This window comes from Leucoraja erinacea, chromosome 30 (assembly GCF_028641065.1).
Source record: "Leucoraja erinacea ecotype New England chromosome 30, Leri_hhj_1, whole genome shotgun sequence".
NCBI lineage: Eukaryota > Metazoa > Chordata > Chondrichthyes > Rajiformes > Rajidae > Leucoraja > Leucoraja erinaceus.
The window spans coordinates 7,109,087-7,221,010 of record NC_073406.1 but is presented as its reverse complement, the minus strand read 5'-3'; the positions used below and the strand labels follow the sequence as shown (position 1 = coordinate 7,221,010).

Genomic DNA, 111,924 nt, shown 5'->3' with positions numbered 1-111,924 from the left:
CGTCTAGTTCAAGAACTTGTTTTCCAATGCTCTATCGATTTGTTTTTACCCTCTAATTTCAACAAATGTTTTCAGCTGTATTCGGAGTTATCGGAGATAGTCATAGAAACAGGCCCTTCGCTACTCTCATCCATGCTGACCAAGATGCCCCATCCAAGCTAGTCCTGTTTGCCTGCATTTGGTCTATATCCCTCGCAACCTTTCTTATTCTTGTACATGTCCCAGTGTCTTTTAAATGTAATTGTCCCTTCCTCTGGCAGTTTATTCTATATACACACCATCCTCTGAAAATGCTACCCTTCGGATTCCTAATAATTCTTCCACCTCTTACCTTAAATCTATGCCCACTGGTTCTTGATTCCCCTAGACTCGGGAAAAAGTCTTGGTGTATTCCCCTTGTGATTTTGAACACCTGTAAAAGATTACCCCTCAGCCTTCTGCACAAGGAGGATAGTGTTAGCCTGCTCAACATCTCCCCGAAGCTTCGGCCCTTGAGTCTTGGCAACATCTAGGTGTGTACGGTACAGCTCCATAGATAGTTGCTTTAGCCAGTGAGGAACTGACTGGGGCTCTTCACTGTTATCTGCTGTGTTGGCTACAGGTATTTGGTGGCAGGGAAGGAACAGATTATTAGCCACTATGCTTTGTGATTCAGGAAAGGTAGAAACTGCTAGTGTTCAGGTCTTGCCTGCTGATAAATAAACCTTGTTCAAAAGGCTTAGATACGGCCAAAAGATGGTCTTCTGCAGTCATGCTTGTTGATCCTTGCCTGGCAGCTCCACACCTGGCAGCTACAGTTCGAAAGAATAGCCACTTGGAAGATGAATGTGGGAATAATAACGCTTTGATTTTTTTAGATAAAGAAATTGGTGGAAATTTCAGTCGTGGATAATTAAATAGGTGCCAATTTTATAGTTCATCATATGCCACTTATCTGCGTGTTGTCATTTTTTGGGAAATTCAGGAGTCTGTAGGAATGTTTTTGAATGCAGTCTGTTATTTATGGTTATTTTCTTACTTTGCGATGTTTGCATCTTGTGAGATTTTGCTGACTACGTAATGCATAGTGTGAAAGCGAACCATCTGTAGTGTGTCTGTTAGGCCATCAACTTAGAACTGTTAAAATAAATTTGCCAGTCAACTACACCAATTTCACAAATAACAAGTGATTCTAACAAATCTGTATAAATAGATTAAAAATTTCCAACAGTCTGAGGCAAATCGTAATTCCCTCAGCCACCATCCCTGGTAGCTTGTTCCAAACTCTCACCACCTCTGTGCTTTTTACCCCCCCCCCCCCCCACCGCACCCCCACACACACATCTTTAAACTTTGTCCCTCTCACCATAAAGCTTTGCCCTTTAGTATTTGATTTTTTTTATCCTGGGGAAAAATGCTATAACTTTCTATGCTTTCTAAAGCTTCATAATTTTATATGCTTCTATCGGGTCTCCCTGCAACCCCTGGCATTCCCAGAGAAAAATTCCTCCAGAGACTTGCAGCATCCCTTCTGGTTCATTGTTTCTGTGCTGCAAAATGTTAGAATTATAGTAACACATTTATATTAGAGGAAGTAATTCAGCTGCTTCTGTTCATGTTTGAAATCCATACTAGTTCCAATTTTGTAGTACTTTGTCGAAGATCATTTTGTGTATGTTGGACAACAATTTGTGGGAAAGAACCTGCTCTGATTAGTTCTGCCTCTGCTTGATTACAATCAATAATATTGTCTAGGAAAGATAAACCAAACAAGAAGAAACCCATCTGCCCACACCCATGTGTATCTTCCTAAGTTTCTTCCCAACAATCATCAAACCATTGATCACTATGAACTCCATGTTATGGTATCTACTAAGTACCAAAGATCCTATAGCGGAGCAAGATAGACCACTCCTGCTAAATGCAATGGGCTGACGTGTAGAACGCAACGGAGCCGTATGTGTGCCTTTTTTTTCATCCATTTCAGTAACCCGACCCGACTCGCAGTGTAATCAACGTTGCGGGGGAACAGCTTGTGTTAATAAATTATAATTCTGAAAATGAGAAGATTTTTACCAAATAACTTATTTTTACGAGGATTCCGTAACCGGCTTCCGTCTCCACACTAGTATCTTTGCTCCGCTATGGGATCTTTGTTGCGGAGACGGAAGCCGGTTACGGAAATGGGGCCGAAAATTACCCATGAATCTGCCCATGACCGTACTACGTCACTTTTGTCGAGTGGTATTATCTTGCTTGCTATAGGATCTTTGCTGAGTACTATGTTTACATACCTGTTGTGCTGCTGCAAGTAAGAATTTCTGGGCCATTTTGGGACATATGACAAATAGCACATTGTAGGCTTGACATCAAGATTGAAGCCCATGGAATAAAAGAAGCAGAAGTAAGATAGCTTGAAAAAGTCAAATGTCAGGAAATAGAGTGAACGGTTGTGTTTTACCCTGAAGGGAAGTGTGTAGTGGAGTTCTCATTGGTATTAGAATGGCTGCTTCGCTTAATGTGTTAATGACTTGATCTTGGATGTACAGAAACACCACTTATTAATGTGCAGATGACACAGAGGTTGGAGTGTATTATACCATGAGAGAATAGTACAGATACGGGCAGGCAGCCAGAATGACCAGACACATTGCAGACAAAAATGAAGCCAAGAGATTTTGATGAAAATAACATAATGTAAACAGTGCAGACATCCAAGGGGACACTGAAGGAGGGAGGGGGAGGGCAGTCGCAATAGACTGCAGAAGCTGGAATCTTATGCAAAATGCAGAGTGCTTGAGTAACCCAGACACCATCTGAGGAGGGAATGGACAGTGATGTTTCAGGTAAGCACCCTTTATCAGTCTCTTTTTAAGACAAAGTTAATACGGAGGAGGTGTCCAAGAACTGACGTCCAGCTGCCTATGGCCTTACTCGTTGCAAGGATACGTTCCCGTGACATTGTCCCCATAGTAAATGGATGGTAGTTCTTGAGTTACATGCGAATGCATGAAAACACCTTTGATAGATTGCGCTGATCAAATGCACAGCGAAATAATAAGTGATAACACCTGGTGTGCTCAGACCTTAGGGATACAATCACATCTTACCCACAGAATGTGTAGGAGGAATTGCAGATGCTGGTTTAATCTGAAGATTGACACAAATAAACTGGAGTAACTCAGCGGGACTGGCAGCATCACTGGAGAGAAGGAAAGGGTGACGTTTTTGGGGATCGAGACCCTTCTTCAGACTCTCAGACCGAAACGTCACCCATTCCTTCTGTCCAGAGATGCTGCCTGTCCCGCTGAGTTACTCCAGCTTTTTGTGTGTATCTTCCACACAGAACGTGGCCACAATGTGACCTTGGTACCATTTTTTTTTGGTAACTGCAGGAGGAATACTCAAAACTTGTGGGTATTGGAAGTTGGTTGAGTCTGTGGAAAATGCATCCGCTTTAAGGTTGGGTGAAGACAAACTCTTCACCATTGACTTAACCCACTGACTTCATCCATTTCACCACTAACTTCCATCCGGCACTCAAATACACCTGGATTATTTCCGACATCTCTCTACCGTTTCTAGACCACACTATCTCCATCGCAGGTGACAGACTACTGACCGACATCTACTATAAACCCACTGACTCCCATGGCTATCTGGATTCCCTTCACCAAGTGTGGTCTCTTCTAGTTATTGGCTTGCTGTCAGAAGCTGGCTGACACATAAGTAGCGTGCCAAATAAATAAATTGCCAAAGGAACTGAAGACAGCCCAAGCTCACATGGTGTGAACAAAGGTAGAGCACAGCAGTATATGCACAGAACTGGCATTGCCTGGGGATAAGGTTTATGTCATAAAATCACAGGCCTTCAATAACTGCTTCCAACTGCAATGAACCTCCATACATTCAACAATGCTATCAACAGACACATTGTAACCAAGGAATAAAATTAACTAAACAAAAAAAAAAATCTCAAAATCTAAATCTTTGTCCTTTGCAAAATCCATCAGGAGAAGCGGTGATACTTGAAGGCCATCAAACAAAACACTCACAGATGTATACTCTTTTTGTAGGGTGCTGCAAATAGAAAACAAAATCATTACAAATAAATGTTATGCAGTTCCTGACGGATTTCGGGTGTATGTTTTCTTTTGTTGAAACATTTTGTGAATGACGGAGTTTGTAAAATTGCAATCAGCCTAGCTGTTCTATATCACGCCAATTTAAAACCTGAATTACCTGTGAGACTTGGTGCACGGTTTAATCATTTCTACAGATTTCATACCATCTGAATCATCCTACCACAACTAGTGAGCAGTCCTGAACTACTATCAACCTTATTGGAGACCTTCGGACTATCTTTGATCACACTCTACAGGCTTTATCTTGCACTAAACATTATTCACATTATTCCCTTTATCATGTTCCTGTACACTGTGAATGGCTCGATTGTAATCATGTATTGTCTTTCCGCTGACTGGTTAACACGCAACTGTACCTCTGTACATGTGGCAATAAACTAAACTAATCTCTTGGTGTTCAGTACCAGCCAGAGACACATTATTGAAGAAAGAGACCTTTTAGAAACCTTTCAGGGAAGAAAATAAAACTTTCACTGTGTTTTAACTTTATTTATTGGGAACTTAAGCAGATAAGCAGCTTGCCTCGGTTGATCTGTGAAAAATGCGTTAATTGTAACATTGAAATCAACTATCAAAAGGCAAAAGCTAAAGATGAGCAGGATGAGAGGAAGAAGAAAAGCCAGTCACAACATTTAGTTGCTTTAGGTAAAATGAGTTGTGGAATAGGTTATTGAGAAAACACACTGGCAGGTTCAAAAGGTAGTTTGATGCTTTCATAGAGAGTAAAAGGATGGAAGATTATTGTGATAGGAGGGTTGGGTTGTTAGGTTGAGTGACTTTGCAGTGTAATATTCCCACAAGTATCAATGGCATTTTCCTGCAATACTCTAACTTAATCCCACTATCCATTAATCCGACCTTCTATGTGCCAAATGTGTAGAACATTTTGATCACACAATTTGGTAAGGCAGTACCAAAAGTGACTTTTAATTCTGCAACAAATGAGGTGCCAAAGTTAGTCATAAATGGCACATATTTTTTAGGAATGATAATTAATAAAGGATAAATTGCAGTAAAAAAATAATGTAATTCATTGCTTTTGCTAATGATCTGAGAGAAATATCTATTGCACTTTTGACTCCTTCCACTCTCAATATTTTCTCTGAGAAAATCTCTTGCTGATCTGCCAAAGCAACTTGGCAACCTAGTTTATTTCCAGTAAGATGAATTCAGTTATTTGCACGATACGTTTAAAAAAAATATATATATATATATATATTTACAGTACCCAGCACAGACTGTATATTTAAACCTTCGATATATTTAATCAGAAATGTGTGTGCTCAAAAAAGGCAAGGTGAAAGTAATTGGGTAATATTTCATGAGTGATGTGCAGAGGCACCAAAACTTTTTTTCCCTCCTTCACTCACTCCCTCCCCCCACACACACATTCTAAACAGACTACTAGCACCAAAAACTGGTTAACTATTACCATAACTAGCAGGTTAGGGATAATTATGGGATGCATGGTTACCGGGGCAACCAGACGAGACGTCACAACTGGGCATGTGCGTTCCAATTTTTTCTCTCCCCTCTTTCTGTCTTTTTTTGGATTATTTTCAGGCGGGGGGCTGAGGAGATTTTTTTTGTTGGAGTGTGGCGGCCATTTTTCCACCTCACCCTGACAAATCTGTCAATATAGTCACTCCATCCGTTCCTGTCCTCCCTAAACAAACCCAATAAGGGTTCCCTCCTGCCTTTTATTCATTCAGTTTTTTTTTGTTAAATAGCCTCCTTATTTGCATTTAAAAAAATATATATGTATCCTTCTCAGGATTTTTTCTTCAATGTAAATTTTCTGTGACCCCCCCCCCCCACCCCCCCCTCTTCCCAACACCTTCCTCTCTCTTTAAATACACACGCACATATATATATATATATATAACTTAACATTCAATGATGCCGGCATCTTTTGGCAATGAGGAGGACGGGATGGAAAACGATGAGGGAGCTCCAGGTAGGTGCTGATGAGGTTCTCATTAATAATCATTTTTCTGCTCAAGTTGGCGGCGTTCAAAAAAAGGGGAAGATGAGACTAATAACCAGGCAACAGCCCCCTATTCTACGTTGTAGATGTAAATAAGAGCATTAGCTATCCGGGAGTAACTCCAGCCCCGGAGCAAATGCGGACAAGTTGAGGGTTCGGCCAAGCCCCGGAATGTCTGCGGAAGCCCGGGCCGCGGGAAGCCGAGATTCGGGGGCTTTTCCTCGGTCTCATTTGCAAGTTGTGTTGTGCCGGCCGGCCGGCCTCCGCTCCCTCAAGCCGCTGCCGCCGGCACTTTGTGCTCGATGCCACCGACCGATGACAGACAGGGCACAGGAGCCAGTTACGCGACTGATGCATACGCAAGACTGATCTTTTGTTTTTTTTTCTCGCTAAAATGTCCAGATCCGCATCTTTAAAACGGAAAGTGGCCGTTTAAAGCAGCGCAATTTATATTCACAAAAATAAAAGAGGAATATTTACCAGGGCCTGAATACATTGTCAGAAAATGTTAATTGTTATGTTTTCGTATTTTTTCTGAAACTCTGTTTATTTTGTTAATTGATTTTAATTGCTCCATCTTACGTTGATCAATGGAGCAAACAGTATTCATATCTAAATTGAAATGTATTGTTTTTTATAGTGCTCTAACCTGTGATCTTATTTTTAATCCGCCACCTCCACCAATAATTATAAATTAACATTGCGTTGACATTTGCTGCAATTTTTACCCTCGATACATGCCTGTCTGATCACACATGCATGCATCATTGTTTTTTTTAGTCTCAGGATGCAAATTATTAATCCCAGTACTGCTTTTAATTTTAGTGATGTTTTACTTGTTGCATTTACTGGGTAAATGAAAGGATAAGGAGGAAACAATTTCTGAGGATATTAGTTGTGGTGATAATTTTGGAAGAATGTTTTAATGTTGGAATATCGCACCGTTAGTTACAAATTCTTGCATTGTGTTCTGAGAGAGGAGTTTTACTTTTCAAGAAAAGTTCTGCGGCCAACATTTCTGGGGTGGCTAAGCGTTTGGGGTTACAGTGAGAGAGAGATTTGTGGTGTGTTTTGCCCCATTAGCTGCCCATCTCACCCCCTCTCCCTTGAAGTACAAATATTATTCAAAGCAGGCCTATTATGACGTCACAAAGCAGGCTGCAGCCTACCCTGCTGGTGGTTGGAGCCATGCCTCCCCATTGGCCCGCAGAGTAATGCCCGGCTCTGTGATAGGTCAGTGGCAGAGGTTAGGTTGAGCGGCACTGAATGTAGCAATTACTTGTATCCAAAAGGCAGAAAAAAATCTTTTGTTTTAGCTGTTCTCTCCCGGTCGGGATCACCGATGCCGCTTGACCCTGTCGCTAGGGAGTACCAGATGCTTTTAAAAATGTCATTTTTATATTTTCTTCTGTTCTACCATCCTCCACACAAGGTGATGAGATGACTTGTTAATATTTCGCCCAAGCCTCAGTTTTATTTAGAACCAGTTGCCAGGAGTGATGTGTGTCGATGCGTGACTGCATGCAGGAACCTTTCCACACCCACACATGTGCGCAGAAATGCATGCACATATAATCAGACAAGAACATAGGAGCAGGCGATATGATTCGGAGTATGGCTGATGTTATTGTTGGCCTTGGCTTCACGTTCTGGGCAGTCCAGTGTAAGTCTTGATTCTGCTACAGTCACAAAATCAACTAACATAATCAAAGACTTGTCCCACCCAGGCAGGGCATTGTCAGGCAGAAGATAACAGAAGCTTGAAAACGTGCACCATCACCAGATCAGCTTCTTCCCCTCTGTTATCAGGCTTCTGAACAGCCCTTCCAAAAGCTAGGTACTGTCCGATTCACCTCTACCCCATTGTGGACATTAGACTTTGGCTTTGGAACTGATGCGCTACAATGCTAAGAACTATATTCTACACTTTGTATCTTTCCCTTTGCTCTACCAATTGTACGAGTTTGACTTGATTGTATTTATGTATAGTATTATCTGATTTGATTGGGTAACATGCAAAACAAAGCTTTTTGGTGTACCTCGGTATATGTGACAACAATAAACCTAAATCTAAACTTACCTCAGCCTTGAATACATTTAATGATTCTGGCTCCACAGCACCCTGGCCAAGAATGTCAAGAATGGACAAGTTTCTGTGGGAAAAAATATTGCTTCTTGGATCTGTCCTAAATGAGCTTCACTTTCTGTTGAGACTTTACTCCCTGGATCTGGATTTTCCCAAGAGAGGAAGTGTTCTTGCAGCAACTAAAGTGACAAAACCTCTCAAAGTCTTGCAGACTTTGATGAGATCACCACTCATCCTTAGAGGGCCAATCTATGCATTCTTCCCACGTAGATTTACTTGATTGATTCCAATACAAGCATCTAATTTCTTAACTAGAGAGACTAAAACTCTACCCAATACTAAGGTGTGGTCACACCCAAGCCCAGTACAGATAGAACAAGACCTTCCTTCCATTTGTACTTTAAATCTCTAAACTAAACTTATAAACAACACTGGACTCCATACCAGGTCAACCAATTTTTATTCCATTATAATATTATTTTCAGTATCATATGTCTTTGTGTGACACAGCTGAATATCTTTTGGAAATTTAAAGGAACTACATCCATCTGTTCCTCTATAACTAACCAGCTGGTAGAAAAGTGGTTTCCCTGCTTAATTATATTAAGATTTTCTTTGTGTTCTGTCCGCACTTCATTCTAATGGACACCAACAATGGCCTATTGTTTTCTGCTATCCTTCTGCCTTCTTTTTGGAAAGTAAGATTATATTTGTGGCTTTCCAATCTGCAAGAAACTGCTTAAAATCCAGGGAGCTCAACGTCTATTTCAAAGTAATTGGTTTCCACTTTTATTGGATGTTCTAAAATGTTTTGTAGCCAATTTGAACTCATTTGAACAGACTCAATGCCTTAGGTCAATGACCTCTAATCAATTAGCTCTTCAGATTATAGATTATCTCGCTCTACAGATGCTGTCTGACTTGCTGAAGATTTTCAACATGATGCTTTTATTTCACATTATCTGTAGTATCTTGCTTTCTCTGAATCATTGAGAAATTCAGCATGGAAATAGACTCTTTTGCCCACCGAGTCCACAACGATCATCAATCGCCCATTTACACTAGTTCTCTGTTAGCCCACTTTCTCATCCACTCCCCCCTACACACTAGGAACAATTTTACAGATGCCAATTAACCTATAAATCCGAGGTTTTTTGGATCATTGTAACCTCTCCTTAGATTATTGTAATGGGACTTGTTCTGTTCATAGGTTCTGGACTTTCTTTAATGTCTCGTTCGAAACCGATATGAGCTCAATGGTCAGCATCTGCTGCTCTGAAGAGCTAGTTTGTATTTTTGTGCTGTGAACTTGAAGCCATAATCTTTTCCCTTGAAAAGAACTGTGTTATTAACTGACCCACAGTTGACACTAAGAGCTATGTGTGATCAGGAATGGACATGGTACTAATGATAAGCTAAACAGTTTGACTGTTAACTCTTCTGAATTGGTTTCTTTTGTTTTGGCTTTAGTTTTTTTTTATCCAAATGGTTCTCATTTCTACTCGTGCAGGCTTTGCATGTTAGTTAGGTGTCTTACACCGGTAGATATCTCTCATTTTCATCAGTGGCTATTTTAATGAGCTTTGTGAAGTATGAGCATTGTTCACTTATCCCTACGGCCTGCAAAATGTTGTGCTTGCAAAAATAATTTTAAACAAGTTTACCAGCAGCGTAAAGGTAAATGGCAATGTGAGTAGGATAAGAGTAAGAATTACACTTCAAAGGTATTCACAGCAAAAGGATTTCATTGTAAGTGAGTGAGAGGTCATTCACTTTATTGGATCAAAGGGGATAGATCAGAGACTAATGGTGAAATTGTAGAAATGATGACAATTTATGTTTATTGGAGTTTTGTGTATTCTGTTATAAACTAAGGTTGTTGGTAAAATTGGACAAAAATAAGGGATGTAGGTCAAACATGAGCAGATTGGACTAGTTTAAATTGGGCATCTTGGGCAGCATTGTTGAGTTGCACTGAAGGACATGTACATGCTGTATGTCTGAGTATAGATTTGTGTCACAATTCAGTTATTTCATTCGATGGAGCAAAAAGGTTTGAGGAGTTTAACAATCTGTTCCCATGCCTACATTTTCTATAGATATATATGTGTCGATGTAACTTATGTCCAGCACATAATGGACTTGGTCCACTATTGGAGGGAGGAGATGCTACAGTCATGGAGGACATTGATGAGACTACAACTGGAAAACTGTGCATAGTATTTTGTTTTTTTCCTCCTGGTGGAAACCTAAGATCCTGCGCAGTGTGGATACGACGAGGCTGTTGTTCCATGTGTGCGGGTCTAGGAACTATATAAAGGTCTGGGGTTGACTATACCCGACATTTCATGCAACACTCTTCCTTAAAGGTTAATTGAAGAGGAATTTTTGGATATTTTGAAGGCAAGGGAGATAGATTCTTAATATGGAAGAGGACATGTATTTAAGGTGAAGGGGGGAAAATTTAATAGGAATCTGAAGTGTAATGTTTTCACACGGTGTGGTGGGTGTATGGAACGAGCTGCCAGTGGAGGTAGTTGAGGCAGGTACTGTTGCAACATTTAAGAAACATTTAAACAGATACATAGATAGGACAGGTTTAGAAGGATATGGGCCAAATGCAGGCAGGTGCGACTAGTGTTTAGTTTTAGTTTAGAGATACAGCGTGGCATCTGGCCCTTCTGCCCGCCAAGTCCGAGCTCACCAGCGATCGCCTTGTACACTTAGCACTATCCTACACACTAGGGACAATTTACAATTATACCAAGCCAATTAACCTACAAACCTGCATGTCTTTGTAATGTGGAAGGAAACCGAAGCATCTGGCGAAAACCCACGCGGTCACAGGGAGAAAGTAGGACTGGCCAAATAATCATTTTAATGAACCATCTTAAAATTACTACAAATGTTTAGCAGTGCTGTTCCAATTGTTTGTTCTTGGTTTCAATCACTGCATTCTCAATGGTCATGCTTTGCGGACTCTGTTTCTATCACTCCTGAAGCTGACTGAACTGCTGATTGCCTCTAGTATTTTGAAAATAAAAAGCAACTGCAGATGTTGGAAATCTGAAATAAAATCATAAAATCCTGGAAACAACCAGCAGGCCAGCATCTGTGGAAAGCGAAACATTCTGACAAAGGGTCTCAGATCTGGACTATTAACACTGGTCCCCTTTCCGCAGATGCCGACTGACCTGCCGAGCTTTTCCATGCATTTTATGTTTTGTTTTGTATTTTCATTATCTGCAGAGCAATAGATAGGACACATGGTGCCTGTTTGGTCGTGAGTAGTCGGCCAAAGAGTCATACCTTTTTCTGGTCACCGCTGGATTTTCAACATGTTGAAATATTTCGGCCACCTGCTTGCGACTATGACGGGTGTCGGCAGTTGCCGAAAAAAATCGCGTAAGTGGGACAGGCCCTTTAAGGAGTCTTTCACCCAGAGTAGGGGAATCAAGAAACAGAGGACATAGGTTCAAGGAGAGAGGAGAAAGATTTACTAGGAACCTCAGGGGTAAGTTTTTCCACAGAGAGGGTGTGGGTATATGGAACGGGCTGCTAGAGTAGGTATCTTGAGTACATATATATGTTGCTATAAATGTACTATAACTACATTTAAAAGCAATTTGGACAGCTACATGGACAGGAAAGGTTTAGAGGGGTTTGGGCTAAACACAGGCAGATGAGAGTAGTGTAGATGGGATATCTCGGTCAGCATCGGCAAGTTGGGCCAAAGGGCCTGTTGCTGTGCTGCATGGCTCTGCCACTGTATTGTTATTGTGCTGGATGTGCCAGGTGTATGGAAAATGGTTTGCCTGCCACGATTTCTGGCAATTGAAGAAAATTCAGATTCAGATTCAGAAATTTTAATTGTCATTGTCCAGTGTGTACCGAAATGCATTTACATCTCCCTTGAAGAGCCATAGCAAACGATTTGTCAGTAAGTAAGGTGGATTGGCAGTCACCGAGGTACAAAATAAAAGATTGTGTCCTGACCATAGGCTCCACCCTTTCAGTAATGTCTGTCAGGAGGCAGACACAATAGTGGTGTTTAAGAGGCTTTTAGATAGGCACATGGATAGGCAGGGAATGGAGAGATATGGTTCACGTGCAGGTAGATGAGATTAGTTGAACTTGGCGACATGATAGGCACATACATTGTGGGCTATAGGACCTGTTCCTGTGCTGTAGTACTCTTCGATGTTCACTCTTGCATCCCTTCTGCCCTTGTTATCTGAGTGACGTCACATTTCCAGCATATTCAATTTGCTTTTTTATACCATTGTGAGTTGTGTAGCCTGTTATCCTCAAAGATGTTTTTGACGCCAGTTTTTCCCATCAGTATTATTGCACAAGGAATGCTGAACCAACGGACAAGATGGGTATTGAGGCTGTTTCCTCTGGTTGAAGAGTCTAGAACTGGAGCGCTGGGTTTCAGAATATGACACCAGTTTTTTGGGGGCTGGAAGGAAGAGGGATTCCTGTATTTAGGAGAGTTAATGATGTTTGGAATTCACCCTCACAGAAATCTGTGGTTGATAGTTGTGCATTTACGAAAGGTGATCAATCATTTATATGGGGCATAAAGGATAGGAGAGGCTTAGGTTGCAAAGGACAGAATCAGTGTCTACGTCAGTGGATGGTGGCAAAGGCTTCAAGGGGCCCAGGGCCTGCTCTGTTTTTTTTTGTGCCGTACTATATTCCCAGGTGATGATTCGCTGACTCGTCAGCATTTGTTCCCCACTGGCCCTGAGTGATTTCACCCTGAAGAAGGGACTCGTCCTGTTCCTCCATCACTTTGTGTTTTGCTCAAGATTCCAGCGTCTGCAGTTGCTAGCGTCCCCAAAGAAGACCTACGAGGGTCAAACCATTTTGATCATCTCAGTGAAACCTCTCGAATAATGAAAGGCCTAGATGGAGTGGATGTGGAAAGGATGTTTCCAATAATACGAGAGTCTAGAGCCAGAGGGCACGGCCTTAGAATAAACAGACATAACTTTAGATTGGCGATGAGGAGGAATTTCTTTAGCCAGAGAGTGGTGCGTGTGTGGAATTCATTGCAATATGTGACTGGAGGTCAAGATATTTGACATTTTTAAAGTGGGGTTTGATATGTTCTTGATTGGTATGGATGTCATAGGTTCCGAGGCTAAAATCGATCAGCTATGATCGAATGGCAGAGTAGACTCGATGGGCTGAATGGCCTATTTCTGCTCCTATGTCTTTTGGGTCTTAATACTCTCTCTTCTGTCTCACTATTTTTCTAAGATATGTATAAAATGTTTAGGTCACGTGTGCATCAACAAATTGAGATCAAATGACTGAAGATAGCGTGCTTTACTCTTTTAAATTTACTGATCAATACGTTCAGCTACATCAGAGTCCAGCGCAGCCACATTAGATTAATTATATCGGGCAGCACTGAAGATAATGCGTTGCTGTATTAGCGATGGCCATTTTGTCGGCTCAGTTGCGAAGTGAATCTGTGCAGGATAAATGTGGCTCAACCTCGCGGTGATTCGCCAGAAACTGGCTTCACACGTTGTCGTGGTCTAGAGAGATTTGTCCGGGAATGACGGAGCCAGGATTGTACACGGGAGAAGCGCTTGCAACTGGCAAAAAAACAGGGATACATTATGTTCTGTTTTGTTAATGTTCTTTGATGTCCACAATCCGACAGAACCATCTTGCCTCCTTGCGTGGGGCTAATTGGTGTTTGGAGATTTCAATTTAAAAGATTATTAAACCATGGAGTGCTACAGCTGCAGAAAACAAACGCACTGGTTAGTCTGAAGGAGGATCTGACTGAAATGTCATCTTTCCATATTCTCTAGAGATGCTGCCCAACCTGCTGAGTTACTCCAGCACTTTGTGTCTTTTTTTGTAAACCAGTATCTGCAACACTAGTTAACACTAAGGGGAACTTGCGGGACTAGCATTTAGACTGGTGACAGGGTGTGGGGGGTTAGCGTAATTAAAAATAGATCCGGTGGAGAGGGTCAGGAGTTCCTGGTAATCTGTAAACTTGGTCTAATGTTACAAAGAACAGATGACGTACAACTTTGTTGTCAAAGTGGAAACTCCCCAGCAAGGAGGCGATGGACTGAACGGTCTCCTTCAGTCATAGAGTCATACAGCACGGAAACAGGCCCTTCGGCCCAACTTGTCCATGCCAACCACAATGCCCCATCTAAGCTGGTCCCATTTCCCATTTGGCCTAAATAGACAATGGATGCAGGAGTAGGCCATGTGGCCCTTTGAGCCAGCACCACCATTCAATGTGATCATGGCTGATTCATCCCCAATAAGTACCCCGTTTCTGCCTTCTCCCCATATCCCCTGACTCCGCTATCTTTAAGAGCCCTATCTAGCTCTCTCTTGAAAGTATCCAGAGAATCGGCCCCCACCGCCCTCTGAGGCAGAGAATTCCACAGACTCACCACTCTCTGTGAGAAAAGTGTTTCCTCGACTCCATTCTAAATGGCTTACCCCTTAGTCTAAATCTCTCTAAACCTTTCCTATCCATGTACCTGTCCAAATGTGTTTAAAACTGTTATTGTTTATTGATATTAATTAAATGTGAATAATTTAAGTGATTTAAATTTTTATGTTTCCTTGATGTCAATGATGCTATGCATTGAACCACTGAATTGTGTAAAAGACAATATGTTTTGCTGATGTGGAGGAAGGAAATGCAGCTGCAGTCTGAAGAAAGGTCTCGACCCAAAACGTCACCCATTCCTTGTACCCAGAGATGTTGCCTGTCACGTATTAATGAGTTACTCCATTTGTGTCTAGCTGCTTTGCTGGTGCCCTTTCGTGAAGGAAATTGTCCATCCTTTCTTTGTCAGTCCAATAAAGGAATCCAGACCTGTATCAAAGTAGTTCGCTTCTGACACAGCATACAGACTTAGGGGCAAGTTGAGTTGTGTAATAAATGCTGGCCAAGCCACTGGCATCCACATTGGGTGAGTGAGTAGACTAAAAATACCTTAAATGAGAACTCTTGAGTTTCCAAGATTATTGATGAAGTTTAAGGTTGGAACAAGTAAGTAAGCGAGCAGGAGTCCTTCAAATGGCAACTGAATGGGAGAATTGTGCTCTTCTTTAATTGAGTTGCAGTTGGCCAAATATTTAAAGGAGAATTCAATGCCACAGATGTGGTTCTTGATGTGTTTGATGCTGAGGAGAATTGTTTGTTTCGGTTTATTATTGTCACGTGTACAGTGAAAAGCTTCTGCATGCTGTCCAGTCAGTTGAGCTAATGCTATACATACGATCACATAAATACGAACTCAAGTATTATAGATGGAGCAAAGTGCAAGATACAGAGCGCAGAATATTAATCTCAGCAACGCAGCGGGTCAGTTCCATTATAAAGTTTAATGTCTGCAACAGGTTGGAGGTGAATCAGACAGGATCCTAGCATCTGGAAGAGCTGTTCTTAAGCCTGATAACAGAGGAGAAGAGGCAGTTCCTGACGAGGTGCACACGTTCAAGCTTCTGTACCTTCTGCCTGACGGGATTAGGGAGAAGGAATGACCAGGGTTGACAAGTCTTTGATTATATTGGCTGCTTTTCTGAGGAAGTGTGAGGTGCAGTTGGAATCAATGGTGGGAGGACTGAGCTACATCTACAACTCTTGTGTCATTTCTTGTGGTCTTGAGCAGAGCTATTCACAAACCAAGCTTTGATGCAACCAGACAGTACGCTGTCTATCATTAATCTGTAGTAGTTTGTGAAAGTCATTGGAGACTTGCTAAATACTCCTCAGGAGTAGAGGTGTTGGCTGTCACCTCATTGTGGTTGTTCCACGACAGATCTTTGGTAATATTAACGTCAAGGAAGTTGAAACTTTCAAACATTTCCACTTCAGCACCATTGACTCTGATTATGGCGGGTTCTCCATGCATGCTTCCAGAAGTCGATAAGTAGCTCCTTCATCTTGCTGACATGGAGGGAGAGGAGGCTATTGTCCTGACACCATGTTACTTGGTTCCCCATCTCCTTCCTCTACTCAATCTCATCGTTATTTGGGATCCCACCCACCACAGTGGTCTCGTCTCCAACCTAGTAAATGGAGTTGGAGCCGACTTTGGCTGTACAGTCGTAGAGTTGTACAGCACAGAAACAGGTCCTTCAGCCCAAGTTGTCCATGCCAACCAAGATGCTCCATCAAAACTAGTCCCATTTGCCAGCATTTGGCCCATATCCCTCTAAATCTTTCCTATCCATATACCTGTCCAAGTGCCTTTTAAATGTTATTTTTTTACCTGCCTCAACTACCTCCTCAGACAGCTCATTCTATATATCCACCACCCTCTGAATGAAAACTTTGCCCCTTGTGTTTCCATTCAATCTTTTCCCTCTCACCTTAATCTTGGGTAAAAGACTCTGCGTTCACCTTATCAATTCCCCTCGTGATTTTGTAAAAATAAAGTCATGAGTATATAGGGAGTACAATAATGAACAGAGAACGCATACTTGTGGAACACTGGTGTTGAGAATAATTGTGGAGGAGGTGTTGTTACCTATCTTCACTGATTATGGTCTGTGAATCTAAAAGTCGAGGAGCCATTGGCAGCGGGCAATGCTGATTCCTAGGTCCAGGAGTTTGGAGATGAGTTTGGATGGGCTAATGGTGTTGAAGGTGGAGCTATAGTTGATAAACAGGTCCCTGTCCAATCTTGGCGTAAGGACACATGCAATTTGCGCATGATGATGGCCCGGTGGCACTGAATCGATGAAGTGAGGGTTGGTCGGGCCTAGCCAGATACCATTGGATATCCTTCCACCACCGCTCTGTGCAGCTGGTATAGGCTGCACTCGATCCACTCACCTGGCTGGCGTTGGGCCTCCCGCGGCCGTCTTCATCAACACCAACACCTGTAACCACTGCAAACGCACCGTATTACGCTGTGTAGGATATAAACTGAACATCTGGGAGAACTGGGCTGAGCGGTGGTGGAATTTGAAAGAGAGACAATGTGCTGGAGCGACTCAGCAGGCCAGGCTGCATCTTTGGCGGACATGGACAGGTGATGTTTCGGGGTTGGGACCCTTCTTCAGTTTCTGATCTTTACTGTACCCCTCCTGTGAGGGAATGACGGTGCAATGGAGGAGCCTTGCTTTGTATCCACGTCTCCATCATAGGAGCAGAATTAGGCCATTTGACCCATCGAGTCAACTCTGTCTTACTGCAGCTCCCCTGGCAATGTTTGATGGGACAGTATAAAAATGACTATTCTCTAACTGAAGCTGTCTCTGACAATGATCAATGTTGCCCTACAGGGGAATAAAGTCTATAACTCTTTTTAATGATTTTACTGCAGAATTCAAATACAATTTATTTACAATACCTGGCTGACCCTTCTTCAGTCTGGGTGATTTTCCATCAGTGTAGGGAGGATCTGCAGATGGTGGTTTAAACCGAAGACATACGCAAAAGGCTGGAGTAACTCAGCGGGTCAGGCTGCCTGACCAGGTGATATTATTAGTTTGGATGTTCAGAAGCTGTTGATAAGTTTCAGGGGGACCCTTGTAATCAGGGCAATGAGCCCCAGTAACTAATGCCACCCAAACTAGCTAGACTGATGACTACTTTGTTGGATAGGTTGGGTAAACTCTGTTATTGGGGTTCATTGCTATCTGAGCTGGGTTCTTCACAGTCCCTTGGTGGTCTGGAGGAGAATAGTTTTTTTATTAAATTAGTCAATGATTTTACAATGTTTGATTTGTAACAGTGCTTATTTGATTCCGGAATTGTCTGTTGAAGGGATTAAGTGGAACTGGGAGCCCGGACTCTTTCAGATGGCGTTGCCTGGGGTGAATATCAGGCAGGTCCACACACAGGCTGCTGGCTACAGAGGAGCTTCTGCTAATACTTTGACTCCTTCCCTGGAAAGCTCCCAAACTACAGTGCCTGTACCTCTGCATCTTGTTCAGTCAACACACTTTTGTTCACTGCTACCTGGTCCAGTAAAACATATATGTTTCTCATTCCTGCATAACCTTGTTACTTCATGTCTCCAGCATATTCCAGCTCTGGGAACACCTGGAGGTCTTTGTCTTTCTCCAGGTTTGGTCTGTTGGCCTGTCTGATATCCTTCACTTGACCTCTGGCAGGTATGCCTTTGAGTACTTCGACCCTGAACTCTGGAAGTTCATTGCTAAATGCTAAAAGCTGTCTGCCTCTTTCAAGCTGCTCGTGTAGAACTTTCCAGGCTGTGCTTTTGCTATCGTTCTTGGCGTTGACGTCCCTTTAGTTGGCTCGAGGTCAAATTGTGTCTGATTATTGGGGTATTTTACAATAAGGGCACTACATAAATGGAAGCTGTTTTCATTTCAATGGTTGGTGAAAAACAATCCACTAAGGACATTAAAGCATAAATTTTGATCTGCTTGCAGTTGTCGACTTAATGCGTAACTGCGGTAACAGATCTATAAATAATTGGAAACTCCATGCAGTTGCTACTCACTCTGATACGTAAACCGTTTCATGTTTTTTAACGTGGAGGTTGAGGTCTTCCCATCTGGTGCATTGAGCCCTGGCGGATTTGGCCAAATCCTGAATGTCCCTCTTAAATTTCAGAGGAAGAGGAGGAAGAGGAAGAGGAGGAAGAGGAAAGTCGCGAACCGATGTTTCCCGATGAAGAGCCGGCCAAAGTGAAGAAGAAAAGAAAACCTCGGAAACAGAAAGAGAACAAGACTCCGAAAATGAAGAAGAGAAAGAAAGAGGTAGGGTGTGGAAGGATGGGAGGGACTTTAGCTGTGAGCTTAATTTAAGGGGTGTAATTGTTGCTGCCAACATTAGGGTTTTGTTGTCCACTCCTAATTGCCCCTGAACTGAGGAGGCTTCTAAGTTTCAAGCACGTTGATGAGTGAGGAAAGGCAGTCTTGGCAGAAGGTTCCTTTGTGAAGGAGATCATTTAACCAGAGAGGTATTTACAAAATCCAACTGTTCCATAGTTTCTCTCACTGTGGCCACTTTTCCAATGCCCATGATGCTCAAAGTTGCTTTCCATCTTATTTGTTGTTTTTGAAGTGTGGATGCCTTTCACATGTAGGAAACAAGGCATCTTCTTAAAGGCCAGCAAGCTCCCAAACTATAACATGCCATGGTTCTGGTGATATTGCTGGAAAGATGAGCATTGCCATGAGTTGGGGAGGGACCTGTTCTGTGTGTCTTTTTACAACAATACTTTGCTCTGCTCCATGAAAATTGATGCAATGTAGTGTTTGGTCACAACCACTTTGGCCCAGCTAATCCATGCTGACCAGGATACCCCATCTAAGCTAGTCCCCTTTTCCCATGCCTGGCCTATATATCCCTCCAAACCTTTCCTATTCATGTCCCTGTCCAAGTGTCTTTTACATGTTGTTTATTGTACTTCCCTCAACCACTTTCTCTGGCAGTTCGGTTCATATACCAAACATCCCCTCTGTGTGAAAAAGTTGCCTTTCAGGATCCTCTAAAATCTTTCCCCTTTCACCGTAAACATATGCCCTCTGGTTCTTGATTTGCAAGGGTGTCAAATGTTATGGGGAGAAGGCAGGAGAATGGGGTTGAGAGGGGAAAAATAGATCAGCCACAATGGAATGGCGGATCAGGCTCTATGGGCCGAAAGATAATTCTGCTCCTATGTATTATGGCCTTATTTGATCCTTCAGATTTAATGCAAACTTTTGCTCTTTCATCACTTTTATAACTTAAAATCTGGTAATTTTAGGTATAAATATAATTGATATGAGCAACAACATTTGTGATTTACACTTAGCATTTAGTGGGCCTCGTGGTTTCTCGTGAACTTCGGACACTACCGATACAGGAAGGAAGCATCTTAGCTCTTGGTTTGAAACTATTGTATATTTCCTTCCTGTATCAGCAATACCCCAAAAGGAGCACTTGTTTGCTGATCCTCCAACAACCCAGATCATCCCTTTATTGATCCAAAAAACATTTGTCTGTTTCTGTCCCCAGGTTTTCAGAATAATTCCTCATGCCTGTAATGGGTTAGAGTACCCTCCATAATGTTTGGGACAAAGATCCATCATTTATTTATTTGCCTCTGTATTCCACAATTTGAGATTTGTAATAGAAAAAATCACGTGCGGTTAAACATTGTCAGATTTTATTAAAAGGATTTTGCTCAGTACAGAGTGATTTTTTTTCTATAACAAATCTCAAATTGTGGAGTAAAGAGGCATATGAATAAATGACGGGTCTTTGTGCCCAACATTATGGAGGGCACTATATAGCCAATATCAGACATATTTTGTCTGTTCCTAGACCAATATTACATCAAAAAAAATCTCAACCAACATCACCAAACACAATTGTATTGTAATTAGTTTAGTTATAGAGTGGAAACAGGCCCTTCAGCCCATCGAGTTCACACCAACCTGTACACTAGCACCACCTTACACATTAGGGGTAAACCTGCATGTCTTTGGAGTGTGGGAGGAAACTAGATACACTCCGCGAAAATTCACACGTTCACAGGGAGAACGTACAAACTCCGTACAGACAGCACCCGTAGTCAGGATTGAACCTGGGCCTCTGGCGCTGTGAGGCAGCAACTCTACCGCTGGACGCCCAATTATCACAATGTTGAGAGAAGGAACTGCAGACGCCGTAATCTTGAGCAAAACACAAACGGATGGAATGTCGAGCAGCATCTGTGGAAGCAGAAGGGTGGCAATGTTTCAGACGATGCCTAGCCCTTTGACTTCTTCCAGCAGTTTGTTTTTTGGCTCCACTGTCACAGTCGCCTGTATTTAGTGATGGGGAGAGTGGAAGAAATAATCAGGTAAAGTCAGGAATACAAGCAGAACATTCTGTAAATACTGACTGGGCCAGGGCAAAGTTGTTGAATGTGGCTTGTACCCATATGTCCAGAGGGAGAGACAGGTGTTCTGGTTCTTTGCCAGTGTTTGCTTTTGAATGTCAGGTGGAGCTTGGTGGAGGGATGGGGAGTTGCGGAGATTTCTGGATTTGGGAGTGATTACGTGAGAATTGTCCATCTCCTAATCACCGTCTGTTTTACCCTTTTGCCCATATTCTTCAGGAGCAGAAATCATCTACGTACTTAATGGATGACTGGGGTTTGGAGGATGTGGACTATGAGTTCTCGGAGGAGGATTACCACACACTGACCAACTATAAAACCTTCAGCCAGTTCCTGAGGTACTCGTCACTGGAATAATTAGTTTACAGATACAGCGCGAAAACAGGCCCTTCGACCCACCGAGTCCATGCCGACCAGCGATCCCCGCACATTAACACTATCCTACACACGCTAGGGACAATTTACACTTGTACCAAGCCAATTAACCTACAAACCTGTTCAAGAAGGAACTGCAGATGCTGGAAGATCGAAGGTACACAAAATTGCTGGAGAAACTCGGCGGGTGCAGCAGCATCTATGGAGCGAAGAAAATTTTCTTCGCTCCATAGATGCTGCTGAACCTACAAACCTGTACGTCTTTGGAGTGTGAGAGGAAACCGAAGATCTCGGAGAAAACCCACGCGGTCACGGGGAGAACGTACAAACTCCGTACAGACTGCACCCGTTGTTGGGATTGAACCCAGGTCTCTGGTGCTGAAAGTGCTGTCCTATTACTGAAAGACAGCAACTCTACCGCTGCGCCACCGTGCCGCCCTCTTAAGCCTAATTAAGAATATTTTATTTTTAAATCCATTCTTTGAAAGGGTTAATTTTGTTTTGGATTGCTTCAGCTGTTCTGTCCTATTAAGTGTCGGGTTGCTTCAATGTTCCATGCAGTTCTGTTGCATTCCAAAAAGCAAGAGAATTAATCTTGTTAAAAGGGAACCGAATCCATTTCAATTCAGAAAGTCCAATCCGGTCTGGACTAATAAGCATTAGATGCACTTCTGGGCCCAGTGTGGCGCTGAAGTGCCGTGGTTTTGACACAGTGAGTTGTCTTCTGCATCAGTATGAATGACATTAACTGCCGGGATCAATCATTCACTACATTGTTAGAGTGTTCAGTTAAAGGACTTTGCATCTTCTTCGAGATGTCTTCGTTAGAGAGCAGGTTGGTAATTGGAGTGAAAAGTTGGTTATATTTTGTTGCCAACTAACATTCTAAAAGTAAGTACCCTCTAGAATTAGTGTTGGTTTTCTCTGATTATATGAGGTGTGCTGTGACCTATCTATTTATATAACATTAAACGGTGCAGCACAGATGGAGGCCATTGAGCCCGAGCAGCGGGTATGTTAGGACTATCCCATTAATTGAACTCCTGCTCAGTCTCTGTAACCCTGGATTAACTGATTCTATTTTTGGTTCTTACTGTTTAATCATCTTGCACCAAGAAGTCAATATTCTGTGTGCAAATTAAAAATACTTTTATTCATTTCACTTTATCTCATGCCTTTGTTTTGCCATGGAAAACATAGCTTCTCTATAAAAGCAAAATATGTAAATGTTGAGACTTGGTATAACAATGGATAATACTAGAAATAGTTTGCAGGTCAACAATGTGTGGGGCAAAGTTGACACTTCAGCTTGGTCTCTCGTGTGTTTCTCACCTTGCTCACCACATTGGGAGTTCCCCTCACCACATTTCCCTTCTTACTGCTGCTACTTCGAGGTAACAGGTCAAATTTAAGATTCTTGGTAAAAGAGCTGGAGGCAGCGTGAGAAAACTTGTTTTTTTTTAATTTAACACGCTCCAAGGCTTTGCTCCTGCAACCTTGAAAGAACACGGCTTCCAGTCTCTATTCGGCACTACTCTGAGCTCATGGAAAACTTTAGATAGACACAAAATGCTGGAGTAACTCAGCAGGACCAGCAGCATCTCTAAAGAGAAGGAATGGGTGACATTTTGGGTCGTGACCCTTCAGAATTAATAATTCAGAATAATTGAGCCAATGGTTTGAGATGTACCGTAGGAAAGCTTCCTAGTGGAAGAAATGAGAAGAAAGCATTGATTGGGCAACATGGTGGATGGAAAGCGTCTCCTAGCGAGTCTAAACATTGAATTAACCAGCAGACTGAATGGCCTGTGTAATGCAATGTAAACATCTCACTGTGATTATTTCACACTGTTGTCAATTTTGATCTGGTAACCCTCATTTGAAGTGCTTTGAGCCACTTAAATACTTTAAAGGTACTATGTAGGTATTAGTTACTTTGAAATTGTCTGTCAGTATTAAATTGTTTCCTTCGGGTTATCTGAATCTTTTAATAATCCTTTCAGTCTGATGAAGGGTCTCGACCCAAAGCGTTACGTATTCCTTTTCTCCAGAGACGCTGCCTTGCCCGCTGAGTTACTCCAGCAACTTCCTTTACTAACAGTGTCCATTGTTGTGCCCTCTATTCTCCACCAGGCCACTCATTGCCAAGAAAAATCCCAAAATCCCCATGTCAAAAATGATGACCGTGCTTGGTGCAAAATGGCGGGAGTTCAGCGCCAACAACCCATTCAAAGGGACGTCGGTGGCGGCGGCAGAGGTGGCAGCGGCTGCGGTGGCAGCTGTAGTGGAACAGGTGATCGTGGCTCCATCCGTGCCCATCCAGGTGCCACCCCCAATCCAGCCCCCCATCCCTCTGAGGAAAGCCAAGACCAAAGAAGGCAAAGGTAACAGTCCCACGACAGTACAGAGAGTGGAGGGTGCTGAGGAGCATTACCAGAATGATGCCTGGATCAGTGGGGTGGGGGGTGGGGTTAGCAACATGTAGAGGTTGAACAGACTTGGATTGTTTTCTTTGGAACACCACAGATGGTGGGGCGACCTGAAGAAGTATCAAATGATGGGAGGCATAGATAGGGTGGACAGTCAGAACCTTTTCCCCCAGGGTGGAAATGTCAAAGACTAGAGAACATACCTTTAAGACGCGAGGGGCAAAGTTTAAAGGAGATGTGCAGGATAAGTTTTCTTTTTATCACAGAGGGTTGTTGGTGTTTGGAATGAGGTGCCTGAGGTAGTGGTGGAGGCAGATATGATAATGGTATTGAAGAGGCTTTTGGATAGGCACATGGATATACAGGGAGCAGAGGGATCAGAATCACATGCAGGCAGAGATTAGTTTTACCTGACATCATGTACAGCACAGACATTGTGGGCAGAAGGGCCTGTTCCTGTGCTGTACTGTTCTGCGTAAGAAAGAACTGCAGATACCAGTTAAAGTCAAAGGTAGACACAGAATGCTGGAGTAACTCAGCGGGTGAGGCATTCTCTCCAGAGATGCTGCCTCACCCGCTGAGTTACTCCAGCATTTTGTGTCTGTACTGTTCTGCGTTCCATGTAATGCCACGGCCATTTCAGAATCGCCATTAACTAGAGGCGAGCAATGTATATTGAGGGTCTCCTGGATTCATTTTGAGGAAGAAATTTGTAGTGACTCAGAATAACCGCCTGAGCGGTGAATTTCAGGGAGGGTCAGGATAAATATTTGCAAGATGCATTATTTTGACGAACCCACCGAAGAATTGACACCAACACAACGTCTCTATGTGTTGTATCACTGAAGGGTTCTGATGACTGGGATGGGTGTTAGTGTGCGGAATTTGGTGAGGGCAGGGTTGAGCTCGGATCAATTGTAACATCTCTGTGATAATAGCCTGGCAGTGATCAACTTCTGTGCTTGTTCATGACGGAAGGGTGATTGTGGACAAGTAATATCAACTCCAGTGGCTAGGGATGTAATCCACAGAGAGTCCACATCAGGACAACAGGGCTTGAAACTGAGAGGGGGTGGAGAGACCCAATTGTTGCAGGTGAGCGTACAGCATTCGGGGTATGACTATGGTTGTCGCCTCCTGTCCACAGGCCCGGGGGTGCGGAAGAAAAGCAAAAGTGCTCGGGCTGCAGAACTGAAGAAGAAAGGAAAGGGCAAGAAGATGGTGCCCCTGAAAATCAAACTTGGAGGATTCAGTGGCAAACGGAAAAAAGAATCTTCGGTAAGACTGGACTGTTCTGTTTTAAATTGTGATGTTCCTGATGGAGGAACATCCTTTCCAATCCTGATGGAATCATATGGAAACAGGCCCTGCAGCCCAACCATCCATGCTGACCAAGATGTCCCATCCAAACTAGTCCCGTTTGCCTGCCCCATGTTCCTCCAAACCTTTCCTATCCTTGTATCTGTGCAAGTGACTTTTAAATATTGTTACTACACCTTCTGACAGCTCGTACCATATACCCACCACCCTTTTTGTGATAAAGAGTTACCCTTCACATTCCTATTAAATCTTCCACTCCTCATCTTAAACCTAGATTCCCCTATGTAGGAATAAAGACAGTTTGCATTCACCCTATCTATTCCCCTCGGGATTTTATATACCCCTATGAGATCACTCCTCAACCTCCTGCCTCCATGGAATAACATCCTAACTAGCCCAGATTTTCCCTCTAGTCCTGGAAACAGCCCCTCAAGTCCTGGAAACATCTTTGTAAATCTTCTCTGTAATCTTTCCAGCTTAAAATCTTCTGTCTGTACATGGCTCGGAGGTGGGGATTAATGTCGCCTTGAACCTGAGGGGTAACCTTTTCACAGAGGGTGGTGGGTGTATGGAACAAGCTGCCAGAAGATGCTGTTTGAAGCAGGGGCTAAAGCAATATTGGTGTAGCTGAAGCTGCTACTTGATAAGAGATAAAGCAGGAAATGTGGAAGCCTGAAAGCTAGAAGTCTCCTTGTACTTGTGTTTGTGCCGCAGAGTGATGAAGATGACCATGGTGAATCTGACCTGGACAGTGCCAGCATCCACAGCTGCTCGGTGCGATCCGAGGGATCGGCCGGTTTGGGCAAAAGGAGGAGGAAAGGTGGCAAGCGAAAGAAGAAATGTAAGTAATCAACATCATCTTGAAAGATTTCTCTGTGGATGCATTGCGTTGCAGTGTCCCCCCGCGCATTGGCGGGTGAACCACTTGTGCGGTCGTAAGGAATAGGAGTAGAATTAGGCCATTCAGTCATCTAGTCTACCATAGATCAGATATATTCAATCATGGATGATCTATCCCTCCCTCCTAACCCCATTCTCCTGCCTTCTCCCCATAACCGCTGACACCTGTGTGTGTGCAGGACCATCTCATATCGAGGACCAGTCAATGATCCAACGCTACTTTATTGTCACATGCATTTAGGTTCAGTGAAATTATTTGTTTTTGCATACAATCTGGTAAAACCATACAGCAGATTTCACCGAGGCAGTACACAACGAGTCGCACATTTCTGGCACCGACAAGGTTTCAAATGTTCTCAGTCCACTTATCTTCTCGCAGCGGTGAACCAGCCCTGCTGCTGCACGTGGCTGCAGCCTGCCAGGTCCCTCCTCACCGGGTCCCTCTTTGCTCCTGGCGGCCCACCTGCTGAGTGCCTCCCAGCCTCCCAGGGCAGATGGAAGGAGGTACACAAAAAAACTGGAGAAACTCAGCGGGTGCAGCAGCATTTATGGAGCGAAGGAAATAGGCAACGTTTCGGGCCGAAACCCTTCTTCAGACTGAAGAAGGGTTTCGGCCCGAAACGTTGCCTATTTCCTTCGCTCCATAGATGCTGCTGCACCCGCAGAGTTTCTCCAGTTTTTTTGTGTACCTTCGATTTTCCAGCATCTGCAGTTCCTTCTTGAACAGATGGAAGGAGGTGTCTGGTTCAGTTCCTGGCCTGTGGCAGATTATCTGGGCTGGGCTTGGTACCAAGCTCAAAGATGGTCTTATTATTTCCGAGTGAGTAAATGAACAGAGCTTGTGCCTTTGAGCTGTGTCTGGGTGTATAGTTCACAAACTGGCCATGTGCATGAATCCCATATGGGATGTGGGGGCTGGAGCTAAGTCAACTCCTCCAACCTCTCTAAGATTCTGGTTTAAAACTAGTTCAGTCCCTTGCACATTTCTGCATCTGGATTACATTGAATTCTAGTCACATATAGTGAGTGCTTCCTCCCACTCTTTTTTCCAGAACCTACCCAAATCTTTGAAATCCTGAGCGCATGGTGTTAGCAAATCATTTCTTTTTTTAAGCAAGTGCGTTTGACCCTGGAGTTTCCCAGCACTGGGGAAAAAAATTCTCCCAAATAAAGTATCAATTTTGAGTTCCCCATTCAGTGCACAGTTGGGATGCTGCAAATTCCCTGACTCTTGGCTCCTTTCATTCTCAGTGGAAGAAGGCGATGGCTATGAGACGGATCACCAGGATTACTGTGAGGTTTGCCAGCAAGGAGGGGAAATTATTTTGTGCGACACGTGTCCGAGAGCTTATCATTTAGTCTGCCTGGACCCTGAAATGGAGAAGGCACCGGAAGGGAGGTGGAGTTGTCTGCACTGTGTAAGTGTCCGATTCTATTTCGTTGCGACTGTCGCTGCTGTAGGTTGTCGTGAATTTGTTTTGTGGGGTTTTGCTGTCACTGACCTGGAGTGTGCATGGTTAAACCAAGCTCCCATCTACAGTCCAACTCCCAACCACATGAGAGCATGAATATCTCACCTCAGTGCAAGCAAACAGTGACCACACAGTAACCCGTGGGACAGTCAACCTGCACTGGAAAGCGGATGTGTTTGCGTGAATATCTGAGGCAGGATTTGGCACAGAAATTCAATGCATCTGATCAGCGCTTTGTAAAAGCTTCTTCCCTTTACCCTCCATCCACTTGTGATGCCCACTGTGCTTTTTTTTTTGTCGACAAAATGGTGCCAGCACGAATATCAATTAAAAATGAAGCTACATTTATCAACATTTTGTTTTTCCTTGTATGTTCCCCAATCTCTTCAGTATGGATTTTTGAGTCGTACAGCGTGGAAACGGGCCCTTCGGCCCAACTCGCCCACACTGGCCAACATGTCCCATCTACACTTGTCCCACCTGCCTACATACCCCTCTAAACCTGTCCTATCTACGTACCTGTCTAAATGTTCCTTACCTGCCTCAACTATGATCAATTGATTTATCACCAATCAACTTCCAATTGAATAAACTAATAAGCAAACAGTTTAAAATCAATGCAAGATGAAAAATTAAATATGATATTTAATATAATACACACTAGAACATTCACCAAACATGCATGTCACGTAACCGTAAAATAATATAACGATGTTGATAGTCACAGCCTTTGATACAAAGGTTCATGTGACACTATTGGCTGCTGTACATCAAATAATTAATCTTGGCTGCTGGTCTGACCACCTTTAAGCTGTTTAAGGGGCTCCGACGTCTAGGTTAAAAAGTGTTATTTTTAAAACTGTTCTAAATCTTTTTCTCATAAAAATAATTTAAAAAGTGAAGAGCATTAAAAAATCTAAATGATATCAAATTAAAAATCTATTTTTTAATTTTTAGAGGTGCTGGTACGTAGTGCCATTGAAAACTAGGGGTGCCCATCATGATTGTATCTTCTGCCCACTGTCCCATTCACTGGGTGCGGGGGGTGGGTGTCTCTGGCAGTGCAGGTGTTTGTTGGCCATTGTACGATTGTTGCCCTTGACAATGTAATGGTGGAATGCTGCCTCGAACCGCAGCTTTCCAGTGAAGGTGCCAGCAGAATGCTGCAGGGTATTAAATATTTGGACTCTGGTGGGGCATTGATGAAAGATATTTCCAAGTCGGGAAGGTGCAGCATTCACAATTACTTCTGTTCTGATGGCATGGGGTCTATCTGCCTTCCAGCCTTACGTTCTCGGTGCCAGAGACCTGGGTTTGACCCTTTCTGCGGCTTTAGTTATCTATTTATTTATCTATCTATTTATTTATTTATTTGTCCATTTATTTATTTATTTATTTCTAGCAGAATAAAAGAATAAAAAGCAAATGTGAAACAGCATACAAAAAAACAAAACAAAAATATGTATAAAGTGTCATAAACAATATCTATAAATAAATGAAATTGTATGTGTCCGAAAAGGAGCAGGAAGAAGCCAAAGCTTATTAATTCCCACCCCTTATTCAACTGCTTGTAATTATCTTATACAAATTTAGCAGCTATATGTACACCATATGTACACCAGCCACCATATGTACACCAAATTATTTACATTTGAATACTAATCAAATATTTACAAAGCCATACAAAAAAAAAAAAAATAAAAATAAAAGAAAAAACCCGCAACCTGTCTGTGTGGAGTTTGCAAGTTCCCCCTGTGACTGCGTGGGCCTCCTCTGGGTACTCTAGTTTCCTCCCACATCCCAAAGACTTGCAAACTTGTAGATTAATTGGCCTTTGTAAATTGCCTCCAGTGTGTAGGGAGTGGGTGGGATAGTGAGAGAACATAGAACTAGTGTGAACGGGTGATTGCGTGGTCTCGATGGGCCGAAGGGCCTGTTTCCGTGCTGTTTCTGTGCTGTATCCCTAATCTAAACTAAACCGTGGCTGGAGCTAGCTGTGTGAGATGCAGTGCTGCCTTGTGGGATTGTGTTATAAAAACAAAAACTATCCCTTGCAATCATTCAGGAAAAAGAAGGAATCCAATGGGAGGCCAAAGAGGAGGAAGAGGATGAAGACGAGGAAGAGGTTGTGGATGAAGAGGATGATGATCACATGGAGTTCTGTCGCGTCTGCAAGGATGGGGGGGAGCTGCTGTGTTGTGACTCTTGTCCGTCCTCGTATCACATTCACTGCCTTAACCCCCCGCTACCCGAGATCCCAAACGGAGAGTGGATTTGTCCACGTTGCCTGGTGAGTCTGTAACTGGGCCTGAGCTCACGACCTGTTGACCTTCTTCAAGTTTGCCCCTTGGTTTCCACGCTGACCTTTGCTTATTTCTCCAAAGCAGCGGTGGACCCGAACTGTTGGTGGGATCCGATGCTCAGGGATGCGTGGGCGTTAACAGGCGGGGGTGTTGTCGACAGCGCTCTGAGGCTAGACACAAAATGCTGGAGTAACTCAGCGGGTCAGACATCATCTCTGGAGAACAGGCGAATGTGTCGTTTTGGGTTGAGACACTTCATCAGACTTTAGTGTCTGAAGAACGGTCTCCACCCGAAACGTCACCTGTTCTTCACCTCAAATGTCACCTCAGCCTGACCCGCTGAGTTACTCCAGCATTCCGTGTCTACCTTCGGTGTAAACAAGCATCAGCAGTTCCTCCCCATACACAGTGATCAGAGACTATTGAGTATTGACATCAAATGCTGCACGAAGCTTGCTTGTGTAAAATATAGCTGCCGTTCTTTGAGGACAAGGCAAATTCAGACCGTTGCATCAGGGGTTGGTTTTGGGCCTCCATCCTATCTGGGCTGCTGGAGAGGTGGAGGCATCAATCGCTTCCTAGTACTTCCCACTGTTGCTGGTTGCCCCAATGTCCTTTCCCTCTTGCCGGTATACTCAGCAACGACCCCACCCCAACTATCCGGCTGCCTCCACCCCCCCCTCCATCGTGGACAGGCTTCCCCTCTCTCAAACCAGTCACCTAATCCCTTCCTATCTCTGTCTATCCCCCTTACTCTACAGTGGAAATCTTGAATCCCCGTGTGTTAGAGTATCAGAGACCATTCACCACCCGGCCAATCCAGCTGTTGCAATGTGCCAGGGTTGACTTGTAAAATCATGATTTGGGCATCCCCTCCCTAGGCTGGGCCTTTTCCTTAAAGTTCATCATACCATTTGGGTGATTTGAACTCATGACCTCTGGGTGTACCACAAACGGATACTGCACACGGGAAAGGAAAAATCATCCATGGAATTGTACATCCGTGTGTGTACGTTCATGCATTTGTGTTCATTCATACTGACGAAGTGGTCTCTTAGATCATGTCCTATTCTTGAATGTCGGTGTGAATCTTATCCTGGAGGGGCCTGCGGGTACGATATGCCACTTGTAATGCGAAACACCGCTAGAACTGATAAAGAGAGAAGAGAACTGGGAATATAACAGGAGAAACTCAGCGGGTGCAGCAGCATCTGTGGAGCGAAGGAAATAGGCAACGTTTCGGGCCGAAACCCAAGGGTTTCGGCCCGAAACGTTGCCTATTTCCTTCGCTCCATAGATGCTGCTGCACCCGCTGAGTTTCTCCAGCTTTTTTGTGTAACCTTCGATTCTCCAGCATCTGCAGTTCCCTCTTAAACACGGGAATATAACAGAATGGTTGGGCAGAAGGCACAATGCTGTGTTTATTTGAAGGCTTGCTTGAGTATTTTGTGAACAGGTTAGAGCTCGCAATGCGGTTCGGCCGGTCTATATCGATTGTGTATGTCTTTGTGCTTCTGTAGTGTATCCCCCTGAAGGGCAAAGTGCAGCGAATCTTGCACTGGTCGTGGGGTTCTCCACCACCGCCCCGCACACCGCCATCCACTCTCGCCGATGGAGGGAACGATGTTGACCATCCCAAGGCCCTGGAAGGTCGACCAGAGCGGGAGTTCTTTGTCAAGTGGGTGGGGCGATCCTATTGGCACTGCTCCTGGGCCACAGAATTGCAGGTAGGTTGAATAAGAGCTGGCACAAGCCAAACCTATTCCTGAATGGCAGAGGCTTTGTGGGGCAATGGGTCTGAATGTCGTAGTTGCCCCTCTTTACCCACTCCGAATGTTCATTCATAATACATGCACCAAAGACTGTCAGTACACATGTCTATTGCAGTTGTCATGCTCTGTGGGTTCAGAGTCACACCCGTAATACACATGAATGGCAGTATAGAGTCAGACAGCACAGAAAGAGGCCCTTCAGCCCAAATCGTTCAATGCCGACCAGGGTATCCCATCTAAGCTAGTTCCATTTGCCTTTGTTTTTTGCCCATATCCCTCTAAATTTTTCCTATTCATGTACATGTCCAAATGTATTTTAAATGTTATTCTTGCACCTGCCTCAACTATCTCTTCTGGCAGCTCGTTCCAAAAACTCACCAACCTCTTTCTGAAAAGCTTGCCCCTCAGGATCCTCTTAAATCTTTCTCCTCTCACTTTAAACCTATGCCCTCTAATTCATTTCGTTGTCTCTGTACTGTACACTGACAATGACAATTAAATTGAATCTGAATCATGATTCCCTTATCTTCGTAAAGACTCTGTCGTCGAGTGCTGGCAATGTCTTTGTAAATCTTTCTGCACTCGTTTCGGCTTAATGAGATCTTTCTTATAGCAGGGTGACCAAAACTGAACACAATACTCCAAATGCAGCCTGGCCAATGTCTTGTACAATAACGTCCCAACTTCTAAACTCAATACCCTGACTACTTACTTCCTTTACCGTTAGACTTGAGAAAGGGGGCGGGAGTTGAGGGGAGAGCTGATAGAAGTATATAACATTATGGGAGGCATAGATAGGGCAGACAGTCAGAACATTTTTCCCAGGATGGAGACGTCAAATATTGTAAGATGATACAGGCAAGGTTTAAAGGAGATGAGCAGGGCAAGTTTTTTTTACAGAGGGTGGTGGGTGCCTGGGGTGGTGATGGAGGCATTTATGGCAATGGTGTTTGAGAGGCTTTTAGATAGGCACTTGGATATGCAGGTCATAGTAGAAAATGCATTACATGCAGACAGGGGAATGGATCACTTGGCATCATGTTCGGCACAGACGTGGTGGGCCGAAGGGCCTGTTCTTGTGAATTCATAAGGTCATAATGATAGAAGCAGAATTAGGCCATTTGGCCCATCAAGTCTACACCACCATTCAATCATGGCTGATCTATATCTCTCTCTCCCTCCTACCTCCACTCTCCTGCCTTTCATCCCATAACCCCTGACACCCGTACTAATCTAAAATTGGATCTATCTCTGCCTTAAAAAGCATCCATTGACGGCCTCCACAGCCTTCCATGGCAAAGAATTCCACAGAGTCACCACCCTCTGACTTAAAAAAAAAAATTCCTCCTCATCTCCTTCCTGAAGGAACGTCCTTTAATTCTGAGGCTACGAGCTCTAGTCCTGGACTCTCCCGCTAGTGTAAACACCCTCTCCACATCCACTCTGTCCAAGCCTTTCACTATTCGACAGCAAAGGGGTTGTGTTCACATATGTGACGGCTGTTGGTTCACTGCAGCTGGAGATGTACCACACGGTGATGTTCCGGAACTTCCAACGGAAGAATGACATGGATGAGCCGCCGCCGTATGATTACGGCTCTGGGGACGACGAGAAGAGCGAGAAGCGGAAGAGTAAAGATCCACAGTTCGCGGCGATGGAGGCGAGGTTCTACCGATACGGCATCAAACCCGAGTGGCTGGTCGTTCAACGATTCATCAATCACAGGTGAGGAACCGACCAGTAAATCGATGTACTTCCCCACAGCCATCAAGCTATTAAACTTGGCTCGTACAAAACTCTGAACATTAATAGCCCTTTTATCTGTTATTTGCACTCGGTCAGTTTATTTATTCATGTGTGTATATATTTATATAATGGTATATGGACACACTGATGTGTTTTGTAGTCAATGCCTACTATGTTCTGTTGTGCTGAAGCAAAGCAAGAATTTCATTGTCCTATCAGGGACACTAGACAATAGAATCTCTTGAATCTTGAGATGGCAGCTGCCTTTCCGCACCAATCAGTTCGACGAAGGGCGATGTATCCTGCAAGCCCGTCACCCACCTGCTTGTCTAACTCCTTGTCCTACAGAACACCGCCAGTCAAAGATTGAACTGCAGATAAAGGAAATCTGAAATAAAAACATCTTCAAACTGATCTCTCGTCGGAGAGAGGAGGAGAACCTCTTCAAAGTTCTGAAGAAGGGTCTCGACCCGAAACGTCACCCATTCCTTCTCTCCAGAGATGCTGCCTGTCCCGCTGAGTTACTCCAGCATTTTGTATCTACCTATGAAATAAGAACATGCTGGAGATATTCAGATCAGGCAGCATCTGCTAGAGAGTTTATACAGTCATTCATCTGAAATGTCCACTGTTTTTCTCTCTCCCTCGATGCTGCCCAATTTACAACATTTTCTGTTTTCATTTTAAGATTCTATTTAAGATTAGTCAAGTCGGAGGAAAGGGCGTTCCAGATTTTGAGCCCTCTTTCCTCGGACTTGACAAATCTTAATCAATACAGTGTTTTGTATCTTGCTTGAAGAAATGCTACTTGACATCACTGCTGAACAATTGAAGTTGTGTTCTTGTCGTGCCCCCTTCCCCCTGATCCTGCAGGCAGGTTAATTGATTGGGGACGATCAGCCACGATCACAATGAATGGCAGTGCTGGCTCGAAGGGCCAAATGGCCTCCTCCTGTATCTATTTTCTATGTTTCTATGCTGCAGGATTATTTTTTAAATTAAAAAATATACAACAGTTTGTCTTTTTGGATTTGCATTATGTGCAGGAAAATGTGACTATTTTATTTTGTCATTAGATTTTCCCCACATATTATAGGTAATAGACAATAGGTGCAGGAGGAGGCCATTCGGCCCTTTGAGGCAGCACCGCCATTCAATGTGATCATGGCTGATCATCCCCAATCAGTACCCCGTTCCTGCCTTCTCCCCATATCCCCTGACTCCACTATCCCCTGACTCCGCATAGGACCTTTTCCTATGCTGTAAGCTTGTTCTATGTTCATTTGTCTTTGAAATCAATGCCATGATGCGGACTCACTGTTTGGATAGTCCCACTCAAAAGCTCCTTGGTCAGGTACTAGATTAGATGGACATGCCGTGTGAAGCTTGCTCCTCTGCAAACCCTCCCTACTGCACATGTAACCCGTGTTATTGATATAACTGGGTAAAAAGCTTTCATCTTTTTTTTCTTTTATTCCCAGCTTTGACAAGAAGGGTGACTTGCACTATTTGATTAAATGGAGGGATTTGCCGTATGATCAGGCCACCTGGGAATTTGAAGATTTTGACATTCCAGATTATGATTCCATGAAGGAGATGTATTGGAATCACAGGTCAGTATCTCTTTACAGAAGCAGCAGGTCACTTCAGGTGAAAATCAAAATACTGCCGATGCTGGGAGTGTGGAAAAAAAAAAAAATATATATATATGTACTGGATGCACTCAGCTGGTCAGGCAGCATCTGTCGAAAGAGTTGATCTTTCAGGTTGAAGACAAATTCTTTTTTTTTATTTTTTTTTTTTAAATATTTTATTTTATTAGAAGTAAGTGCAGTCATATGGCACCAAAGTGCCTAATATATATTTCCATAATACATTTTATGTACAACTTTTTTTTTTGTTACATTGAAAAAAGATTAGAATAAGAAAAAGAAGTTAGATAGTAAAGGATAGAAAGATGTGAAATATATAGTGTGTGAAGAAAGAAAACGAGTAAATGAAGAAAGTTGAGAGAGTAAATAGAGAAAATAAAATAAAAAAGAAAAGGAGATCATTATTTATAATCTTGACCAACCCTCGTCCAGTCCTGAAACAGTTATTTTTTACAATTGTGTTGCACCATATGATTCCAAAAAAACGACGAATGGAGACCAACTTGTTATGAATTGGTCTGATTTATCCATTAGGAGGAATCGCATTTCCTCAAGATGAGCGGTGTCCAACATACTTGCAATCCACATTTTAAGCGTTGGTATTGATGCACCCTTTTTTTTTTTTTTTCCTTCCCCCTTCTAGTCACCTCATTGACTAATTGTAGTTGAGTCAAACACTGCTCACCAAGCACAGCATGTACCTGACTTTAGAGAGGGATGCAGAAGTTTACCAGTTTGCTGCCTGGTTTCGAGAGTATTACTTATAAAGGCAAATTTATTCGTCACATGCACCCGAAGGAGCAGTGAAATGAATTTGCCAGCAGCGATACACTTAAAAAGAACACACAATACACAATAGAATTTAACACAAACATCCTATAGGGAGAAGTTGGACAGACTTGGCTTATTTTCTGAAGAGCATTGGAGGCTGAGCGGATAAATGAGAATTTATTGTACATGGACATTATATTCTTGCCTTCTGATTCATTGAATGAAAGATACATCATGGAAACAGGCTCTTCGGCCCACCAGGTCCACACTGACTATCAATCGCCCATTCACACTAGTTCTATGCTATCTCACTTTCGTATCCACTCCCTACACACTAGGGGCAATTTACAGAAGCTAAGTAACCGACATCCCCGCACGTCTTTGAGATGTGGAAGGAAACCGGAGCACCCGGAGGAAACCCACGCAGTCATAGGGAGAATGTGCAAACTTCACACAGACAGCATCCAAGGTCAGGATCGAACCTGGGTCTTTGGCGCTGTGAGCCAGCTGCTCCACCAGCTGCTCCACCAGCTGTGCCTCTGTGCCGTCCTAACATTAATAAGTGCAAATGTAAGTTTACAGTCATCACCCGTGAAAACAAAATGTCGGGAGAGTCTTGGGTTGCTGTGCTTGATTGTTTGGTGACGTGTGGGTAGGGCAGCCCCAGCAGCAGGGTGTGGGAGGGGAGGTTTATAATGGCTGTGTCACAGTGGACATCAGCTGCTCTGATCTTTCCCCTCTCTTTCTGCAGGCAGTTGATTATGGGGGACGACATACGACCAGTGAGGAAGCTGAACAAGAAAGGGCAGAAAGCTGAGGAGCTGATCTTCGACCCGCCCCCCTGCCAACCTGTGGTGGATGTAAGTGAACAGGAAGCTGGCACAGAGTCTCCGCACGAGAGGGGCTGTGCCCGACTGTCGGCTCCCAGACAGGACACGCCAACCTTCAGAGCGTTTTAGTGTTTTTTGTTTCGAGATACAGCGTAGAAACAGGCCCACCGAGTCCACGCCGACCATCGATCACCTGTCCACACACTAGTTCCATGTTATCCCACATTCTCATCCACTCCCTACACACTGGGGCCAATTAACCTACAAACCCGCACGTTTGCCGTATCACCCGGAGGAAATGCACATGGTCATGGGGAGAACGTGCAAACTCCACACAGATGGCACCAAAAGTGAATCAATCGAGTGGCGTTATTAGATATAGATTGAAGCTTCCACCACAATGTTGTAACAAACATTTTGTGGTTTAGGTACAAGTTATGTTTTTGAAGGCAGAGAGAAGACAAGCTCTGCATGCTGTCAGATTTAGCATCTCATTTGTAGTGAAACAGTGTGGAAAGAGGCCCCTAGAGTCCATGTTGGCCATCGATCAACCATTCACACTAGTTCTAAGTTATCCCACTTTCTCATCCATTGAGAATGGATACACTGGGGGCAATTCACAGAGGCCAATTAACCTACAGAAACCATCCAGATCACCATTTGTTTTCTAGAATTGGCAGCAAGGGGCATTCATTGTCTGGTTCTTGTCAGGAGGTTCAAATCTGACGGGGTTGTGCATTTAATGCATTGGAAGTTACCGCACCCTGACTGTGTGAATATTTACCCTTCCCTTGTGGGCAGCCGATGGTGAAGTTCGACAAGCAGATGGATTACATTGATGCCACCGGAGGCACCTTACACCCGTACCAGCTGGAGGGGCTGAACTGGCTGCGCTTCTCCTGGGCACAGGGCACCGACACCATCCTGGCCGACGAAATGGGACTGGGGAAAACTGTGCAAACTATCGTCTTCCTGTACTCGCTCTTCAAAGAGGTGAGCAACCGTGCGATGGTGCGGGGAATGCTGTGCGATTGGGGAGTAGTGCCAGGGGGAGGCATGTGAGGGTAAGGTTAGGATTCATGGGCTTGGAGGAGCATCGAAGACTTTGGGGCGGGATTGCGCGGTTCAGCTCGTGAGTCGGACAGTTTTTACCTCATGTGGAAGGTTGAGGAACATAGAACTGTTTAAAATTATGAGAGGGCACAGATAGGGTAGACAGTCAGAACCTTTTTCCTAGGGATGGACATGTCAGAGATTAGAGGGCAAAGCTTTAAGGTGAGAGGGGCAAAGATTGAAGGAGATTGTGCAGGGGCAAATTTTTGCACAAAGATTAGTGGGTGCCTGGAACATACTGTAGGGGTGTTGGTGGGTGGAGATATGATGGCATTTAAGAGGTTTTTAGATAGGTGCATGGAATGGAAGGATATGAATCATGTGCAGGCAGAGGAGATTAGGAGATGCCATCATGTTTAGCATGGCCATTGTGGGCCGAAGAGCCTGTTCCTGTGCTGGACTGTTCCATGACCCCAGAATATTGGCTGCTTCTTGCAGCTGCCCCCTCGGAGTCGAGGAGGCAGGAACGGGGTACTGATTGTGGATGATCAGCCATGATCACAGTGAATGGCGGTGCTGGCTCGAAGGGCCGAGTGGCCTGCTCCTGCACCTACTGTCCATTGCAACAATTTCCATCTCTTTGCCACAAACCGTCACGGGTAAAATTTGTCCTTGGCCCCTAGTGCTTTGTTCTCGACTATTTAACGGGTAGTCAAGTCTAGATCTCTGAGGGATCTGCTTTGGATTCAGTCACAGTTCAGTGTTAGTTCCTTCTGTGCTGTTGTAAACTAATTTGGGATTCATTCATTCAGTCTGAAGAAAGGTCTCGACCTGGGACGTCACCCATTCATTCTTTCCAGATATGCTGCCTGTTCCGCTGAGTGACTCCAGCTTTTTGTGTCTATCTTGGGATTCATAAACTTTACTGTATGTTGGTCCACGTTTTCTTAGGTCATGTAGTTACAAACGTTACATGAAAAGTTGTATTGAAATGTAAAATGTGAGCTGTGTCATGTACTTTTGGATTTCCACAATAGAATATTGAGTAAAGATCAAAATAATGGCCAATGCTGATTTGAGTTTTGGCTGTGAACTATTCAGCAGCATTTCGAACCTGAAGAACACAATTATCACTCACAGGGTGGTGGATATATAGAAGCGAGCTGGCAGAGGAAGTAGTTGGGGGAGGTACAACAACAATATTTCAAAGTGATTTAGACAAGCACATGGATAGGAAAGGTTTAGAGGGATATGGGCCAAATGCGGTTAAATGGAACTAGTGTAGATGGGGCATCTTGGTCAGCATGGATGAGTTGGGTGATTGGGCCTGTGTTTCCTTGCTGTGTGACTCTGTATGAATTGGGGTCAGGAATCCCCATTACACAGCTACATCTCTGCACCAGATAAAAGCTGTCCAGGCTCTGACCTCCACAGAGGAGCGTGGACGGGTGAAGCTCAACAGACTTGGTACTGGAGTTGGGCGTTTCAATGCCAACGTGTGGAGATGGGGGCTCCCTCCGCCAGAGCCCAGCCTGTGAATGCGGAGCAGAACAACAGACAGCCAACCATGTCATCTCTGGGTGCCCGCTCTACCACCCACCAAATGGAGCTGTGTCAGGGCCTGGCAGACATTGGCGCAGAGACAACAACCTGGCTGCTCAACACCAGGCTTGAGATCTAACTATTCCTTTGGTTTATGTTTCATTCGCAAGAAGAAGAAGGGGTCGTGCATAGGCCAATGCTGCTCTAATTACAGCTTTTATCCGCATTCCTTCTGTCCGTGGTGAACGTTCACCTCGCGTTCATCCATCATACATCCACCTCTGCCTTATTTCCCGCCAGGGTCACTCCAAGGGGCCGTTCCTGGTGAGCGCTCCGTTGTCGACGATTATCAATTGGGAGCGGGAGTTCAAGATTTGGGCACCGTACTTCTACGTGTTAACGTACACGGGAGACAAGGACTGCCGCGCCGTCATCCGGGAGAACGAATTCTGCTTTGATGAGAATTTCTTCAAGAGTGGGAAAAAAACCTTCAGGATGAAGGTGAGTGTCTTGCCTTTTGGCTTTGATTTTTATTCTTTAGGATTCAGCTGTCACTGGTCGGGTTAGGTTTATTATTGTTTGGTTCCGTTTAGAGACACGGAGCGCAAACAGACCCTTCGGCCCACCGAGTCCGCGCCGACCTGTACATTAATACTATCTTGCACACACAAGAACCTACGTACGATTTTACCAAGCCATTTAGCCTACAAACCTGAATGTCTTTGGAGTGCGGGAGGAAACCAGATCACCCGGAGAAAACCCACACAAGTCAGGGGGAGAACGTACAAATTCTGTGCAGACAGCGCCCATAGGCAGGATTGAGCCTGGGCCTCGGGTGCTGTAAGGCAGCAACTCCACCCCTGCGCCAACATGCTGCCCCCCATTGTCATTCTCACTGTAAAATAAACTTTCCCCGGACATCCGTCATATGCTGAGAGAATGGAGCAGCTGGGCTTGTACACTCTGGAGTTTAGAAGGATGAGAGGGTATCTCATTGAAACACATAAGATTGTTTAGGGCTTGGGACACGCTAGAGGCAGGAAACATGTTCCTGATGTTGGGGGAGCATAACCAGGGACCACAGTTTAAGAATACGGAGTAAGCCATTTAGAACGGAGACGAGGAAACACTTTTTCTCACAGAGAGTGGTGAGTCTGTGGAATTCTCTGCCTCAGGTGGAGGCAGGTTCTCTGGATGATTTCAAGAGAGAGCTAGATAGGGCTCTTAAAAATAGCGGAGTCAGGGGATATGGGGAGAAGGCAGGAAGGGGTACTGATTGGGGATGATCAGCCATGATCACATTGAATGGTGGTGTTGGCTCGAAGGGCCGAATGGCCTCCTCCTGCACCTATTGTCTATCTCCATTAAACGTTCCCCTCTCACCTTAAAGCTGTACCTTCTAGTATTTGGCATTTCCACCTTGGGGGGGGGGGGGGGGGGGGGCGGGGAGGTTCTGACTGTCTACCCTATCCTATGCCTCTCATAATTTCATAAACCTCTCCAGATCTCCCCGTGACCTCTGATGTTGCAGAGAAATGGGCTGGATTGGATTTGATTTGTTTTGCTCGCCTGGCGTGTCGAATGCTCGGTATGATTGGGATTGCTAATTCCGAGGGGAAACGCTCTCTGTTTTCAGAGCGACGCACAGATCAAGTTTCACGTTCTGCTCACCTCGTACGAGATGATCACCATTGACCAGACCATCCTCGGCTCCATCGACTGGGCGTGCCTCGTGGTCGACGAGGCTCACCGGCTGAAGAACAACCAGTCCAAGGTAGGTACGAGTTGATGCGGTCACCTCTGGGGAACATCTGCAGGGATGTGTTCACTGTCCCTGATCTGGTGACTACCTCTGGACACCGATCCATCATGGTGTCATCGTTCCACGGGTGACACTGTGATGGGATGGTCACTGATGTCCTTCAAAACCTGAATGTCTATTGGAAAACTTGAGGAATAATTGTAAAATTCAGGGGAAGGTAGAAGAAATAGAATAGAATAGAATAGAATAGAATGCCTTTTATTGTCATTCAAACAACTTGGTTTGAACAAAATTGCATTTTCTACAGTCTTACATTACAAAAAAACCCAAGACCCACACTTTACACAGTTTACATAAACATCCATCACAGTGGATCGCCAACACCTCCTCACTGTGATGGAAGGCAAAGTCTTATCTCTTCCCTTTGTTCTTCTCCCGCGGTCCAGCAGTCCAACTGCAGCGTCGAGGCGACTGGGGCTCACGCTGTTAAAGCCCCCGGCGGGCGATGGTAAGTCCCGCGACCGTCTAAGCCACGCCGGGCGATGTTAGGCCACGCTCCGAGTCCTTTAAACTCCAGCGGGGAAAAATTGCCGTTGCGGGAGCTCCGAGCTCCCGATGTTCCTGTCCACCAGGTCTGGGGAAGGTAGAAGTAACGTTGAGTTTTATAGTTAAGCGATTCCTGTTAAGGGAGCACTCTGGCAGTGTGGAGGTTTCTCAGCATGTGAACATAATTGCAACGCTGGCCTATAACGTCTAAAACTAATCCCAATGTGTAAGAATTGCAGATGCAAAAATACTGGATAAATGAGAAATTATTTGATGCGTTAAGATGAGACGGTGGAAGCAAATACAATGTTAACATCAGTCTGAAGAAGGGTCTCGACCCGAAACGTCACCTATTCCTTCGCTCCATAGATGCTGCCTCACCCGCTGAGTTTCTCCAGCATTTTTGTCTACCTTCTTATACAATGTTAACTTTAATTAATTTAGTTTATTGCCACATGTACTGAGATGCAGTGAAAAGCTTTAGAAAGGAATTCAGATTCAGATTAGTTTGTTGTCACGTGTACCAAGGTACAGTACAAAGCTTTTGTTGCGTGCTATCCAATCAGCGGAAAGACAGTACATGATTACAATCGAGCCATTTACAGTGTATCGATACATGGTAAGGGAATAACGTGTGTGAGAATTGGATGTATGTGCGTGAACAAAACTGGAAGATGCTACTAATGCGCTGCTGAAGATTTGCTCATGATTAACTTGTCAATGTTATTGCCATGTGTCTCCATGTGTCCGTGTGTGAGTTGTTTATTTCTCAGTATTTCAGGGTGCTCAATGCTTACAAGATCGATTACAAGCTGCTGTTGACGGGAACGCCTCTGCAGAACAACCTGGAGGAACTCTTCCACCTTCTGAACTTCCTCACTCCCGTGCGCTTCAAGTAAGTTTTGTTACTTCAACATTTACCCCGCTCTTTTTCACTCGGTAATCTCGTGGTCTAAACGCGTCTTGTGTCACAGGATGTTTCCACAATGTCGTCGCGCATGTTGTCATCCAGCAGCCAGTTTGTTCACAGAGTCACTGTTGCGGGGAATGGTATAGCACCTAGAACAACAGATGAGCAGGCCATTCGGCCCACAATGTCTGTGCCGAACATGATACCGAGACCCAACCCTCATCTAATTGCACATAATCCATATCCCTTCCATTCCCTGTTTATACAAAAGTCTCAAATGCCACTATCGTATCTACCTCCACCACCACCTCAGCTAGCACATTCCAGGCACTCACCACTCTGTGTAAATAAACAAAACAATCTTGCCCCGCACACATCCTATACATTTTGCCCGTCTCACCTTAAAGCTGTGCCCTCTAGTTATTAGTTTTTCCATCTTGGAATAAATGTCCTGAATGTCTACCCTATCTATGCCTCTCACAATTTTATACACTTCTATCAGTGTCCTCACCCTAACCTGTAGTGTTCCAGAGAAAACAATCCAAGTCTGCCCAACCGCTCCCTGTAGCTAACACCCCCTAATCCAGGCATCAATCTGGTAAACCTCCCTTGCACCCTTTCCAAAGCAGCCATCCCTTTCCTGTATTGGGGTTGGCAGGGTGGTGTCGTTGGGGCAGGGGTGGTATTGGGGCAAGGTGCTACTGGTCTGGGAGGTGGGGTAAGTATATGGCACCCACCCACAGGACAGCAGTGACTGCTCCTCTGTCGTTACAGTAATCTGGAAGGATTCTTGGAGGAGTTTGCAGACATCTCGAAAGAGGATCAGATCAAGAAGCTTCACGACCTCCTGGGCCCGCACATGCTGAGGCGACTCAAGGCCGATGTCTTCAAGGACATGCCGTCAAAGACGGAGCTGATAGTCCGTGTGGAGCTGAGTTCCATGCAGAAGTAAGTCGGGGAACACTGAGGGCTGGCTCTGAATCTGGGGGCAAGCAGCTCACCCTGGGAATCTGATTCTTGTGCTTACCTTCACAGGAAGTATTACAAGTTCATTTTGACCAAAAACTTTGAGGCTCTGAATTCGAAAGGTGGTGGGAACCAGGTGTCTTTGTTGAACATCATGATGGACCTGAAGAAGTGTTGTAACCATCCCTACCTCTTCCCAGTGGCTGCTATGGTACGTATAGAGCGCTGGGCGTGCGGCAGACATCCTGCCAGTGGGTGCAGGGAGTTGCAATGTCCATCTGAATGTCGGTGTATTTAGCTGTAAGGCAAAGGACATTGGGTTCAAATTGACTTTGTAGAATTGCACAGACTGTACCATAGAGAAACCTGTCGCTCGGTCCCTGCTGAAGGGAGTGTCACTCACGTTTACTCACGTTACTGGTGTTGGCAGGAAGCTCCGGTGTTGCCCAATGGATCATACGACGGGAACTCGCTGGTGAAGTCTTCGGGGAAGCTGATCCTCCTGCAGAAGATGCTGAAGAAGCTGCACAGCCAAGGCCACCGAGTGCTGATCTTCTCCCAGGTAGGTCGGGGTGGGAGGGGACCGGCTCCCATCTCCATGCCCCCAGGGCTCTGCAGAGACGGGACCCTCACGGGGCTGCCCATGTAGTCGGCATCGCTGCAGTCTGGGGGGTCCACTTTCAGCACGTAATCCAGATGTTCCCGGGATAGAAACATCAAATATTAGATGGTGCAGCTTTCAGCTGAAAGGGGCAAAGATGAACAGAGATGTGCAGGGAATGTTTATTTTAGCACAGACTGTGGTGGGTGCCTGGAACGCGCTGACAGGGGTGGTGTGGTGGTGGCAGACATGACCGTGTGTTTAAGAGGCTTTTAGATAGGCACATGGATACACAGGGATAGGATAGATAGAACCTTTTTTCCGCAAGCCTGAGAAGCCAAAGACAAAAGTACACAGTTTACAGTGAGAGGGGAAAGGTTCACAGGAGATGTGTGAGGCAGGACTTTTTGTTACACAGACAGGGGTGAGTGCCTAGGGGGTGGTGATGGAGTCCGATACAATAGTGGCATTTAAGAGGCTTTTGCACAGGGAATGGAGGGATATGGATCATGTGCAGTCGGATGCGATTACATTTGGCATGATGTTCAGCACGGACATTGTGGGCTGCCGGTTCTGGCCCATTCCTGTACTGTTCTGTGTGATCCAGTGTCTGGTCTGTTGACTGGCAGATGACGAAAATGCTCGACCTGTTGGAGGATTTCCTGGAGTACGACGGTTACAAGTACGAGCGGATCGACGGCAGCATCACCGGCAACCAGCGGCAGGAGGCCATCGACCGCTTCAACGGTGAGCAGGAGCCAGCGCGACGGAGCGCCATCCCTCGTGTATGTTGGGAACACAATGGTCCACCTCGCCCCAGTCTTACAGCGAAGGCAGCCCCGGGCAGCTGAGGTTAAAACCCCCCGCAGATATCGCAATATTTAAGAAACAATTAGACGGGTACATGAATAGGAGGGGTATGGGCCAAGCACAGGCAAGTGGGACTTGTGCAGATGGGATATGTTGGTCGGCGTGGGCAAGTTGGGCCGAAGGGCCTGTTTCCATGCTGTGTGACTATATGCGTGGATTCCAGTGACAAAGCAGGAGCTGCCTGTTCTGTTCTTGGGCAACAGTTGGTATTTGCTCCCAGTTTGCTTCTTTGGGAAGGTGGTCCAGATGTATGATACCATAAGAAGAGATATGAGAGGCAAGGGGTGGAGTCATGGAGCACAACAACAGGCCCTTTGACCCACCTTGTCCATGCCGACCAAGCTGGTATACTAGCCTAGTCCCATTTGCCTGCATTTGGCCCATAGCCTTCTAGTCCCTTACTATCCATAAACTTTCCCAAATGCCTTTTTCAAATCGGAATTGTTTCTGGTTCTGTAGCTTCCCCAGGCAGCTCATTCCCCACAGGGACAATAGAGTGAGGCATTTTGTCTTGTTTTCTGCAACCTGATACTCATTTGTTCTACCTCCCTCCCAATTCTGTTGACCAAACACATTAGCTGCTTTCCATTGATGATGTGTGAGTGCCTGCAGCATTTTCTATTTTTCATTTTGCAATTCCAGCGAGTGCAGTGATTTTTATTTGTATTCTGTATAACAAGAAGTGATGAATATAAAATGATCCAAAGTTCAAAGTGAGATGAGAGGCAGAGAGAAGCTGGAAGCAGAGAGAGGGGAATAGATGAGCACTTGAAAAATTAAAAAAGGCTTACAGAGAAATGGGACTAAGATGGTAGCTTGTTTGTGAAGAGACAAGGAACTACAGGTTCCAGCAATCCAGCAGGCCAGGCAGCATCTGTGGGGGGGGAATGGACAGGCGATGTTTTGGGTCAGAATCCTTCTTCAGGCGCTGCCTCGATGTGTTCCCACCCGAAACGTTGCCTGTCCATTCCCTCCCCAGATGCAGCTTGTTTAAGAAAGCCAGTTCAGCCAGGCTGGGCTGTGTGGGAAGGGAATGGAGGGTGGTGCCAGTCTGTGCTGTCTCCATGTCCAGTAATAGCCTAGCCTTGCAGAGTTTCTAATAGGGCAGAAAACATGTAGCAGGTGATGTGTGATTTTCCCCAGCAGTGCATGTAGCAACTTGACACAACTTGGCACAGTATTCCAAGGTGCTGCACAGAGATGCCGTCAGGTTAAGACACATGGGGCACAAAAGAAGATTTTTTTTTTTAGAGAGGTGGAGGGAGGGAACTGCAGATGCTGGTTTACACCAAAGATAAACACAAAATGTTGGAGTGACTCAGCGGGACAGGCGGCATCTCTGGAGAGAAGGGATGGGTGTGACGTTGCAGAACTGTCGATGGAGCGAGGAGGAGAACTTGGTCAAATAGGCACCTTGAGGAGGTGTGGAACAGACAGAATGTGTAGGAAGGAACTGTGTATAAAAATGTGTAGAATGGTGGGCAAAGGTCTTTTTGCGCAAGTCAAGCGCAAGATATTACTAGGGCCATCTTTATCCGCTTTGAGACGGCTAATCTGTACCAGTTGCATCAAAGGTGGTGAATGGGACGGTCCTTGACCCATCTCTTTGTCCTGGTCCCTGCAGCCCCTGGAGCTCAGCAGTTCTGCTTCCTACTGTCCACGCGAGCTGGGGGTCTGGGCATTAACTTGGCCACAGCTGACACCGTGGTGATCTATGACTCGGACTGGAACCCCCACAACGACATTCAGGTCAGAACGCAGTTTGCCCGAGACTTCTAATTACTTATGTGTTTAAGAAAGAACTGCAGATGCTGGAAAATCGAAGGTACACAAAAAAGCTGGAGAAACTCAGCGGGCGCAGCAGCATCTATGCAGCGAAGGAAATAGGCAACGTTTCGGGCCGAAACCCGGAAGGGTTTTGGCCCGAAACGTTACCTATTTCCTTTGAGTTTCGTCCCGAAACGTTACCTATTTCCTTTGAGTTTCGTCCCGAAACGTTGCCTATTTCCTTTGAGTTTCGTCCCGAAACGTTGCCTATTTCCTTCGCTCCATAGATGCTGCTGCACCCGCTGAGTACAGCTTTTTTGTGTACCTTCCAATTACTTATGTGTTTCTTTTAAAACTGACGAGATGATTCTGTGATAATTTGATGCGGTTTCACCAGAAGTTACTCCGCTGTGAGTAACCCGGAGAGGTTCAGGCTTTTGGGCGGGAGTTTTAGTGGGGAACTTTGACAAAATGGCACTGGGGGAATATGGCCATGAAAAGTGCCAGGATTGGGCATTTGTAAACGGGACCCTGCCCGCTCTGTCCCACACGTGACTCCAGCTCCGCAATACTCGGTCAACTCTCACTCCCGGGACCCACACACAGTGCACAGTTGGTCTGGCGAACATGTCACCTATTCCTCCAGATCCCTGAGAACAAGGGTAGTTGTGAAGAGTTACTTCACTGGACTGGGGCATGTGATGGTCTTTTGACAAAGGTGGGAATGAGGCTTGGGCAGGCTCTGGATGGGGACGGTGAGTAAGTCAATGCGAAAACACTGCCGAAAGAACTCAGCAGTGAAGGTGCACATGAAACTTGCTGGATTCACACCAACCTGGGACTGGTTCACCAGTGTCATGTAGGAGGTTTAGCATCTGTACCCATCTGGGTCAGAACACAATTCCCAGTTGGTGCAGAGTCACCATCTGAAGTGGCCCCAACAGTCTGCAGCCAGGCCCCAGCGTGAGGTGGCCAAGGTCTACTGGCCCTGCCACATGATGCCCATTTTGAATGAAGCATTGTTTGTAAAAGGAGTTTAATGGTAAAACCTGCCCAAGGTTGCTCTCTCACTACTTGCCTAGCAGCGTTGGAGGATTATCTGATGCCTCAGCTAACCCTGCCTTTGGTTCATAACGTCATGTTATAGGAGCAGAATTAGGCCATTTAGGCTCATCAAGTCTACTCTTGATGTCATTCAATCATGGCTGATCTATCTTTCCCGTTCAACCCCATTCTCCTCCCTTTGCTCCATAACCCCTGACACCCGGGAGAATCAAGAATCTTCCAATCTTGGCCTTAAAAATATCCATTGACATGACCTCCAAGGCAACTCCACAGATTCACCACCTTCTGACTAACAAAATTCCTCCTCATCTCCTTTCCAAAGGTACGTCCTTTTATTCTGAGGCTATGGTCTCTGGTCCTAGCCTCTCCCATTAGTGGAAACCTCCTCTCTGCATTCACTCTATCCAAGCCTTTCAATATTCGGTAAGTTTTGATGAGGCGTCCCTTCATCCCACTAAACTCCAGCGAGTACAGGCCCAGTGCCGTCAAACACTCATCATTATGTTATGTCCTGGACAGTTCTCTTGGGTAGAGGAGATTGTAATGTGAAGTCTCTCCGGGTTTAGCTCTAGCAGGCGGTTGTGTCTCGTTTGGGCAGTGGGTTTGTGTGTATGTGGGGTGTAGGAGAGTATTGCAGAAACCAAGTCTTACGCAGCCTCTGTACTGCAGGCGTTCAGCAGAGCTCATCGCATCGGGCAGAACAAAAAGGTGATGATCTATCGTTTTGTGACCCGGGCCTCGGTGGAGGAACGTATCACGCAGGTGGCCAAGAAGAAGATGATGTTGACTCACCTGGTAGTGCGGCCGGGGCTGGGCTCCAAGTCGGGCTCAATGTCCAAGCAAGAGTTGGACGATATCCTCAAGTTCGGCACCGAGGAGCTCTTCAAAGATGACGAAGGTGAGGAAGCGAGGGATGGGGGAGCCGTGCAGGAGGAGCCACCAGTGGAGCAGGAGGGGAGCGGACAGGACAGCCTTCTCCCCATTGTTGTCGATGCCCGATGCATGTCCAGAGGTTTATTGGAGTCTCTTTGTGAAAATTAATCTTAAATAAAAAAACACATAGTAAGCCCATTCAATCCCTTGGGTCTGGTCAATGATAGCATAACTATCCCTTAGCACCAAATATCTGTCTTGGTTCAGTACTACTTCCTTGGACGGAGACTTGATGGCCTGTGACCTGGAGAGATTTGGAGAGGGATTTGGAAGAAGCTGAGGTTAGGTGGCGATCATCACTGTCCTGTCTCTTATGTTGTACTGTCTGCAATTCATATCCTTTTATTGCCTTGTGATGCATATGATCGATCAATCTCATGTCCCGGGTACGTGGCTTTGATGGGATGAAAGAGAACCAGGTTCGATCCTGACCTCGGGTACTACTGCCTGTGTGGGGTTTGCACGTTCTACCTGTGACCGCAAGATTTCCTCTGGGTGCTCTGGTTTCTGCCCACATCCCAAAGAAAATGCGGGATGGTAGGTTAATTGGCCCCTAGTGTGTAGGGAGTGGATGTGAAAATCAGATAACACAGAACTAGTGTGAGAGGGGTGATTGATGGCCGGCGTGGATTCAGTGAGCTGAAGGGGCAGTTTCCACGCTGTATCTTTCATTCAATCAATCCATCTTCAGGTGCGTGACGAGTCGGTTTGTGACACAAGGCCCTGTGATGATCACAGTGGGTGGAGTTGGTCAGTCATGGTTCTTTAATGAACAGTGTGTGGCTTGATGCGGCCTCCGTGCTTGAATAACCACCTGCGCCCATTGCTGCGTGTATTTGGATTAAAAGCATTGAGAATCTGGCGGTGGGGCAACTGGAGGTTCGGAACGTGAAAGGTCTTTCTTGGGATACTGAGGAATATTGAACAAAGATTGGGTCCTGATCAATCGCGTTCTGGTTGAAGTGTTGAACAAGCATGAGGGGCCAATTGGCTCCCAGTAGCTGCGTGGGTCTTCACTTTTATAATTGTGGGCAATGATTGCACAGATCAACGTGCTCAGCCCACACCAGCCTTGCCTCACTGGCTGTACTCCAGGACATTCCTCCAACCGGCTCTCATCCATTTTCACATATCCACTGGTGGATACATTTGTAAACAGGGTCAGAGGTATAATGTCGTCTGGGATAGGGTTCGATTTAAAAGCTTTAGATTTTCAAACACGCATTTAAACACCAAACAAAACATCTTGCCGATGGGATGGAAGACGAACAGGGGGATAGGGCGAAGGATGATGGAATGCCGGAGGGACTGGTGGAGTTTTAGGGAAAAGGGGGGAATTCTGGAGCGAGATTGAAGCCTCTCAGCGGCGCTAGTTAACTCACAGATTGGTAGGTGCGGCAGGCAAGGGAAATGGCTGATTGTTTTGTCTTTAACTTCCAGCAGAGAAGGAGGCGGAGGAGATGCGGATGATCCACTACGATGACCGTGCCATCTCCAAGCTGCTGGACCGCAACCAGAATGCCACAGATGATGCTGACATTCAGAACATGAATGAGTATCTCAGTTCCTTCAAAGTAGCTCAGTACGTGGTGCGGGAGGAGGAAGAACAGGTGACAGCTTTCCTTCGGGGGGGCCCAACTTAACCAATGCTTGCTACTTTATACAGTACAGGACAGGGCTCTAGGGTGAGAAGGGAATTTGTAAGAAACCTCGTGTTACAGAAAATCACGTTTTTGCCAATGCAAGAAATGGGGTTTGGAGCAAGTTTCCTGATCCGTGGGCTGTTGCTGCTGGGACGCAAGTCGGGGCCTGATCAACCCTGGCTGGGTCGCCTGGGCAAGGGTGTCTGATGTTGTGAGACCCGAAACACCCAATGACCCCAGATCACATCACTGAGGATGCATCCCAGCGCATCTAGAACATGTATCTTTCACACATGTTCTAAAGACATTTTTGTCAATGCAGGAAATGGGGTCTGGAGCGAGAGTTTCAGCCTCGCAAAATAACTAAGTTATTTTTCTCTGCAGGATTAAAAAAATATAAAGATCTTTTCAATAGGAACAAGTTTACTTTTGTTTACTGTAAGCTAAAACTGCAAATGGTTATACGTTACATTGTTTAATGGGAAGGGGTTTTTATTTTTTGGTTCTGCTGATCTATTCATATATTTTCGCAATATTTAGGAGGAAGTTGAAAGAGAGATCATTAAGCAGGAAGAGAATGTGGACCCTGACTACTGGGAGAAGCTGCTGAGGCATCACTATGAGCAACAGCAAGAGGACCTGGCCAGGAACCTGGGCAAAGGCAAACGCATTCGCAAGCAGGTCAACTACAATGATGCCTCCCAAGAGGACCAAGGTGTGTAAATTGATCAAGGAGAGATTGCAGTAGGGTATGGTACACGAGTGGTTCTGATTCCACACTTCCAATGCAGAGGTCTGCGGACCAACAATCTGGTGACTCAAAACCCGATCCCTCTATTGGCAGGCAGAATGTTTGTTCTGTAGAAAGCATACTGTGTGTCGGATTGCATCCCAGCTTGGTCTGGGAACAGCTCTGCCCTGGACGACAAAAAATTGCAGAGGTTTGGATCTAGTCCACTCCGTCACACAGGCTAGACACTCCACTATTGGCTCCATCTGCACCTCACGCTGCCTCGGGAAAGCGGCCAACACAATCAAAGACTTATCCCATTCCAGTAATTCCTTCTTCCCTGTCGCACCTGTCGGGGAAAAGGTACAGAATCTTGAAAGAGCACACTGCCTGGAACAGCTTCTTCCCCTCTGTTGTCAGACTTCTGAACGGTCCTTCCACAAGCATAGGCTACCGTCCCATTCACTTGTACCCCATTAAGGACCTTGGATGTTGTCTATGGAACCTGGTGCACCACAATGCTGAGAACTATATTCTGGGCACTCTGTACCTTCCGCTCTGCTCTACCTATTATACTTGAGTTTAATATGATTGTATTTTTGTGTAGTATATCTGATCTGAGTGGATAACATGTAAAACAAAGCTTCTCACTTGTGTGTACCTCAGTACACCTGACAAATAAATGTGGGATGAGAAGCTGCCATCAGCCAACTCACTAAAACATACCTGTCTGTGCTGCTGATGCCCTTTGGAGAGGAAATCCAACCTTGTCGTGTGTTTGTGCTGAAATGTGGCTCGTAGACACGAGCAAAGTTGTTGGTTCATTAGCTCAGTGGATGAGATGTTGAACCAAGGTCCCACCTCTTCTCCCCGGAGTCCTAGCCAGGAGTTATCCCCTAAACAACCACCGTAGAGCAGGTGCGTTAGTTTAGTTTAGTTTAGAGATACAGCACGGAAACAGACCCCTTGGCTAACCGAGTCCGCGCCGGCCAGCGATCCCCGCACACTAACACTATCCTGCACACACACAGGGACAATTTACAATTTTACCAAGCCAATTAGCCTGCAAACCCCCGCGACTTTGGAGTGTGGGAGGAGACCGGAGCACCCGGGGAAAACCCACGGAGGTCACGGGGAGAACGTACAAACTCCATTCAAACAACACCCGTAGTCGGGATCGAACCCGGGTCTCGGGCGCTGTAATGCAGCAACTCTAACGCTGCGCCACTGTCATGCCCAGTCTTTGGGCATTAATTGGCTGTTATCACATTACTGTGCAAGAATATCTCACCGCTGTGACTTTATGACAATGCCTCAGTGGGCTTTGGAATGTCCTGGGGTTGTCAAGGAGGTTTGAAGATGCTGGGGATCAGCGGGAGAAGGAGGTCAGGTTGAAGTGGTCACAGAAACCTCTGTCCACTCAATCGTCAATGCTGTGGAGGGAACCGACAGACGACGCTTCAAGTCGGGACTCTTCAGACCGATGGAGAAAGCTGGAAAAGAGAGCCTTAAAAATAAATTATTTTCCAGCTATTTCCCCCCCAAACTCCATTAGCCAGAAGGAGGGTCCCGCCTCGAAACGCCGCTTGTCCCTTACCTTCCACAGATGCTGCCTGACCCACTGAGTTCTTCCAGCAGTTGGTGTTTTGCTCATAATTCTAGCATCTGCAGTTCCCTGTTGTGTTCCCAATCCTCTTTGGTCAAAGTGAATTCTCCCAAAGCTTTTCTCTGCACTGAATTAACCTTGAGTTCTTCGGTATTTTCTAATTTAATGCTGGAGATGAGGGGGGGGGGGGGGGGGGGGAGGAATGTAGTAGTAATGGTGGGGGGGACGAGTGGTGGGGGGACGGGGGGGGGGGGGGGGGGGAGTGTGGTGGGCTGGGAATGTGGGGGGAGATTGGGATGGTGGGGAGGAGAGGGAAATTATGGTGGGGAGACTAGGAGACTGGTGAGGGGGGGGAGGGAAAGGCTGACTTGATGACAGGGAGACTGGGAGTGGGGGGGGGGAGGGGGTGTTTGAGGAGAGTCTGGAGGTGACGACAGGGGAGAGAGGTGGGAGCGATGGGTGCCCACCATTGCCGAGTGTTCCTGAGGAATACCGGTCTGCCTTTCCCGGGCCTGTATCCTCCTCCGCCCATTCTCTTTTCCAGAGTGGCAGGATGACTTGTCAGACAACCAGTCCGAGTACTCTGTGGGCTCAGAGGATGAGGATGAAGACTTTGAAGAGAAGTTGGAAGGTGAGGATTTGGCCACTGCTTCCTTTCTAACCCAGGGCAGTCATTTAATCTTGAAATTGTCACCTTTGCCTCCAGAACTTTGATTCCTGAATTTTTGTTATTCAGCTGGGAGACGCCAATCCCGGAGGCAACTTAAGAACGAGCGAGACAAACCTCTCCCACCGTTACTGGCTCGAGTTGGTGGCAACATTGAGGTAATGTAGCCTCCTAATCCATCTTATCAGCCGCAATATCGACCCCAATCACGCTAGAGGCAGAATTCCGATACAGAGTAGAGCCTCCGCTACATATCCTGTCAAATGTTGCCAGGGAGATAACCATGGTTTATGTACAGAGTGAAGTTCTCCCAAACACTGTCCCATCAAATAATTACATGTTAACCACAGTTTGGTTACAGAACAAAATGCTCTCTCTCCAAGTCAATAGACAATAGGGGCAGGAGTAGGCCATTCGGCCCTTCGAGCCATTTAATGTGATCATGGCTGATCATCCCCAATCATTACCCCGTTCCTGCCTTCTCCCCATATCCCCTGACTCCACTATCTTTAAGAGCCCTATCTAGCTCTTTCTTGAAAGTCACTACTATCAGTTGGACATTGTGGGCTAGACATGGGGTAAAGGCCTCTATATAGTCTCCGCAAGAGACCGTTACAGAATAAAACTACTGATAAGTATCTCGTAAGCAGCGTCTGAGCCCAGGTCTGTTTATTTTTAAGCTCTTGTTTGCTGGGTTGGGCTACAGAGCCAAGTACTGATAAGTGGATGTGATTATTCTGGAGAGGGTGCAGAGGAGATTCACCAGGATGTTGCCCGGGCTGCAGTCTCAGTCACGAGGAGAGATTATTGGATAGGCTGCTCTCATTTTCCTTGGAGCAGAGAAAGCTGGGGAGGACCAAGTAAAAATGACCGCATTAAAGGGGCATGGGTAGAGTAGACTTCAGTAAACATAAAGAGGTGTCTAGCCAGACGGCACAGGTTTAGTGTAGAGTGTGAGAGATTTAAAGGGGATACAAGGAGGACTTATTTCACCCGCAGGGTGGCTGGAGTTGGGGATACACTGCCCGAGAGTGTCGTGCAATTATACTCTCCCAACATTCAAGGAATATTCTGACCAGCACTTGAATTGCCAAGATAGAGGAAGGCTTTGGACAGAGCACAGGTCAATGGGATTAGTGTAGGTGGCTAATTGATGGTCGGCATGGACTAGAAGGGCCGAAGGGCATGTTCTCTGTGCTGTACAAATCTATGGAGTTGAGTTTCATCTGGAGTGTGCTCCTTAATGTGAATCTCTCAGTCACGTTAACTATTCTTTGGTGGGGAAGATGAGGATAGTAGATGAATAACAGTGAGAGTAACACTGAGATGGAAGGACTGAACCAGCTGGAGTCCGGGCTCTGCCTCAGGACTGACATCACAAGCATTGTTTAGATTCTTCCCCACCCCTCAGACACATGGACACAGATAAAACGTTTCGCTCAAAATTCCCCTCAGCGATCTTGAGGGTAAGTCGCAGGCCTTGTCGCAGGTTATGATATCGTCTCTGCTTCTCTAGGCGGGATCTTTGTCCCAATCAGGAACCAACCCACTGGACTCTGCGGAGTCCGTCGCCAGCACATCCAGGGCAAGGCCACCCGAGAACTGACCCCTAAATCCAGGTCACACTTAACCGGTCCAGGAAACCTCCGCCCTCAGCCGGGAAACCTTTCACCGCACTAACAGGAAGCTGTGCAACACGTCAATAAGGTCTAGGAGCAGAAATAGGCCATTCGATCCTACGAGTCTACGCTGCCATTCAATCATGGCTGATCTCTCTTTCCCTCTCAACCCCATTCTCCTGCTCTTGCTCCTTAAATCCTGACACCCGGACTAATCTGTCAATCTCTGCCTTAAAAATATAAATAGACTAAGTTTGCACCGCCTTCTGTGGCTGTGTTGGTGTTGATTTGTTATTGTTGTGTGTGGCGCGATGCAGTGAGAGTGGGAATTCGGGCGTGGGGATGTTATGTAGAGTGGATGCATGGTTACACGCGATGTGAATGTCTGCTCCAGATCTGGGGGTCAGAGGGGATCTGGGGTTCAGAGGGGAGGGTATCTGGGGTCAGAGGGGATCTGGGGGTCAGAGGGTATAACCGGGAAGTTCCGGACTCACCGGCCGGCCTCCCCTCCTGATAACGTCTGTCTTCAGGTCCTTGGGTTCAATGCACGGCAGCGGAAAGCCTTTGTGAACGCCATCATGCGCTGGGGGATGCCTCCACAAGACGCTTTCAACTCCCACTGGCTGGTGCGTGATCTCCGCGGGAAGAGTGAGAAGGAGTTCCGGTATGTTTAATGTCAGTAACCGTGTCCTTGACACGTCTTGCATTCCCCTCGTCCTCCGCTCACACGCACACACGCCACGCACACACACACACACACACGCACACGCACACGCACACACGCGCACACACACGCACACACACACACACACACACACACACACACACACACACACACACACACACACACACACACACACACACACGCAACCCCTGTCATGCTGACGACTCCTCTCCCCACCTCCCCGGGACATCCTCCATCTCTTGGCCTTCCCTTCCACACTCCCTATCACACACCAGTGCACAGGTCCCGGGGACGTGGGGTCAGAGGGGATCCAGGGGGAGGGGTGAATCCGTCACTCTTGTAAAGCTGTGACTCAACGGACCCATTCTCCCACTGTCCTCCCCCACCCCCCCCCCCACCCTCTCCCTCTCCCCCACCCTCCCCCACCCTCTCCCCCTCCCCCACTGCCCTCCCCCACTCCCCCTCCCTGGGAGGATTCCAAGGAGAAGGTTTCTCCACTAAACGTGTGGCTGTACGCACCAGGCCTGTGCCACAGGGAGACAGACATTGGACAGGGTAGCACTTTCTTCTCGGAGCGCAGGAGGATGAGGGGGGATCTTACAGAGATGTATAAAATCTTCAGAGGAATAAATGGGGTGAACGCACAATCCTTTACCCAGAGTAGGGGAATCAAAAAACCGAGGACCCCCCTCAGGTTTAAGGTGAGGGGCGAAAGATTTAATGTGAACCTGAGAGGCAACCATTTCAGAGTGGTGGATATATAGAACGGAGTGCCAGGGGGAGGTAGTTGGGGCAGATATTATAACAATAGATATTTGGATAGGTACATGGATAGAGGAAAGGTTTGGAGGGAAATGGATCAAATGCGGGCAAATGGGACTTGCTCAGATGAAGCGTCTGGGTCAGCATGGTCGAGCTGGGCCAAAGGGCATGTTTCTGTGCAGTATGACTCTAAGCTTGTGGTGCCTCCCTCCCCCTCCCTCTCTCTCTCTCCCCAGGGCCTACGTCTCGCTGTTCATGAGGCACTTGTGTGAGCCAGGGGCGGATGGATCGGAGACATTTGCAGATGGCGTTCCCCGTGAGGGGTTGTCCCGGCAACACGTGCTCACCAGGATAGGCGTGATGTCACTGGTCAGGAAGAAGGTGAGTTGGGAATGTTGCAGCTTGCTAACGGCATTGTGGAAACTCTTGTCTACGTTGAAGGCACTATGGCACAGCTGGTAGAACTACTGCCTCACAGCGCCAGAGACCCAGGTTCGATCCTCGCCTCGGGTGCCGTCTGCGCGGAGTTTGCACGTTCTCCCTTTGATCGTGAGGGCTTTCTCCAGGTGCTCTGTTTTCCTCACACACCCCAAAGATGTGCGGGATTGTAGGTTATTTGTCCTTTGTAAAATTATGCCTAGTGTGTCGGGAGTGGATGATAAAGTGGGATAACATAGAACTAGTGAATGGGTGACCGATGGTTAGAATGAGCACTGTGGGCCGAAGGGCCTGTTTCCCCAGTGCAATCATTAATTTTTGTTCAATAAGCTGAGGGATAGAGAGCTGGCGCTTGTGGGCAGATCATAAAGTCCCTCTCCTCTTGACAGTTGTGTGGGTAGATAGATTTAGTTTTAGTTTAGAGATGCAGCATATAAACAGGCCCTTTGGCCCTCCTGTACACCAGTTCTATCCCACAGATTAGGGACAATTTACAGAGGCCATTAACCTATTACCTGCATGTCTTTGAAATGTGGGAGGAAACGTGGTGACACAGAGAACATACAAACTCCGTACAGACAGTGCCTGCAGCCAGGATCGAACCCAGGTCTCTGGCGCTGAGGGGAGCAACTCGACCATTGTGCCACCATGCCGCCAGCTGGGAGTATCAGAGGTTTGAGAACTTGTCTGATGCACTTCAGATGTATTTGGTTCAGTGGAAGCAGGGATTGAATTTCATTCTGAGGAAGGGTCCCGACCCAAACCGTGGTCTGCCCATCTCTTCCACAGATGCTGCCTGACCCGCTGAGTTCTTCCAGCACTTGGTGTTTTTGCTCAAGGATTGAATTGTAGCTCTGGCAGCCAACATGGATCATGTACATAAAACAGTAAAATGTGGGAGATGTCCACTGGGTCAGAGAGTGAAGGGATTCACAATTGTTTGTATATTTTCAGTCTCAGTCTCAGAATGCCGGCAGTACTGCCCACTAGTGGCAGTGCAAGTAGTAGCAGGACCTGGCTCCTGTAAAGCAGGTTGACTTTTGACCAGAGGGGACTACTAACTAATTCAACAGCAACATAATCTAATCTTGCCCCAGTTATAAGGAGACATACACAGTTATGTCTCGTTAATTAATAAAATATCGGCTTCAGTCTGAGGAAGGGTCTCGACCTGAAATGTCACCTGTTCCTTCTCTCCAGGGTTGCTGCCTGACCCGCTGAGTTACTCCAGCATTTTGTGTCTAACTTCGATTTAAACCAGCATCTGCAGTTGTTTCCTACACAAAATACCGGCTTGCCTGATAAACAAAGAAACGTGTGTCGGCAGGTTTACACCGAAGATAGACACAACGTGCTGGAGTAACTCAGCGGGTCAGGCAGCATCTCTGGAGAAATGGAATAGGGAATATTTCAGGTCAAAACCCTTCCTCAAACAAAGAAACATTAATGTGCATTCTGATAAAGTCGTGCGTTCATATTTTTTGTTAAGTTTTGTGCACATGGTGGCGAATGGCACATTCTGGTAATCAATGACACACTCCTGAGTGAACGACAGCATAGATTGGACAGAGGGTAAAACGTTCTCTATTCTCTTCAGTAAATACTCCCTTTGAAGGTGGAGCAAGTCAAATATATAATAACGCTTGTTGTATGTAAGGTGGAGCTGCAGATGCTGGTTTCCACCAAAGATATTTATGGTTAGTTCTGTTGAGGGGAAGGTAAAAGCGGGCTGTGCGGGGCTGGGGAACGATAAGGTTGGATAAAGGTCGGGTCTGATGAAGGGTCTTGACCCGAATCGTCACCTATTCCTTTTCTCGAGAGACGCTGCCTGACCTGAGTTATAATAATAATAATAATAATAATAACTTTATTTGTATAGCACATTTAAAAATAACTCATGTTGACCAACATGCTTTACTTCAGTGCAGGCACTAATTTGATACATACAATGGTAGTCAGACCTAACAATACATGCATAAACTGTTTACAGCGCCCCTTCAGAGGGGCTCAAAAACACTAAGAAGTAGAAATAGGTTTTGAGTCGTGACTTAAAGGAGTCGATGGTGGGGGCAGTTCTGATGAGGAGCGGGATGCGATTCCAGTCTAGGTGCCTCAACCGCTAAAGCGCAGTCACCTCTTACTCCATTTACTCCAGCATTTTGTGTCTCTCTGTCTGTATGATAAAGCTCCCTCGACACCAGTGAATGAAATGTTCCCGGCATTGGTTAGAGGCGGAGCAGAGCTCTATCTGTGATATTTGATCATGGCGTGTGTGACCAGCTGGATATGGAGCCATGCTTGCTGCATAGTCCAGCAAGCTGGGTAATGTCCCTGGATAGGCGATGTTTACGCTCTGAGCCTGAAGAAGGAACCCGACCCGTAATATCACCAATCCATGTTCTCCATAAATGCTGCCTGATGCAGATTTATTCCAGCACGTTTTGTCGCTTTATAAACCAGCACCTGCAGTTCCTTGTGTCTAAGGTGATGTTCCTGCTGCATGCGTCAGGTCCTGAGGACATTTAACAGCTGAAGTGGGTCAGATGGACATTTCCACAACCAGTTCCACGACCACATTTCCTCCCCGTCACCTGTGCCTGGTTTGAGGTTTTAGTCTTCCATTGCCCGACCTGTTTTTCTGATGTTTGAGTTGCTTTTCGTCACTAACCTGATCTTTCTGGAAAACGCATGTTAGGTGCAGGAGTTTGAATACATCAACGGGAGGTACAGCACGCCCGACATGGTGCCGGAGAGAATGGAGAGCAAGAAGCCCGTGGACTGCATCTCCTCCGATTCCAGCACGCCCGTGGCTGCCAGCCCTGCCTGCCCAACTGCTGGGGTGCCAGCCCATTCCTCTACCGGTGGGTCCCGCTGGGTCAGAGTCCAGTGTTGCCTGTCCAAGGCATGAGTGTAACGGTTGGCTGGTGGGACAGGGAGCAAGGGTTGGGGTTGACTGGCCTGAGCATGTTTGGTTGATTCTGACAAGGCACAGGTCAGAACCTTTTCCCCCCAGGGTGGAAATGTCAAAGTCTAGAGAGCATAGCTTTAAGCTGAGAGGGGCAACGTTTAAAGGAAATGTACGGGGTGAGTTTTGTTTTACAAAGATGGTAGGAAGTGTCAGGAACACATTGCTATGGGTGGTGGTTGAAGCAGATATGAAATAATATAAGAAATATGATATAAGGAAATACTGTGCACTTACTCAATCTTGTCCCCTCATGATTTTCTACATCTCTATGAGATCACGCCTCAGCCTCCTGCGCTCCAAGCCTGCCCAACCTCTCCCTGTAGCTCAGGACCTCTCGACCTGGCAATGTCCCCATCACATCTCTATGAAGGGCAGCGGGGGGCACAAGCCCAGTGGGGGCCAAGAAGTGGAATTGGAGGGTGATGTGGACACACGCACACACACGCACACACGCACACGCACACACACACCACACACACACACACCACCACCACCACCACCATCTAGCTTCAAGGACGGGGTGGTACGTCTGCAGGAAGTGGGTCAGTGGTTTAACCCAGGGCAATGAGCCTTGGCCATCCTGCTGCTGCTGGGCCAGTCGCTCTGTAGCGGGGGGTGGGGGAACCCCTTGAAGCTGCGGCAAGCAATGCTGCAGGTTTAACCTGACCAAAGCAATTCTCTTCCCTCTCAGAGAAGAACGGCTGCTGTGCGGAGATGATGGATGATGGCGAGAGGGAGAAGGAAGAGACTGAGGCAAGTATTGAAGGGCAAAGTGAATCTCACTGCCTGAAAGTACAGTAACTGCTGCACTTGGTTCAATGGTTCTTTATTGCCACATGTACAGACGTACAATTATACATTATTTTTTTTTACATAGAGTTCCGCAAATTTTGTCATATTTTGTCACAGTCCCCGATTAATAGAAAGGAATTTAGAAATAGTCCACATAGACTGCGTGCAAGAGTCGCCAGGTTTTGGCGCCATTTTCAAAGACCGGTCCGTGACCCTCTGTATTGTGGAGTGTGCCTGATCAGATGCCGACTATTTTTCACTCTGGCTGCGTAAGGTAGAGTCGGCCAAAAGCTACACTCTGGTCACAACGATGGAATGTGGTAAAAACGGTTTGTGTTGCAGTGGGCTACTTGTAACTTTACATGGTGACTCTGCATACATTGGGTTATGCAAAACACGGAATATCACTGTGACTTGCAACATGTGACAATAAAGTATCATTGGGACGGAGACGAGGAAACATTTTTTCTCACAGAGAGTGGTGAGTTTGTGGAATTCTCTGCCTCAGAGGGTGGTGGAGGGGCCGGTTCTCTGGATACTTTCAAGAGAGAGCTAGATTCAAGATTCAAGATTCAAGATAGATTTAATTGTCACGTGTGCCTGATGGCACAGTGAAATGAATTTCCATACAGCCATACAATAAAAATCAACAGGACACAACACACTATAGGGTTTGACATAAAACATTCCCACACAGCAGAATCAAAGTTCCCCACTGTGTGGGAAGGCACCAAAGTCAGTCTCTTCCTCCACTATTCCCCGTGGTCAGATCTAGATAGGGCTCTTAAAGATAGCGGAGTCAGGGGATATGGGGAGAAGGGGCACTGATTGGGGACGATCAGCCATGTTCACATTGAATGGCGGTGCTGGCTCGAAGGGCCGAATGGCCTACTCCTGCACCTATTGCCTATGGTCTATCATTCATTCTGAAACATGGGCAGATCACTGAGCTGTGGAAAGAGATCTCACCACGAACTTCACCAATGGGGCAAGGTTCAAAATACAACAGGTTTTATGGCATGAAGGGTGGAACGCAGAATTAGGCAGGAGTGGGTCACTGACAGAGGCACGGGACAGGTAGGTTCCCCCAAGGGGAGGGGTCAGCTGGGGGCTAGAGTCAGGGATTCCCCAGGGGGAGAGGTGAGGGGTCGTATTGGGGGGGGGAGGGGCTGTGTCCAGTGCAGCACTGATGTGTTATCCTAATGTTTACCCTGTGGCAGGTTCCCAGTGGAGAGAGAGCTGTTCCAGCCGGTGAGGACCCGCAGGAAGCGGAGAGCAAGAAGCAATTGAGCGAAGCCGGAGCAGAGGAGAGGGGCGAGTTGGAGCTGCTGGAACAGGCGGCACCGCCACAGCCCAAAGGTGCGGCCAGGGGTGGTGCTGACAGTGGGCTGTCGGGCACCCGGACCCTCCTCCCCCCCCCCCCCCCCCCCCCCCCCTCCCTGTCCGGCATTCCTCCCCCCCCCCCCCCCCCCCCCCACCCTACTTCCCCTTCTCCCCCCCCCCCCCTACTACACACCCCCCCCCCCCCCCCCCCCCTCTGCTCCCGGCACCAGCAGCACACCCAAAGGTGCGGGTGGAGGTGGTGCTGAGGAAGGGGTGAAGGGCGCCTGGTCCCATGCTCCCCTCCTCTCGCCAACCTCGCTCCCCTCCTCTCGCCCCCCCCATCCCGCCACACCTACCCTGCACCTCCTCCCTTCACCCCTTCCAGATGTGGTTCAACTGGTTGAGCAGAGAGAAGAATATCAGAGCGCAGAATACAGTGTTGTTGTATTGCAGTTACGGAGAGAAAGTCCAAGGTCCGCTTGGCGGTAGGTTGGAAGATCAGGACTACACCCCAGCTTATGGGAGGATTTTTGGATGAGCGTTAAACTTGATCAGTTGCATCTCATCCCCGTGACTTGCAGCCTCTGTGCAGGCAGCCGTGTGTGTGTGTGAGTGTGAGGGAGTGCAGCTGACCCTCAGGACCAGGGTGCCAGGGTCAGGCCCCATGGGGTAGGCCATAGAAACATAGAAAATAGGTTCAAGAGTAGGCCACTCGGCCTTTCGAGCTAGCACTGCCCTTCGATATGATCATGGCTGATCATCCAAAATATCCCGGCTTTTGTCCCCCGTACCCCTTGATCCCCTTAGCTAAATCTAACTCTCTCTTGAAACCCCCACTGTGGCAGAGAATTCCACAGATTCACAACTCTGGGTTAAAAGGTTTATCCTCATCTCAGTCTTAAATGTCCTTAATCTTAAACTGTGCCCCTGGTTCTGGACTCTCCCAACATCAGGAAAATGTTACCTGGTTCTCCCCTGTCCAATTCTCTAAGAATGTTATATGTTTCTACAAGATATCTTCTCATCCTTCTAAATTCCAGTGAATACAAGCCCAGTCGACCCACTCTTTCATCATACATTTGTCCCGCCATCCCAGGAATTAACCAGGACTTAACCTGGTGTTGCTGGTCCCTGCCACTTGGTCCATGGCCAGGGAGAGACTGTCTCTGGCATCACGACTCTACCTGTGATGGTTCTGCTGCTGCTGGGCTGCAGACGGCGGGAGGTGATCGTTGCCGGGAGAGGTTTAACCCGACTTTCCTTCAGCAGCCGAGGACACGACTGAGGACAAAGAGGTCGCAGAGAGTCTGCAGAACGGAGAACTGGCAAAGGAGGTGAAGGAGGAAGAGGCCAGGAAGGATCAGTCTGGCAAAGGGAAGTTTATGTTCAACATCGCTGACGGGGGTTTCACAGGTACCGGACCCTGCCCGCCTGGTCTATAAACCCCACGGATCCCCACTGCCCAGTCTAGAAACCCGCAGTCCCCTCCCGCCCCATGCACCCACCCACCTGGTCTATAAACCCCACCCTCCCACAGATTCCATCGCCTGGTCTATAAACCCCACCACCCCGCTGCCCCCGTTTCTGTGACGTGAACAGTGAGGAAGAACAAGATTAATTCTCTCATCACGTCTCCTGCCTCCCTCAGCTGCCGCAGTGCTGGTGGACCTCCCCTCCCCTCACTCCCTCACTCCTACCCTAACCTGTATCCACCTATCTCTCGCCAGGCTGTGTCCCTCCCCCACCTCTCTTCCAACTCTCTCCCTCATACTACAATCAGTCTGAAGAAGAGTCTCGACCTGAAATGTCGTCAGTCCATTCCCTCCACAGATGCTGCCTGACCCACTGAGTTCCTCCAGTGCTTTGTGTTTTGAACCAGATTCGTTATCTCGTCACGTCCCTGCCTCCCTGAGCCCGGGTCAGTTCAGGTGTAACCCCCCCCCCCCCCACTCCTCCCACCCCGCGCTTCCCGCCGGGAACGTTTCTCGGGAGCGCGAGGGTTCAGAGATGGGTGACGGAGCCGGGGTCTCCGTTACATCAGCGCTGGGCTCGGAGCCTGCACGGGTCGTCGCTGCAAGGTAACCACTTTGCCTTTTGCTTTGATAGAACTGCACACGCTTTGGCAGAATGAAGAGCGAGCTGCCGTCTCTTCCGGAAAGATCTACGATATCTGGCACAGGAGGCACGACTACTGGCTGCTGGCTGGCATCGTTGCGTATCCTCTTCCTGACCCTGGGGAGGGGTGGTGGGGAGGGGGGGGGGATCAGGGCACCGGGAGCCTCACCGAGAGGAGGATTCAGAGCTGCCGTGGGGACTCGTGGTCACAGGCTGACGTTGGGCTTGCACTATGGACATTCCATGCTCCATCAGAAACCCGTCCTAAAATCTTCCAGCTTCATCACTTTATCTCATCCTCTCTTCTTCCTTCTCCTTCAATACAACCTCTCAACCCAGACACACTGCAAGCGGAGCTGTCATCGTTACTCACCTTCCATTCACGCCACTGAAAGACACTTGGACAGTACATGGATAGGAAAGTCTTAGAGGAAAATGGGCAAAACTTGGGCAAATGGGTCTAGCTTAGAAGTGGCATCTTGGTCAGTACGCAAGGGTTGGGCCGAAGGGCAGTTTCTGTGTTGTATGACTCTCCCTGGAAGATTTCAGCTCTTCACACTTGTTTGCTCTTTTTCCTCCTGTTGAATCCTTCCTGCAGTTTGTAATGTCCTGGCAAATGTTCCTGTACATTTCCCGGTGCCTGTATAATCCTCTTCGAGAAATGAAGACCAAAGCCCTTCAAGAAGATGAGTCTAAAGCTCTTGAGACTTGTCTCGACCCGAAACGCCGGCCATTCCTTCTCTCGAGGGATGCTGCCTGTCCCGCTGAGTTGCTCCACTATTTTGTGTCTACCTTCGATTTAGACCAGCATTTACAGTTTTTTCCGAGACGCATCTTCTCACCTAGATGAATTACTTCCTTATTTTTCATGAAAAACTGGAACATGCACAGGGAGCTGGTGTGAAACAGCAAATGTCACATTTGTGCATTAAAGCCAAGTAGCAAAGGCATTTTCTGTGTTGAACACGTGCAGAATTTGCTATGGGACTTTTTAATGGGAAAATCACGAGGGCGATTTCAAGCAAAGTGCTCCGTTAACTCAGCCACTAGACACGAGTGAATCGGAACTGTTGTAGACTATATCAACATTTAAGAAACAGTAAGACAGGTAGATGGATGGGACAGGTTTAGAGGGATATGGGCCAAACATGGGCAGGTGGGACTAGCGTAGCAGGGGCAAGTTGGGCCGAAGAGCCTGTTTCCACGCTGTATGACTCTATAGCTTATCCGTTCGTCTTGAGTCTCGTGCAAGCACCTCGTCTTACCCCGGTCATTCCCCACGTTCTGCTTTTCTTAACGTTTCTGTGCAGCCATGGGTACGCTCGGTGGCAGGACATCCAAAACGACCCCAGATACACCATCATCAATGAACCTTTCAAGGCCGAGATGAACAAGGGCAACTTCCTGGAAATGAAGAACAAATTCCTCGCCAGGAGGTTCAAGGTAAATCAGCCGTGGGCCCCAGCAGCTGCTACGTTTTATTATTCATTATTTTTTAGACCGGGGCAGTTTTTTATTGCACATCCCTCCTTGGTCCATTTTGGAGCGAGCATGTGGGAGTTGCCTGCAGTGGTGGGTCCACGGGGGAGGGGGATGGGGGCAGGGTGGGACCGCTCCCCCCGCAGGGCATTGATGTACAGATATCTGCTGCTTCAGTGGTGATCATCACTGATGATCAGGTTGTTCACTGCTGACATTGTACATTGGACACAAGGGGCAGCTTCCACTCTCACTGGGAAGGAGTCAGTGATTCCTGGAATTCCTGGCTGGAAAATAACACTAAACCCCATCATCCTAGTTTTTAGTTTTTTGTAGAGGTACAGCATGGAAACAGGCCCTTCAGCCCTCCAGGCCCCACATTGACCATTCATCATCCATACTCTAATTCCATGTTAACCCAATTTTACATCCTCCACGCTAGCGGCAATTTATTGAAGCCAATTAACCTGAAAATCCGCATCAATGGAATGTGGGAGGACACCTGGGCACCCGGCGGAAACCCCACGTGGTCACAATGAGAATGTGCAGATTCTGTACAGAGAGCATCTGTAGTCAGGATTGAACCTGGGTCTCTAGTGCGTGAGGCAGTAGCTCTACTGCTGCACAATTGTAGTGCCGCAAGTTCTTGGTGTCTGTCACAGACGGGTGTCTTGAAGTCAGTGATTTTCATGCATGGCTCAACACTTGGGCTGGGGTGGAAAATATACGTGCTGTAAGGTACCGTGCTGATGGCACCTGGGGTGGCAACTTCACGTCTAAGTACTGGGGTCTCAACCAAACTGGTGGCAGTCTGAGATCTCTCTCTGCCCCTGCTTCCTTGCCACTCCTCCCCTCCCCCCCCCCCCCCCCCCCCCCCAATCCCCTTTGCCCCCCCCCCCCTCTGAGATGCACACATGCTGTGGTTGTGCACGCCTGTGAACAGGATCTATTTCCAGTTGCATTAGAGTCAAGGGCTTGTGCGGTCGATGTGACATGTAGATCCAGAGCAGCCGTGTGGGAACACATTGGGCACTAACCCCCTCCCGCTTTCTCAGGAATGTTCAAGTCCCTGGGCACATATCGAAAAGCTGGAAATCTTCCCATATTTATCCCGTAACCCACAGTTAAATTATCTGGTTGTTATTTGTTTGCAATGTCAAGGTTAGTGGCCGTGTGTTCTACATTTACTAACTCTGGGACTCTGTGTCTGTGAAGGATGATTCAGTTCTTCATTCATCAGTTTTTTGCTCCTCTCCCACCATTCCCCGTGCCCCCTCCTTCCCCTGTCCCACTTGACCCTTGTACCCTCCACTTCCCTCCTGCACGATACTCCTGGTATCTGAAGAAGGGTTTCGGCCCAAAACGTTGCCTATTTCCTTCGCTCCATAGATGCTGCTGCACCCGCTGAGTGGAGTTTTTGTGTACCTTCGATTTTCCAGCATCTGCAGTTCCCTCTTAAACTCCTGGTAAGTGCCCTGGATCAGAAGCCCTGCCCCGCTCCCCCACCCTCTGTGTATAAGAAGGAACTGCAGATGCTGGAAAATCAAAGGTAGACAAAAATGCTGGAGAAACCTTTGCTCCATAGATGCTGTTGCCCCCCCACCCTCTGTCCTCCTCCCCTTTGCTTTGTTTATCACTGATGGACCTCGTTGGGATGTTGGTGAGACCCTGGGTCAGTGGTGGGTGGGTGGGGATGGAGGGAATGTCGCTGACCATTTACACTGATTCCCCTCTCTCCCCTCACCCCCCCCCCTCCTGTCTCCTTTTTGCCAACATCAGCTCCTGGAGCAGGCCCTGGTGATCGAAGAGCAACTGCGGAGAGCTGCGTACCTCAACATGACCCAGGACCCCAACCATCCCGCCATGGCTCTCAACGCCCGCTTTGCCGAGGTGGAATGCTTGGCCGAGAGTCACCAGCACCTCTCCAAGGAGTCTCTGGCCGGCAACAAGCCCGCCAATGCCGTGCTGCACAAAGGTTTGTCACATGATCTCGGGCATCCCCTCCCATCCACCTCCCGTCTCCATAGTGACCACTCAGACAGGTCCTGGACATCGTAGAGATTGAAAGATAAGAGAATAGTTTCAGCACCACTGGCCCCGCACTATCTTGTAAAAATTGTTTCTTTTTTTTTAGCGAATCTGCTAATAAATTCAGCTTTTTTGTAATTAAGTGCCTCTGGTGTAATTGTGATCTTCATTTGTTTTTGGATAAACCAAGTACTCGATGCATCAGAGGTGTGTGCTGACAAGTCTGACAGTCAGGCCAAGCCTGAGACAAGCTGCCTCTACCTGTCCGCAGGTTCCAGGTACAGAAGATGCTTCTCAGTGGAGTGATGGGCTGGGTCGGGGAGGGGGTGATGAAAGTTATCAAGTAGTTTTAAGGCTTTGGGGGCTTTGTTGTATCGGCCTCGGTCGGGTGTGATTCAGTGAGGATTGACCTGCAATGTATTACCTACCTATGTTTGTACCTGCTCTGGCAGCGTTTAATGGGACAGGAGACACAACGGACTTCAGATGCTGGAACCCTGAGCGAAACACAAAATGCTGGAGGAACTCAGCGAGTCAGGCAGCATCTGTGGAAGGAATGGCCAATGTTTCAGTTCAGGACACTTCTTCAGACCCAAATCGCTGTCAATCCATTCCCTCTGCAGATGCTGCCTGAGCTGCTGAGTTCCCCCAGCAATGAGAGCTGGACTGCTGGGTCCATCGAGCTTGGACCACACTAACTCTAAAGCTTGGATCACCACACCTCCGTGAATGGCACTGGGTCGTCATTGACCAACTCCACCTGCAGGGGGAGCAGCTGGTTCACTCCTGTTTGGAATTATTTATGGTGGAAATTCGACAATAAGCAAAATAAATCTCCTAAAGTGGGTTTGTTTAAGCTGGAAGGCCCGTGGACTGCGGTCTTCACACCTCGCTGTTGAATGGATAAATCACAGTGAGCGCCTCTGGATGAATCAGAGACCTGATCAACACTCATCATTGAGCTGACCACCAGGGGGCAGATGTGGGCTGCATTGAAACTGCTGTGTGTGAGGCACAATGTCTTGCTGGAATTGTACCACACACATACTATACCAGTGCCTAGGGACGGTGGTCCTGTGTGGCACAAGGAATATAACCTGTACGACACTTTGTTATCTACCTTCCTGTGTGAAATCTCTCCCCTTCACGGGAGTCATGGTCATTTGTACCAAAATAGAACAATGATGCAGAATGTTACTGTTATGCTCCAAAAAATGCCTCATCATTGTCGCTCCTCCCTCTATTGATCAAACTGCAGCCTGAGAATCTGTGCAACGGCTGCTATTCCCAACGCAGTTAATATTCGACTTTGCCTCCCTCCACTGACCCCTTTTTCTCAGCAACATCATCCAGAAACGCTGTAAATTTCTTTAGCTCTGGGCATCACATTGCTTTACCTGCCCACTGCCCCTCAACCCCATCACCGCCTCATTACTGGGCTCTTTGCTGATGCAGAACGGCACGTCCTCTCTCCCACTGCTCTCTGATGCTGAGCTGGCTGGTACAAAGCCAAGCATCATTTTTGGCCCCAGACTCCACTTTGGATTCACTTCCACCGCCCTTGTAACATTACCCAGCTCTCGCCTCATCTCAGCTGCAGAAACCTTCACCCAAGTCCTTCCTGTCTCTACAATTGACCATTAAATCTTCTGCTAGTCAGACTCCCATCTCCATAAACTTGAGTTCGACCAAATTTCTGCCCCCAGCCATTTGCTCCACTCCCTTGCATTAGAGAAAAGCTCCGGTTTAAAATCGGGATTGTTTCCACATTGTTCCTGAGTCTCACCCACCCCATCTCCGTGGTCTCAATACACCAGGCTGAGAACTCTGCACTATCGAGCTCTTGCAATCCATTGGAGTTTGTACCTTTGGTTACTGAGGTTTGTAACTCTGGAATTTCTTGCACTAACTCTTGCCCCATAAAATGACCCCTTTCAGCAAGCTCAGCCATCTTTCCTGCCGTGAACTTTGTGGATTTAGTTTGATAATGCTCCTGTAAGCCACCTCTATGTTTTATTACGATAAAAGTGTTGTGTAAGTTGTTATTTGGGGGGGTGTATATGGGGATAATACATTTTCTATTACAATGCACAAAAGTAATATTCTCCTTGTTCTGTGAAATAGAGGCCTAATGTAAATGTTGTATATCACACATCACTAGCTAGATCCCTTGAACTGTGCAGCACTGAAGATAGCCATCTAACCTCATGTATCTGTTCCCATTCCCCTTTTTTCTTCCCAACTCCCATGGATTTTGCCCTTGTACTAATTTGCACTGTTGTTTTCTGCAAGTTATTGATTTGACTTCCGCCTGTTCAGGTCAGTATATTCCAAAACCTGTTATATAAATGTAAAAACTGCTCACCTTTCATTTGGACCTTAAATCTGAGCCCTCTGCTCACCAACTCTCTCGTGATTGGAAATAGTTTGTGTCTTTTCAAAGCCCTTCACGATTCTGAGCGCAGGTATTATTGTATCTCTCTGATAAGCAGAGCTGGCGACGGAGAATACATACTTCCCATGTTGCAGTCCTGGTAGTAAAACACTTTTTGTAAGCACCAAATGATTCCTCTTGCACCATGCTATCTATGGAAGACGGAGCAGGAGCGTGTTTAACCCGTGTAGAACTCATAAACCTGGACCCTGTTGACTGCTGATGCTATTCTCTGCTGCATTTTTAGATTGGATCGTAGAAGTCAATGCGATGCAATTGAAAGATGATCTGTACGTATTCAGTTTGAAGAGTAATGAGTTAGGCCAGCTATCTTCTTCCCACCAACCTCCCTTACTGTGCTCTCAATGCCTCTCTGTCTGAATCCTGTCCCCGAGGCACAGAAATAATGAACTAGCTGGAACAGAATCACTGAGAAGGCAGGAAAAAACTGAATGCACCCCCTTGTTCCTGGGCCTGGGGTGAGGGGGACAGCTGAACTGTCGGTGAGAAGTCAAAACAGCAATTCCTGGAAATCTGAAATACAAGCAGATTTTCCAGCTTTGTTTATTTTAGAAGTGGGATGGGAATGGAAGCGAGTTTTATCCTCTCCCCCTTCCCTCCTTTCCCTCCGACCAAGATTTTTATAATTGTGTTTAAGAAGGAGCTGCAGATGCTGGAAAATCGAACGTACACACAAAATGCTGGAGAAACTCAGCGGGTGCAGCAGCATCTATGGAGCGAAGGAAATAGGCAACGTTTCGTCCCGAAACGTTGCCTATTTCCTTCGCTCCATAGATGCTGCTGCACCCGCTGAGTTTCTCCAGCATTTTTGTGTACCTTTTTATAATTGTGGTTAAGTTAAGCAAACTGAGGTTGTACCTGGAACAGCTCAGGTTAAAACCACTGATCTGAAGAGATTGTGTCCCTTCACCCCCCAAGGCAGCCAGCTCTCCCCTGCAGCTCGGCAATGAAGGGCAGCTGTGTCCGAACGCTAATCTTGGGGTTGGAAGTCCTCGGCGAGATTGAATTTTATTGGCTGCTCAAATTAGCCGAGAAGCAGCTTTCTCAAGCCTTTTCCCTTCCCGGGTTCCAGTGCAGGTGAGGCGTCTGTCTCTTCAGAGGTTGGTTAAGAAACATGTTGACGTGAGACTAGAGTTAGAGGCGCAGACTAGGGAAAGTCCGTCCTTTAGAGAACAGTGTGTGGTTACAACTTTATGCTCACTCTCCCTCATGCCAGATCCTTAGCTTTTTCTCTAAATTTAATTTCACAGACTTTTGTTTTAGGACCTAAACTCCTCGAGAAACATACGCAGTGCCCCTGTGAGCTCTACACAGCAGCTGGATAGCAGAATGTTGGCTATTCTATGATTCATTCTGCACAATCTATCATTTCTTCAGTCCACACACAAAGATTAAGACTCACAACGGGGAAGCAGCAGAACTGAGTCCATCTAAAGGCAAGTTGCCGAGCATAATATTAGAGCCAAGTTGGACAGAGGATAAGGGCGTAGATAGTCTGTGAGTAGCAGCAGGGTTATTGGTGGCTGCAGTTGCTGCTCCTGTCACCACCTCCCTCCTGACTATGGCCCTGCTTGGTGTGCGCTGTTACTGTGATGGATAGAGCCACAGCCTTGCTGTTGCTGGCGTGTGTCCCCTGCTGAAACCCTGGCCCTGAGCACCTTGCCCTTTCTCTGCTTCTTGTTTGTTCCAGTCCTGAATCAGCTGGAGGAGCTGCTGAGTGACATGAAGGCAGACGTGACCAGGTTGCCCAACATGTTGTCGCGGGTCCCGCCGGTCGCTGCGAGGCTACAGATGTCCGAGCGAAGCATCCTAAGTCAACTTGCCAACCGGGGCACCGAGCCCCAGCAGCAGGTGAGGGAGCGGATGTTCTGTGGCATTATTATGGTGCAAACTCTCTTTTTATTAATAAGAAAGGTATTTCCTCCTGTGGTGTTACCGGAACCATGAGGGCAGGTACAGTAAAGCTCCTTGTTTGTGGAGGGCGAGTGTGTTTACACTGGGTGATGTGAGCGATGCAAAGCACAAATGGCCTGTGTCTGTGACACTTGGTCAATGCCTTCAGACAAGTAGGGGGAATCTGATGGTTAATGTTGTGATCCACTCTGCGATTGATTTCCTGGTTAATTTTTGTTCAAACACACCATGTCTTGCAGCCGTTCCCACAGGGCCAGTACGGAGCAGCACAGATGTACAGTAACAACTTTGGGCCCAGCTTCCGGGGGCCGGGCACAGGAGCACTCGTCAACTACAACCAGATGCCACTGGGTCCCTACATCAGTGGTAGGTGCTAGACATACAGAATCTTGTGTCGAAATTCTACAACTACAAATCTGTAAAGTAAGGGCTTACTTGTATTAGTGAATGTGACGATGAGGCATCTCATGGCCCATGTCTCGGAACTACATGAAATTATGCACAGATTTGGATAAAATATAATTGTGAAGGAAGTAATAACTCGTCAGTGCAAAAGTTGCACATTTATTAATTAAACTAATTAGAAAATGAAATCGAAAAAGTGCCATTACCTTTATTCCTTGGAAACCTTGTAATTGTTTTGATGTAATGAGGAGGCAGCCATGATCCCAGGGTCCTCGCTGCCTAGCGACCATAAAACAAAGCGCGGGATTGATCGATTTGCATCCAACCTCAATGTCAAACGTGCATTGATTGGACAATTACTACTCGAAAAATTTGAGCTTTTTCTCATATTTCTTAAAAATGTGCAGTTTGACGAGTTTCAGGTGTGATTTATATAATATTTTTACACATAATGTTAAACATTTAGGTAGTTCCGTGAGTTGAGTCACGAACCTGAACAAAAAAGCTCCTCGGCCCGCAGCCTATGTGCGGAGAATCAGGATAATCCGGGCAGAAATCTCACTGGCCTCTTGGACACCGATCTAGATTAATTGATTGTCCCGAGGGAACTTTAGGATTACACACCATGGTAAATGCAGCTCCTTTGAGCCAAATAATGAATAAAACTAAACGTCGCTGGTGAAATAGTGCGCTGTAAACCCCAGAGGCTATCCTGCCTGGCTATGATGCCTGCTTCCTTTGGCTCTGTGTCTTTAGCTACCAAAGTGCCACCTGAAATTCCTCCACATGCATCTCTTGTCCCCACATCAAGATGCTCCTCAGAAACTCTTTAACCAAAGAGATTGGACATAAAGTCTGACCCTGTTCGTTTGTTATGGAACAGAGAAAAACCACGGAAAGCTTCATTAAGTGAAAGGCACTGTAGAAATTATATGGGGGGGGGAAGAAAATATACTAAATGAATTCTATTTGTTTGCAGCAACCACAAATATTTCTGCTGTGAGTGTACAGGATAAAAGGCACTTGTCAGAAGGATTGAAAGAACTGGAAGGAGAAAGGAAAGATAAAGTCAGTGATGTAATCTGCATCGAAGATTGACAACAAGTCCCCAGGATCAGCTCGGGCTGACAGCAGTTACAGGCACCACGCTCCTGGCCATCACTAAACATTCTTTGGACACATCAAGTGTTTTTGCCTGGGGAGAGGGTGGTGGGTGAGCAGGTGGGGAGTGCTGTGCTCACTTGTACATATTTGCACTTACTTTGCACGCTCATGGAAGGCTGTTCCTGTTGCATTGAGTGTTGTTTCAGGGAGAAGAACGCCAGAGGATAGGGACAAGAAAAACACCCTCCCAACCAGAACATGGAAAGTCTGGAGCGGATTCTCCAGATCCTGCTCAGCGTCTTATCCCTTCTCACCATCATTAATACCCACTACCTTCCATGGTGTACAGTCCCTAAACTACCTCCCCCCCCAGCTACAGTGTACTCTTCCTAACCCCATCCTTCCTCTAATGGCCCACTAGTGTTCTGCCCCCAACCAAAGTATTATGACCCTAACCCACCCCACATACGCCCAAAGGTGTATGAACCAGCCCAGTATAATCTGCCATAAATAACTACCACTGTCAATACACCATCCTGGGTCCCAGAGGACCCCAGCCAGAACTCCCCATGCTCCCTTGAATACCCTGGATTCCTGTGAAAAGAGGCACAAGTCGTGCATTGGTTTGGGGCCACTTGGGGACGGGATACGCGACTCCGGTAACCTGCATTCCAGATAGGAAGCCCACAGCTTGGATGTTGTACACTGGGCCTAGTTCAGCCTGCTTTGGAACAAAGAACACATCTCCTTGTTCTGCTTCAGGGTTCAATGTTCTCAACAGCTCTCCCGTATTCACAAGGCAGAGCCTTCACTTCCCCCCATGCGGCATCCCTATTGAAGTATTTTGAGGTTCTGGAACCAATTAGTGCCATTGGACTATCTTGTAGTTTTACCACACACTCCTTATACAAGTGCTCTGTCCAGTCGGTCTCGTATGTTACTGATAATCTGGAGGTATTTGTCTGGAATTATCTTGGATTAGCCAGTTGCAACTCTGTGCAGTGCAGAGATTCAGCTACTAATTAGAGAAATCTTGGTCATGCCTCCAGGTGGCAAGAGTTTGGGCAAGACCAGGACTGAACTCAGCAATAAGTCTCCCCCAGTCACTGTTGATGTCAAGGACAATAAATGGTCTAAGGTTCAGGCTCCAGTGGGCTGTCCAGGACCCTGGCGTTCGTCTTTCCTTAACCCACCGTCCTAGAACTCAACTATCCTGGCGCCACGGAACCCACAACCTGGTCAGACGTCAGGAGAGAGGGGGGAAGAATCCCAAATCTCATTGCTATTGTTAATCACTCTTCCTGGTGAATGTTTGTATGAAACTCCTGGTGCAATTTTTTTTATGCCAAATGTCAAATTTAGTTGGTTTATTATACTCGTGGAGAGACTTGAATATTGGGATTTCAGTCACCGTTTGCAACTAAATTATATAAATTGGGGTGAAGTGCCACACAGTCCATCCCTCCCTTGTTATCTTTCCTTTTATCCTCAGTATGTTAAGATCACTGCAGAAATAGAAACCTTCCTATTCACACTGTTCTTCGTTCTCTCTTTCCTGCTTCCCTCCCATCCATGCTTTCATTTGCCTCTTTTCTCCTTACTAGCCTCCTTTGTGAATGTACTAATTGTTCTGGGTGCTTAAAGTCAATGTCCTTCATTTTTCACCCAGTGCCCAGATGTCATGGGCTAGTGCTGGTGATGTGTCTGGCCCAGGAATGGGAGGGAGAAAGCTGTCCTAAAGCTGTATCTGATCCAAGGCAATGGTCCAGAACAGCACTGCACAAGGACCATTCTAGTTCTAGTAGTAACTGAAAATCAGCAAAGCAAGACAAAATCATCAACCTTGTTTACTAGACACTGCCCAATCATAGTTATGCTAACTCTTGGAAAATGTCAATTTCTCTGCAAATTCATTTCAGATTTCTTAAGCCAATTAATTAAGCCTCTGGGCTGATGTGAAATTGGAAACATGCTGGCAACCAGACACAAGAATCTGGAGTTATAAATTCCAATTAGAGGTTATACTTCTACATTTTGCCACATTCTCCTTTGCCAATAGTTCAGCCCTGCTTCCCCTACTATCTCCATTCCAATGGAAGGCTGTTGGTTTGAGGGCAACTTGATAAAGCATCTTTTTGCTTAAGTGTTTTGTTATAAATGGCAGGTATTGTACTGTTCACTTAATACCTGGGAGACCTATTGAGAGAAATTCCTGCCATTTGCACATACCTGTTCCAATCCCAGTGTTTTAACTTGTTTATTTTTTTTTTTAAACTACCTTGTCAGTTGTTATTGTATTTTCCAATTCTGTGTACAGAATATTACTGCTGTTCTACTTGATTAATAAGCTATTTGGTAAGAAAGTCTCTCTAAAATTGAAAGGCTTTAAGTTGACTGTATAGACTCGAAGTGCATCTTAATACAGTCCCTAAAAACAATATGACTATGTGCTCCTTTCTCGTTCATCTAATCCTCTGCATCAGTTGAAACTGACGCTAGTGTGTGTTCAATGATTACTTAGAGCTGTAAACCAAGATGTTTCCCCATTGCTGGTTTGTTGGGGAAAACTGGTGTGTTCTGCTGATGAGTCATTTGGGTCACACTGCGAGCTAGAGTGAGGGGAAAGAGGTGAAGGGGATTGCAACGGCACAAGGATTCACTCTGTGCAGCATACGTGGGCGAGACGATGCCAAACCAATCAGATGGGATGGGGACTGGGAGGAATGGTTACAATAAACTGGCCTTAAAACCTCAAATCTGAAAATCAGAGGAGTATCAAAGCAGCACTTTTTCATGAGACCTACACACTTTCTCAATAGGTTGTGGATACTGAGGGACACTCAGATATGTTTTTTTGAAAAGTTCTCACCAAGCTTGGATGCTCAATAACATTAAAGCCCATATGTCACAGAAAGAGACGTATTTGATTCAAAACTGGCCGTGGAACAGGAAGCAAAGGGTTATGGTTGATGAGTGCTTTTTGTGACCAAGACTGTTCCCAGTGATGTTCCACAGGACTTGTGTTTGGTTCCTTCTGTTTGTTATTCATAATCTGCACTTAAATGTATGATGGATGGATACGTTTGCAGAAGATACAAACATTGTCCATTTGGTTGATAGTGAGCAGCAGAGCTTTAAACTGATGTAGTCAACTGGTCAATGAGAATACATATTGGGCAGTTGGATTTAGGATAGTGTTAAGAAAATACACAATAACTGCTGAGAAACACAGGAATCATCCATTTTATGTCCACAGAAACTTAAAGGCAGGAGGACGTCAAATAGTAAGTAAAAAGGCACAAGATGCTTTTTGCTCATTAGCTGAGACAATGAAAAGAAATAAGGTTATAGTACAGTCATTCTGGGAGAGGTTTTTTTTTTTAAGAACAGAGCGCTGAGTGGGGATTTAAGAGTGTAAAATTGAAGGGTGTGGTTAAAGTAATTAAAAAAGGCTGTTTCTGTAGCACAGGTGTAAAATCCAGGTGGCAAGGATTAATTGGGATTAAAGGGAATTAATGATCCTGTTACTTGACCATTCCCCTCATTTGCTTGCGTCTCTACACATTTGTTTTCCTTCATGTATCCATCAATTTCCCAAATAACAAGTTATTTTACCTTTAAAAGCAATTTATGGTGGATGTGGAGGAAAATAGAGCACATGGAGGAAGCTACACCTGCACAAAGTGTGGGCACTGTGTGTGTGTCAAGGTCGGGTTTGAGCCCAGGTTTTTTGCCCTATGAGGTGGCAACACTATTTGCTGTGCCAGTGCCACCCTGTTTAGGCAGGGAAAATCATGGAATGCATTAGATTCTCCCAGTTACACAATTATGTTTTAATCTCACAGCTACACTTTCTCGTACATCAGGAAATGAGATCAGTAACGCAAAAAGCCCTGGTCCTTTTCAGAGGGTGTTGCAAGAAAAACTGCACATTCTCCTTGTATCTGCTGTTTTTGTTTGGTCCAGACCTCCAGTGCTTGGAGATCACAATGGTCGTCTACAACCTGGGCTTGAGATCAGACATTCACTTCCACGCCATTCTTTCCTCTAAAACCTCTCCTGCGTGGCTTTCCTTTCCCTACACCTGCAATTATTGCAGATGGCAATTAAAACACCACCCCTTAAACAACAGCCAACTCCATTTGGGAAAAACACTGCCAGTGTGATGGCTTCCCTGGTGGCCAGCTGCAATGCCGATGAGGACAGGCCAGGAAAGACATTTAGTTTCACATCGATCTTCAAGTTGTGGGAAGCTGGTAAAGAATTTGCCATTGATTTGAACTCCCATTCACTATTCAAACCTCTCTGCTGGAAAAAAAGAGACAGGTGCTGCCTGACCCACTGAGTTACTCCAACACTTTGTATTTTTTTCTTGTAAACCAACATCTGCAGTTCCTTCTTTCTACAATCTATGCTGGAGGAATTAAATGTTGGACAGGTTGGTGCTCGATGTGATTAAATAGCTGACAATGTGAAATAATGTACTTTGATCAGAAGGATGAAGTGATTATTGTATGGCACAATTTTGCAGCGTGTCAAGAACATGGGGATCCGAGATAGTGTATGCTCAGCCTACAAAGATGGCAGATCCAGTTGAGAAACCTGGAAAAGGAACCTTAACTCCCAATGATGATAGTGCAAAACTAAGTGGTTGTACTGAACCTTCACATCTTGCTGGTTATGTTGAGTATGAAATTCAATTGTGCCATCAATTCTGTTAAGGATATTAGGCCTTGGTTTGGAAGGCATTAGAATGATATCAGAAACTAAATATAGAGATAAACTGGTGAAGTAGTTGTTTTCCTCAGCACACTAACAGCCCGCTATGCCAATGGTTACTGTACCATTTAAACTTATTCTTCTCATTTACTCCATTGCCACATTATCACTGGTTCCACTGTACACCTTTCTTTGTAGATTTTGCTCTCCCTCAGCAGCACACATTTTTGTGCAGATTTGTATTGGCCAACTTAAACTTGTTAAACATTGATTTTCTGCAAATGATGTTTACGTCCTTTGTTGCTAGTTACATTCTCAAACTTTGTTAGATTTCCCATGTAGGAGTCATACTGACGCTGCCTAATTATGTTATGATTTTCGAATTGCTATATCACAGCATCCTTAATGGTTTTACCACATTTTGCCAGCAAGAGATTCCAGACTAATGTGTCTATCGTAACCTATTGCGGATTCTTAAACAATAATGATACATTTGGTGCCTTCTAATCTGCTGGGAATTTTGGAATATCATTAATGCTGCATTCACCATCTCTGCAGCTGCCCTTATTCTGACCTTGGAATGGAAGCCATCAGTTTGAGCAAATGTATCCCTTTAACTCTCCAATACAGTTTTAATGACTTCAGTAATTTAATACTCCAATCATTTCCTCCCTTGGATTCACATTTATTTGTTACTACTCATATATTGCATTTTTATTTCTTGCTAGTTTCTTATTTTTTCATAAATCTTTTAATAATTCATTGCTGCTTCCCACAATCCATCCAATCTATTCTGAGACAGCATTATATACCATTTTTTTTAAAATTATAATCAGATCTATATTCAGCTGCGGCTGAATATAAAGCTATAACTAAGGTTAACTTGTTCTCATGGACATTTTATTTCTCAATGGAATGCATATTTGTTGAGTTTCAAAATATTTCTTCAAAATGTTTGCATGGTTTATCTACTGGCAGAATCCTTTCATCTAGTTTCTAATTCCCATTCTTAAACTATGCATCCCTTTTGCCGACCCAATTACCTTAAATTGAAGAGCTAATGCCACAGTTAGATACTAAAACTGCACTCACAATTCTATCACAACGTCTTGAGCTGTATATAAAATTCCACTTGCTCTGATCACACTTCTTCAAGAGGTTTCCTTCCAATGAGATTTAACTTTACCCTGATTCTTCCCATTATGAATTATTCCATGAAACCATCCCCAAGATGTTGCAGATTATAGCTGTCAAATCAAATTATTAAAGTCATACAGCTAACTTCATTATAAGGTTTCATTCCTTCATTAATTCTTTCTTCCCACAGGAACAAGGCTGCAGTGACGTCAGCCTAGTTCCTGTGGGACTGCTTAGTTCTGGAGTGGTTGAACAGTGTCCCATTTATCCTGTGGATTAGTTACACTCTACTGTAAATTGGCTGGAGGGCAGGTGCAGCATTGACAACAGTCTCCGCAAGGCTTGACATCAGTCTGCACTGAGATTGAGTCGGGTGCACCCTGCGGTTAAGATAATGGCATGTGAACACTGTTGTGTAGGAGACACAAGATGGAAACAAATTGTTTTTTACAGCCAAGCAAATTTGAGAAGTCTTCACATTCCACTTCCTTTGCTCGTTGTTTAATGCATCATCCCTTCCTAGCTACTCATTACCCAAATTATTACTTTAGCCTCATTCCTTTAAATCCAAAACCCATTTCCTCATTCTCCCTCCACACCACTCACTGAAAGCCCCATCTTCAGCCCTAAGTATCCGACTCCACAGGGCATTGGTATACCATGAGCACATTCCAAAGGAATAACACCTTTTTCCTTCATCCCACTCCCCCCAATATTGGTGCCAAAGTCCCATGTGGCAATCCTCCCATGACATTTCTGGAGTTATGCATTTCATCCTCTGATCTCCAACAGTTCCGTTTAGTTTATTGTCACGTGTGCAGTGAAAGACTTTGGTTATGTGCTGTCCAGTCAGCAGAAACATTAACATGTGTGGGGTTCGGGTTCTTATCAAAGTTATAACTTAAGGCTTTGCACTTTAATTGGGTCTGAATCGCCTTAAAGACCCTTGGTATAATCTCAGTCCTAGACCCACATTAGCTGTGGACTATGGCAACTGAAATCCACCCAAGAACCCGTTCTTCTCCAGCATTCTTAACACTGGCACAAGGATCCTTCAGGGTTCTTCATTGCAATTGCAACAGTATCTATCCTCCCGATTAAATAGTTCCCTATCACCACTATATTCCCTTTCAGTAACTCCTTTAGTCTTTTATGCTGGAGTTTCTTATCTTCTCCATACATCAATAAAGGGATTAAATACATTAAAGCTATTAAATAGAGACTTTGACATTGCTACATCCCTGTCCCCAATTAATTGTCATATTTGTATCCATGAATACAGGTCCATAAGACATAGGAGCAGAATTAGGCCATTCAACCCTTTGAATCTGCTCTGCCATTCGATCATGGTGAATTTATTTTTCCCTCTCAACCCCATTCTCCTGCCTTTTCCCCGTAACCTTTGGCAACCTTACTAATCAAGAATACTGCCGAAATAGAGGCCTCTACCTAAACAGTTGGGAATCAAATTCATGAATTAAAATGTCCAGTTAACTCCTGTCCCTTCAATTCTCTGATGGCTAAAGCTCAGACTTCATCCTGCATTATGCAGCTTACTGCAGATGTGATTGCTAGGAATCTGTTGTTTCCACAAACCTCTGCATGTTACAGTTACAAAACATCACCATAAAACTTTGGTTAATATTTTCAAACAATTAAGAGTTTTACCATTATATAAACTCATGGTACATAACTAACTTTCAGGGTACTGCATGTTTTTTTTTCTAAAAGACTAAGCATGAAAGAAAATTGACAAAATTTCAATACTTACTGCCTAAAGCTTCAATGAACCTTTAGTGTTTGAGGCATACTGCACCAGCTCCTTTCTTCTGAACCAAATTCACATGTTGCCATTAGCACTAAGGGGAAAATTGCACACTGCGCAAATCAACATAACCGACCCGAAACGTCGCCTATTTCCTTCGCTGCTACATAGATGCTGCCTCACCCGCTGAGTTTCTCCAGCATTTTTGTCTATCTAACCTTTATACTTGAGACCTCTACACTCACTCAAGTACTGACTGAATCCCAGCTGAGAGTAATTACTACCTTTATCAGGCAACCATTTACAGCTGACTATCTGATTAACTTAACAGCAATTAGCAGGCGGTCTGATTACTAATTAATACCGTACCAGAAATTGATGTTCTAAATTTCAGAATAAAACTCTTCACCCACCAATTCCCATGCCGACCTAAATCTTGACTTTGGCCCACTTTTAAAGTTGCACGCGAACAGCTTCAATAGCATGACCAAAGCTTTTCCTGTGGTGGAAGGGTCAGTAACAGGAGGCTCAGATTTAATGTTACTGGCCAAAGGTGGCATGAGGTCTCCAACTGGGACGGTTGGCAGGAGATCAAATTGTAATATTCCAGACAGAATTGGATAAAAACATGGAACGGGAAAACAGTAGCTGTCCATGATGTAAATTAAACAAATTTAATGAGGAGCTAGTGTAGGCAGGTGGAGCCAAATGACCTTGTATTGAATCAAAGGTACACAAAATTGCTGGAGAAACTCAGCGGGTGCAGCAGCATCTATGGAGCGAAGAAAATAGGCGTAGTTTCGGGCCAAAACCCTTCTTCAGACCCAGCTTGTATTGAATCAAGCTTTGAGTCTATATTATTACTACGGATTAAATGCTTCAGGGTTGAAGGGGAAGGGACAGGACAGGACAGGGTACGAGGAGGACATGCGAAGAGTAAAAAAAATAGAACTTTGTTAGAGATTGATTGTTTTAGAGATGGTTATCTAACTGCAAAAATATTGCAATGTTAAAGAATACGCAATTATTCTGGACCATGATTCGATGGATCTGCAATGCCAGGGTCAAAATGGTAGTTGCAATGTTGGATTGGGCAAAGTGTATTTTATCCATTATTCCCCAACTAGTCCTCTTATGGTCTCATCAAATCTCTGGGAGCAAAAGAGGAACAGGGCTAAGATATTCATTTCTGAAGTGCAATTACATCATTTGGTTGCTGACAATTCACTTTGAAGGACAGAACTACCGGTATGTGTTTTATTGTCGGAAAATAAGACAATTATTTTCAAACATGGAGGAACAGTCCCCAAACACCACAGGGTAATTTGATCGGGTAATGTTTGTGTTCGTTTATTAGGCAAGGGAGGAATGTTGGCTGAGATGTGAGGTGAAGTCACCCCTCCCCCCATCGCCAGGTTTTAAGAACATTGAAGACACCTGAGTAAAATGAACCTTGACGTTACGTGTCATCGCTCGACTACAGCATTGTGTTTGGCTCCGGGTGAAAGGGCCTGATTATTCAGCATGGAACAAAACTAGGTATGAGCAGGGGAAGATTCAATTCTCTGATATAAAAGTTCAATAGTTCTTTAAATGTTCAATTCCCAATCTATCCAATATCTTTATTGTATGATTTTGTCAAACCAGCCCATGGAGTGATAGCATTTACATAGTCAGCAGCATATACATTCACACGGATCCTGATTATAATAGATTCATGCATAGTTCAGTCAAGAGCCACTGCTTATTTTTTTATATCTACAGTCCTACACGTTTTTGACAGGTAGAACTAAATTCTGATTCTTGCAATAATGATCACATTGTTATCGTTGCATATATACAGCCGGTTGCCTGGCCACAATATTCCATTGTGCCATAAGATTATGTTACAGTATAAGTTTATTCTATTTCTTCAAATGAACATCTCCAGCAGTTAATAGGTGTAGGCATCAGAGATGCCTTCCGAGAAGTCTCTGAGCCTAGGGCCAATTGGATGTATATAACATACACAGAAGTGTGCAGCTTTGGAACCCCACAGCACTTATTTTGGGGGGTTGGGCAATCCTTGTTGAATTGGTATCCTATGAAGCAGTTAGATTACAGTCAAACCTGCTCTAGGCAGTTTCCAGCAGAGTGCCATAGATTATATTCTTGATCAACCAAATGCGATATCCAGCAGTAGCTCTTTAAAATAATGAGTGCAGAAAAGTTATGGCATCACGGCAAACCAATCAAATCTGTGACATTTTGGAATTCCAGGAAAAAATAAAATAAAAAAATTAGCAAAGGTAACAGGCAGTCCACGGAACCAGCTATGCCTTGCCAGCACTGGTTTGTGGCTCTTTTTTTTTTCCTTTTTGATCCTTTTCTGTTGCATCAGGAACTTGAAGTTTAATTCCTTCATCAGAAGCGTACTGATATTAGATTCAGTTATAGCTTGAGCAGGCAAAGAAGTTTGCTTTTGAAATGATAACAGTCCAGAATAATTGCAATTCCTTATTAGGATCGATAATCCTTTTTGCTGTATGGCTTGTTTCCCAGGATACTATCGATCTCATGAACAATTGATGAGGATAACTTTGGAAGAACCTGTTGGAGAGAAAGGATATCCATAATGTATTTTAGTTTATACCAGAGCCCTGTGGTCACAGTGAAACTGCTTTCTATGCAAACTTGGTGCAGATTAAGAATAATGATATTGGGGAAGATGTTCAGGTTAGTATAGCATTGTAGAATAGTAAACCAGGGGTAGGGTATTCCTCCTTCTCCCCAGAGGTGCTGCCTGTCCCGCTGAGTTACTCCAGCTTTTGGTGTCTATCTATGGGATATAAACATCAGGTTGACATGAAATATCTGGCAACTCTTTGACCTCTGTCAGAAGGTTGTTGGCTCAAGTTGCACTGCAGAAACTGGAGCACTGAAATCTCAGTTGATGTTCAACTGCGGGCCAAAGGCAGACTGTTCATGGTGCCAGCTTTAGCTGTTACATTGAAGCCCCCTTCCCCAGCTGGATAGTAAAGATCCTGTGCCACAATTTCAGAGAGCAGGAGAATCATCTGACCAATACTTAATAAAATAATAACAGTAAATACATTTTGGTCAATATTCAGGTTTCAGTCAACATTATTTAAACAAATGAACGGATCATTATTACATGTGTCTGTGGGAGCTTGTTGTATGCTAATATGCCACCATGTTTCTTTGCAATATTGGCTACACATTGAAATAGTTTAATTGCCTAATTAAGGAGATGCATGCACCTTATTAATGAGCCAGAGATAATAGCTCAAACTCCACCGTCTTTGTAATGGTGAATGAATAAAGATGGAAGAAAATGTCAGATTTATGTCAGTATTACTGATTCTACCAGCTTGTCATAAGCTTCCCTGGGCTACAGTCCTTTAAAAGCCCTGTCCCACTGTGCGAGTTCACCCAAGAGCTCTCCCAAGTTTAAAAAAGATCAAAATTCGTGATGAGCATATAGAATGAACGTAGCAGATACGTCGGAGCTCGGGACGTCTCTTAGCGCTAACAGCAGGTACTCGGAGAAACGTGGTAACTCGTGAAGATTTTTCAACATGTTGAAAAATGTCCACGAGTAAAATACTCAGGATGTAAAAATTTGATACTTTTTAACACGTCATCATACCGTAGTAGCTCGTGTGTTTACCGTAGTAGGACCTGGTGTCCCATATCACTATTGTATGTTCATGATGGAAATAAGAATACTCAGTAAATTCATTACCTTTGAATTGTAGTTTTATATAATCCTCCCATAATTTCTGAGTTCCATTTCACAATATCTATCAGACATACAGAATGTTGCACGGTAATATTTTGCCCAAACTCAGTTGTATCTTATGGCATATTTTGTGATATTTATTGAGATAGAAAGATACAACTGAGACTACTCCAAGATTGGAGTAGTCGACTTGGAACCATTAAACTAATTTGGCCTTCAAATAACTGAACGATATAATATTATTTAATGACAAATAATAGACAAACATGTGTGTACTGCAAGTATATCTCATTGCGATCAATCTACATCTTCAAATTTGTGGATATTTTCAATAACGATAGTTATGGGATTTTACTTACAGAAATTGACGACCTTAGTGATCAGCCAAAAGCAAATGGTTTAAAGTACATATAACGGCCACAGTGTGTAATGAGGTCAGCAATAGTCACTTCGTTCAAGTATCAATACTGACCTGTATTGCTCCAATGTTTTCCAAAAGTTGTTCAGTGTTAGAAGCTCCTACCAGGACAGAGCTAACACCTTCATTTCTTAAACACCAGGCTGCAAGAAGAACAAGAAGACTAAATTATGAATAATGTATGCAAGATTCGAGTTATGGTCAATGGTACAACATAATTCTCTGATTAGGAGGACTTAACTTTATTTGTTCCCACAAAGTTATTGCACACTAGAAAAAAAAGCTAAACCAAATATAAAGCCTTATTTCTTTTGCTGAGTAAAGAAATACACATCAGCAAAGTTTATCAGATCAAGTCCTGCAAATGTGCTTTGCTTAGCCAGCCAGCCAGCATTTTCCTGTGAGGGTAAAGAGAGAAAGATTAGGTTCCAGATCCACAAATACCCCTCTCAAGGCCCCAGATTGCTTTTTAATTCTCAGTTGTAAAAACCTGCATTTCCACTGAAAATGAGTAAGCTTCTGGATGTTCCAGCTCCCCTTGCGAACTCCACAAGCAGCATTAAGAGGCAGCACAGACACAGCTAGTATTTGTAGGGCAGATGATGCCACTGCTGCCTCAGTCCCACGCCACTGTAGAATCTGAGCCTTCTGTGGTAATCGGAGCCAAGAATGGGGATTAAAATGGAAGTTCCAGACTATTATTTCTCGCTGTTCCATCCGTTTGAATCTTTTTCCTAAACAGTTTGCATAAATGCAAAGTATTGATCCAACATTGATAGCTGCAAACAGAGAAACAGGAAATGCTGGCTGCAGATCTCTGGAGACTAAAATGCGAAGCCTTTCTCCGATCATTACTGTCTAGTACCAAAGAGAAACACTTTAAATGCATCACATCATCACTGGAGGTTTCTGAAGGAATTTAAAGACATTCCTTTCAATCATTTACCTCAATGATAAGACTGGTTTCCTTTGTTAAGGAAGTGTTTTGATTTAAAAAAAGCTTAGATGTAAGACTCCTTTGGTTTTGCAACGGTGAAGATAATTGCTCCAGAGCTCAAGTGATCACCTAGAAGCAGCAATGTTTGGTCTCTCGCTTCTCGTGACACTTGTTGATTGGTGTCGTTGTATTGATGAGAAGGAAGACTTGGAGAGGCAGGGAAATTAAACTTCGAGATTGAGCTCTTCCAACTCAGTGAGGTGAGCATCTCTTTTTCAGTTTGATTGTAACCAAACATCTTGCAAGTAAAGGACCATATAAGCTCTTCTATCATGACTGACATGAAACATTTCTAAAAATCATTTTGCCTGATAAGATTTGTTCCGATTCAGTGTTCCAGTGAGGAACCTCACCTGATAATAGAACAGATTGGGAACGAGAGTACGCTATGCCTAATGTTCTAACTGTTAATCTAAGTGGTGGAACTCCAGTGCCCACATTTCCTAATCCAAACGGATAAAAGCTGTAACAAAATGTGGTACATCACAGTACTTACAGTAAAAAGGTGTCAGACAGTTGGAATTCCAATGCATTTTTTGTTCAACAATGAAATTTAAATCCTTACCTATTGCTAACTGAGGAAGGGTGCAACTCAGTCGCTCTGCAATGCCCTGGAGTTCTTTTAGTTTCCCTTGCTGCCGCCTGCCTTCCTCGGTCAGAATCTTATCCTTTAACCATTGGTAACCCTGTGAATACATAATCATTTAGCTCAGGTTTGTGCTCCAAAGTGACCTGGCAGCTGGAGCTGGTGAGGCAATTAATTCCATATCAGAACTTTATAGTTGTACAACTGTTGGATAAATCAGTGAGGTATCTATATTGTACATGAGGAGAGTAATGGCCCCAAAATGAATTCTCCTCTGTATTACAATCAGTTCATTGAAGTCCAATATAGCAGAAAGCAAACTATGTGTAACTTAGATGATTCCACTTCCATAAATTCATTTATATTAATTTCCATTTTGATTTTAAATATCTTTAAATGTCATATGAAAAGCTCTTTTATTGGTTAAAAAAATGCAAGTTTTAAAATAGCATAGCAAAATAAATTAAATATAGACACTTGAATATCCGACCTGAATGTTCCAGCCAGGGTATAATGCTGAAATTGGCCTTACCCTCTGGATGACAAAAATACACTGGAACCAAGCAATATTTGTTCTTACACTTACTGTACCTTTAAAGAAGCTCGAGAGTAAGGAGGAACACCTGCATCATACTTTCCAGAAATAATGCCACATGCCAAAGGAGACCAAGTCATTGCACCAACACCTTCAAGAAGGAATGTGGCAAGAACAAAAGGGTTAGATACACTAAAACTCGCAGTTTTCCAGTAATACACCAAAGATAATGTCACTGCTAAGGATAGTAGCTATCCAATAATCTTAGGCAGATTCAAAACAAGGGCATCAGTGAGGCTTTCACTCTTGCCATTTCCACTCGACAAACTATTCAGAAATTATTAAAATTCAAACTAGCCATCAAAACACATTCTTTGGTGGCCCGAGTAGTCGAACGAGGTGCCTCAAATCATTTACTATAGCTGGACGTATGCCATATAAGAATGGATGCAAAACTGGGCAAGGGAAAGGCACAATTGGAAGCAAGAGTTTGTTGCGAAAATGTATCTTCCAAAAAATATTTACCGATCTTATGGAAGAGCTCTGGAAGCTGCACTTCGACTTTCTCTCTTTGGAAGAGGTGATATTCAGCTTGTTCACATATTGGGGGGATGAGGTTAAATTGACGAGCCACTGAGTAAGCCTCCTGCAGGACAGAGACAGTGAACATATGACAGAGTAATAAAAGAGACGACTCTGTAACTCATCTTGGAAGAGGGTCCTTCATCAAAAATACGTTCAAAGGTTGCATTTGCCATGTTATTTCTCAGCAGTTTATGTTCACTGCGTTCATCAGCATTCACTTAAAGTAAACCCAGACTACTGTGATAAAACACAAGGACATGTGAAAACTGTTTACATTTAAATATCACCTAGATTTTAAATTGTTTTTAAATGTCATCAAATCTCAAAAACATTTAAAATATTTTAAACTTTATGACCGGTTTCACAGCTTCTCACCACTGAGGGCACACAGTGGACTCTGGAGGATCAGAGACTTTCCCCACCTAGACAAGGCAAGTGCAGATAAGGGGCCATGAGTGATGATTCCACACAGGGGCACCGAGCCAGCAAGATCTGGTCCAATAAATATTGATATTTTCAGCAGGATTTGGAAAAGATTACAATATACTGATTGGTTATGAGATGGTTCATGGTGCAAATCTCAGCAGTCAGCAATGTGCTGTGGTTACCTATTTATTACACCAAGATGAAACGGATTGCATACTCAGTGCTCGGTTTCAGGGAATCAATAAACTAAATGTTTTAAACTATGCTGATGGAATATCAAATTTGCACCATGGTCTGGATTCACACTGAAGTACAAATGTGAGTTTATGCTTCAGTACCAAAAGAAGTTGAATGTATGGTTAGGGCCAGAGAGCTGGAGATGAAATTTGGAATGAATTCTCCAGATTCCTAATCAACCTTCTCATTCCCTTCTAATGAAGTTTCAGAGGAAGAAGTTGGCTGGAGGAGAGGTAATGAACACAGTAATAGAGTTGTAGGTCATAGGGGCTCTCAGGCCCGATTCACGATTCAATAAGATCATGACTGTTCCTCGACTTAAACTCCACTTTCCTGCTCAATTCCTAATTCCCTCAGTATTCAAAACCTATCAATCATTGCTTTGAAAGCACTCAATGACCAAACCTTCTGGAGAAGAGAATTTCAAAGATTTACAACCTTCCGAGCAAAGACATTTATCCTCATCTCACTCTTGATTGACTGTGTGCCTATTCTGAGATTCAGACCTAAAGACCATGACCTTCCAGCTGCAGGGAATAGCTTCTTAACATCTATTCAAGTAAAGCATTGTGTCGAAATATAAAACGGTATAGATGAGTTCAGAATAAAGAAGCACCCTGAAGAGACAATTTCAGAACTGAATTCCAGGTGAAGGGCTGGATCCTACAATACAGGAAACTATTAAAGCCGAAGTAGGGTCAGAAGCAAAGGTCATTAATGAATAGGCGGTATAATTGCTTCTGAAAAACGTCTGAAGTGTTCTGAAGCTTAAACTTACCATGATTTCCATCGCACTCCAACGCGATGTCCCCCAGTACATGGCCATTCCTTGGTTAATCACATGCGTCATTGCTCTCACTGTTTCTGTTAGGAGAGAAAACGCGATTTCTTTATTTTTGAACAAAATGGCATAACCATGGCTGTGCCATACTAAGGGTGTGTATTGCTACTGGCTTCACAACAGGGATTTGGCCGCAAGACATCTTGCAAGCAGTGTACATCTGTCCTGCAACAGTGGAATGGTGAGGCAGTCTGATCTTTTATTTTCCCTCAGAATTCCTTTGTATTGCTGGATTAATAAAGTAAATGGGAGATGGGTGTGTGTGATGAAAGTGACCCCTTGGATAAATATATGGGTGGAAGAAATGGGGGGGGGGGGGGGGGGGGGGAAATAAAATAAAAGAAAGAATGAGCCAATTATTCTGACTTTCCTGCATCAGGCAAAAGAAACATGGTGAAAGCATGTACAATATTGAATAGAGGTGATAAGCATTGCCATTAAGTATTGGTAAAACTAAAAACAATGGTTTATCTGAGGATTGGCATGAACCAGGAGACAACATCCCTTTTTTGAAGGCCTACCTACAATAGATTGAATATCCAAATACCCAGTAAACCTCAAATCACATCAATCTCTTTGACCAGTGCAGATTTTAGATCTTGAAGAAGCAATCTTTTCTGAAATAGGCCGTGGTTCAGACACCGACCGGTCTTTCACTTCTGGAACTTGGATTAGTGTTCTGTCCAGCTTTTTGTTTTGGGCGTAGATTCACAGCACAAAACTTTAAAAATTGCTGAGCTCAATTAAGTTATTGAATGGTCAGTGTAACACATTTGAAAGTGCCTTGTTGGTTCAGTATGAAATGCCCTTTTGAGCTTAAGCCTGAGGCAATGTTCATGGCCGAGTAACTCTTAACAATATCTGACCTAAAAACATTGTTTATTAACCGTGGTGACTTAAAGAGAAAATGCTCGACTGGTATCATTTACTTAAATGAGTAGAAGTAATCTAAACTTTGCAAGAGCAAAAAAAAAAATTTAACACGCCCGTTTTAACTACATTTTGGAGTCATCAAAAGTCAGCTCAGCAGGCTTATTTTTTCGTTGGTAAATGGGGCATGGACGTCTCTTGTACCCCTTGAACTAAGTCTCAAAAAGAGAAAGAAAATGGCCATTAAAAAAACTTCTCCTTTATGTGTAATGACCGTAAAAACGGCAAATACTGGGTTATGTTCTCCCCACTTTGCATTGCCAACTGAAAGGGCAGGATTTCAGAATAAAATGTTGATGGAAATTCACTGCGGGCTGCATCTTTTAGATGACACTTTAAACTGAAGCTGATCTGCCATGTCAGAGGGAAGTGAAAAAGACATTGCACTATTTGGACAGAAATGTATTCGGCCAGTGCCTTGGACAAAATTTATCCCTTTGCCAGCTCCACCAGAAAACAGACCATTTGGGCATTAAAATCTTGCCGTGTACATTTTGGCCATCATGTTTGCTTCATAACCAACATCAAAGCTTTAAAAATGATTAGACCAACTTTTGGACAAACAAAACTAATGTATTTGTTTTGTCTGTCAATGTGTTGCTAACAGACAATAGGAATGCTACAACAAAGGATGATTGACTGCAGGTCTAAACAGGAAAAAACAAAACTTGTCCTATAAATGTTGGAATAATCTAATTATTTAGCTGAAATATACTTCCTGGAGTACTGCCTTCTTGATAGTATTCCTTACTTGAATTTGCTTATCATTTTTCTTGGGAGGGAAGAAAACCAGGGAAAATCAGTGCATCACTGTTATGTTTATGCTCTGGAAATGAGAAAGCCAAAAACTGAAGAACAGGGACAATAAACGCAGAACAATTGATTTGAAATGAAGGGGAGTAAGGCTGCATATAGTTCCTAGTATTACTGTTCTACAATGCAATCCCAGTGCACAAACGCAAATTGCAATATCTAACTTTAAATCTGATTAAAACATCTTGAAGGAACTGGAATTTGTAACTTAATTATATTCAACCATCTATCTGCATATTTTATTTTATTGACTATTTATAGCAGTTGAAACACCATAAATGCCAGATTACTGGCTCAAACCTATATAATATTATGTAACAACTTTATTTCTGACATGAAGTGTTAACATAAACTCTCCATTTGCTGCAAGTTGGATTTTCATACATGGTAACATCTTTAGCTTCAGATTCAGATTCAGATTCAATCTTTATTTTCCTCCCATGCTGGACTCGATGTGCCTTAGGAACAGCAATAATCTCCCCCTTTCCCTCTGTCTCTGTCAATGACTCAAGTTTTGATGCTACAAAGTTTCACCAGCACTACCTTTCTGTCTTGTTAAAGTTGTACCCAAGCAGTGAAGACCAACAGGATCATGATAATTCAAAGCAAAGTGCAATCCAGTCATCCCTACACTCCATACATTCACACTATCTACCAGGGGTCAATAAACAGCAATCAGTGAAGGGCTCTTTGGCTGAGTGCTTGCCTTATTAGTCCAGTACTGCTAAAATCAAAACAGTGTCCCAAATGCCCATTTAGCTTAGGCAACCAACACAATACAGATGGGGGTCCAACTTAGTTCCTTTTTGGTCTAAATTATATAATTTTATTTTAGTGCTTCCTTTACCAAGGCTGCATTCCATATTAATTTAAAAAAATCCCTATGCAAAATGATTAAGAATTGCAATTAACAGCCTTAAAAAAAAAACAAACCTGTTACTTGACTAGTACTTCTTTCACATTTTCCACTCAAGAAGCCACTTTGTTCAATTGTGCAGAGGTGGATTGGATAATGCAGTTGACCACATACTGGCCTTTCGCCTATAGGACTTGCACCACATCACTACATTGAATGTTTCTTTAGCTGCTAGCTTTAAGAGCAAGTGAAGTGAACTTGGAAATGTTCAATTCCATTAGGCGCATTGTCGTATGTATTAAAATTATCAAGGCAGATTTTCTGCCCAGACACCAGTGAAAATACCACAAAAGACTTGGGTATTTAAGAAAAAATTAGTTGTTCTTAATTAATGTTTAAGTTAGTTTTAGTGATTTTAGTTGGTTCTTATGAAAGTGTTTTTAGATGTTAAATTTAAGAAACTTTGAATTTTGTTCAAAAAGCTACGCTGTTTCTACTGAATATTACTGAAGGCACGTGAATGTCAATGATGTTCACAGGCACTCAAAGTCCCATATCATATTGATAGCTTTGGTAGACTCAATGTTTAAGGAGTAGAGGCAGAGGGCAGGCCATTAACCTCGATTCCCATCTAAGTACAAATGATTACTTTTGTTGAGAAGTTTCCTATATGATGGGCCAGTATGAATGCTAGGATCTTGACTCCAAGTGAAGCTGTTCAGCAATTATGGAACAATATGTCCCGCTAATTTGCATCTAGTTAACAATCTCAGCACAAAATAACTCATAATAGAAATCCATATTTAATACTTAAAGCTATGGTAGCTTATTGCCTTGGGTTTGATCAATCTGTGCCCAATTTGATCAGTTCTTTTGTTTCTGAATTTTCATATTCATGTCTTTAGAATCTTTTTTCAACTCTTCTGTTAAAATCAGCAAAATTTACAAGAAGCAAAGGACTATTTCTTTTTAAGAATGTGATATAACAAGATCGATCACTTCTTCTAAATAAACAATATGGTTTGCACAGGGCAAGTACAACCAAGTGACAGTTATTTCCAAAGCTGTTCTCATGTCAGCTGACAAAATAAGCTTTGGTCGACTGCACTTGGCAAACTCTTATGAGGTGCTCGTACTATCTGACAGGGCCAACGTGTCCAGCGCCCTTAATGGAGACGGGTCATAATGAACGGACCTCTGAACTTTGGTGCAAAGTCGCCTTTGATTTTTGTGGATCAGAAAAAGGAATATCCATTTTTTCCCAAAAATTGAGCACAAAGCTGTTACCACTATCACTGCTCCAAGCAATTTGCTATAGTAGGAGCACCATTCAGATGAGAAAGCAATGTTGCACTCAAAATGGCCACATAAAACTTCCTTATTTTGGAAGAGTAAGGATAATACTTGATATTCCAATCAAAATGTATCTCTCAGCACACACCACCAGAGGAAATTGACTGTTATTTTGTTTAACTGCAGATGGCAGGATCTTAGTGCAAAGTGGCTGCTAAGGTTGCCCATATGCCATTAGTCAATGAATTTTTTAAATGAGTCTGGAAACAGTTTGCAACATAGAGGGGTTTAAAAGTGCATTACAAATTTGATTACCTCATCATTCTCTCCAGCCCAGTAAAATATTTATGTTCACTCCCATTTTCACAAATAAGCTACGCGCTGTATATCCATTTGTCTGAGATAACTGTCAAAGGTTCTGATTTAACACGATCTTTCTTTTTTTATTTGCTGCATGTGGGGAAAACATTCTCGCAGCCTCTTATTTTTGGATTTCTTTACCTAATAGCGAGTGGTTCATGTTGTCTGGATGAAAGCCAATAACAAGAGAATAAAGTTCAAGCTACTCTTATGCTGCACAAAGGCTGCCATGTTAATGTGTGAAAATAAACTGTGAAAGAGCACCTCTTATGTGAACAAAGCTGGGTGAGAAATCAATGGGAAAATTATTAATGATGAAAATGTATTGAGCAAAACTAAATTACAGACATAAATAATAACATATGCACTGACAAATTAAGTGAGACGAAACACGTCTCATACATTTTGAGAAAATCTGAATGTTAGGTCTATTATGGATAGGCGTGTATTTATTCCTGTGGGTGAATTGGTGTTGCTTTGGTGTGAATGGTAAGACCAGTTGTACACACTTTCTGTTGGATGGGTTATGACTGGGCAACAAAAAGGTTTAGTCGAACACGCTAAGCATTCAGATCAAAGTACCACTTCAAATACTGTACCTAATATTCTTTCTTTCATAAGACTTCTTGCAAGAGTTCAGATTCAAAATTCTGGATGACACCTGGTATTTTTGCCAGAGTGTCTGTTTTCATGCATGAGCACTGTGTATCAGCAAACTGATCATCTGCAAAAACTAATGCTATTGATCTTGGCCTGGTCAGCAGCAAGGGCTGCTGGTGACCATGGACAGGATCTGGGGCTGGCCGATTCTTCATTTTAGCTGTAATGGGCTCCGAGACCACATTTTCAGTACCTGAATGAGCACTTCACAAATGTCTTTGAATTGGTGCAATTTTTTTAAATATTAGGGCAGAAACGTTTCAGCATTCTCAATTTACCTAGCTTTATTTCTAACTATATTCCAATTGTAGTTCAATGGTAATTTTTCTCCAGAAAGTATCCATTCAAATTATAACCTAACATCTATTTCACCAAAGAAAAAATGTAAGTATCGTGGAATGAATTGAATCCATTCCTTTCTTAACATATTTAAGGCTGAATTATTTTGCAACTGTCACAATGCGTTTTCCTTCAGAGGAAACGTCAGGAAAATTGATTGTTACTATCCATTTCAAAAGTATAAAATGAACAAGATTTACCAAAAAAAAAGTATACTTACTGAGTTGTCTCATAACCTTTAGTTTAAAATAATTTGTTTGTCGATTCACTGGTATCACTCAGTTCTGCACTGCTAGTATTCTATGCTGTATGGCTAGCTGACACAAACTGGGGCCAGGTAATGTCTGCAGATATCTTCCTCATGCAACATCATGATATTCCATTGCAGTGAATATTCCATTGCAGATATTCCATCACAAACAGAAGCAGAAATCTTAACGCAGAGGTTTGTGAGCTGATTGTTTAGCCTGCTAAAACCAGCAGTTTAATCTGGTTATGAATACATTAGCGCATACAAATATTTTATGACTATTCCTGGAATTCAGGTTTATTATATTCAATTTATTTATATCCTTGTAATATTTTGCTGACAAGATTGCTAATATAGTCCTCAAAAAGGTTCTATTGTCTCATGTAGGCCAACAACAAAGGACAAAGCTGCTCTAACCAAGGAGGACCTTTAGAATTTGGTGAACTGGTACGGTGGGATGATTCATATTTTAAAAAAATCAATAAAATGGTACAAAAGTAAATGTTTAGGCCTGAATCGGGCAGACAGTCAGTAGGGCTGAGAGTAGATTGCAGCATTAAACATTGATATTTAAAAATAAATTATTTTATTAATGAATTACAAAATACAGGTGGTTCATTTTCTCCCTCTTTGCCTCCCACCCTCCACCCCGTCTGGCTCTGTTACATGAATACATTGCTTGCAAGGCATATCTTATTTTTTACTGCCAGACTTGTGGAATAAAATGTTTTTAGAAACAACCCCAAAAAGCATTCAATAATCCCGCCACGGCTTCTCAGCCCAATCTGTTATCATGCAGGCTTTTTCATAAAATTATGCACAGGCACATGTAGGCCAAAGATAAAAGAAAAGGACAATGATTGAAATGCATAACATGCACAAAGCACAAATAATTCAGCAATAATTCTGCCAGAATTGCCACTTTACTGATGATGCATTAAATGATTTAGCAGACTCTTAATTAATCAAATGGAAAGGAAAACATAGACAGGATTTTAAAACAAAACATGAAGGCTTGGACTAAGTAGTTAGTGATGGACTGGTACAATAGTTAGAGGAGGTGTGTATTACATGACTACAGATTTGCTGCTACCAGGATTGCAATGGCTTGATCTCTCAATTAATCTCAGTACTACATCATCCCTGAACAGATTTAATAACGAATGATCTTACATAGACTAAAGGGAACTGGATATTATTTTGAAAAGGAAATGCTCGCATGATAAGTAAGAGGGTGAGGGGGCAGATTTGACGACAATAGGCTGAATAGAGAGCTTCTGGATTTGGCCTTGTTTACTGTGCCCATGTTAATGATGGGAACTGCAATCATTTTTAAATTAACAAAATCTATTTTCTGACTCCTACTGTGGAAACAGTCCTTTCTCAATTTACTCCATTAAAAGGTATTATTTAATTTTGAAAGCATCAATTCTGAACATACACTGGCAAAGTGGAAACATTATAAAATCTTTAATATCTCCTTGTGATCATAATTTAATCTGGAAAACAAGTGATAACCTCTCCTCATTGTTTTAATGCCCTTCCAGTCACAACATGCCCCAAATCTAACTCCATTCTATACCCACAATACTTGCATTACCTTGGTATTAATTAAATCAAAATGTACTTCATTTATTTCTGGGACCTCCTGAAGTTTGAAACAGTACTAGGTTTTTCTAACAAATCTTTTATTCAACTCAAGATTACAACTTTACTTTAGTACATCATAGAAAATAAAATATTATTTGTTATCATTGCTTATTTATTTTTTCAAAATGGATCACCCTCTTAAATGCTCATTAAATCACATCTACTGCTTTTTGAAAATTCTGTAGACTTCACTGATTAAAAGTCTCCTACTATGTTGCGAGCAGCAAACTTTGAGACTTTGGTCCACCATGCAAGTCCAAATCAGCCATGTATACCAAAAACTAAAGTGTTTCTAGCAGTAACTCCAGAATTTGTACTCTAACTTTTTGCTTCCTATCAACCAACTTGGTATTTATACGGCCATTTTTTTCCTGAAACCAAATGTCTGGATTTTTCAAACACACTTCTGGTGACACTTTATCAACCAACTCTGGCATCACAAGTCACTGCCTCAAGATGGGCCTTTAACAAATCTGCTACTGAACTTGAATTCCCCGTTTAGATTTTTAATTTCCCCCTTTCCCCTATGTTCTTCATGATTATCATGGACTGGCCTAACAAAGGCCTCATTTTAAACCTTGGTTTAGTTCGATGTATTTACTAAAGTAGCTCAAATCTTTGGTGCAGCTTTTTTTATATCTGTTGGGAGCTATGTACCTGATCAATCTTATATGAAGATTTTCCACTGCTAACCTGTTTGCTGACATTGTCAGTTAATTGACACTAGATATCCTCTTGCACAATAGAACTTTGTCTTATTCGATTACAGTATCATTAGCTTTGGTTCTTTATTCTATTGTGTTCTTATGTAACTTAACTATAACTGCTGTGTCCTAATTGTTCTCCTTTAAACAAAGGTTACAACATTTTTAAGTGAATGATTAATGGTAAGGAATAAATAGATGGACTGTATTAATATTATTTTCATCCACGTTGGTGTACTTGAGGGTCCTGATATTTCCGAATATTTAATTTATCCCAGGCAATATTAGAATAAAGCTAATTTTGAACGTATTATTTTTGTTCTAATCTTGCCAGGGATAAAATCACACAATACTATCCACATTCTGTCTTAATGCAACTTTCAAAATATACTTAGCATGGTGGTTACATCATTTACTACAACACTAACCATAACTCTGAATTTAAATGGTAGATAATATTTCAATGGTTGACTATTTTCCTCAACATTAATTTTCTGTTGCACTTTAGTTTCAATGTTCTGAAATGTCAGATCCCCAAAGTACACTAATGCGGGCAAATATAATATTAAAGTCCATCTATTTATTACTAGTCATTCACTGCAGAATTCTATAACTGTCACTGCTACATGATCAGGGTTGTGAACAGAATCAAGCAGTTGCAAGTTAGCTGAACAACTCCTTACAATAAATCTTGCAGCAAATTTGCATGGACTGTTTGCATGAAGAGTGAATATTGTGAAGTTAGTTGTTCAGCAGTGGCGATTTCAGTTAGCAAAATTTATCCCAGGTCCACTGTGCTGAAAACAGTACCAGTCTATCACCAAAATAACCTATAGCAGTGATTGCAATAATTACTAATTTACAGTGAAACCTGCACTACATGGTCACTTTCACCAATGCAAACAACTGGCCACAGATGGTTGATAAGGCATTAAAATGTCATGTCTTGAATTAAATGCTAATGGCAACTTTAGACTGTAATTGTAACATTTAATTTGGCAAGCCTCAATTTGCCATTCTTCTTCTTGGCAACAATGAATAGAGAGTAATTTTGGTTATTCAACAGTGGAAAGCATCACAACTGTACATTTGCTTTTGAGGGTTACTGGACAGCAGGCAGGATAGAACCGTGGCAGAGCTCCCCTTTCAAGCACTGTCAGTCATAGGTGCTGCCTATGATGAGTGTACCTAAAGCAGATTCAGAATTGAACATACCAGCTTCCTGGTCTGAGCGGCTCACACACTCATGCAGAAATTCTATTCACCTGCAGCACTACAGTGCGTAATTCCCTTAAATAAACATAGCCCAGTGTTTCAAGCAAAACCTTTAACAAGTTTAAACCATCTAATTGCCAAAAATATGTTTGCAGTTTTAAGAAATTTTACTTAGGGTGAAGCTAATATATAACAGTTTTGAATAGCATTCAAATAACTTCATAACATATGTTAGGAAATGATTTCTATTTACTGTGATCTATCCAGAAAATAGAATTAAATCGTACTTATTTTAAACACTTAAATTTCAATCTGTTGTTCTAATTTAATTAATTTTGCCCAGCCTTCTTTACTTGTACAAAGATTTGATCATGACTATAAAACATATACATTTCATATTTTATTGCTACTGGAGTTGGAAAGATTGTTTAGTGACACTAAATGTCTTTAGGATATAGTTAACATTTCAGGTGGGAAACAGCGAAATAGTTATCTGGTTCAAATAGATGATAATTAGTGCCGGAGGACCATTTTTGTATTTACCTTAATGAGTCTCAATTCACACATCTGACACTTGCTCTTAAGGGGATTCTACTGCTTATTAGTTTTTATCGTACACTGTTGATTATTATATATTTTCTGTTGTTGCTTTACACTAAGCTGCAGCAAGTAAACATTTATTTGTTGCGTCGTCAGTATTCATGATAAAAACTCTCCACTCTTGCTTACATCACATCACTTACACCTGCAGGTGACTGCAGGCTGATGAAGGGGTCAATCTGATTACAGGTTTCATATTTGCTAGCTGCTTTGGGTAAACTTGCAGTCCCTATTACTCAAGGTGGACTCTCTTTAATGTAAACCATTGGCAAAAACGTCACAAAAATCACTGAGATTTCCTGAAGAACTTGGCATGGTGAATTGGGTGTCTGGCTGGGAATTGTGCTCACTGCACGCATTAATATATAATTGACTTTTGAATCAGTGTGCTAGCACTATCTAACAGTGACATATTGGTAATGCACAACTCATTTGAGGCAAGTAGTTTACAGGGTAGCGTTAGCATGAGCAAGAACATGAGGTCATAAATTACTTAGATAAACTAAACCTCCTGCTGCTTAATCAAAGTGACCAGAAGAACAGGTTTCAGTTGAGTAGTTTCATACTTACCCAAGTTTAGAAACAACTGCAACAGCTTCCTTCATCCCCTTGCTACTCAGCAGACGTGTGCCATTTAGCAATGGGAAATGGCAAGGCTGCCTACTGCCTTTCACGGGGATTCAGTTTTTACAATGTATTGTTATAGACTAAAAGTTGTCACAGCCTACATGTTACACATTGCTCATAATTATAAAAAAACTTATGGTGCATGTTAATGAGGGGGAAAAAAATCACAATGTTAAGAAAAAGTAAAATGAATTTTAACATCTGGCAAACATTTAATTAAAAAATATCAGCCAAAGCAAACACTTGTAGAAGGAGCCGTGGAGATTTTCAATTTAATTTCCACAAAATCAGAAACAAGACTTGTGCAAAACAAATGAAGCGCATAAATTTCTCAGAGTACGGTAATTCTATCTACATAACATTACTATACACAGCACTACTGTTCACAGAATGAGAGGAATTCAAAATGAAATGCTGGCAAACCTGAAAGCACGTAAACAGAAAGTCAATTAAAGTGCTAAACCCTAATGGATTGGCATTTGTACAACATGCATGGTTTAGGAATATGAAGGAGGCGTTCAAAACGTAAGAAACATGTTCAAAAATAAGAAGCAAAAAGGGTAGGACAGAATCATTTTATTTACTTGCAAGATGTTGTTAAGAATTCAGGTAAGTTGCATTTTATGGGGAGGTTACTTCTCTGGGTGAAAGGGAGGAAGTGGGAGCAGAGTGAACGAACAATCTGCCCCATAAAATGCCTTGGAACAGCTAAGTATTAATACTCATTTCTTGGGTACTGTGTACCTTCAATGATGAATGTTCTTGACTTTGAAGAACTAAATGGATCCCCTGGTAATAAAAAAAAGATTTAAAAAAAACCAGAGTTTATAGCTGAAGGCACATTACATTGTAGAATTTAGGGCATGGGAGAGGCAAGATTAAATTCTACATATACATACATACACATATGACTTCCAAGCTCAGAAAACAGTAGTCCCGTGCAATGATCACCTTCATTGGAAACACGTTATAAAACACATTCAACATGTAAAAGTTCAAATATAGTAGGAGTAAAAATAAAAACAGAGCACTCTATCAATGAAGGTACAAAATACTGTTTAAAAGACAGTATCCCTTTTGTTTACCTACACAGATTAAATTGTAAATGTAGTACCAATCAACATACTTGACAAAGTTAACTGGAAGGGCAAATGTACCATGAAATAGATGATTAATATGACAGGAGTGGCAGTGAGGAAAACATCATTTACAATCTTTGGTTGTCAAAGTCTCAGAACCAATTAAATATCAGCAAAATAACCCAACATCTTAATCTATGCCCTTCTTCCTTGAGTCTTTGTGCTTTCCTCTTCACCATTGCAAAAGGCAGTCATCAATCAGAAACCTGCACTAGAAACCTCTGTCTAAGGATCGCAACTCTCCATTTCTTTCCCTTTAAAAAAATCTCCTTAAATCTACATCTTTAGACACATCTTTGAACCCTCTGCTTGGTGTTCATTTCCCCCAACGTCTGTGAAAAGCACGACATTTCCAAACTTTGTAAAGGAGGGTCATGGTGCAAAAAATAAATACAGGAGTGGAGACAGGAATTAAGTTTGTTGTTTCATCCAGTGCAGTACAGAGGAAATGGCATCCAAGGAGCTACTTTGGTTAGCTCTCTGATGATTCAATAGGTTTACTGAGTGAGCGGGTTATCAATTATCTCCTTCACTTCAAGGTGCCTACTCCTGATTTCATTCCCGTGGAATGAGAGTGGATACATTTAGTTGTCGCTTCTATCATTTAATTTGCTGATGATGTTATGATTTCTTAATGGTAATTCAACATTAAGTAGCTCGGTATAGATTAGGATTTGAGTATTTATAACTCAATACTCGAAAGACGGTGAATTGGGTTGGTATAGGTGTAAATTGTCCCTAGTGTGTGTAGGATAATGTTAATGTGCGGGGATTGCTGGTCAGTGCGGACTCGGTGGGCCGAAGGGCCTGTTTCCGTGCTGTATCTCTAAACTAAAACGAAAAACGAATGATTTGTATTCAAGGGAGTCGTGCATCTCAAAGACAGTTGAGAAAAACTACAATGGTAAATACCACCAAAAAGGATTTTACAATTGTGGGAACTGGAATTGTGAAAATCATCTAACCAGGTCATAGAATAATACAATTATATTGCAGTGAAACGGGACCCTTGGCCTAACTTATCCAAGCCAAACAAGTTGTGTATCCAAGCTAGCCCCACTAGCCAATGCCTGGGCCAGATCCCTCCGAACCTTTTGTCTTCATGTACCTGTCCAAGTGTCTTTTAAATGTTGTAATTGACCCACCTCCGTCACTTCTTCTGGCAGCTCATTCCATGTATGCTGAACCCCCTATATGAAAAAGTTGCCCATCAGGTCCCTTTATTTCTTTCCCTTCCTCTCGCATCGTAAATCTATGTACTCTAGTTTTTGACTCTCCTAACTTGGAAAGAGACTCTGTATTTTACTTTATCTATGCCATGTGTTTTTTTTTTTACCTCTGCAAGATCATCCCTCAGCCTCCTTCACTCCAGGGGAAAAAAGACCCAGCCTATCAGCCAGGCAAAACCATGTCTCTGTTTTTCAAAAATTTATCTTTTTAAACTGACTACATGCATATCTCAGACATAACATTCTGGGTTGTGATCAGTTCTAGGTATTTGACAAGGAGCTTTTCAGTACAAAAATGTTTTAGCTGGTCGATATCACACTCACTTTTCAGGAAACAAGGGTTCTTTGTGAACAAACATAGTACCTCTGTATCGGAGGTACAAGATTTAAACCTTGCTCTCAACAATCCATGATTGCAGCTTCTGCTCCAAAACCCTGATTCACACCGTGTAAAATACTTGTGTTGATGCTCCTTGCTAATGATCAGGTGATCCCCTCTCTAGTAAAGGGAAAACCCCAATCTTATCACCAACAACCAGCATTCAGAGAATTACGATCACTTGAAATATGTTCAGACTATTACTTGGTCTGTGAATACTTGTATTACTTCCATATTATGTCCTTAAATTACATTCACCCAAATCTATGAAAACACAAAACAAATGAACAGACATGAAACACGCACCCAGCCAATTCTCACTGTACAATGTACAAGACATCTCACAAATGAACTGCTAGCATTCTTGTGCAAAATCATGTGCACTGTGGCATACAATCAAGATTCCACACCAAACTGCATATTTTCACCCATTAATTTGTCTGCCCATCATCAAATGTACAGTTGTAATTCTATTCCAAGTTTTGCATGTTAGGGAAGTCAAGATTTTAGCCTGAACGTCTGATTTTTAGACAGGCATGTGTTGAAAGTTAGTCTAATCCCTCCAACCAGACACACACACACAATTCATGTAGGCCTACAAAAGGGACATTGTTTTATAAACCTCTTGTTGTAGACTTATGGTGATGCCACATTAGTAGTACGCTCAGCAGTCAGCATAACCTTCATTAGATTGATTTGATTAAGAGCATTTCTGTACTGAACTTTGAAGGACTTTCACCACAATATTTCTCCAAATGACGGACAATTTAAAAGTATGTTAGCAGTTTGCTAACATGCTGATATACAGTATTACAAAAGTCATCCAATAGAACATAATTCCTTTACATATGCAGTATTTGATTATATGAAGTAATAAAAGAACAAACACATTTCAGCAGAAATGGAGTTACTTTGAATAGAACGGCTGGAAATCGGGAATAATGACAGGGAGATGGATCCTCCCAAGTGGGTAACAGTTAACGAGGGGTGGAACTTATCCTGTACCACTGGTGTGATTCTCTTTACACAAGGTTCAGAGTGGCATCCTGCCCTCTTTATATACAGTATGAGATGGGGCAAAGGACAATGTGGAAGACGGGGATGGAATGAAAACATAGAATGGAGATAAGGAGGGATTTATTTTGCCAGAGGGTGGTGAATCTGTAGAATTCATTGCCACAGATGGCTGTGGAGGCCAGTACATTGGGTCTTTTTAAAGTGGAGATTATAGGTTCTCGATTAGTATGGGCGTCAAAGGTTAAGGGTAGCAGGCAGGTGAATGGGGTTGAGAGGGATAAAATAGATCAGCCATGATTCGAGAACCAGAGGGCATAGGTTTAAGGTGAGGAGGAAAGGTTTAATAGGAACCGGAGGGGTAACTTTTTGACACAAAGAGTGGTAGGGGTATGAAAGGAGCTGCTGGGGAAGATAGTTGAGACGGGTACTATCGCAATATTTAAGAAACATTTAGACAGGTATATGGATAGGGCAGATTTAGAGGGATATGGGCCAAATGCAGGCAGGTGGGACTAGTGTGAATGAGACATGATGGCCGATGTGGGCAAGTTGGGCCGAAGGGCCTGTTTCCACGCTGTAAGACACTATGACTCTATAATTCAACCTATGATTGAATTGCGTAGTAGACCCGATTGGCTGAATTACCCAATTCTGCTCCTATGCCTTACGGTCTCATAGGAAAAATAGAAGTCATGGATCAAAGATTCAATTAAACTGGCATTTATGTGGAACTGCAGAGCTGGTATAAATATTCAAAGCCAATTTATCCCAGCCACCCCAATTTTCTTCTTTTATTTTCCTTAAATTGCAACAATGTTGACTCCATCCTGGGGTACAATCCCACCATTGTTAACTCTCTGCATCCATGTTCAAAAACCCAATATCTATTGAATGATTTACCATTCAACTCTAAGGTATTATTACCAAGTCAGAATGTCATCATTTACAGCTTGTGTAACCAGGAATAGGGATGTTGGCTCTAATCCTTATCAACTACAGTTGAACTACTAACCCAGCTGAGATCAGCAAAGCTTTTTTTCGTGATTAACATCTCAGTAAAGGGAAACAAGATCTAAATTCAAAAATCAGACCTCCAATAAGTAAACATTGCAGGATGCAGTAAAGCTTTAATAGGAACTTTTCTTAAAGAGCAGTTACTGTTAGAAAGAAAAGAAAAATGATCCTGTCATTTTATCCTGTGACGATGTTGCAGACAGGTGGCACCATCATAGGCTTTGCTTGGTCACATTGACCAAAGAGTACATCTAACAAATATAATGGTTCTTTCAAATACCATTGCATTAAGAGCGCATTGAAAAAAACAATTCAATAACATTATGGTAAAATCATAATGGACTTTTGAGATAATATTTATCATTTTGTTTCCTACATTCTGTGCTGAAATTGTATTGATTCTGGCAAGTAGAATATTTTCCTCTCTGGTCCCAACTCCTTTGGTCAAGAATAATGTGGAACGTGCATGTCAGATTTAGACCGATAATCTTTTAATTCATCAAGCTGAATAATATTTCGAATAATAACCATTCTGAAGCTCTTTGAACAAAGATGCAATTAGAAGCCAATTAGTTTCACCACCTATAAGGCACGAGTTAGGAATGCGATGCAAGACTCTCCACTTGCCTGCATGAGTGCAGCTCCATCAATATTCAAGCAGCTCAATACCATCTAAGAAACAACACCCCTGCTGACTGGCACCCTGTCTGCCGATCTAAGCATTCACATCCTTCACCACTGACACAATGTGGCTGCATTGTGCACTGCCTACAAAATGCACAGCAGTTATTGCCCAAAGCTACTCCAACAGCACCTCCCAGTATGCGATCACCAGGAGGACAAGTTCCATCTCTCGGAAGGTGTTTCTCCAGTCCCACATTACTCTGAAACATCAGCATTCCTTCAGCGGTGTCTAGTCTTATTCTTAGATCTAGCCATAGTACTGTGGGTTTACTTTCACATGAAGGACAGGAGGCAACTCACCTTTTCAAGGCAAATACAAAAGGAAATAACTGGGTTAGCCACCCTCAAACTGCTACTCCTCCCAATATACCATCCTCCCCTGTTCCACTCTGTTCTTCCAAGCATCTCCTCATGTAAATTATATCATTTTTATTTCCCATATTTCGATCCTTAAATCACCTGACATTAAAAAAACTGAAATGAAAGCATCTACTTGCTTAATCTAAGGATATGCATGTGAGAACTGCACCAAGGATGGCAAACCCTATGGGCCTTTTCCAAGTTACATCTGTTGTATTTAAAAATAAACCTTCATGTTCATTTTGCCTCAAACGCTGAAGGTGTAGGCAGAAACAAGTGTTGCTCAGTTGTATCAATACTTGGATAGTATAAAAGAAGAAAAATCACTGGGTGCTTAAATCAGGATCATATAATAGTCTGGTGTTGTGCAAGCCCCTCTCATGGTGCGAAGCATCAGACAAAGCACCACCAGGCTTAAATATCAAATTTAAAATTTCCACTGAGAATAAATACAGATACCTTGATAATTAATCTTTAAAAATCTGTCAAAGGAGAACCAAAAAATAATCCAGATAGCAAAATGTTCTCAATTTGTTGTTGTTCCCAAAACAAATTTATTGGAGCTTAGAATTTACGCATGCACATTTACGACATTTGGAATTCCAGTGAATTATTTGGTCTAATTTGCGAGTCATGTAGATGAACAGCATGGACACAGACCCTTTGGGCCACCGCAACTAAGCAGACAGTTAAATGAAACATGCACTTTTAGCTTCACACTGCTCGCAACAAATGTACTATATCAAAGGTTTTGAATCTTGAATAATCAATAAACTATTGTTGGTTCAAATGCTACTTCCCAATATACTGTAGCTGATCTCAGATAGGCCAGTAGTTGTGTGTTGCCATTAGGCCCAGCCATATTAGCGTTGTGCACAGGGAATAGTACAAGTACTACTCAGTTGCCCCCCTCAAACAAAAAGAGTATGAACTAGATATTTGGCAGCCCTCTGTGGTATTGTAATATTACAAGAATTTATTCTTTAAGAGATTGGGGATAAAACAAAACTTGGAAAGAGGCATTGCAAATCAATCCCATGTAAAACAGATAAAGTCCACTAATGAATGATTCTTAACATTTGCACTTCTCTAATAAATGATCAGAGGTCCTATGGATATTCTAGGTCCTATAATGGTGACCTTCGCTTAATTATCAGTAAACAGTCTGTCATTGTTGTAAAGATGCCGATCGACATTTCTTGAACCTTTACTGTAGAAGTTACTCATTGAGGCAGGATGTAAGAAGGAAGAGGAGGTGAGTGCTTTTTCACAATTTATAGATTAAAAATTGGTGTTACATTCTTACTTGTGTAATGAAACTCACCTTCCATGGGTGTGTTTGGGTCTGGCCTATTAGCAAATACCACATCCACATACTCCAACTGTAACCGCTCAAGTGAAGCTTTCAGTCCTGCCAATGCAGAATACAAATATTCATTAAAAACCGAAGGGCTTAATCCTACAGAGATTTTCCTTCTCTGGATGTGATGCAACTGGCAGAATAAAGTGACAAGTGTTGTACAGCAAGAACAAAACTATTGTCTAATTCATTTCTATGAAGAAATTTAAGATAGTCACAGATGATGATTATAGAAATGGGTTAGTATAATGATGCCTGTTCCCACAGCCTCATCTTCCAATAGCAGCATAATGTTTAGCATTGAATAGCATGACGTCAATTGTCTGTTCAGATATATAATGCTGTCTCATCAATGAATCTAGTCATTTATGTTTGAGTTCAATGCAGATATATGTTAGCTCACCCAAGAGATCTAGCCATCCATCTTGATCTTTGGAATTACCATGACTATGGTGGGGGTGGGGGGACGGGACCCACAAGGTCACCATTGATCTGAAGCTTAATTTGATCAGCTAGATAAGTGCTGCAACTACAAGATCAGATCAGAGACTGAAGATCCTATGGAGAGTGATTCCCTATTTGATCCCCCAGAGCCTTGCCATCATCTACTCAGCAAAGATCAAGGATGTATGGAATGTTAGATGAATACACCTCCAACACTAAAAGTTCAACACCAGGCAGAATAAAGCAGTCTGTTTGATTGGCTCTCTATCGACCACTTCACTCCTTTCATTACTGGTTGCAGTGCACACCATCCACAAAATACACTGCAGCTATTAAACGTGACTATTTTGACAGCATCATCTTCTCAAGAGCAATTAGATATGTGCCATGAATGTTGACTTTGCAAATGATGACCATCCTTTGTCTTTTTTCACATCTCCCTGCTTTTGAACGCAAGATTTCTGCTTAAATTAGATCCCAGTTTCTATCTGCCACTCTTGACATTAATAAGATCCCTGAACTATTTCATAACAAAGTCACTAACCAACTATTATCAGCAGCAACTTTTCCACCAGCATGATGCCCTACCTTCTATAATGTGCTTTCGGGAGAGTCCTCTCTCAGTCTCCGCTCTGCAATAAGAAATGACAAACACAGGTTTTAAAGGTTACTCTGCAATGATTAGTGATTTAGTCATCCTGGTTAATTCAGATCAAAACACATTTCCAAATATTAGAATTCAAGCTACTACATTGATATAGACAAGATCATACAAAAGCTGGACAGTGGAGCAGTGGACCAAAGTTCGCAACATTTTTTAAATTAGAAATCTGAAAATATTAGTGGTATTAAGTAAGTAAGTAAGTTTATTGGCCAAGTATTCATATACAGGTACAAGGAATTTGCCTTGGTGCTCCGCCCACAAACATTGGCAATTTACATGTTTGATCCCATGCCCATGCTGAGGTTACTGATCAATAGTAGGGATCCTACGATCCCAATATCCCAGAATAGAATGAATAATGGAATGAAGATGGTTTACACTCCTGATCACCATCTTGTATCACCTGCTGGTGACTGTGCATGTAGAGGTTTATACCTTATGTTCATACCTTCTACCCTACCTTCACACATAGATTTCAGCAGCTCAAGAAGGCCACTCATTATCAGTTTCTCTAGTGCTATCATGGATGGCTTAGCTTGTAAAGTTCACGTATAGCTTAAAGATAAAAATGCTAAAGTCGCCTTATGAGACTCCCCTAAACACACACCTAAACAGTGCTGATTCAAAGGTTAATAATATTGACAAGCTCTCTCAGGTGGAATAAAAATATAGCCTCCTCAGTAAAATCACTAATAATTAACACAACCTTAGTGATCAAAATGTAGAAATGTCAAGTTTTTCCTAATTTCTGCCAAAAGAAATGTATTATAGACGCACCAGCACTGCTACATCAAAATGTGCCTCGCCCTGTACTCACAGACATTCTGTATCCAACTTTGTTTTACCAGACTCAAAAATCCAAAATTAAAGTTTCATGGCCACATTTCATGATTCAGTACTCTGAAAATCGAATCCTAAACTTCCCAGTCTGAATGGCTCTGCTGTAAATTGCCTTCAAATAAATACTGAACTTATCAATTACATGTATTCAACAGTTTTAATCATTAAAATATCTGGTTACATACTTTCCACCCCAGAAGATTTTGGTTGTGATGACAAGGCTGGAACGTCTGCAAAGAGAAAAGAGAATGTTGAGAAATAGTTTTGTCTATTTTTGCATTTGAAGTTTTATGTATAGTGTTGCAAAGCTAATACAAAGGAAATGTTCATACTCACAACACAGAACAGAACATTTCTGGCAATCTTAAATATTATTTGACATTGTATTATGCCACATCTATTTTTAAAAAAGGGCTAGTTGCATGCATTCCTTGGCTTGTTCTGAATCTCTAATCTGCTGGACATGCAGTACAAGCATCAGCAGAATTATGGAAAGTGCTGTCAATTTTACTATCAGTTGATCCTTACTCAATAAAAAGCTAAATCCAGTTTGTGCTTCCCCAAAACATTTCAACTTCTGACTTCATTAAGTCTTGGACTGAAAATATTAATTCCAGAGGTGGGATGAGGTCTTCTGATTTATCCACCTTAATGTGAATCCTCCTTCTTCTTGATCTCAATCTGCCCTTGCATATTAGTGTGGTGAAAAATGTGGATGGTAGAGCTGATCTACCAAAGGGAGATGCTTCCATTTCTCTTTTAGATTGAGTGACAGTTTTTGCATTTTAATGATATTGCAGTTAACTTTGTTATGGAATTGATGATATATTTATTCACTAAATACGTGAAACACATAGCACTGCCGAGGAAGCATTTTTTAGCTTGCTTTTCCTGTTCCAATTTTTCCACAAATAAAAATGGTCATAACCACTAAACTTAGAAAAATATATTACATTAGTGACACAAGTCTTATATGTTAAACTGCACAGTAATGTCATTGATTTGTGAATAATTCCTCATAATTCTCTAAACATTTAGCTAAGAATAATAAGATTACCTCCATCCTTTCTTCTTGATAATGTTCCCCAATACAATTTCTGCCCTGTGGAGAAAGAAGAAAGTGGAGTTTAATATATTTTACAAGTTACCTGGATAAGGATGTTACTTTTTGTTTCAAAGATTTTTTTTCAATTTTAGCCATCACTGCTTTCATTTTCATTTCCCCTCCCTGATTCTCCTCATACCTAAGATTTTCTGAACCTAAAAGTACTTAAGATTAATTATTTTAAATACAAATATATAATTTATTTTCAGTGAAACATAGTAATAATCATGCCCAGGTTATTTTGTACCACTGGATGATCAGACCGAGCATTTCCTGCTCATCAGTCACCCTTGTGGGGTGGAAGATTACAACCTTCACGTGCTTCTGATCAATGGATGCTGCAAAAGCCACAACAATCTTCAATGGAGACACTGAAGGACTTTATGAAGCTGCATTGCTTATGACCTTTGGCTCAGAAGTAACAGTTTCAATAAGGTTGTAATATTGTCGACTACCTACCAATGTGGAATATTGCCCAGTGAACAAAAATCGGATCACATCAAATCTTGGTATTTCATAATATTAAAAATAAACAATGCTGTTTCTACCTTTGCTTTTAAGTGACACCAACAACCAAAAATCTGCTCAGTTTGGAGTTTATTGCCAAGCTTTTCCGTTGTTAAAACCATGGATCAAAGAACTGATGGCATTGAAGGCAAGGCTTGATGGCTTTGATCGTTGAAGGTCAATTGTCTCATCATAGCAAATATTTTTTGATCAATTTTACACAAGAAAATCCCCTATAACGTGTTCCCACCTGATAAAAATCAGTGGATTTATCCTGATTAAAATCTTAATTTATAATGTCATACTTGGTGCAGTACCAATAATTATGGGATTTTCGTTTTCTGGCTGGCTGATTTGCAGCAAGATGCTACAATTATTTTCATTGCCAGCTTTAAAAGATGTATTCAAGGTGCTCAACTGTGAAACAAACAGATCAACCAGACCTAGTGCCGGATAATGAACAATCCTATTGGGTAATTAGCATTCTCAAATCCATGGGAATGGTATCTCCAAGCTCAATTATTTACTATCCGCAAACTTAATGATGGGAGCTTAACTGTGTTTACATGGGTTTGCCTGTGCATGTGTGAAAGGGTGCATAAGAGTGCATGTGAATTACTAATCCTTTAATTTTGAACTCTGTTTTCAAAATGAACTCCAGATTGTTAATATATAATTGCTAGGTATTACTACTGGAACATTACATTGGTGTACAAGAAATATTTTTAAAGACAAAATAATCCATGTAACTTTCTTCCTCTAGAATTTTAGCAAGTGCATGTCATGCATGATGGGGAGAATTACTTAATTCTTTCCGATTCTTTGTATTATGATAGCACTAAATAACATAATTTCATGAAATTTGTTAAGGAACACAGTACAATATTTGAAGTAACCAGCAATAGTTCTCATAGTCCAGAGCTAATTTCCAATTGTATGAAGTGCAACTATAGAAAATGAATCAACTGTTAGGATATCCCAGCACTGCAGAAGAGGAATAGGACCATTATTGTCATGAAAATTCCAGGCTGGATGCCACAAAGTTGGGCAATCCTTGTTTATTGAGTTATTAGGCTGAGAAATTATTCCAATTCAAAAATAAAACAGAATAATCTACTTGAATCGTGCATCATGCTGTACTCCGCAACGACCATAAAGGTTAGATGACCTACTTGCCAGCTGCATAAACCTCTGCTGTGTCAAAGAGGTTTATTCCATTCTCATAGGCCAGTGTCATTAGCTGTTCAGCCATCTGAAATGAGGGAGACAATAAAGATGTATTGAACACATTCAAGCAGCTCATAAACACAATCACAATAATACTTTATTAGCCAAGTATGTTTTGCAACATGTGAGGAATTTCATTTGCCAAGTCAGTCATACAAATAAAAAGCAACGGAACACACAAAACACATTTTAACATAAACATCCACCACAGTGACTCCTCCACATTCCTCACTGTGATGGAAGACGAAAAAAAGTTCAAATCTCTTCCCTTTGCTCTCCCGTGGTCAGGGGACCCGAGCCCTCCGTT

The 111,924-nt window shown here is 43.7% G+C and overlaps 2 protein-coding genes across 18 annotated transcripts in view; one reads left to right on the top strand and one right to left on the bottom strand.

Moving 5' to 3' along the window:
• The first annotated feature begins 5,550 nt into the window (after positions 1-5,550).
• Positions 5,551-75,801, top strand: LOC129711591 (chromodomain-helicase-DNA-binding protein 5-like). 4 transcript variants are annotated; one of them, XM_055659328.1, is made up of 38 exons: positions 5,551-6,081; positions 18,789-18,934; positions 21,265-21,383; positions 23,554-23,804; positions 24,997-25,127; positions 25,884-26,010; positions 27,321-27,487; positions 29,607-29,831; positions 31,365-31,571; positions 33,133-33,341; positions 34,844-34,975; positions 36,537-36,645; positions 37,417-37,608; positions 39,511-39,711; positions 40,847-40,984; positions 42,292-42,413; positions 43,203-43,376; positions 43,464-43,605; positions 43,825-43,956; positions 44,625-44,742; positions 46,490-46,614; positions 48,367-48,595; positions 50,074-50,240; positions 50,814-50,988; positions 53,154-53,240; positions 53,346-53,434; positions 55,426-55,559; positions 56,579-56,723; positions 59,476-59,641; positions 60,440-60,501; positions 61,761-61,899; positions 63,130-63,276; positions 63,970-64,078; positions 65,289-65,421; positions 67,237-67,432; positions 71,631-71,791; positions 72,094-72,220; positions 73,239-75,801. In XM_055659328.1, the coding sequence occupies exons 1-38, from the start codon at positions 6,021-6,023 to the stop codon at positions 73,355-73,357; spliced, it is 5,613 nt and encodes a 1,870-aa protein (XP_055515303.1). In that variant the 5' UTR covers positions 5,551-6,020; the 3' UTR covers positions 73,358-75,801. The 4 variants fall into 4 exon arrangements, with proteins under 4 accessions (XP_055515303.1, XP_055515301.1, XP_055515304.1 ...); XM_055659326.1 differs by having other exon boundaries at positions 50,071-50,240; XM_055659327.1 differs by having other exon boundaries at positions 5,553-6,081; positions 50,071-50,240; positions 63,133-63,276.
• A 6,779-nt stretch (positions 75,802-82,580) lies between these two features.
• kcnab2a (potassium voltage-gated channel subfamily A regulatory beta subunit 2a) overlaps positions 82,581-111,924 on the bottom strand; it is a 126,098-nt gene continuing 96,754 nt past the window's right edge. For 10 of the 14 annotated variants that reach the window (XM_055659314.1, XM_055659313.1, XM_055659319.1 and 7 more), the window contains 12 exons: positions 111,563-111,642; positions 109,836-109,880; positions 108,964-109,008; positions 107,863-107,906; positions 106,795-106,881; positions 100,393-100,437; positions 89,289-89,374; positions 87,788-87,908; positions 87,319-87,413; positions 86,707-86,827; positions 85,199-85,287; positions 82,581-83,573 (listed from right to left, as the gene is read on the bottom strand). In XM_055659314.1, the coding sequence (XP_055515289.1) occupies positions 83,484-83,573; positions 85,199-85,287; positions 86,707-86,827; positions 87,319-87,413; positions 87,788-87,908; positions 89,289-89,374; positions 100,393-100,437; positions 106,795-106,881; positions 107,863-107,906; positions 108,964-109,008; positions 109,836-109,880; positions 111,563-111,642 (948 nt within the window). In that variant the 3' untranslated portion in view covers positions 82,581-83,483. The remainder of the gene's footprint in view (positions 83,574-85,198; positions 85,288-86,706; positions 86,828-87,318; positions 87,414-87,787; positions 87,909-89,288; positions 89,375-100,392; positions 100,438-106,794; positions 106,882-107,862; positions 107,907-108,963; positions 109,009-109,835; positions 109,881-111,562; positions 111,643-111,924) is intronic. The other 4 variants (XM_055659320.1, XM_055659322.1, XM_055659323.1 and 1 more) reach the window with 1 other exon arrangement.

Excerpts from the sequence above, each read along its gene's own strand:
- LOC129711591 (XM_055659326.1), top strand. The coding sequence starts at position 6,021 with ATGATGCCGGCATCTTTTGGCAATGAGGAGGACGGGATGGAAAACGAT. Across the intron at positions 33,342-34,843 it reads CAACGATTCATCAATCACAG|CTTTGACAAGAAGGGTGACT; the intron begins GTGAGGAACCGA and ends TTTTATTCCCAG. Across the intron at positions 42,414-43,202 it reads CTCACTCCCGTGCGCTTCAA|TAATCTGGAAGGATTCTTGG; the intron begins GTAAGTTTTGTT and ends CTGTCGTTACAG.